Source organism: Crinia signifera, chromosome 9 (genome assembly GCF_055691185.1).
Source record: "Crinia signifera chromosome 9, ASM5569118v1, whole genome shotgun sequence".
NCBI lineage: Eukaryota > Metazoa > Chordata > Amphibia > Anura > Myobatrachidae > Crinia > Crinia signifera.
Window position 1 is genome coordinate 150,962,755 of NC_139225.1, and position 117,866 is coordinate 151,080,620.

At 45.9% G+C, this 117,866-nt stretch overlaps 3 protein-coding genes across 7 annotated transcripts; 1 reads left to right on the forward strand and 2 right to left on the reverse strand.

The window, feature by feature from the left end:
- Window positions 1-13,024: 13,024 nt before the first annotated feature.
- Window positions 13,025-75,466, forward strand: LOC146036335 (uncharacterized). Of its 2 annotated transcripts, none has more exons than XM_083160289.1 (5): window positions 13,025-13,185; window positions 67,688-67,805; window positions 68,519-68,680; window positions 69,524-69,608; window positions 71,620-75,466. In XM_083160289.1, exons 2-5 carry the CDS (start codon window positions 67,719-67,721, stop codon window positions 72,615-72,617), a joined length of 1,332 nt encoding a protein of 443 aa, XP_083016415.1. In that variant the 5' UTR covers window positions 13,025-13,185; window positions 67,688-67,718; the 3' UTR covers window positions 72,618-75,466. The 2 variants fall into 2 exon arrangements, with proteins under 2 accessions (XP_083016415.1, XP_083016414.1); XM_083160288.1 differs by lacking the exon at window positions 13,025-13,185 and adding an exon at window positions 64,182-64,297.
- LOC146036331 (uncharacterized) lies at window positions 15,208-57,517 on the reverse strand. Of its 4 annotated transcripts, none has more exons than XM_083160279.1 (16): window positions 57,340-57,517; window positions 53,918-54,045; window positions 53,176-53,246; window positions 47,780-47,866; window positions 44,357-44,458; window positions 43,774-43,832; window positions 43,252-43,388; window positions 42,073-42,140; window positions 31,632-31,742; window positions 28,517-28,621; window positions 27,834-27,886; window positions 26,332-26,450; window positions 18,771-18,826; window positions 18,563-18,673; window positions 16,974-17,067; window positions 15,208-15,740 (listed from the first exon to the last, which is right to left on the reverse strand). In XM_083160279.1, the coding sequence occupies exons 1-15, from the start codon at window positions 57,457-57,459 to the stop codon at window positions 16,976-16,978; spliced, it is 1,419 nt and encodes a 472-aa protein (XP_083016405.1). In that variant the 5' UTR covers window positions 57,460-57,517; the 3' UTR covers window positions 15,208-15,740; window positions 16,974-16,975. The 4 variants fall into 4 exon arrangements, with proteins under 4 accessions (XP_083016405.1, XP_083016404.1, XP_083016406.1 ...); XM_083160278.1 differs by having other exon boundaries at window positions 43,765-43,832; window positions 57,340-57,516; XM_083160280.1 differs by lacking the exon at window positions 47,780-47,866 and having other exon boundaries at window positions 43,765-43,832.
- A 1,281-nt stretch (window positions 75,467-76,747) lies between the features above and the next one.
- Window positions 76,748-77,680, reverse strand: LOC146036989 (olfactory receptor 5V1-like). Its single transcript, XM_083160813.1, has one exon. The coding sequence runs from the start codon at window positions 77,678-77,680 to the stop codon at window positions 76,748-76,750; it is 933 nt and encodes a 310-aa protein (XP_083016939.1).
- Window positions 77,681-117,866: the final 40,186 nt, after the last annotated feature.

The following is a 117,866-nucleotide window of genomic DNA, read 5'->3' on the forward strand; positions in this document are numbered from 1 at the left end:
CAATGTAACAGGCAAAACAGTGCTGGTGGCTGCTAATTATAATATATGTAGACAAACAGGAGCAAATCCTGTCCCTCACCAGATAACTGTGACACATAAACACAATGTACATAATTTTATATATTTTCTGAATAAGAAACATTTGGCCTAGGGGTGCCTTGAAAACATAACAATAGCTTATTATAACTAAATTCTAGAGGACTTAACAATATTAAGCATTTCATTCAGGTCTTGGAATTAGTTCCCTTTTTTTTATTTTGTGTCACAGGAAGCATCTGGACTGTGAAATACATCTCTGTCTTTTGTATGTGGTATGAGTTCTGATTGCGCTACACTGAGTAATATTGTGCTCTGGTGGGTTCATTTATCACAATACTGTAAGTACTTATACTTGTTGTGATACTGTAAGTCTCAAATACCCAAATAATCCTGTAACCAATAACCGTGTATAACCTGGCTCCCCTTCCTTTCTTTATCTGCAACAACCTGACAATCGGAACGCTCCATTCAAATCCTGCTCCCTCTCCAATGGACTGATCAAATCCAATGAGTGTGGCCTTATCCACTTGCGGCGAGGCAGGATGTGATGTTGTGCAAGGAAGTATAACTGTGTATTACTGGCTTCGGATTTGTTATGGATCTGTCTAAGGCTGCTGTATGAAAAATCAACAAACCCCTTCCACCATCTCAATCTATCTCTATGAATGAGACATTGACCAATAGTACCTGTGAGAGTGCTGCTATTTTGAATGCATTTAAACACCAAGAATAAACGCGACCTACAACCTTTCACAAATTCTGTCTCTAAATGGCAACCAACCATAATAACAAATTCTACTACTTTGTTTTCATTAGTGACCTGAACAGTTAACTGAATTTATACTGGTTCTTTAATGCCAGCCATTATTTTTGTACATTTACAATCTGAACAAGGTGTGACATGGAACAATGTGACAATGTGAGTTTGCAAGTCTCCTTTCTTTATTCTCTATTAAAAAAAAAACCTCATAATATTCATTTCAAAAACCTCTGTTTCAAATATGACAACTCAATACTAGATCAGTTTGTCTGATCACATCATTTTGTACATTAACTGTAGTTTTAAAATCTGTTGGTCTTGTTACCGCAATTGTGATTCTCTATAATAATCTTTTATCTTATAACATAGGACTATACTATTTTTACACTCTACACAAGTTCCACGTAGTGACATAGGTCATAGAGACGACTATTCCATAAGAGCTGTGTCCTAATTGGTTCAATATAACACTGTGTACACACAGCACAATTTAGCATGAAATTTTAGATGACACTGAACCTTATTCACCTTAATATTTACCAGACAGTCAGACAACACAAAACATGTTTACAGATTTACTTTACCGAAGTGATACCACAGGGTGTAATCTTTCATGCTGGTTCCCTGAAGGTAACCATAGTGGTCCAGCATTCATTCAACATTTACTTTAGACAGAACAGTATAAGAAACATTTCTACTGTCACAAAAAACTATTTCAAAATACAATGCATTGTTAAAAAATGTGTGATCTGAATATTTCGGGTTACTAAAAATGGCTTAAAAGGGTGACATAAATGTATAATTTGTTCTATATAAACGTGGCTAGACTGATGCACAGAGAGGGTCTGACTAAGCAACAGTGATCGTAAAGCAACCAATCTTCTGTTTGCTTACCCGGGGTTGTCAGAGTCTCCCTGCGATATCCAGCATAGAACTGAGACCATTAGATGCCTCCCCTTTGCTTGCCATCCCGGACTTTGCAGCCCCCATATAATAACGTGAAATAATTACCTTCGATATATTCAGTCACCTCTGCTTTACCTTACCTTTACTGATCTGATCAGGAGAATACAAGAATAAGATACCACACAGGTTCATCATTGCAAGTATTCTATCGTTTATTTGCACGGACACATATTTGTACACAGTAACAAAAGCATGGACCTCCCTTCAGGGGTAGGTCTTACAGGAAATTCATACATATTCATTATGACCCTCCTCAATGGGGTTGGGCTTTACCAGAATATTGGTTCAAACATGATTTGCGTAGCAGACGTGCACTTCCATTTTGTAACAAAGGAGTGGACTTCCAGTAAACTGGATTACCCTAGACCTCCCATATTCCTGCCCCCTAATGCTATTTGTCTGAAAAAAACCTAATGCCTTACATAGGCAGAAATCTGGTTCTAGCTGCCTCCTGTGGTCACCCACAGACAGTTTGACCACTGTCTGGAAACACAGTACTTCCTCAAACCTGGGTGTAACTTCTAATGTTTCAGCAAACACTGCAAAAGCCAAATATCAGCTTACAAATCACATTGTTAACTTATTGTGAAATTTATTAGTTCATATGTGCTTTGTAATAATTCTTATCTATTACCCATATGAATATGCAGACCCCAGGGGGGTCTCTATCAGACGTCCAATGGGTTCAGCCTCTACTATGCCTTTTCCATCTATTACGGTATAGCCAGTGTACAATTTTCCCCTCTTAGTGTTGTGGAAAGAACGAGGGAGAGAAAAAAATGAATTACCTCTTCCAATGGGTTGTTACCACCCTTTGGGGGCATGCTGCAAAGGTCTGATTCAAACATGTCATGCAATCATATTCGTCTCGGCTCCCACTAAACTCCACCATTCCAGCAACCTCAGCACCAAACCACCCTTTGTGCCTTGGAGGGCACACCTGGTAATAGTGTTGCTGGGTTTACAATATTACCCATTTTACTGGTAACATTTATAGAATTCATCAATGCAAGTTCCCATTTAGTGAACTTGGCTGATGAATATTTTTCACATGTTTAGGCAGAATTTTAGGAGTGTCCAGACTACATGAGGAGCATAACCAGTTAAAACACACCCCAACACCACATTCTCAGTTTTGTTTACCGGTAGTGCTATGGCAACTACACTGTGTAGACAAGTAGGAAGTGCTCAAGTAACTGGGTTTAATTGTACACTGCAGTACGACATTGGTCAGGCTGGCATCACCAGGTTTCTTATGTCACTATATCTGTCGCCCCCTCAGCAGGTCTAATATTCCAAATCACATGGTCTCTTGTGTCAGTCATATCCAGTGCAAAGGCTGTAATCAGGCCTGTTTCTCCTTCTTTACTATCCACATCTGTCTGTGAAGACATGGGTTTTGTGATTGCACCTATTTATATGTAAATGCGTTTTACAACCCTTTTCATTCTCTGTTGAAGGGGAATGCTTTGTGCACTACTTGGACTGCTTTTCACAAGATGGTGGCTGTGGTTGCCCTGGGTAACATAAAGAGCAATGCTTAAGGTTACTGGGACTTTGTTCAAAATTTACTAAAAAATATATATTGTGACTACTCGCTTTATGGGGTACCGCATATTCACAATAGTTATTTCTCTGCTGGGAGTGCGACAGATTTTTCGAACTATTCTTCTATCATTTGTGGGTTTTGTGGTTACTAATGTGTTCCAGATTTCCCCCTCCTCCTCTCCCCCCTGTTCAGGCACAACCGCAATCCGTCCTAAGATACCTTATGTCCTGCCTCAGGGGGATACACCAGAAGTTGTCTATCGCCATCTGCTGGTGTTGTGGATGAGGACTGGACATAACAATAGATCATTAACCCATTGTATTGGTATCAAGCCATTTGTGAGCTGTAAGGACAGTGTGCGATCCTGCAAGACCCGGGGGAGGGGCTTGGTGGCTCTCTAAAGTTTCTGGAACAGAAGAGTAGGGGAAGGGAAAAAAAATGGAAAAAGAGAGAGAGAAAAACTCAAAAGGGTAGAAAAAATTAATGACAGTTATGTGTACATTTATTTCAACAGAAAATTTCTCTTTTATTTGGATGACACCAGGATTTGGCACTATGGGGGAATTGGCTCTCAACTATTCCGTTCTTACCCTTTTCAACTCCTGTTCTGATTTGTAAAGCCCTCCCTTTCTTTCTCTTTCCCAGTGTGGTTGTGACTATGGGCTGTGTCTAGGGGTATTTAGCTAAAAGTTCTCTTTTGGGAACCTTGTTATTTCACTGGGTATTTTTCCAGCTCAACCTCAGGTTTCAAATGGTGAAGCTGTACTTTGGGGCGCTATGCTTTCTGTTTTTAACAGGGTTTCTATTGAAGCTATTGTTGCCATTAATCCTGTGTCCTTCCCATCTTTAGTTCAAAGGGAACTCGGTATTCGTGCTGTAGTTTTTAGCTACCTTAGATGGGTTAAAAAAAAAAAGAAATCTATAACAGTACAGTGCAGCATTAGTCATGGGGGTATATCTAACAATTTTGCATCTAGTTCGTGCATACTGGTCCTGTTGTCTCTAAGTTATGAATTCTCTGGAGTCCAGCAGCAGACATAACTTATATTTCAAGGTAGTTCTGTAATTTGAAGGTCAATCGTAGCCGCTGCAGTCAATAAGACAGAGCATTTGATATGCAAGGGCCCGATTATGATCTCTATTTGTTTTACCAATGGGTAATGCTGCACTTTTTCTGTTACCCCAATTGTCACTGCTATTTGTTTGGCACAACCTAGATCAGGAGGGAATGTTGTTAACGGGTTTGATAAAAAAAACTTTTACATTTAAACCATTTCACTTACCCATATCTGAGGCTCCTCCCTCAGATATTGTCTTACGTTACCTGGTTGTGGGGTGTATGTGTGTCCTACTCCCTGTTTGCATATATGTGTCATGCTTAGGGCGGCGTTGGCTACTAGGTGGGGCTATGGCTATGTGTTGAGACCTACCTGTCTTCTCCCATTGTGTCTCCCAGTTACTTACATATGTGTTATGTTTCCTATGGTTACTTACCCTGCAATGTCTGGCTATGTGTCCTTTGTTTCCACATTTGAAACATACCGTTTGGTTTTGTCTTACCATGTCTTGCCTTGGGTGTGGTATATTATAGGTTGGATCCTTACTAAAAGTGTGACTATCGGCTGTTATCAGTTTCTGCATGCCGTTTGTCTGTCTTTCTGTCATAAATTGTTTGTCCAGATCAATAGCAGATTTCCTTAAAGTATGTATTGTCATCTGTCTGCAGTTGGGGTGAATGGTTTCTATGTTGGTTCTCAAATTTTCCCTAAGACCTTGTATCAGCACAGAGACAATCCCTCCCTTAAGATGCATGTTGTCCCTGGGGTCGGGGATACCAGAGTGTTTTGACAATGCCTGCAAAGCACGGTTGAAATATCCGCTGGCAGACTCACCATCTTTCTGTTTGATGGTGAACCTCAGGGTATTTTCAACCGTCGCTGGGAAATATACACCCAATTGTATATTTATTAGGCGTATATTTTCCTGGTTGCCCTGTTCAGTTAAAATCTTATCGCCCTCCACACCACTGTCTCGAATGAATTTCTGGACATCTATGTGTGAAGGGAGGCAAGCTCTCAGCATGCATCGCCAATCCTTATTGGTGGGCTCATCTGAATTTCCCCGCTCCCTTAAAAATTTCTGACACTTTGCCAGATCTTTGCTGGGATCAGGGAAATTTTTGATGATTGAATGACGTTCCAATCGTGTCCACGTATTGTGCATGTCGCTATCCTTTACAGGCATTACCTCATCCCTGTCTCCCCGTCCACAAGGAGGTTCCACTGTGTGCAGAGGGTGGATCTGTATCCCCCCTGCACCATTGGACAACATCCCATGAACAACTATCTCTGTGCTGTGTTGTGTGTACTTACCTGTGTCTCCAATCGTGTTCCTGGCATCAGCCATCTCCTCGACCAGAATGGCAGCAGCAGCTTGGGCTGTCTCAGCCTCTCTCTCCTTTCCGCTAGCTTCGCAAGGGATGGCTGATGTCAGGAATCCCCCCTGTGGATCTGTATCTTGCTTATAGGGGGTAAAAACAGTACACAAGTTATTCATTTTCAGGTTATTTTTGGTTTCACTTCGGACTTGAATTGTTCCCTTTTTTACATATTGGGGAGTGGAAACATTCGTATTCCTGTGGCTGATTATACTTGCATCTGACAGATAACTATGTTCCTTTTGGATTGTACTTTCCTTCTGCCACAATTTTAGACATTCATTCTGTTCAACTCTTTCCTCGAGTGATAAGAGCAAACATTTCTGATCTCTAACTGCTGATAAGACTTCTGGATCGAAACCACCAACACTGGGAAATTCTAACTTGCTGCCTTGTGTCAATCCTTTTCCATTTCTTTTTGTAAACAACTGCTCGTTCACTGTGCTCCAACACATTATGGAAGCTGCCGACCCTTTAGGTCGACTAGATTCCTCCCTAACTGACACGGTATCCCTGTGTGACCTGTTATTTCCCATTTTTAAAGGAATAAAAGTTCACAGCTAGCAGAAACCGGAGGGCCCTTTATCAGTGAGTCACTCCCAAATCACTCCTTCTCCACAAAATGGCACTATTCCGCACTTAAGCGTGAAGCCCACTATGCGAGGTAATGTACTCAATCACCACTCGCTTTACGGTCAGAAACGCATAACTACACGTCTTGCGGGGTGCGGCCGAATTTTGCAGAACACAAGAAAACTTGCTTTTCCTATATCCTCAAAATCGGTATTTCTAAAGCAGCTGATCGGATCACTGGGTTCCGATTTAGCTTCTTGTACCCTCCCGGTGGATCAAAATAGGTAGGTCCACGGAAGGGGCAGTTCCTATGGGCACGTCGTCACGTGCACCTCGTCCTACACTGGACTATCACTAACTGCGCTTGAGTCGTGCCGTCACACACCCGTCCACCTCAGTTTTGTTTCGCACTGGGTGCTAGTTACACCTTGGTCTTACGCTTAAAATTGAAATATTTCTGTACAGAAAAATCTTCCCAGGTTGGTAGTTTCTCACTAGATACGTATGCAGGTATAAATCCCTTTTAAATGGCTATAGGAATCTATTAAAATAATGTTTGAGTTGCTTGTTTTTGAGAAAATTAACAATAAAAGAAAAACTTATTTTCTCTTATTAATCACCGCCTTACCCACAGTATGTTACTATACTGTTTTAAATAAAGCTAGTGATCAATACTGTTCACCATTGGGTTCCTATGTGGTGCTGCATGTGCAGTGCCAGTGAACAGCCACGTGTGTATGTGCATTTGTTAAACCTGTTCACAGGCCGCCGATGAATCGGTCACCCACGTGTTCTACAGTGTATTTGCAAGGTCGCGCTCGGGTTTCGCTATACGCAGTATTTGCGCATAAATATGGAATAAATCCCTTAACTTTGTCCGAAAGTTGCGTATAAAGATGCGAAATAAATCCCGCACTTAATCCGTAAATTACGTACAAAGATGCGAAAATTTCCCAATGTGAGCACATGCGCACGCACCTTGCGTAATACACAATAGACGCTTCACGTTACTGTAAAAGACCCAGAACTTATCGCCACGTGGCGGAGTCCCTGGCCCTGCAGTAACTAACAATAAAAGTTATAGTTTTGCACAGACGGGATCCTCTATGTACTATAATAAACACAGGCCTTTGTCTCCACGTGTGCGAACCTTATCGCACGTGGCACATATACTGTAATGAACAAGCAACTCAAGACACTATACCCCGTTAAACTACTTGTGGCAGGCAAAAGTACAGTTTACTAAACACTTAAATATACTTTAAAACACGTGACTTAATGTTTCCTTGGATCTCACTTATTGTACTCCGAGTTCAAACGCTAGCACCTCTCGAACCCTGCACCGCCGCGGACCTGGCCTATCCAGCAATGGATAATAATTACTTCCACCCTTTTGCTGGTATAGGTCAAGCCGCGCTTTTGGTACCGAATTCTAGAGTGTGAAACGGCAGGACGCAGCCCCCAATTATCAATACTGATTTATTATGATCAAAGAACAATAAGTGAAAAGCGTAGGTTACTTATTATGTCCGTAACCTGTGTACCCTTTATTCCTAGCTACGTGCGAACAAAACGTAGCGCAGCGTAGCGTACCTTTATTGTGTATTATACACGAAAGAACCAATGCTTTAATAAGAGATCCCTTCGCAGTACTTTGTCTCTAATCTGCGAATACACCTTTAAGGACAATGTCCGTAACATACCTTATCGCGATATGCAAATAACAGACGAGACCACAGTATAAAGGTGAGGAGACAGAAACTCCGTAAATAGTATATTTAGTCCCTAATGGACAAAAGGGGATTACAGAAATAGGAAAAACACAGGGTAACACGTGATGCGATTCTCTAACAATAATAAGTACTTTAAAAACACTTACAAAAATGCAGAAACAGATACAATCATAATCAGCCACATTACAAATAATGGGAATACAAATGTTTACCTTTAGGGGAAATAGCGCAGCGCAGTCCGGTCAGAGCTCGCTATGTTCAGGTTTGAACTATAGCCCGGTCAATGGTCAGGGAAAAGATGCTGTGCCGAAGTGACCGAGGCCGCCCTGGGTCACCCAACTTATAGGGTCAGAAGGGGGAGGTCAAAGGCCGTTCCTATTGGTCAGGGTTCGAATGTCCAGTTTTCAGTGATTGGGGCAAAGTAATACAACTGGTTTGCAAAGGTGCAGGGGGGGGGAGTGAACTTTGGAGTCCTTTGTTTGTTGGCATCGTCATCAGGGGTCGTAAATAGCAGTAAGAACCGGTTATAACTGGATTCTTTTGTCACACACATTTAAACAGAAATAGTCCTTGAATTATGGATTTTGTCCATAATTATCGGACCGTATGACTTGCGACTTATTCGTAATGACCGGACTATTGCGCAGGGGAAACGGAACGTAATGGTACCAAACATTATACAGACAGAAGTAAGTAATGCTGACTAAACTATGTGTAGTGCTCTAAACCTTTAATTAACTATATTATATTTGGTGTAAATATGGTATTGTGAATTTATGTGTAATATTATGGCTGCGCTTCTGGTCCACTTTGTCACACAGACTCGGGTATGTATACTTTATTTGCGCAACTCTGCGAACCAAAATGGCGGCCATACTATCCTAAAATGGCGTGTATAAAACTCGACATTGACAACAGAGACAACCATCTCCCTCAGGTGTGGGTTATCCTTAGGATCGGCGACACCAGTGTGTTTTGATACCGTCATCAAACCCCGGTTGAAATATTCGCTAGCTGATTCACCATCTTTTTGTTTGATAGTGAATATCTTGCTATATTCCACTGCTGCAGGAAAATATACTCCCAACTGCAGGTTTATTAGGCATATATTTTCCTGGTTGACCTCATCATTTATTTCCTTGTCGGCTCTCAACCCGCTATCCTGAATAAATTTCAAGATATCGATGTGAGTAGGGAGACAGGCCCTCAACATGATTCTCCAATCCTTGTTGGTGGGTTCATCAGAGTTTCCCAGATCCCTTACAAATTTCTGACATAATGTCAGATCTTTCCTAGGATCAGGGAAATCTGAAATGATGGACCGCAGTTCTAACCGTGTCCATGGATTTAACATGGTCATCTTTCTGGTAGGTATCACACCCTCTTTGTCTGCCTTACCATATGGAACCTCCAGCGTATGTACTGGGTATGTTTGCACCACATCCGCATTACTGGGTCCTGGTATGGGGTTGTCTGTGTCTGTGCTGTGTAGTGCTTTTTTACCTGAGTCCACAACTACACTGTTGGCATCAGCCGTCTCCTCTTCCTGTGCTGGAGCCCCAGCAGCAGGTTTTGCTGGTTCAGCCTTTCCTTCAAGCATGTTAATTGCATGGGAGACGGCCAATGTCAACAGTGTAGTTGTTTTCCTCTCTGGTTTCCTTGTAAGGGGATAAAACAGGGTACAAGTTAGCAATGGTTAAATCTTTACTTATGTTTTGCTTAGCAGTTATTAACCCCTCCGGCACATATGGGGGTGGAGGAGCGGTTGCGGTTGCATTCCTGTTGCGGCTGATTGTATCTGATATTGCTAGACATCCAATTCCCCATTGTTCCTGCCCTTCCTTCTGCCACAACTTAAGAATTTCTATGTGCTTCACTCTCTTCTTACGACAGGAGAGTAGACATATCTCATCTTTTACTGCCGATAAGATTTCTGGATCAAAGCTACCAACACTGGGAAATTCTAACTTGCTGCCTTGTGTCATTCTTTTCCATTTCTTTTGGTAAACAACTGCTCGTTCACCGTGCTTACTGCACATTATGAAAGCTGCCGACCCTTTAGGTCGACTAGATTCCTCCCTAACTGGCACGGTATCCCTGTGTGACCTGTTATTTCCCATTGTTACAGGAATAAAGTTCACAGCTAGCAGAAACCGGTGGGTCATTTATTCAGTGAGTCGCTCCCAAAACACTCCTCCTCCACAAAATGGCACTATTCCGCAATTAAGCGTGAAGCCCACTATGCGAGGTAATGTACTCAATCACCAAGTCTTTCGGCTAGTAGCGAACTACTAGTCAACTTGCAAGGTGCGGCCAAATTTTTCCAGGACACAACAAAACTTGTTTTTCCTGTGTCCCCCAAAACTGGTTTTCTAAAGCAGCTAATCAGATCACGGGGTTCCGATTTAGCTTCTTGTACCCTCCCGGTGGATCAAAATAGGTAGGTCCACGGAAGGGGCAGTTCCTATGGGCACGTCGTCACGTGCACCTTGTCCTACACTGGACTGTCCTACACTGGACTGTGCTACTACGCTTGAGTCGTGTCGTCACACACCCGTTCACCTCAGTTTTGTTTCACACTGGGTGCTAGTTACACCTTGGTCTTACGCTTAAACTTGAAATATTTCTGTACAGAAAAATCTTCCCAGGTTGGAAGTTTCTCACCAGATACTTATGCAGGTATAAATCCCTTTTAAATGGCTATAGGAATCTATTTAAATAATGTTTGGGTTGCTTGTTTTTTGGGAAAATGAACAATAAAAGAAAAACTTATTTTCTCTTATTAATCACCGCTTTATCCACAGTATGTTACTATACTGTTTTAAATAAAGCTAGTGATTTAATACTGTTCACCTTTGGGTTCCTATGTGTGCTGCATGTGCAGTGCCAGTGAACAGCCACGTGTGTACGTGTGTTTGTTAAACCTGTTCACAGGCCGCCGATGAATCGGCCACCCACGTGTTCTATAGTGTATTTGCAAGGTCGCGCTCGGGTTTCGCTATACACAGTGATTGCGCAAAAATATGGAATAAATCCCTTAACTCCGCCTGAAAGTTAAGTATAAAGATGCGAAATAAATCCCGCACTTAATCCGTAAATTACGTACAAAGATGCGAAAATTTCCCAATGTAAGCACGTGCGCGCGCACCTTGCGTAATACACAATAGACGCTTCAAGTTACTGTAAAAGGCCCAGAACTTATCGCCACGTGGCGGAGTCCCTGGCCCTGCAGTAACTAACAATAAAAGTTATAGTTTTGCACAGAAGGGATCCTCTATGTACTATAATAAACACAGGCCTTTGTCTCCACGTGTGCGAACCTTATCGCACGTGGCACATATACTGTAATGAACAAGCAACTCAAGACACTATACCCCGTTAAACTACTTGTGGCAGGCAGAAGTACAGTTTACTAAACACTTAAATATACTTTAAAACACGTGGCTTAATGTTTCCTTGGATTTCACTTATTGTACTTCGAGTTCAAACGCTAGCACCTCTCAAACCCTGCACCGCCGCGGACCTGGCCTATCCAGCAATGGATAATAATTACTTCCACCCTTTTGCTGGTATAGGTCAAGCCGCGCGTTTGGTACTGAGTTCTAGAGTGTGAAACGGCCGGACGCCAGCCCCCAATTATCAATACCGATATTTATATGACCAAAGAACAATAAGTGAAAAGCGTAGGTTACGTGTTATGTCCGTAACCTGCGTACCCTTTATTCCTAGCTACGTGCGAACAAAACGTAGTGCAGCGTAGCGTACCTTTATCGTGTATTACACACGGAAGAACCAATGTATTAATAAGAGATCCCTTCGCAGTACTTTGTCTCTAATCTGCGAATACACCTTTAAGGACAATGTCCGTACTATACCTTATCGCTATGTGCGAATAACAGACGAGACCACAGTATAAAGGTGAGGAGATAGAAACTCCGTAAATGATGTATTTAGTCACTAATGGACAAAAGGGGATTACAGAAATAGGAAAAACACAGTATAACACGTAATGCAATTGTCTAACAATGAATACACTATTTAAACTCTACTAGGGAAAGAAAACAGTCACAGGATACAATCAGCCAACAATACAATAAAAGTAAGTACAGTGAATGCAACCGTTTACCGTCTCATCAAATATGCGCAGAGCAGTCCGGTCGGAGCTCGCTATATTCAGGTTGAACTATAGCCCGGTCAATGATCAGGGAAAAGAAGCAGTGCCGAAGTGACCGAGGCCGCCCTGGGTCACCTAACTTATAGGGTCAGAAGGGGGAGGTCAAAGGCCATTCCTATTGGTCAGGGTTCGTATGTCAAGTCCTCTGTGATTGGGGCAAAGTATTGCACCTGGTTTGGATAGGTGCAGGGGGAGTGAACTTTGGAGTCCTTTGTCTGTTGGCATCGTCGTCAGGGGTCATAAATAGCAGTAAGAACCGGTTATAACTAGATTCTTTTGTAACACACCTTTTAACAGAAACAGTCTTGGGAATATGGATTTTGTCCGTAATTATCGGACCGTATGAATTGCGATTTATTCGCAATGACCGGAATACTGCGCATGGGAAACGGAACGTAACGGTACCAAACATTATACAGACGGAAGTATGTAATGCTGACTAAACTATGTGTAGTGCTCTAAACCTTTAACTATATTTTATTTGGTGTAAGTATGGTATTATGAATTTATGTGTAATAGTATGGCTGCGCTTCTGGTCCACTTTGTCACACAGACTCGGGTATGGATACTTTATTTGCGCAACTCTGCGAACCAAAATGGCGGCCATACCATCCTAAAATGGCGTGTGTGCAATTCGACTTTAACAGTAGGCACGCGCAGTCATTCGATCGCCATGTGGATTCGCACAGATCTGAATAACCCCCTTTATCCTTCATTATATCGTCCAGTGTGCGCACAACTGCTGTGCATGTACAGATGAGGCCGCGGATCGGTAACAAGAGCCATGCTGGAGAATGCCATCTCCCGGCCCCCACCGGGTCCTCACAGCCGCCAATCACTAGATGTATGCGTACATTAACAGGCGTGTGTAAACTAATGCAGGTTTGATGAGTGACTGCGGATCATCATACAGGAGAACTGAAGATGCCCATATTTATACATAAGCAATCACAGGTAATTGTTTCTCAGCTCCTGTGATTTTTTTTTACCCCCCAGGTAAAATGTTTCCCCGATCGATCTGACTTGCACAACAGATTTGTTTCCACGATCGGCAGATTATTCCCATCATAGGATCGTATCTTCACACCCTGAAAGTGCCCATACAGTACATCACCTCAATCTACTGTCTTTTTCCTAGTCACGGGAAGATTAAATAATATGCAGTAACATTATTACTACTTCCCCCATTTTACTCTTCAACAACAACCACAATGAAGCCTTTTGTTAATATTAATATATATATATATATTTAAATGTATGTTGACCTTTTGTCAGTGTCAACCAGTGTGTTCCCTCTAAGCTGTGCGCGCGTGCGCGCGCACACAACTCGACGAGCGTGCGCACAGACATTACAAAAGAGCGCACAAAGCAGCAGTGGTCCCTTTTTGCAGTTGTGGACTCAATTAATGTGTGCTTCACCCATTAACTACATTGTGTGCTGTGTTTTGAATGTTTAAATGTTTAATATCATTTTGAAGTAAAGTTAACACAAATGCTGAACGTCATTTTCCAGTTATATATAAGTGACGCACAGAAATGTTAATTTCCCTCCAAAGTTGCACAGCCAAAATCTTTTACCGCACACAGCCTTCGTAAAATTAGAGGGAACATTGGTGTCAACCTACTGCATATCGACCTTTTGGTGCCAACACTTTGACTTTTGACCTATCAACCGGAACAGGGGTCAGGAGGATGGGAAAGTGAGAGAGAAAATAAGAGAGGATATGTACAGTGGGGATGTGAATGGTTTACAAAGGTCTATGTGGGTGGTCCTGGAATCTGATAAGCCACCTGAAGAGGTGAGTACTCAGGGAACACTTACATCACATGTCACTGTTATCTATCACACCACACATGAAACCTGTGGCATCATCCCTTTCAGACACATTGGCCCACTTTTGGAACTTGAACTCTGCATGCTTTATAGCCAATCAGGAGAAGTCCTCCTCGCCCGCGATGCCGGTATCTCACCTGTGAAAGCATAGATACCAAACAGTAGCACTTCCATAGGTTCCTTCTTCCACTCATACCATTCATTATGTATGAAGCCATCCACAGTGAGTGCAGTGGGTGGAGTCACTGATGTACAGTGAGTGCAGTGGGTGGAGTCACGGATGTACAGTGAGTGCAGTGGGTGGAGTCACTGATGTACAGTGAGTGCAGTGGGTGGAGTCACGGATGTACAGTGAGTGCAGTGGGTGGAGTCACTGATATACAGTGAGTGCAGTGGGTGGAGTCACTGATGTACAGTGAGCGCAGTGGGTGCAGTCACTGATGTATAGTATCACATGTGAATAAATAGACATTATGCACAATACAAACATCTGCATTTATTATTAGTACATAGGATTCCATTTATTACAGGACAGTATGTAGACCAAAGCCAATGAGGGTCCGGTATCACCTTAAACAGTTGCTAGTCCTTATATACTGGCATAGACACCCAACCAGCCGTCATACTGGCAGGACTCCATACCGCTCTTACATTACTGGGGTGTCGCAGAGATGACACAGACTTCCTGGTAGAGGCCAACCCGGAGTAAGCTTCGGGTTACACAGATGACCGAGTGCTATGACCAACACGTTGATGACTTAGAACCTTGATGGCTAACCTTGTCACTACAGCTGTTGAACTACACATCCCAGCATGCTCTGCATCAGATTTACCATGGCCAAATAGCAAAACTGAAGCAGAGCGTGCTGGGATGTGTAGTTCAACAACAGCTGGAGTGCCAATGTTAGCCATCAAGGACTTAGAACCTTATTACGAGTTATGGATGATGTTTTCGCAACTGAGCAGTTATCTGCAAACTGCAATTTCACTGCGATCGCACTGCACACCTGGAGATAAAGTGGAGATAAAGTGAAAGGAGAAAAAGCACCAGCCAATCAACTGTGTTTTAAAATGACAGCTGGTAGTTGATTGGCTGGTGCTTTATCTCCTTTCACTTTATCTCCAGTTTATCTCTTCCCCAGGCTTAATACATCTGCCTCCGTGTTCCTTTGCTATCGCAGTGAGGGTATAACGGCAGAAGAGTGACTGACAGGAAGTGACCGTTTGTGGGAGGTGACAGGGACTGGTGGCAAAAATGTGGAGGTGTGTCATGGCCGTTTCTGGGGTGTGTTTCTGACGTTCTGGGATCATTTACTAGAAGTAACATGGTGCTTGCGTTGCTACTGCTGCATCCAGTCTGCGTAGCCATAAGTCTACTCAAGCAGTCGATGTTTCCATTATTGCTTGTAAGCTGTGACTGCGTGCAACTGTGAGTGAGTCGCGATAGTGTCAGTGAGCGCCTCATTCATTCCTAGGCGGCAGATTCACTTTGCTAACATTAGCCGTTCCGTAGCCTTTGCAACTGCATTACCCTGCAACTCTGTTTAGGGTTACATGCAGATTTCTTACACCTGTCCTGTATGGATAAATCATAAATATAACCAGAGGATATTCTAGGGTTTCACCAAATTTCACACAATGTCATTTTTTGGCGCACGGTGGAACTTCGTCTGTCCTGGGAGGGAAAGAAAACAGAAAGGGCATCAGTGGTTTTGCTGTTTATGTCACATCATAAGGTTACTCCCAAATACAGAACCCTCACAGCTCTAGAGAGACTCTGCTGGCACCAGTAATGGTCCTGTCTGTTTCCCAAACATATAAACTCTGCTAAAAGGGAGGGTTCATTTGTAATAGTGTGAATTATACGGCATTGTTTTCCTTCTTAATAATTTGGTCAGCAAACCCCCCAGACAGGGCTGCTGCAATCTATAGCTTTTTGCCCTCCCTCCCATAACTCATAAAGGTACAGCCCACACCTTCGACCTGCTTTGCAAAAAAAGGAGTGCTGTCTCACAGTAGTGTCCCTTATACACGTTATGCCACAAAGTAGTACCCCTTACACACCACGCCCCTTATACAAGTTACACAGTCGCACCCCTAATAAAGCAGCCCACAGTAGTGCCCCATATACACGTCATGCTATTCAGTAGCACTTTTTATACACAATTCCCACAGTAGTGACGCTTATACAAGTTAGTTACGCCATACCTCCCAACATGACCCTCTTCAGGAGGGACACAATGCTCTGTTTCTGGAGTTCCTTCTTAATTTATGATCACTATCACCTGTGTTGGAGCACCTTTATTATCAAATAACCTGTTTAAAACATGTGATGGCAATCATACATTAAGAGGAAAGTGCAGAAACAGAGAACCTGTTTTGAACATGTTAAGTAAAAAGAATGGTGTCTGAACACAGGTGATGGAAATCGTAAATGACTAGGGAAGTGCAGGAGCAGAGCATTGTGTCCCTCCAGGAGAGGGTCATGTTGTGAGGTATGCTGTAAGTGATGTGGCAGATGGGGGCTCTCATCCCCTGTAAGTGTTGTGGCAGTAGGTGTCTCCCCACCCCTCTAAGGGATTGTAACAGAAGGTGGCTCCCCCCTGTGAGTGCTGTGGCAGTAGGGGGCTATCTACTTCTGTAAGTGATGTGCCAGTAGGGGTCTCCCAACCCTTGTAAGTGATTTGGCAGTGGGGGCAGTGGTTGTCACCACAGGTGAGGACAATCATACATTACCAGGGAAGTCCAGGAACAGAGCATTTTCTCCCTCATGGAGAGGGTCAGGTAGGCGAATATGTAGTAGGGGGCCCCCTCCCCTGTAAGCGTCATGGTAATAGGGGATTCCTAATCCATGTGAGTGTTATTAGGGCAATATCCCCTATGTTAGTACTTATATATGGTGTCTCACCGTTACTGTTTAGTATATAATACGGGGAGGCTGGCACATTCGGCCACCTGCTTAAATCTCTCAATCTGTGCAGCATCTGCATTTCCAGATTTAGCTAAAAAAGAATAATATAGTTATCCAATCACCAATCATTAATAAATAGATGTTCCGTGACTTTATATATAAGCATTGCCTGTAAGGTAAATATTGTATACCAGGGGATCGCCAATCCTCAAGTACTACCAGCAGGCCATGTTTTGTGGATTCCTGTAATCCTGCACAGGTGAGTTCATTTACTTTGTTGGGTCAGTAATTCCTCCCTCTGTTTCCACAGGCAGAAACCCACAAAACATGACCTCTCTCTGGTACAGTATATAGGGTCTAAAGGTGCCCATACGCTGCCTGCGACGTCTCGCAGCAGTGTTCGGACACACGGTTCCCTGCAAGCCCTCGGGACCTTCCGTTGTGATGGACCACATGCGTCCCTGCTTCCCGCCCGCCTCGCCGCCTGGAGGGAGGTCTCAGAATGGGTGATCGGACGGCGCATCTGACCCGACTGCATGTCAGGGAGAGGCAATTTGGTCGCAATCGGCCAAAATCGGACCAAGTTGCCTCAGTGACTGAGGGCATCTTTACTCACTGAATAGGGTTCTAGTGCACCTCAATGGTCTCCTATATGCAGGCTGCAGTGTACTGCCAGACGTGTTCCAGTGGAGGTGAATCCAGTAAATGATCAGTGTAATACGATCGGCCGTCACAGTGTTCCCACGTGGCCTTGTCACATTGTTCCCACGTAGCCCCGTCACATTGTTCCCATGTGGCCCCGTCACATTGTTCCCACGTGGCCCCATCACATTGTTCCCACGTGGCCCAATCACATTGTTCCCACGTGGCCCAATCACATTGTTCCCACGTGGCCCAATCACATTGTTCCCACGTGGCCCCGTCACATTGTTCCCACGTGGCCCCGTCACATTGTTCCCACGTGGCCCCGTCACATTGTTCCCACGTGGCTCCGTCACATTGTTCCCACGTGGCCCCGCCACATTTTTCCCAACGTCGCCCCGCCACATTGTTCCCACGTCGCCTCTGTCATACAGCCTGCAATCACAGATTTCTTGTTTGCAACTGTTTGCAAAATATACATGATAAATGTGAGGCCTATGCAATAAATTCCAAATGCAATTTGACCTTGTTTGAATTCATCCCTAACTATATATTTGTTTACTGAGAATACGTTGCTTAGTATTCTACATACTAGCAGCAGCAGCTGGAGATGCTATGGCACATTGCACACATAACAGAGATAAGTAGACACTGTGTGATCATGAGCCTCTGTGGGCTGCTGCTCTTTCTACTGCCAGGGGACCAACAAGGGGCTCAGAATTGTCAGCAGGGACTCCTGAGCAACTACAGCAGTCACAGCGACTGCAACAAATCCCAGTCCTTGCCCAGGAGGAAGAGTTGAGCAGGAGTAAAGACTTCAAAGAATCCAGGGGTTTGTTTTCTTTTACAACCCAGGGCAGTGGGAGATTACACATTAAAAAAGAAGTCTCCTGCAAGATGCAGTGCTCTTTATCCTACACAAGAACAGGTTTTATGTAACTTACAGAATAGGTTGAGCGAGTTATATTTTCCCCAGTAGCGCTGGACATCGATGTTTGCCAACAAGTATTCCTCACCCACTTCATAAAACGTGGCTGTTACTTTCTCTGCCATCACTATGGAGGAAGCACACAGAGGTCTGGCGTGTGACTGTGTCGCTGATTAGCACCAGTAAAGCACATGGGGGTCTGATACACGTGGGGGACACCATACCTGTGTTGACACTCAAAGTATTTCCAGATAGCGTCACTGGGATGGCGTTACTGAACCTGACAAAGAAAAGAGGAGCAAGACTGAGGAGGCAATAGTGGTCGGTGAAATAGGGAGACAATGAAATACATGCTGGTATCACTCCTTGTGCCATAGTGTGTCTCTGTCACGTAAAGAAGGGATGGAGAACCTTGGCCCTCCGGCTGTTGCCTCCGGCTGTTGTTGAACTACACACACCAGCATGCCCTGCATGTTTTGCTATTTGGTCAAGCTAAACAGTTGCAGGGCATGCTGGGATGCGTAGTTCAACAGCAGCTGGAGGGCCAGAGGTTTGCTGGCATAAGGGATATACAATGGAAGGTGCAGTTTGTAGCTTATGTATTATAATGATAATAATAGTAATAATAATACTTTTATTCAGGGCTCTTTCTCCATAGTTCCCTTAACAGATAGAACATGATACATTACAGAAACAATGCACCGTTAAGGTGCTCGTTAGGCAGCCAATGTATACTAAAGTAGACAAAGATAGTGTTCCTCCACCAGTGCGCACAGCAGCCTTCCTTGCTAAGTATATATAGGGTATTCCCTTAACCCTTACAAAACAATGGTGCAAGACAAGAATTTATACATAGCTTTGTTCAGGCGCTGATTGGTTCAAAATCTGGTAATTCTCTCCTCAAATATGTAGTGATGATACCATGAAAAGAAAATTATTTTCAAGATAGTGAAGTACGTTCAACAACACTTTAATACATAAAACAGCTGGTAGATCCCACTTGAATCCCCAGTGTGTACACTACATAAACAAATTTTATAGACAAAGTTTCACAGGGTATTCCCTGACAACAGCAAAATTTGCTAAAATATCCAGGTGTGTGTATAGGAGGGTAAGATCACAATTACCGGATGGGGAAGAACTGGTATCAGCAGTTCTTATGTGCATAAGTGAAATTGTCTCGGGGCAAGTCACTCTCAGTAATCCTCCACCTTCCGGCACTGCGGCTCCAGGTGCTCCCGTCCACACAGCTGGCAAAATGACCAACGCGTTTCGACTGTAGGGTCAGTCTTTATCAAGGTCCACAATGTTGAAGTCAGTCTCCTTCTACCGTCGCGGGGTTTATATACGCTGGAAAATCACTTGTTAGCGATTCCAGGTGTGTAATCTCGCCGGACTACATTTCCCAGAGTTCCCGTTACCGGAAGTGTCTCTGTTCCACTCGCGGAACGTCACTTCCGGTCGCGATGTAATTTTGTCGCTGTTCAGACTACATTACCCATGTCTCCTTTCCATAGAGGTGTGGCCACACGCCATATCATCACACTGGCCGTCCCCATATGTCAGTTGTCATGGCGATTGTATACATTTCGTACTTCCAATTGTTTTGTACGATGTCATAACTGTGAGGTATGAAAAAAGGGGATTATTATCGCTGAATGTTATATCCTGCATTTAGCATCCATTATTTGCTTTATAATTTAAAAATAATGACGGAGTCATTTAAAGTGCAAATGCCGAATGTAAACATATCACATAATTTACATGATAATATATTCAGATATGGGAATACACGCAAATATATAAAACGAATACATAAAAAATTGATACATACACAATACATGAAAATACATAAAAAAGGGCTAAAATTAGGGAAAGTGCATTAAAACCTATAAAACCTATAAAAACCACTTTATTTCATAATCTGAGTTCAATCCCTTGGGTATTAGGGTCCCTAGTTCATATATCAATTTCATCTCGGTTTTAGCCAACTGGGTGGTTAGGTCCCTCTGTCTCCAGTGGCCCTTTACCCATCTCAGACCACAGAATTTTGAAATTTTTGTTATATCATTTTGGTGACATTTTTTTAAATGGCTGGATAGTGCATGAGTATCCAGCCCCTTTTTAATGTTACGCACATGCTCACTGAGCCGGACCTTTAGTGATCTAGAGGTCCGGCCAATGTACCAGAATCCACATTGACATTGGATCCCATACACAACATTTTTCGTATTGCATGTAATAAAATCTAAAATTTTAAAAGAATGTCCATTAATCTCAATTTCATTTAATTTTTGAGATGATCCAGGGATATTTCTACAGCCTACACATGATCCACACCTAAAAAAAACCTTTGATTTTATGGTGGTCATGTTCTTGGTGGGTGGAAGGGCACTGTGTACAAATTTTGATCTTAAATTGGGAGCTCTACGGTATATTACTTTAGGTTTCTCCGGTAGTAGTTCCCCTATTATGGGGTCCTTGCGTACAATATTCCAATGCTTTCGTAGGGTATGCTCCACTTGTTTGTATTGGCTGCTGAAAGCTGTAATAAAAGCAAACTGAAATTTACTGTCTGTTGTGGTTTTTTCTTTAGGTCTTAATAGAGTTTCCTGAGGAATCAGGGTTACTTCTTGTTTATTTTTCTCTACTTGCACTTTATTATAATTAGAAGATAAAAATTTGTGTTGCATATTCTCCACCTGTTGTAGGAATATAGAATTTTCAGAACAATTCCTCCTAATCCTCCTGAATTGCCCTCCTGGAATGGATCTCAACCAGTCAGGGTGATGGCAACTGGCTGCGGGGATAAAACACCCAGAGTCCGTTGGTTTGGTATAATTTTTTGTCTGGATAGCACCCTCTGAGATATATACTGTTACATCCAGGAAGTGTACTTCCATATTGCTACTTTCAAAAGTAAGTTCAATATTTAAAAAGTTATTATTTAAAAATGAATAAAATTCCCTTAAAACCGACTCGTCTCCTTTCCATATAAAAAACACATCATCAATGTATCTACGCCATGACACCAGGTTCGCTCCGAATGGGTTATTTGACCAAATATTATCGAGTTCCCATTGACCCATGAAAATATTGGCATAACTCGGAGCGAACCTGGTGCCCATGGCGGTACCTTTGTGTTGTAGATAAAATGTGTCTTCATACATAAAATAATTGTTATGAAGGATGAATTTGACACCTTCTATGAGGAACTCTTGTAATCCTGTGGATAAGTCACTTTGTTTTAAAAAATTAAAAGTAGCGTTTATTCCTTCATTGAGTTCTATAATAGTATATAACGAACGGACATCTGCGGTTACTAAAAACATGTCTGGAGTCCAATCGATGCTTTTTAAATACAGAACAAAATCTTTTGTATCCTTAAGATGAGAGATGTTTTTGACAACTAATGGTTGCAGGTAATAATCAATAAAAGCAGAAAGATTCGCAGTCACTGAGTCCACCCCAGCGACTATAGGTCGACCGGGTGGGTTCTCACTGTTTTTGTGGACTTTGTGGACTTTCGGTAAGATATAAGAACTTCTATATATAGAAGTTGATAATGAGGACGAGTTGAATATAGAACCCTTGACACTAAAAAAGAAATGGGTCCCCCCCCATCGGAGACAACACTATAGTGATACCCACCTGAATCATTCTAGAGATAGGTCACGGAGGGCTTCAAACTATAATGACCCTAGACAGTATGAGAATAAAATCAACCGTCCTTATCGGGAAATCGACAGTACACTCAGGAGACGCATCAATATAATCGATACTACCCTCAGGAGAAAAGATGGGAACAGAGACAGGATATGAGAAATCAAGATAGAGGGGAGCGAGGAAGAAATAGGGAATACCAGAGAGTAGAACGTGATAATTCACCCATAACAATAAAGAATAGATTTGATCCATTAAATCAAAACACAGAAACCCCTTTTCACAAGAGACGCCCATACCATCTAAGATAACAAAAAGAGGTTGTCGGACAGGAGACAAAAAAAAAAAAAAAAAAGAAAAGAAAATTAAAAAGAAAAGCATTGAAAAGAATTCACAAAAAAACGAAATATCAGAAAAAAAGTTGTTACCAATGATACCGATTCAGTGACAGGGGATAATATCAAAGAAGGGGGTAAGATTAAAATCTTTAATCTAAGTAAACACATACTACTAGAAGAAGAAAGATCCTTGTTGGAAAAAGGGCTAAAATATGCCCCATCAGCCCCTTTAAATAAATTTAACATCTTCATTGATGTCAATAAATACATAAGAAAATTAAGTTTAAAAAAAATCTTTTTGATGAAAGAGGAAGAAGTGGTAGTGGAAGACACTGATACCTCATTTGGTTTTAAACCCAAATCAATCTTCAACCCTACCCACGTTAGAGGCAACTACATTGAAACCTTTATGAAGTTAGTGATTGAGGATTTGGAAAAAATTGATAAAAAAATCCCCAATAAGAACTTGACTTTTAAAGAAAGAAAAGCTCTAAAAACCCTGCAGGAGAATAAAGAAATTATTATTAAACCCGCCGATAAAGGCGGGGGGGTGGTAATTATGTCGAAAGAGATGTATGAAAAGGAAATTAAACATCAACTAGACGACTCTAATACCTTTCGCCAACTTAGAAAGGACCCCACAGAAAAAATACTAAGTGACCTTACGGAACTAGTAAAAAAAATTCAAGAAAAGGGGGTTATTACAGAAAAAGAAGCCACATTTCTCATCAACAAAGAACCAGTCACACCGGTAATTTATATCTTACCGAAAGTCCACAAAAACAGTGAGAACCCACCCGGTCGACCTATAGTCGCTGGGGTGGACTCAGTGACGGCGAATCTTTCTGCTTTTATTGATTATTACCTGCAACCATTAGTTGTCAAAAACATCTCTCATCTTAAGGATGCAAAAGATTTTATTCTGTATTTAAAAAGCATCGATTGGACCCCAGACATGTTTTTAGTAACCGCAGATGTCCGTTCGTTATATACTATTATAGAACACAATGAAGGAATAAACGCTACTTTTAATTTTTTAAAACAAAGTGACTTATCCACAGGATTACAAGAGTTCCTCATAGAAGGTGTCAAATTCATCCTTCATAACAATTATTTTATGTATGAAGACACATTTTATCTACAACACAAAGGTACCGCCATGGGCACCAGTTTCGCTCCGAGTTATGCCAATATTTTCATGGGTCAATGGGAACTCGATAATATTTGGTCAAATAACCCATTCGGAGCGAACCTGGTGTCATGGCGTAGATACATTGATGATGTGTTTTTTATATGGAAAGGAGACGAGTCGGTTTTAAGGGAATTTTATTCATTTTGAAATAATAACCTTTTAAATATTGAACTTACTCTTGAAAGTAGCAATATGGAAGTACACTTCCTGGATGTAACAGTATATATCTCAGAGGGTGCTATCCAGACAAAAAATTATACCAAACCAACGGACTCTGGGTGTTTTATCCCCGCAGCCAGTTGCCATCACCCTGACTGGTTGAGATCCATTCCAGGAGGGCAATTCAGGAGGATTAGGAGGAATTGTTCTGAAAATTCTATATTCCTACAACAGGCGGAGAATATGCAACACAAATTTTTATCTTCTAATTATAATAAAGTGCAAGTAGAGAAAAATAAACAAGAAGTAACCCTGATTCCTCAGGAAACTCTATTAAGACCTAAAGAAAAAACCACAACAGACAATAAATTTCAGTTTGCTTTTATTACAGCTTTCAGCAGCCAATACAAACAAGTGGAGCATACCCTACGAAAGCATTGGAATATTGTACGCAAGGACCCCATAATAGGGGAACTACTACCGGAGAAACCTAAAGTAATATACCGTAGAGCTCCCAATTTAAGATCAAAATTAGTACACAGTGCCCTTCCACCCACCAAGAACATGACCACCATAAAATCAAAGGTTTTTTTTAGGTGTGGGTCATGTGTAGGCTGTAGAAATATCCCTGGATCATCTAAAAAATTAAATGAAATTGAGATTAATGGACATTCTTTTAAAATTTTAGATTTTATTACATGCAATACGAAAAATGTTGTGTATGGGATCCAATGTCAATGTGGATTCTGGTACATTGGCCGGACCTCTAGACCACTAACGGTCCGGCTCAGTGAGCATGTGCGTAACATTAAAAAGGGGCTGGATACTCATGCACTATCCAGCCATTTCAAAAAATGTCACCAAAATGATATAACAAAAATTTCAAAATTCTGTGGTCTGAGATGGTCTGCTACATCCAAGATGGGTAAAGGGCCACTGGAGACAGAGGGACCTAACCACCCAGTTGGCTAAAACCGAGATGAAATTGATATATGAAATAGGGACCCTAATACCCAAGGGATTGAACTCAGATTATGAAATAAAGTGGTTTTTATAGGTTTTATAGGTTTTAATGCACTTTCCCTAATTTTAGCCCTTTTTTATGTATTTTCATGTATTGTGTATGTATCAATTTTTTATGTATTCGTTTTATATATTTGAGTGTATTCCCATATCTGAATATATTATCATGTAAATTATGTGATATGTTTACATTCGGCATTTGCACTTTAAATGACTCCGTCATTATTTTTAAATTATAAAGCAAATAATGGATGCTAAATGCAGGATATAACATTCAGCGATAATAATCCCCTTTTTTCATACCTCACAGTTATGACATCGTACAAAACAATTGGAAGTACGAAATGTATACAATCGCCATGACAACTGACATATGAGGACGGCCAGCGTGATGATATGGCGTGTGGCCACACCTCTATGGAAAGGAGACATGGGTAATGTAGTCTGAACAGAGACAAAATTACATCGCGACCGGAAGTGACGTTCCGCGAGTGGAACAGAGACACTTCCGGTAACGGGAACTCTGGGAAATGTAGTCCGGCGAGATTACACACCTGGAATCGCTAACAAGTGATTTTCCAGCGTATATAAACCCCGCGACGGTAGAAGGAGACTGACTTCAACATTGTGGACCTTGATAAAGACTGACCCTACAGTCGAAACGCGTTGGTCATTTTGCCAGCTGTGTGGACGGGAGCACCTGGAGCCGCAGTGCCGGAAGGTGGAGGATTACTGAGAGTGACTTGCCCCGGGACAATTTCACTTATGCGCATAAGAACTGCTGATACCAGTTCTTCCCCATCCGGTAATTGTTATCTTACCCTCCTATACACACACCTGGATATTTTAGCAAATTTTGCTGTTGTCAGGGAATACCCTTTGAAACTTTGTCTATAAAATTTGTTTATGTAGTGTACACACTGGGGATTCAAGTGGGATCTACCAGCTGTTTTATGTATTAAAGTGTTGTTGAACGTACTTCACTATCTTGAAAATAATTTTCTTTTCATGGTATCATCACTACATATTTGAGGAGAGAATTACCAGATTTTGAACCAATCAGCGCCTGAACAAAGCTATGTATAAATTCTTGTCTTGAGCCAATGTATACTGCCTAATGAGCCAACCAGAATCAGGCCAACTGTGTAATCCTTCAAACATCCTATTGATATATAATGGTCATTGTATCACTATCTGGTATACATGTAGGTAGAGCACACACTAGATACAATAACTTCAGATCAGCATACACAGCAGTACTAAGTGCATTACCCAGCACCATGTGGATGATGTCTTGTTCCTTGGCCTGTATGTGGACCACTACTCTTGTCTCTCTGTATAGTCTGCTGCTGAGACTAGCTGCCGGCCTATCTAACCCAAGTCATTGAACCTTCAGATTTAATCTATCACCTGAATGAGTCTGACAGTTTCAATTCTCCATCTTGAACCTCAAATTGCACCCACTGTCCTGATTCCTCAGGGTCAGGAAATGTAGAGGCAGATGCGACATAGTGCCAGCGACCAGCCAACTGGAGACAGAAAGAGAGAGGAAACCCTGTGAATTCCTACAGTAAGGGGATGACTGATAAATGGTCTTCCCTGATTTACTTTCCGCCTCCATCCTTACTGTCCGGCTCCATCCTTACTGTCCGCCTTCATCCTTACTGTCCGCCTCCACCCTTACTGTCCGTCTCCATCCTTACTGCCCGCCTCCACCCTTATTGTCTTCCTCCACCCTTATTGTATTCCTCCACCCTTACTGTCCGCCTCCATCCTTACTGCCCGCCTCCACCCTTATTTTCTTCCTCCACCCTTATTGTCTTCCTCCACCCTTACTGTCCGCCTCCACCCTTACTGCCCGCCTCCACTCTTATTGTCCGTGTCTACCCTTACTGTCCGCCTCCACCCTTACTGTCCTCCTCCACCATTACTGCCCGCCTCCATCCTTACTGTCCACCTCCAACCTTACTGTCCGCCTCCATCCTTACTGTCCTCCTCCACCCTTACTGCCCGCCTCCACCCTTACTGCCCGCCTCCACCCTTACTGCCCGCCTCCACCCTTACTGTTCGCCTCCACCCTTACTGTCCGCCTCCACCCTTACTGCCCGCCTCCACCATTACTGCCCGCCTCCATCCTTACTGTCCACCTCCAACCTTACTGTCCGCCTCCATCCTTACTGTCCTCCTCCACCCTTACTGCCCGCCTCCACCCTTACTGCCCGCCTCCACCCTTACTGTTCGCCTCCACCCTTACTGTCCGCCTCCACCCTTACTGCCCGCCTCCACCCTTACTGTCCGCCTCTACCCTTACTGTCCGCCTCTACCCTTACTGTCCGCCTCCATCCTTACTGTCCGCCTCCACCCTTACTGTCCTCCTCCACCCTTACTGCCTGCCTCCACCTTTACTGTCCTCCTCCACCCTTACTGCCCGCCTCCACCCTTACTGTCCGCCTCCACCCTTACTGTCCGCCTCCAACCTTACTCTCTGCCTCCACCCTTACTGTCCTCCTCCATTCCTAAATGTTTAATAATAAAATGAGAACTAGACAATCTTGGATTCTGACTGTCGGAACGTCCCAACAGTCGGAATCCCAGGCTTTTTTCGTTCCGCTTGACAGAATACTCGATAGGTCTAACTCAATGTTCCGCCTGTTGAGAGTTTTCGACAAAACAGATCTGACTTGTTTTAAAGTTTTTTTTGTTTTGTCTGAATCCGCCTTATACGGAAAGTGGCCAAGATTTAATAATACCCCCAACTGAGTGGTTGCTATGGGCACCTTCACCAGCTGCCCTATGGCAGAAGCCAGTGCTCTGTAAGACAGAGGAAGCTTGTTGTGCACAGAAAATAAAATGATAGAATCCTTTTCCTAATATCAGCTGAAGCTCACAGTGCATTGCAGCTTCTTCCTCACCTCTTCTGCAGTCACGCGTTTCACAGGGGGAGCGACACTTGCACAGGAGAAAGCTGTGGAGACACATTGAGAGGATTATGGTCAATTAATGCACCCCCCCCCCCCCTACTTCCCTAGCCCACACCTACCAGCACACTCTCCCCATAGGTGCTGACTATTGTGTTCTGCCCCAAATTACATAGCAGTGCCCACAGTGGCCAGCACCAGGAGAGACTTCAGCTAGTGTGCCTCCCCCCCCCCCCCCCCCCCCCCACACACACACACAGGGTCCAGGATCTCTGCATAAAGAAAAAGTGGGGTCATCATCACCTAGTATAGGGCGATAATGCAATTATATTCTTGCATAAACTGGTGTGATAAGAAAAATCTGGGAGAATCACCCATGGGAATGCCTAGCGTTTAATGGGCGTTCCCATGGTAATTGCCCAGTGGCACGGGCAGCTGACATCACCGGCTGTCAGCTGCCCGCCCCGTCCTCGCACAGTGCGCACGCAGATCAGAGACACCTCCATCGAATAAGTTCTCCCTGGCTGCGAATGGCTGATTATGCAAATCATCCACTTACAGTCGTGCTGGGATTTGTAGTGGATTGCGGTGTGCAAGGGAGGGGGGCAGACAGCATTGCGGACAGCGGGCGGTGTCTGGTGGACTCGCAAGGCTGTGTAATTTGCATATGTATATACCTAGCTTTGCAGAATCCTCTCTGATGATGATGTACGGGAATTTCTGACACGTAGCGTGGTGTATAAACCTCTGGAGATCCGCACGGGAGACAGTTTCTGATCCACCTACAAAACGTACATTAGAGGGAATATATAGATCTTCAAGGTACCGACCTAACCACAGTGACAGGGGCAGATGTGACTGATACGCTCTCTGTAATGTGTGTACATGTGATAGGGAATATAGAGAGTAAGGCACCACTGGGACAGGGGCTGATGTGACTGATACGCTCTCTGTAATGTGTGTACATGTGATAGGGAATATAGAGTGTAAGCAGCACTGGGGCAGGGACTGATGTGACTGGTACGCTCTCTGTAATGTGTGCAGGGCCGGCGCCACCACTAGGCAGCTCTAGGCATTTGCCTAGGGCGCCGGCACCTGGAGGGCGGCAGTTTGCCCCTCACCCCCAGCGAACTGTGTAAAAAACTTGCGGACCCCGGCGTCCCTGCAGTGCTGGGGCGGTCAGGGGTGTCCGTGCCGTAGGGGTACCTGCGGCGCCGTCATGTGTGTAAAGCTGGCTGCGGCCGGCGGGGTCCCTGTAGTGAATAGAAAATAACTAGCGCTTTGTGCGCGGCGGCGCGGGAAGCACTAGTTATTTTCTATTCACTACAGGGACCCCGCCGGCCGCCGCCAGCTTTATACACATGATGGCGCCGCAGGTACCCCTACGGCACGGACACCCCTGACTGCCCCAGCACTGCAGGGAGGCCGGGGCCGCAAGTTTTTTCCACAGGTACCACCCCCCCTACCCCCGGCACCGGGGCGCCCCCACCCCGACTCGCCTGGGGCGCTCCGGTGCCTTGCACCGGCCCTGAATGTGTGTGTATACATGTAATAGGGAATATAGAGTGTAAGCAGCACTGGGACAGGGGCCGCACCTTCGGTCCCCGGTGCTGGGGGCTGATCCTTACTGAATCAGGCACATATATCGATAGCACCACTTGGGAAGAGCCTAGCGTGACTATTCTGTAAAGTGCGGAGTGATACAGTAATAGGGTTACCACCCGTCCGGGATTACTCCGGACAGTCCGGTAATTGAGACCGGCGTCCGGAGTCCGGAAGGGTGGCTGCCCCGGACTATACACTGTCCGGGAATTGATCCCCCCCGCCCGGCCGTCCGTCGGCACGGCACCGCTATTACTGAGTGACTGACTGTAACTGAGCCAACATGAGTTATTACAGACATTTACATACCACGTGAGGGGGGGGGGGGTGGTTGCGGTGACACACACGTCGGACCGTCCTGCTTCTCCTGCTCCTCCTTCAGTGTCTGAATATTGTGTGACGCTGAGTGACACAGTCACTCCGCTGCGGCGCTGGATTGGAGGAGGAGGGAGGACACAGACAGTCACTCGTATGTCCAGTCCACCGGATCCTCCTGCGGCGCGCTGCTGACACATGTGACCACCTGACATGACATGTGTGAGTCAGTGCCTGCCTGGATGGCGCGGTGAGTTTTTGTATCGGCATGGCGCAGTTTAGTTCAATTTCGGCACTAGCCCAGCCGTCCAGCCTGGCCCCCAGCCAACCTCCGAGTCCCAGGCGCAGCCAGCCCCAGCACAGGCAGGCCAGGCACAGACAGCAGCTATAAAGTATATTTATCAGTCACTCTCAAGCTCACGCAAGCTTGAAGCTTCTGAATAATTTGAAAGCCAAACTAAAGGTTAGTAGTACAGTACTACTAGTGTGTCAGTGAAGAAGATTTTTATAATATTATACATATATTTTGGGGTATATTATATTCAATGCCGGGGCAAGCTCAGCTGTGACAGGCTGAGTGCATGTCCAGCCATTCTAGTGTGCCAACGCTGCCTACCATCAGTAACAGTAAGTGAAATCCCCCCCCCCCCCCCCCATGGCTGCTGCTGTGTGGCAGACTTGTACTGGCTATCTGAGGAGCCCTAAGTTGCCCCCCTGCTGCTTTACTGCTTTACATGTTGTCCAGACTGAGTGACACTGACACCACACCAGCTGTCCCAGAGACCCAAGTCCCAGTCAGTGTCTGTCGACAGACTACCGAGGCACCCTCCACTGCCCATCCCAGCCCCACCACTGTGTATTGCAGGCCAGTGCTGTCTCCAGCCCTGTGTGGGCTGCCTGTGGCTGCCCCCCTGCCCTAGCAGGCCCTAGGGTCCCCTCCTGCCCTCAACATCGACCCACTCTTCTGCTCCTGCTGCCCTGACTGATAGAGCATAAAACCCCTGGCATAGAGCATGAAACCCGCAGCAGCAAGCATGTAGGTAAGCAGCACTTATGTGGCATAATGTGTAATAGGCAATACGGCATGTGGTATTATATGTAATGGACATTACAGTGTGTGGCATAATGTGTAATGGGAATTACAGTGTTAGGTGTAACGTGTAATGGGTATTATAGTGTGTTGCATAATATGAATTGGACATTACGGTGTGTCGCATAACATGTAATGGGTATTAGGGCATGTGGTATAATATGCAATGGGTGTGTGACAGGCATTATGGTGTAAATTTTTGGCGCGCGCCTACGGCGCGCACTGTCCCTGTTCTCCTTAGTTTAAAAAATTTGTTGAGCCCTGGCATAACTCGTAATGGGCATTATGGCCTCTGCTGCGCACTGTCACTGTTGTCCTTCTTTTTAAGAAAAATTGTTGAGCCCTGGCATAACTTGTAATAGGCACTATGGCATGTGGTATAATATGGATGTGTGACGTGTAATAGGCATTATGGTGTAAATTTTTGGTGTGCGCCTTCGGCGCGCACTGTCCATTTTGTCCCTATTTTTTTTTTAATTGTCCACTCATGGCATAAGGTGTAATGGGCATCAGTGTGTGGCATGACATGTAATGGGCATTACAGTGTGTGACGTAACGTGTATGTGGCATTACCGTGTGCGAAATCAAGAATAGATTTGAAGCAAATGTAAAAAAACACACCCATAAGGCGGGTCAAGGGGCGGGGCTGGGGGCGGTTCAATGGGTGGGCTGTGGGTGTGTCAAGGGGCGGGTCACTGTCCGGGAATCGCTCAACACAAAGGTGGTAACCCTAAGTATGTACAGTATGAGCTATGTAAGTAAGTGGTAATAATGAGTACACTTACAATAAATGGAAAGGAATCCGGTGTAATTAGATTCTGGTTTGGGGGAGGCTGAGAACGCCACGCAGTCATCACCCACGTAGTACAGATTCATCGTTATGCTGGTAATGGGGTCTGAGATGACAGGAGACAGAGGAGAGACACAGGAGGCAGCAATGACGACATTGTTCACTGACGCACGAAAGTCTACACAGATTTGGTTTGGAAGGTGAACAGATTGCAAAACGTGTTCTGCACACTTCAGTCTTGATGACAAAATGAAACACGACATTGGCCCTTATTCTGATTGATGCGGACTTTACCGCGTTCTTACGGATTGCGTCTTTACGGCGTCTGCGCATGCGTAGAGAACGCAACGCGCATGTGCCACGCCTTGACTCGGTACCAGTTCGGACAAAGCCCGTCCAAAACTGGTCACCGCAATCAGTCGGGAAATAGGGGCGTATTATGGGCGTCATGCGGAATGACACATGGGCGTAGTTTCAAAGTGGGCAAAACGGGGCGGAAACATGGGCGGACACGGGGGAGTACACTTATGTTGGGGGGCGTACATTCGGAAACCACTCCGAATGCACGCGAGCAAAAAGGGCTGAAATGTGCGGTGTCCACAAGTGTACTATTGCTTTGCGGACACCACTCGTTCATGCGGTAGGCGAACGTACGCCTAATGACTACAACCATTAACACCTGAACCCAATACAATCTACTCCTTTACTCATTACTCACTAATAGGACGCTTGTCAGTGCTTTAATTGAAACCATTGCTGCTTCAAGGAAACCTTACTCATCAGCCACATATGCTGTACTTCTCAGACACTTAAAAACTGCTAACAATTGACATGACAGAATATTAATACTAGCAATACACATGTGTATTCGACATGTACTCATGAAACCACACATTTTGGGTAAAGTAAACACATTTATTTATATTCATGTCACAGTCAATGCCACTGTCATGCAATGACCATAAAATTAAACATCACAACTATAAACAACATGCCAGGAATGCAGCAAAATAAATAATAATAAAACAAAAATATAATAGCACACAGATGGACTCCAGCACCTCCTATGTGCCACTGCACATGTAGCCAGTGGGAAATGAGGAGGCTGCTGGCCCTTCGACAGCAGGGCAAGCTGCACCTGACCATTCGACAGCAGGGCACCCTACACCTGGCCCTTCTGCAGCAGGCCAACCTGCAGCTGGCTCATATGCACCATCAGCAGACTCATTTGGAACACAACCGGGGACTTCACCAGATAGTACCATGGCCATCACTTCAAGTACAGCTGACAGTAATGCCAGGCACAAGAGGGCAACAGGGGAACCACAAAGGACATATGAAGCAAGGGCTCATCTGGTTCCCCTCAGCACGTGATTGGACACAAGAAGCTGACACACACAGCACAATGGAAGATTTGGGAACACATAACGGTAGAGATTAATGCGGCCACAAGTTCATTTCCGACCACGTTTGGCCTTGGTAGGCTCCTTGGCCTGTGCAGCAGCTCTTCGGGGACGCCCAGATGCTGGGGCAGGTGGAGCAGATGATGTGGAGGGGTTGGCTGGTCTACCCCTCCTGCCAGCAGGGAGTGTTTCCGCTGGTAATGCACCAGAAACGGATGACATTAGGACCCTGTTGCTGGTAACCAGCTCCACCATAAGCTCATTATGGTGGAGGAGGAGATCATTTTGGCGGGTGGCTTGCTCGGCCAGCACCTGAGCACTTGCAGCCATGGCCTGATGTGACTCAGCCATGGCCTGCATGCTCCCAGCGATGGACTGCTGGGTGCTGACCAAGCTCGCCAGGATCTCCTCGGTCCTACGCATCCGTTCTGATGCCAAATCTCCCTGCTGGTTGATGTCCACAAGCACCTGGGCCAAGGCGGCCAAATCGGCTTGGCCCGATGCCTGCTGCTGCACAGGCCTACCTCTGGGGCCAGGTGGCACGGACTCCTCCACCTCCTGAGCAGAGTCCTCACCAAGCGGTGGGGTGTCTGTGGGAAAAGATAAACACAATTAGGAGACATTCTACGATAATTACTTGCACAAGTTTATGGCATGACCAATATTTACCTTCCAGAAAAGACGCAAACACTTCAGCTGGGGCCTCGCTATCCATCGTGCTCACCCCCCTGATCTCCTCAACTGAGATACAGCTCTCCGCCATCTCCTCCAGGGGGGTGAGCTCTAGCCCTGATGGCATGGGGCCGGCCCCAGATGTCTGGCTGTGGTCCCACCGCTTGGTCATCTTCCTCTTCAGGTTGGTTTTGAAGTCCTGCCACCTGCAATGTAAGTTGACATATTAATACATGTCACTCCCAATGTTAGCTGTTGCAGCCATTGCTATGTGCTACATCTTACAACATGTGATTAATGTCCCATATATAATATTACATGCAACTATGATATCAACCGTTACAATACACATTCACAATCACCCTACTCTGACTCTCAAGGAAATAACATGGCAATAATGTATGTGTATCGTAACAACCTCATGTGCCATTTGCAAAATGCATATAAGCATCCATTAAATCATTACTTGGCTATTACTGGGCACATGTATGACAAAACAACTTGCCTCTTCTTCACATGGTCCGTCTCACGAACTTGTGGCGCAACTGCATTAATCTCTGCCGTTATCTGTTCCCAAATCTTCCATCGGCGTGTGTGTGTCAGCTTCTCGGATGGGCACTCTATCCAATCACGTGCTCGGGGAACCAGGATGGCCAGCTCCTGTGCTTCATATGCCTTGTTTTTTTTTGGTGGTTCGGCTGTTGCACTGGCTCGCCCCTTGCTACGTCCCTGGCCACGCCCCCTGGCACCAGTCGCTGCACTTGAAGTGCTGGCCATGGTACTACCTTGTGAAGTCCCCTGTTGTGTTCCAAACAAATCTGCTGATGGTGCAGATGAGCCAGCTGCAGGTTGGGCTGCTGCAGAAGGGCCAGGTGTTGGTTGCTCTGCTGTCGAATGGTCATGTGCAGCTTGGCCTGCTGTAGAAGGGCCAGCAGCCTCCTCATTACCCACTGCCTGCATGTGCAGTGGCACATAGGTGGTGCTGGAGTCCAGCTGGGCAAAAAGTTGCTGGAGCTCTGGGTCTAACTCTGGTTGGGAGCCAGACATGTTAGCAACAACATTGTCACCCTGTAATACCCCTTTTTATACTGTTTGAGTATCCTGTTTGGCGGACATCAGCGGCAGCTGCGTTCCGTGCGTGAGCGTACGTCGCTGTTCTTTCGCGCCGCATACGGTGGCGGAAATTCCATTGTGGAAAACCTGGCGAAAGTTCTAAATGAAATACTGGTCACCAATTATAACATTGCATAGAATCTTCGGATACACCTGGGACTATTGCACAATACACATGCTATTTGCTAGCATTACATGACATTTGATTCATGACTACTGGCGTATGATGGCGTTTGATTGCAAGCTAAAAGTAGCCCATTCCCTTAGAGAATCCACGCCACAAGTCAGGCAATACTCATCTCTACTGTTATAGACAACACATGTGAGAGCCCTATAAATAGTGAGTTGCTGGTAGAATCAGTTGTCTCCAGATCTGGACTTCTCAGGGTCTAAGGTAAGCTCTTCCATGCTCCTTGTAGATATGATATCCATTCACTATGTAAGTGTATGAAGGTATGCACCATTGCCTCACTGCCTACAGATTGTTGGGCCAGCAAAGTGTGTGTATCATTATTGCAACATGTCACATGTTCACTATTTCACTCACAGGTCTTAAACCTGTGTGGGTTCATCTATTGCAGGACAACATGTCCCAGCAATAGATGAAATGTCTCATAGTACATGAAGTTGGCAAAAAATGCTGACACCTTTATCTGTGTGTTTTGGACGGTGTGTATTGAGTTCATATTATTGTGTCATCATTATAGAGTCAAATGGATCTGCGTGATTACACGGGGCGGCCATCAATTGTACGTATAGAAGGCTACAAATCAGTTTGTAGTGGGATATGGCCATTATGTGCATAGGTGCATCAGTATTTATGTTCATTTCTTTATAGGTTGCAGAAGCTATTCTGCGCTACATGGAGAGGAGGCTAAGGGCACTTGCGGCTCTCCCCACTCGTCGCCCAAGGAGGCCAGGACGTGCTAGAATCTATCGCACACGGGTGACTCTGTTTGCTATGCCCGATGATGAGGTACTTACTAGGTACCGGTTACCCCCAAATGTAATTCTGGATCTGCTCAACCTAATTCAGAGCGATTTGGAACCTCTACACGGGATCACGACAGCAATTCCGCCTCACACACAGCTGCTGGCGGTGTTGCATTTCTGCGCCTCAGGATCGTTCCAACAAGTAGTGGCAGTACTTGCTGGAATATCTCAGCCGGCCTTCTGCCGAATCCTGAGGCGTGTGACGTCGGCCATGTTCAGGCGCAAGGGGCACTTCATGGCCATGACATTTGCCCCCGAGACCCTGCGCAGAAGCCAGCACGCCTTCCAACAAATTGCTGGCTTCCCTAATGTGATAGGGGCTGTGGATGGCACCCATGTACCATTTGTGCCTCCATCTCGAAGTGAGAAGATATATAGGAACCGCAAATTGTTCCACTCACTGAACGTGATGGTGGTATGTGGCCCATCCATGGAAATTCTCGCCTTCAACTCGAAGTTTCCCGGAAGTGCCCATGACTCGCATGTCATCCGACAAACCGGGATATGGCAAAGACTACAAGAGCTGGAAGGCCGTGATGCGTGGGTTCTGGGTGACTCCGGTTACCCATGTACGCCCTGGCTACTTACGCCGTACAGCTACCCAGCACCGGGCCCACAGGAGGCATTCAATGTGGCGCATGTTGCCACCAGGCAAGTGGTGGAGCGCTCAATTGGCCTTTTAAAAGGTCGATTTAGAGTGCTCCACCGCACTGGTGGTGACTTGCAATATGCGCCTGAAATGGTGTCGAGGATCGTGGGCCTGTGTGTATTTTTGCATAACATTGCTGTGCGGCGTGAGATACCCTTTGAGGAGTGGGAGGTACCATCTGAGCCGCAAGATCCGCCCATGCGCCCATCCCGCGCCCCTGAATGCCGGAGGGGATACCAGCTGCGGGACTCTGTGGCGCAAAGATATTTCAGGTACATGTTATTGAGTTGACATAACACACCCATTTTAGTCACAATCAGCCCTTCAAATAAGTCCAGTGTGTTAGTTGTCAGTGTTACAAACCGACCATTAGCCAGCCTGCCCTCCTAATGCCAAAGAAATAGGAGATATTTAGCATATGTGTTTGGTTTTGGGGGAACTTCAATATAGGTGGGAATTATTATACCTTGGACAAGGCATCTAATGTGTTTGTTATATCTTCATTATTGTAGTTGATACTATCCCTGATGACTGGTGAGTACATTGATTTATTCTATAATGTGTAGGGGATTATTTCCTGTGTTGATGTATGATTTGTTTGCATATATATATATATATATATATATGATGTTGGAATTTATGCACATGTTTCAACATTTCAAGGAGCATGCAGCCAGGCAGCCAGGCAGGCAGGCAGGCAGGCAGGCAGGCAGGCAGGCAGGCAGGCAGGCAGGGCTGCTGTATAATGCTGGTTTCCGGATACCTGCAAGTGTGTGTATGTGTCTTTTACACATAAATGTACGCATACACATATATGCATAGAGTAAGTAATGCTAACTACAGCTATGCGTTGCTAAGCTATAGCACGCGTTGCTTGGCGGAGCGCGGGCTCATTGGATTTGCTAAGTGCATACACACTGTGTTTTATATATATCAGATTTGTTCATTGCCATACATCAACACTACGGTTTTGAAGGCATGCGAATTTGTCACCATTTGTGTTGGCGCAGAGACGCTGTTAATGTAAAAATGAACAATAAAGTTATTAACACAAATAACTGTGATCAACCAATGCCACCACCTGATTGGTTGATAGATGCCATTGTCAACATGGCGGAGACACGGAGGGCAGAACCCTTCACGCATGAGGAGCTGCGAGTTCTTGTCTCCGTCATGGAGACAAGGCTGGGCCGTGCGGGGCCCTTCATAACCAACCGCCAAAAGCGGAGGGCTTACGCTGCGGCAGGGCGCCGGATTTACGCCCGCACTCGGGTGCGTAGGTCCCTCGGGCAGCTGGAGAGGCGGTGGTCCGACCTCCGCAGGCGCCAGCCCCAGCTGCTGACACAACTAAGGGGCGAAATTGCGGAATGTGAGTATTTTAGCTATGAAATTTCGCACTTACAACATAGCATATATAAGCAATAAAATGTGTCTCATGATAAGTGGGTGTCCATGGGTTTAAAAGTCCATAGACTGTTATGTGTGCTTCTTCCTGGTTAACATGCAGTCATGAGGCTTTTATATGTAATGCCATAGCATTGAGGATTCTGATGCATACAATGTGCCCGATCTAATATGTGTTACACATTGATAAATGCCTGGGTTGTAATGTGGGAACAAATTACTAACCATCACATAATAATTTGAATGACACACTTTGGAGTCCATTAACAGTAAGGAGCTACTTTCCTGCATCGTTTGCCATCATTATCACCCTTCCATGTATGTCTTGTTTTGGATTAATAAATGTGCCCCAATGAGCCAACATTGACCATGATGTTTTTTTCTACCACACAGCACGAGCCCGAGCCCGACAGGCCCGTGAACAGGCGGAGGCAGGCCTGGCCCAGGACGAGGGCCAACACCCCGAGGAGGAGGTGCCGGCAAGGGTGGAGGAGGAGGAAGTTGGCCAGGAGCAAATGGTGGAGGAGGAGGTGGAGGAGGAGTTTGTGGCGGAGGAGGAGGTGTTGGTGGCGGAGGAGGAGGAGGAGGAGGAGGAGGTGGTGGTGGTGGTGGAGGAGGAGTTGGAGGAGGAGGTGGAGGAGGAGGTGGAGGAGGAGGAGGTGGAGGAGGTGGAGGAGGAGGTGGAGGAGGAGTGGCAGGAGGAGGATGTTGTGCCCGAGGAGATGGCAGAGGAGGGGGCTGAGGAGGCCACAGTTGCCCCGGACACCTCCAATTCAGAGGGGGAGGAGGCGTGCCAGGCACCGGAGTCGGCGCAGATCGGTATGTTGACATAATGCATAATTCATGAAGTAGTTGTACTGGTATTTGTTTTTTAGCACTGTTGATTACAAATTTTGGGCCCATACTAATCATATAGACCCCAAAGTGGGTAGCTACAGATACAGGTACGGGTTAGATGGGGTGTCCAAGGCATACCTTTCATCCAGGACACCTCTGAATTACACAGGTTTGTGGGATGGGTTGGAGGTCCATTTTGACTGCCACATAACCGTTGTAGTTAAACTGGATCCTGGAGTAAAGGGATGAGTGGATCATTTGTGGCTTAAATTCACCTGCTGCAAGCGTGGATTATGACCCATCAAATAGTGGAATCTATATTGTTGGTGAATGTTATTTATAAACTCTAGGATGTATGCTATAAATGGAGTATGGCCCGGCCTACCTTGGAATGGAGTCAGAAGTTGCCAGTGTCCCAGGAGCCTCCTCTACCTAAACACCCCCTGTACTTCAGTTTTTTTTTTGCCCGTCACAGAATTGTAGGTTGGTTTAGACAGAATTATGATTTTGAGGATGTGTACTGTGCATTCCTTACATTTGCATAACTCCCATGCCACGAACCATCACTGAACTTATAGACTGAGCAGATTGTGACAAGTTCTTATTGACGGAGCCCATGACCTGCTTGTCATTGGTTAGTCATGGGTGGGTTGTGACTGAGAAGAAAAAATATGACTGTTATGTCTTCTGCAGAGTAAAGTGTATAGGCCACAAAATACAGTATGTAGTAAATAACTTAGCATGTATGTATATATGTGTCATATCTATTCATCTATGTGTGTCTCTATCTCTCTACATCATGGGTCCTCAAAGTGCGGCCCTCCAGATGTTGTGAAACTACAAATCCCGCCATGCCTTGCCACAGTTTTAACACTTCCTTATAGCAAAACTGTGGCAAGGCATGCTGGGATTTGTAGTTTCCCAACATCTGGAGGGCCGCAGTTTGAGGACCCATGCTCTACATAGATATATATATATATATATATACACACATGTCACCTAGCATTTGTGCAATTTCTGTCGCAGTATGTGAAATGTATGCAAGAATAACATGACTAATTGTTGCCCCTTTGACATGCCCACAGATGACACCACACCGGCAGATGAGGGTGTGCATGGGGCCCTCCGGCGACTGGAGCACCAGCTGCAGCTGGCGCAAGCACACCTGCAGGACCTGAAGGACCTGCTCCTTTAATTTCTTATTTACTTTTTTTATATTTATGTTAATTGTGGCGGTAATAAAATTGTTTATGCAAGTTCACAGTTGTTGGTTTTATTTGCACTTTAAATAGTATATGTGTAGATTGTTTATAATCTTTTACACAGGGTGTAATACAAAGCATTGCACTTACATTACTGTAAGGGTTAATGTGTGCAATGCATGTGTTAGGCATGCTTGTAAGGATATATTGGAATCTAATTGATTCCAATTCCAAATAAGCAGTTTTTTATGAGGATAGGTAATTGAATAAGTGGGTCATGTGATGTATTGCAGAAGATACTTCATAGTGGGTTGTTTGGCGTAAATACTCCGCTTACGTGCGGTAGCACCGCTTGGCTCCCGGTCGGATGCGGTATTCCCGAGCATACTCTGTAATACTCTGTAATACCGTGCCGAATCGGAGTGTTTCTCCCGCACACGCATGGTTTGTATGTCGTCCGTAAACACGCCCTGTTCTTAAAGAGTGAGTCCGTCCGAATGCGGAGGACACGTGGGCGTTTCTACGGACGATGGCCGCATGCGGAAAAACACCGTGGCGTGCGGACCGCTCCGTAAGAATGCGGGAATTTCCGCACAGATCAGAATAAGGGCCATTATCTGCTCTCCCGCCAGCTATTCTGCTGTTCCAATGCATTGTATCATTGCCAAACCGTCTTACCACACTCTTCCCACCCACCTCACACCACTGGCATCACCACCGATGTGCGAGCCGTTCCCAGGTGTCACCCTCATGCTGCAATGCTGAGGATGCAGTATCGGAACTTCCTGGCTCCATCAGGCAGCACCAATGGAGACTCACAAACCGCCTGTTGCAGAAGCAATGCTAGAAATCCCTGACCTCTTCCCTCCCCCTATCAATCTGATAATGGGCAGCAATAGAGAGAAGAAAAAAACCAACTGGATTTCATTGGAGGATGGCCTCGCGTCCTAGCGTCTAATAGATGGTATGAGTGATAGGCTGTCTGTCCATACATACATAAACTATGCAGTATTTTAGAGATGGGCAAAACGGGTCACTAAGACGAGCCGGGATCCAGCGGATCACTCCGTGAAAAGATCCAGATCTTTTAGACGGGGCCTCGGCTCACTTTGAAAAAAAAGGGCTGATTTGGTAATAAAGAAGCATAATTTGTTTTACAATCATTTATTGACATTTTTTTTAAACTTTTTTTTTTTTAAACAGTGAGCTGAACAAATAAGAACATACATCGAGTAAAACACTGATCGATGGCTGGGTGCAGAATCGCCATCGATGGCAACCATCGATGGCGTCTGCACCGATGGCCATCCCTAGCAGCAGCAGCCTTGTTATTCTTTCTTTCACTTGCAGTAGCAGCACTGAACTCAGTCTCCAGAGTTAGTACATCTCAGCTGCCACAGGTGGCAGTGCTGAGCTCACGCAAATGCATTGTAATGAAAAATGAAACTGAAAGTAAAAGAACGACGGTTCACATTTTTGGGATCGGTGGTTCACTCACTCTTTTATGGGATCCGTCCAAAAGATCTGCTTGGTTCGCGAACCGCCCATCTCTAGACAGGAGCCTGCGGGCATTTGCATTTGGGGCAGAAATGCAGTATTTTTCCTGAGTGTCTGGGAAAACGCAGGAGTTCACCGGCCGTTGGGAGGGAGGGATGATGATGCCATCAGTGTCCTTCTCCCCACGGCCATCGTAGCGCTGAGTACGTCTTGACTTACTGGGCGCTGCAACGAGAGGGCAAAACCATTCGTTGGCGAGTACTTTTGAATGGATTTCCCCTCATGTGCACACCTGCGATGACATTCCCAGCCGTGCACATGGGAGGGGGTAATGCGGTCAGTGCGGTAGAGGGGCGGCGTTTACGTGATCGCTGCGCTCAGAAATCAGGTCTTAATCGGGGCCATAGTGTGAGTGAGTCAGTAACTCAGCTGCCTCCTGAGTCCTGACATAGGGTCAGATTCTCTAAGCTTCAAAAGTGATAAAATGGAGAGTGATAAACAGCCAGCCAATCTGCTTCTACCTGCCATGTCACAGACTGTGTTTGAAAAATGTCAGGCAGGAGCTGATTGGCTGGTAGTTTATCACTCTCCATTTTATCACTTTTGAGGCTTAGAGAATCTGGCCCAGATACTGGTTCAGGCCTCTGGTCCCATCCCGACATTTACCTCTTATGATAATCACTCCATCCTCTGTCACATGTGCAGTTACATTGTAATGTTGAATAGACCCATCCCTAAAAAAAATATATATATATACAGAAGTGAGAGGTTATCGGATGTATGTAAATGACCAGTACCAGAAGACTGGGGAGGCTAATGCTGGAACAATGTATTAACACTTATACCCGGCACAGCTGAGTGCTCAGAGATTAACTACCACTTGCACATCCAATATAGTTATGGGCCCATCACACTAACATGTTCAACACTGGTGTACAGCCAGAAACCCCTGAAACTCTGCTGACAGCGCCCACATATTACTCTATAGCGCTATACAAAGAATATCTACAACCGGTATGGTTCTGTAGACATTGGGAAATATACAAACATCAATGATGTAGGGCACTGACGGGGATCAATTCCATGGCCTCAAGTCTTTGAATGAATAAACAAATTCACCATCCACCGACCCACTCATTCTCCATCCACCCACCCATTCTTCCAGCCACCCACCCATCCATCAATTCTCCAACACACCTACTCGATAGATGGATGAAACAATGAATGGGTGGATGGATATCGACCCATTCATTGTTCCTTCCATCTATCCACACACACATTCTTTCTTTCTTCTATCCATCATCCCACCCACCTATCCATTTATCTATCCATCCATCCACCAATTAATTCTTCCATCCATCTATCCATCCGTCCGCGCATTAATTCTTTCATCCATCTTTGAACCCATTCAGTCTTCCTTAGATCCTTAAACCCATTCATCCACCGACCTAGTCATCCATCGATCCATCCACCTATCCATTCTTTCTTTCTTCCTTGCATCTATCCACCGACCTATCCATCCATCCACCAATTAATTCTTCCATCCACCCATTCATCCATATATGTTTCCATTTATTCATTCATATGTCCATTCTCCCATACACCCACCAATCCATCCACTCTTTCTTTCTCTCACCTAACCAACCAACCATCCATCCACGTATTCTTTAATTTATTCATACATCCAATTAACCAACCATTTATTCATACATCCCTCCATCCATTCATTGATTAAGTCATCTATCCACCATTCTTTCAGCCAATCATCCACCATTCCATCCCTCAATTAATTCATTCATTCTTTCTTCCATCCTCCATTCATCGATCCATCCTTTCTATACTTACGAGCCATATAAATATTTTCCTTTTATTGTTTCGCCTTCAAGCTCGTAATCGTAGGTAATAAACTTTCGCTTCAGATCCCACTTGGCGTATTCCTTCCTTGTGTAAGCACTTAGAAACAGCGCCTTAGTCCCTACAATCTGATAGGAAAGAGCCATGTTATTGGCGGACAGTCTGTGGACCTTCGATGTAGGGTCTGCTCTACAATGGCGTCTCCTATGGAATAACTGGCGGTCGTGGGGGGTGAAATGGGTGAAATTACCACCGTGTTTATGGGTCTAAATGCAATGATGGACAAATGTGTTTCATTAAATCAGTAGTTGATAAATGAGTGAGATGTATTAAGCCCTGGAGAAAGATAAAATACCAGCCAATCCACCCCCAATTGTCATATTGGCTGTGTTTGAAAAATGACAGTTAAGAGATGGTTGGTTAGCCTTATGTCCCTCTTACCACCCCTGAGCACTTTCAGTGACAGACTATTATTTATTTCGAACTGAGAGATATGACTTATACCTCACTCACAGCAGCCCTTTCTGTGATCGGCTTATAGTCCTGGCAGTCCCGCTCAGAATGTTCGATATCTAAAATAAATGAAACAATATCGATGACAAATCAGGGTGAAGGCCGGGAATAAACAGAAATCTGTAACGTATCAGAGGGTCCCGCACAGGAGCGAGCTTTGGTAAAGTGGGGGTCTTGTATAAGTGATGAGTTGTGCACCTACGTGTTTTAAGTACAACTATGGGGCTGTACAGAAATAAGTAATCTATAGAATGTATTTATCCCATATACATAGATACACCAGTACCAATTCTATAATGGGTGCAGGGGTGGCCACAATCCTTCCAGAAAAGGGGGACATTAGGAAGACATTGGTCCTGCAAAGGGGGATATTAGTTCTCCTTGTCAGCTGGCCAAGGCAACGAAAATCAGTACCTACTCCCTTTCCTCTCGGTGACCCTGCACAGAGTCAGAGTCAGTTCTGTAGCCTGGTCCCTCACCGATACCTCAGACAGACTGACGTTTCGCAGAATAGACCTCGGCCAGCAACAGTCCAAGCCTCCAGTTTTCATCTAGTCTATAAAACATATCTCTGTAGGCTTACCGGGCGCAATGATCACATGCAAGTTGATTAGTCTGTACCGCAGGCATACAGAGAGGTGTCTGAATTCTTCATCAGAGGAATAAGCAGTTTTATTGCTTTGAGCTAGAAAAATAAAAATGATATATTACACAAACTATATTCAGAATGGGAACCATTAGCATTATTCCTACATCCCACATCCTACAAAAGTACCAGAAAAACAAAGTATTTTGCAATCTATGCAGCTGCAGACATGAGATGTGACCGTCTCATATTGCATCGGCTCCAGCCTATCACATGGTACCATGGTTCACCAATCACAGATGCACTTTTGCTGTGCAAGGTCCCAGTGATAGGACACAGGTCTATGACGAAACGCGTTGGTCCACACTGGTTGGTGTCAGGTATCAGATTTTTTTAATGTATTTTAAATATTACAGTACTGTACTTTTTGTTTTGTTATGGATTCATAAATATGACTTATGAAAACTTCTCTGGACTTTAAATAACCAAAAGGTTATTTATTTTTATGAGTTCACTTTAGCAACTGCAGTGTGATCACAGAAGAGGTACTGCGCACACAAAGTACGCCGCCGTCGGGCGCTATCGTACGTCTGTGCCTGATCTGACCTGCACTGTTACCTGTCTGACAATCTGAGATTAAACTCATGGGATTATTATCACATTGCTCAGACCTGTCAGTACATAATCTAGGATATTATATTGTTCAGTTTCTCTGTACTCGGAGTTATTCCAGTAATCTGTCGTGCCTGGAAAATATCACACTCTAGTAACACTGCATTTTTAGAAAAAATTAATGTGATGGAATCCTAGGTTATGAACTAACAGAAACTATGGGGGTGGTAATTCAGACCTGATTGCACGGCTACAAATTTGCAGTGGCCAGCGTTCAGCTAGACGGTGCCATGATAGAGTGAAATTCAGCCATACAGCTGCTTATCTATTCACAGCCAAGCCAATATGTCCGAAACCCAGTGGCGCACACAGGAGGGGGGTTTGAGTACCCAGAAACCCCCCCTGACAAACCAATTTTCTTAAATGGAATTTAACTCACTGCTGCGGCCCACGATTAAGGCACGCCCCCATGAATTAGCCATGCCCCTTTTGAAACACCCACCAATCGCGGGTTGTGAAGAAAACAGATCCTTGTTGGAAATTGCCACTTTGCATTTTTCTTTTTCTTTAATATTTTAATTACATTTAATCTCTCTCTCTCTCTCTCTCTCTCTCTCTCTCTCTCTCTCTCTCTCTCTCTCTCTCTCTCTCTACATAGCTTCTGCTTCTTACCACTAATCTTTATTAACACCATAGTATCTCACTGGTGTGCAGCAATGGGCTTTGTAGCTTATGCTAGTTTTTTGGGGTGCCGCACCCTGCACCTAGATATAGCGCTAGGGACCCCCAATATACAGAGAAGCCTTGACGTGGCTTTGGGGCATATCATACACTTGCGCAGGTATATGTAACCAATATCTCTGAATTCTATTGTCATGTAGTGTTCTAGATTGGTTACTAATACTATTCAGTGTGCTGGGGGAACCAATGTCTTGCTTTACTTACTCAGTATTAACCCCTCCCTTGCATGCACCTGAGTGGTATTACTGAACTAATTGAGCATCTACCACTATCCATATGTATTTTTATTTAACACAGTCCTCTGGATTCCCCCTGCTGCCAAATGCAGCTTTTTAATTAGAAAATATACAAAGTTGCAACTTCCAACAAGGATTGTTACTATACAATTCAGCTCCAATAGCAGGAGTCCTACAACCTTTTCAGAAGGACTTGGTTTCAATTCTAATACGACTTTCTATAGTTGTTTGAGACTATATAATTTTCCATGCCTCAATAGGATTTCAGAATGATGTAGGTTTTGTTTATAATGTAATATTTTGTGATTTTATTTCTTTATTACGTTTCTTATATAGCGCACACATATTCCATATAAAACACAAGACCACCCGCAGAGCTGGCAGGGGGGTCCGTGCGGAGGTCCCTGCGGCGCTGAGTCCCTGCAGTGACCTGGAAACAAGTCGCTATCCGCCACCCAGTGGTGCGGGAAGCGCTTCTAACTTTGAAAACACTGAGATTCAGCCAATCAGCGTGATCCCAGTGTTTTCAGTCAGAAGCGTCCTATGACACACGCCCTACCCTAAACCAATCAGGCACGCCTGCGTTTTCCCTGACACTCCCACTAAACGGCCAGTTACCACCCCCAGGTGCCTTCTTCCTGTCCATCGCCTTGTGAATCGCATGGAAATAGAAGTATTGGTACTTGTTTCCTAGCACGGCCACACCGATTTACATCGGGGTGGTCGTGTCGGAAAAATCGGGTCGATCGCATCGCATGCGATTTGGTCGCATGCGATGCGATCGACGCGACCGACCCGATTTTCGACCCGATTTTTTGATTGAATGAAATGTAAATCGGGTCCCTGGGACCCGATTTTACATTGGATTCAATGTAAAATATTCCCTAGACCCCCAAATTTAACGACGTAAACCCCACCCCACGATAGACGCCAAATTCGAAGCGTGGCGAGCGCAGCGAGCCCGCAAGGGGCGGCGGTGCGCGTCCTCCGACCTTTTCATTACCCTACTATCCACGTCGGCGTGGAGTTGAGAATAGAATAGTGTGGCGAGCGCAGCGAGCCACCGAGCCCGAAGCGTGGCGAGCGCACGCGTATACCTGTGAAGTTATACGCGGCCCCTCGCGGGGCTCGCTGCGCTCGCCACGCTTCGGGCTCGGTGGCTCGCCACACTATTCTATTCTCAACTCCACGCCGACGTGGATAGTAGGGGAATGAAAAGGTCGGAGTACGCGCACCGCCGACCCTCGCGGGCTCGCTGCGCTCGCCACGCTTCGGGTTGGCGTCTATCGTTGGTTGACGACGGGGACATCTATAATGTGAAATGGGTCATATTGGCCCATTTCACATTTTTCACATTTTTTTAAAGGTGAGATGGACTTAATCAAGTCCATCTCATCTTGTGCCATTATAATGGCACAAGACCGACGCGATCCTCACGATTTCAATGTTAAAAAATATTTTACCTTGAAGCCTATGGGGAAATCGGGGGCATCGCGTCGGTCGCGTCGGGACCAATGTTAATGGTCCCGACCGTCGCGATGCCCCCGATTTTGTACCTTTGCCGGCAAAATGGACCTGATTTCAAAGGAAATCGGGTCCATCGTGTGGATCGTGTACCTTAACTTAAAGGTACACGATCCACAAGATTGTGGCCGTGCTAGGAAACAAGTACCGAAGTATTAGCTGGATGGACTTCTGCGTGTGTACAACGGGCCGAACGCATACGTCAATAATCACCCAATGTGCGAATTGGCTTCAGGTCTGAATAACCCCCTATGACATGATGCGGCTCCCAGAACGCCAGAATGAAGGATTTAGGTATGATAATTACAGAAGAGTCTGACTCCATCTTCATCCTCATACAGGATCACATGCTCCTTCATAGGGTAAACTGTGAATTTATGGTCATCGTCCTTTGCTGTAAAATAAAGGAAAGAAGATGATAATATCATCAATAGAGCAGTGTGATGGCACCAGAAGGGTCACATGACCTGTTTGCTCCAATAAGTCTATGAAGTCGGTGTAGGGAGATGCATATAGGGGAATTTACTAAGATCGAACGGAACTGGCGTAATTCGGTTTTTGACGTATTAATGTATGGCAAGCTCAGCCAAATTCAGGTGTACGAATAATTACGCCATCGATAGAACTGGGCCATAGAATTTTATCACTTCCCGTATTTCTGAAAACCAACTCCTCCCTAGGGCACCACTGGCCCATACTGAAGCCCAGGGCTGTCCTCGTCACCCCTGGGCTGTGGGTGCCGGGCTGATACCAATAAAGTGTAAACTAAAGAATAAAATAAGTATTGGGTTTTGTAGTGGAACTACAGTTCCCAGGAAGCCTCCCCCATGCACAAGGACTTGGAAAACCACAAGTCCCAGCTTGCGAAGCATTAATGGGCCAGCTGGGACTTATAGTCCCACTACAGAACCCAACTGAATGCACAAACACACCAATCAAGTCTAACTTTATTACACACAACACCCATAGATACTCACCTATCTTGACATGTAGGTTCGGTCCACTTGTCCTGTAGAAATCCACAATGGGTAACTGAAAAACTGGTACTTGTTTCCTAGCACGGCCACAATCGGGGGTAATCGTGTACCTTAACTTAAGGTACACGATTACCCCCGATGGAAGCGATTTCCTTTGAAATCAGGTCCATTTAGCCGGCTAGGCACAATATCGGGGGCATCGCGTCGGTCGGGACCATTAACAATGGTCCCGACGCGACCGACGCGATGCCCCCGATTTCCCCATAGGCTTCAATGTTAAAAAATATTTTAACATTGAAATCGTGTCGGGAAAGGTAAAATATCGGGGGCATCGCGTCGGTCGGGACCATTAACAATGGTCCCGACGCGATGCCCCCGATTTTTCCATAGGCTTCAATGTTAAAATATTTTTTAACATTGAAATCTTTAAAAAATGTGAAAAATGTGAAATGGGCCAATATGCCCCATTTCACATTATAGATGTCCCCGTCGTCACCCCACGATAGACGCCAACCCGAAGCGTGGAGTGAGAATAGAATAGTGTGGCGAGCGCAGCGAGCCACCGAGCCCGAAGCGTGGCGAGCGCAGCGAGCCCCGCGAGGGGACGCGTATACCTGTGAAGTTATACGCGTCCCCTCGCGGGGCTCGCTGCGCTCGCCATGCTTCGGGCTCGGTGGCTCGCTGCGCTCGCCACACTATTCTATTCTCAACTCCACGCCGACGTGGCTAGTAGGGGAATGAAAAGGTCGGAGGACGCGCACCGCCGCCCCTCGCGGGCTCGCTGCGCTCGCCACGCTTCGGGTTGGCGTCTATCGTGGGGTGGGGTGTACGCCGGGACATTTGGGGGGGTTGGGAATATTTTACATTGAATTCAATGTAAAATCGGGTCCCAGGGACCCGATTTACATTTCATTCAAAAAAAAAAATCGGGTCCAAAATCGGTCGGTTGCGTCGATCGCATCGCATGCGACCAAATCGCATGCGATGCGATCGACCCGATTTTTCCGACACGACCACCCCGATGTAAATCGGTGTGGCCGTGCTAGGAAACAAGTACCGAAAAACTTATACTTACCACCCTCCGGTGTAGATTCTCTCCTCTTTGTTCCCTTTAGGCATCCAGGGGGTTAAAAACAACCACACAAAAATCTGAATCCAAACGGACTGAGGACCTGCTTGCTTATACAAGTAGGTCCTCCCCGAGAATGAGGGAAGTCTCACTGACTGACTAATCAATGACACTAATGGATTTACAGTGTCACGTCTGATCCCAATTCTCCCAATTCTCAGTTTTTTTTCGGCGAATCGGGCTGTTTTCACTCCTTGCGGTGAATCTGTTTAACTGAAAATGTGATGCACCCTATTCAATGTTCACTGTTCGCTGAAAGCAAACAGTGAATGGCGGCCAGTTCTCAGTTTCATGTTCGCTGCAAGTCACTGGAGTATTTAAATGGGGTTTTCACTGGGATTTGCCGAGAGTGTATTCAATGCTAGGATGGAGAACTGCTTTCTCCTGGATTTTTGCCATGATTCGCCGTTTTGCATTCGACATCTTTTTTAGGTGAACAGGAAAGGGATCATTTGAAATAAAGGGTTTTGGGGGGGAAGTTTGGTGTCAAAAAATCAGATTTTTTTTTCTAAGAAGGGGCATGCTATTTGTAATCACGTGCTTAAAGCACATTAATATATATTTAATTTTATTTTAATTTTTTTTTTTACATTTTTTTATACACTTTTGCCAGCAGGGGGCCGGGAGCCGAGAGCAGCTCATTAATATTCATTTATTCACTGCACTCTGGTCCCGATCATTACATATGCACGATCGGGACCAGGCAGTGCAGCGCTGATGATCCCAACCCCCTGCCAGCTCTTGGGGGGGCTCTGCCAGCGTCCTGGCAGCCCTCCTCAGTGTCCGGCGCAGGCAGGGAGACTTCCATCGTCCTGCCTGCCGCCTTCCCCCAGCTCGCTGCCCCTGACGAGTTGAATAGGGTGACACGGAGGGCTGGCAGCGAATGCTCCAGCCCTCCGGAACCCTGCCAATGTGCAGCGAATCCTAAACAGGATTGACAGCTGTAGTGAGGATGATGCAATACTGGAACCAGTAGCAGGTACACTGACCAGCAGGTAGAAGACTATCAGAAAACCAGGTATTCTGATAGAGGATGCAATGTCCCGGACTGGACACTAGAGGGAGTCAGAATGCAGGCACAGTGGAATGTTGCAGGTGCTGGATTAGCAGAAGTACTAGAGAACTATGGCAGCTACTACGCCTAGGACAACATTGGACTGACTGACCTCTGGCTCCAGTCTCTGGGTATATATTGGCAGAGCCTGTAGCTGATTGGCTGTTGCAGGATGATGTCAGAATATCCATTCCCGGATTGGCTGTTGAACTGTGAATCAAACCAATATGGCCGTTCCCATGTTGGAGACACAAACGATGTTTGGTGTTGATGTTGAAAGGCCTGCGACCTGTAAGAAGGCCCAGTGCTGGGAGTTTGTGAGTAACAAAGCCGCAGGCTGTGTTCGGCGGTGCCCGCTGAGATGATATTGTGGGAGACACTGATCGTGCGCACCTGGCACCATCCGGACCCCGGGACACCGTAGCGCTGACCTGGATAATAGTCTCTGAGCAAGCCTGGCCAAGCACCTAGAACAGAGATAAGTATGTCTCAAACCCTGAGTCGTGACACACAGGTTCTGTGGCTGATAACAATCAGGAGAAACGCAGGCAAGTCAGCAAGCCCTGGAACCTGTGTAATTCACATGTCCCTGATTAAAGGTACATTATAGCAACCCAGCTGTGAAGAAGTGGTCACAAATCAGCAGAGCACGTGGCAAAGGTCCCACTGCTTCCCTCTCTGGTGCACCGGCTGGCCAGGGGCGTAGGGAGGGCGGAGCCGGCGGAGCACATGCTCCGGGCGCCGAGACACCTAGCTACACCACTGCGGCTGGCTGACAGGGGTCTGGCTGTCAGGGTTCAGCGGGAAGGCAAGTGACGCTGCATGTCTTTGCTCCATTGCAATGGGTAGTGGTGGTTTTGTGGCTACAGGGTCCCGGTGCTGGGTGTCACCATAATGTTGGAGTCACTTCACTTACCTTCTACCAATCAGAATGGAGTAATCTGCCTTCTATAGCCAATATTCGGAGACCTTTAGGTATTTAGGGGTATTGCAGGAACTCCAATTCACCAGAGAAAAGTCTTTTTACAGTCCCCTGTGTGCAAGTTGTTCCCGTTCCCTGCTGATTCAGTATCAAGCATTCTCAGTTAGCCGGTTCCACAGGTCCAGCACTAAGTATCTCCTGTGAGTCCGGTCACCACTGTTTTAGTATCGAGTGTCTAATCGGAGCCTTACAATCCTGTACAGTTCTAACTGGACCAGTATTAAGTACTGCCAGTCCGGTTCTAGCTAGTGCAGTATCTTCTACCAGTCCAGTCATCGCTGATCCAGTATCAAGTGTCCTATGTAATTCCGAGTTCTTCTGGTCCAGTGTGGTTCCAGCCAGCCCAGGGTCAAGTATTTCCTACCAGTCCAGTCACCACTGGTGCAGGGTCATTTGTTCTTTGTCAGTCCAGGTTCACCCTGTACCAGACGATCAAGTATGTAATATATCCATTCGATCCAGCACCCGTTGGTCCATCATTGTGTGATCACTGCCAGTCCGGATCCAGCACCCGTTGGTCCAGCATTGTGTGATCACAGCCAGTCCGGATCCAGCACCCGCTGGTCCAGCATTGTGTGATCACAGCCAGTCCGGTTGCCGTCGGTTCAGTATCCAGTACTTACTGACATACCCCATTCTATTTCTAGGACAAGTTTCTGGTGAACCGGACAGGGGTCCGCAACCTGATCGTCTGTTGCAGCAGAATCCATACCTCCTCCTTGCAGGGGTCCCTGGTGAAGACTGCTGGTGGGGTAGACCCAGCACCGCTGTTTCAGGTCTCCTCAACTACTGGACCATCCTTTAGTTTATGAAGAAGCAGTACATCCAGCCTGCTGCATTTCAAGGCGTCAGCTCATTTCAGCACTGAGCCAAAACCCGGAACATCCTCCTAAGGCAGGGATTGGGAGCTTTTGGCCCTCTAGCTGTTGTTGAACTACACATCCCAGAATGCTTTGCTACAGTTTTAGAATGGCCAAATAGCAAAACTGTAGCAGTGCATGCTGGGATGTGTAGTTCAGCAACAGCTGGTGGGCCGAAGGTTCCCCATCCCTGTCCTAGTGTGACAGAAGCTGTAAAGTGGAAGCACACTATGGTTTATCTTGTCACCATGACCCCAGACCAGTCCCCATCACATAGTAAATGTTCACGCCCCTATCTCTTTCTAACGAAGATCTACCGGCCAACTTTCCCGCCATCAGTCATACAGATAAATGGCCCAGACAGTCTTTTATACCTTAGGCTCCTCCTCCCTCTCCCAGATTGACAGGCAAGTGACACACCCACCCTTCCTTCATTTCATAAGGGATTTCCTCACCAGTGCTCTGGTTGATCACTGACATGCTTTCAGCTGCACCAGAGTGAAGGCCAGAGGTGCAGGGCAGGTAGGACAAGCATTTTCTATAATGCAAATACATGACTTTCCTGGGTTTATCAGCTAAATACCCCTGGTTCCTCTGTAGCACACTGCTCCTATTGCCGCACAGATATATATATATATATATATATATATATATATATATAAATATATATATATATATATATATGAACTATAGGTCTGTACCTGTCAGTAAGTAGCTGTTGTTCTTCTGGGTGATTTGCATTTCATGGGCTTCTATTCTCACAACGTGATTACTAAGATACAGTAAAAACAATACAAAAAACGTTACTGCATTCACTATATTAACATATGCAAATCCTGTAACATATCAGAGCAGGTGCAACAGTGATGTTATACATACGACCCAACTGTCCTGATTTTCGCAGGTCAGTCCCATTTTTTTGGGACTGTACCACGACCCGCCCGGGGATGGCAGTGTCCCATGGTGGGGGGGGCAGATGGGAGTCCTGTAGACAGAGGGAGAGGGGGCATGACCAGCAGCTCACAGAGCGATGGCCATGCCCCCTCAGTACCGGAAGTGGTGGTGTGACACATGTGTGGTCAGTGAAGTGAAGTGACCACTTTTGTGGCAGGGAGGCAGTGGGTAATGGGGGGATGGAAAAGGGTGACAGGGGGATGGAAGAGGGAAGCAGTGGGTGTTTACTCAATGAGTTATACCCTGCCCCCCCTCCGACAGACGCATTAGCCTGATGATCAGCAACATAGAGTCGTGACCCCATGCTGAGGTGGTCGGGAACCACTTTGAGGTCAGGACCCACAGTTTGTATTATTTGATACAGAAGTCTGTATGGACCAGTAGTACTGTAGTGGTGACACATAATGAGGGTACCAGGGGCTCAGTAATACATTTAAAATCTTATTGAATTATGCAAATGTTTACAAGTGATTTTATGGTTTTACTTACTGCTTTATAACTTGTCGGACCTGCGCCTGGTTATTATCGGTGACGTGAAAGTCCAGCACAGAGGAAATGGCGGTGCCCCAATCTGACTCTCGGGCCGCGCTGTAGAAGAGATACCAGCGGCCCTCCAACTAACACAAGAGACAGTACTGTCCTGTTAGTGTCATACTGCGGCCATATTGCCCCCTCCTCCCACACACGCTGGGTACAGACACACGGGGTCAGCGTGGACAGACGGACCTGTTAGTGTCATACTGCGGCCATATTGTCCCCTCCTCCCACACACGCTGGGTACAGACACAAAGGGGCAGCGCGGACAGACGGACCTGTTAGTGCCATACTGCGGCCATATTGCCCCCTCCTCCCACACACGCTGGGTACAGACACACGGGGGCAGCGCGGACAGACGGACCTGTTAGTGCCATACTGCGGCCATATTGCCCCCTCCTCCCACACACGCTGGGTACAGACACACGGGGTCAGCGTGGACAGACGGACCTGTTAGTGCCATACTGCGGCCATATTGTCCCCTCCTCCCACACACGCTGGGTACAGACACACAGGATCAGCGCGGACAGACAGACCTGTTAGTGCCATACTGTGGCCATATTGCCCCCTCCTCCCACACACGCTGGTTACAGACACACGGGGTCAGCGTGGACAGACGGACCTGTTAGTGCCATACTGTGGCCATATTGCCCCCTCCTCCCACACACGCTGGGTACAGACACAGGGGATCAGCGTGGACAGACGGACCTGTTAGTGCCATACTGCGGCCATATTGCCCCCTCCTCCCACACACGCTGGGTACAGACACAGGGGATCAGCGCGGACAGACGGACCTGTTAGTGCCATACTGCGGCCATATTGCCCCCTCCTCCCACACACGCTGGTTACAGACACACGGGATCAGTGTGGACAGATGGACCTGTTAGTGCCATACTGTGGCCATATTGCTGCCTCCTCCCACACACGCTGGGGACAGACACAGGGGATCAGCGTGGACAGACGGACCTGTTAGTGCCATACTGCGGCCATATTGTCCCCTCCTCCCACACACACACACTGGTTACAGACACACAGGATCAGCGTGGACAGACGGACCTGTTAGTGCCATACTGCGGCCATATTGCCCCCTCCTCCCACACACTGTGGGTACAGACACACGGGGTCAGCGTGGACAGACGGACCGGTTAGTGCCATACTGCGGCCATATTGCCCCTCCTCCCACACACGCTGGTTACAGACACATGGGATCAGCGTGGACAGACGGACCTGTTAGTGTCGTACTGTGGCCATATTGCCCCCTCCTCCCACACACGCTGGGTACAGACACACGGGGTCAGCGCGGACAGACGGACCTGTTAGTGTCAGACTGCGGCCATATTGTCCCCTCCTCCCACACACGCTGGGTACAGACACACAGGATCAGCGTGGACAGATGGACCTGTTAGTGCCATACTGTGGCCATATTGCCCCCTCCTCCCACACACGCTGGGTACAGACACACGGGGTCAGCGCGGACAGACGGACCTGTTAGTGTCATACTGTGGTCATATTGCCCCCTCCTCCCACACACACTGGGTACAGACACACGGGATCAGCGTGGACAGACGGACCTGTTAGTGCCATACTGTGGCCATATTGCCCCCTCCTCCCACACACGCTGGGTACAGACACACGGGGTCAGCGTGGACAGACGGACCTGTTAGTGCCATACTGCGGCCATATTGTCCCCTCCTCCCACACACGCTGGGTACAGACACACGAGGTCAGCGCGGACAGACTGTCCTGTTAGTGCCATACTGTGGCCATATTGTCCCCTCCTCCCACACACGCTGGGTACAGACACACGGGATCAGCGTTGACAGACGGACCTGTTAGTGCCATACTGTGGCCATATTGCTGCCTCCTCCCCCACACACTAGATACAGACACACGGGATCAGCGTGGACAGACGGACCTGTTAGTGCCATACTGCGGCCATATTGCCCCCTCCTCCCACACACGCTGGTTACAGACACACGGGATCAGCGTGGACAGACTGTCCTGTTAGTGCCATACTGTGGCCATATTGCTCCCTCCTCCCACACACGCTGGGTACAGACACACGGGATCAGCGCGGACAGACGGACCTGTTAGTGCCATACTGCGGCCATATTGTCCCCTCCTCCCACACACGCTGGGTACAGACACACGGGGTCAGCGCGGACCTGTTAGTGCCATACTGCGGCCATATTGTCCCCTCCTCCCACACACACTGGGTACAGACACACGGGGTCAGCGCGGACAGACGGACCTGTTAGTGCCATACTGTGGCCATATTGCCCCCTCCTCCCACACACGCTGGGTACAGACACACGGGATCAGCGTGGACAGACGGACCTGTTAGTGCCATACTGTGGCCATATTGCCCCCTCCTCCCACACACGCTGGGTACAGACACACGGGATCAGCGTGGACAGACGGACCTGTTAGTGCCATACTGTGGCCATATTGCCCCTTCCTCCCACACACGCTGGGTACAGACACACGGGATCAGCGTGGACAGACGCACCTGTTAGTGCCATACTGTGACCATATTGTCCCCTCCGCCCACACACGCTGGTTACAGACACACGGGATCAGCGTGGACAGACGGACCTGTTAGTGCCATACTGTGGCCATATTGCCCCCTCCTCCCACACACGCTGGGTACAGACACACGGGGTCAGTGTGGACAGACGGACCTGTTAGTGCCATACTGCGGCCATATTGCCCCTTCCTCCCACACACGCTGGGTACAGACACACGGGATCAGCGTGGACAGACGCACCTGTTAGTGCCATACTGTGGCCATATTGCCCCCTCCTCCCACACACACTTGGTACAGACACACGGGGTCAGCGTGGACAGACGGACCTGTTAGTGCCATACTGCGGCCATATTGGCCCTTCCTCCCACACACGCTGGGTACAGACACACAGGGTCAGCGTGGACAGACGGACCTGTTAGTGCCATACTGCGGCCATATTGCCCCTTCCTCCCACACACGCTGGGTACAGACACACGGGATCAGCGTGGACATACGGACCTGTTAGTGCCATACTGTGGCCATATTGCCCCCTCCTCCCACACACGCTGGGTACAGACACACGGGGTCAGCGTGGACAGACCTGTTAGTGCCATACTGTGGCCATATTGCCCCTCCTCCCACACACGCTGGGTACAGACACACGGGATCAGCGCGGACAGACGGACCTGTTAGTGCCATACTGCGGCCATATTGTCCCCTCCTCCCACACACACTGGGTACAGACACACGGGGTCAGCGTGGACAGACGGACCTGTTAGTGCCATACTGTGGCCATATTGCCCCTTCCTCCCACACGCTGGGTACAGACACACGGGGTCAGTGCGGATAGATTGATCAGGGGTCCCCTCACCTCTTTCTGTGGCAGCTGATGGGTGTAATCACTCAGGGACCTGCATGCTGGGGATGGGTGACTGATAATGCTGGACGCCAGCAGCAGACAGAGGAGCAGAGAGCGCAGCAGGAGCGACATAGTACAGCCAGTAACTGTCACCACTCTCGCTGCACTTATATATAGGGAGGAAGAGGAGCAGCCAGGGGCAATGTCTGTCTATTATACAAACACACAGAGCAAATAGTCTGCAAATGACAGAAATACCTGAAACCATGAACCATTTGCCTTGGACCAGGGGGTGAATATCCAATGGAGGAGTATATAATAGAAACATTCTGTCTGTATACAGAAATGCTCAGGTAACGAAATGTGAAGAACTCATTGTACAGGGAACAGTAAATTCTTAAAAACTTTTAGTTTTATTTTGGCAGCCATCATATTTACTCAGCTGTTACAATATCACCCACATACGCAGTGTCCTAGTTGTTAAATGACAAGCGATATTTTTAATCGCTCGCTGTCAGATTGACAGACAGGGGGCGTTTCGGGGTGGACACCCGGCATTTCATTGGCGTGCCCTTTAGAAACACTGGGTGGCTCCCAGGGAACGGCGATGTTCCCCTGCCTAGTGCTTATTCTAGCATCCGCTATCTTTGAGAACCCATGCAGTTCCTGTTCCCTGCCTGTGGTGTCGCTGTCTGACGTGGTGTTTCTAGTACAGGTCTGGTTTGCATATCAGTGTTGACATTGGCATTTTGCGGATACCATTTAATGAAGCTGCCAGTTGAGGACCTGTGAGGTGTCTATTTCTCAAATTAGAGACTCTAATGTACTTGTCTTATTGCTCATTTGTTTACCGGGGCCTCCCACTTCTCTTTCTTCTCTGGTTAAAGCCTGTTCGTGCTGTTCTCTGAAGGGAGTAGTACACACTGTTGTAGGAAATGTTAAGTTTCTTGGCAATTTCTCACATAGAACAAGAATAGACTGTCAAGTTTCCCATCAAAGGGGGTTATTCTAGTTCATTCTTTCTGACAAAATCCTTCTTAGATGGACAAAACCATGTGCACTGCGGGTGGGGCAGATGTAACTTGTGCAGAGAGAGTTAGATTTGGGTGGGGTTTTTCTTCAAAGTGAGATCTATATTGCAGTGTAAAATGAAGCAGTCAGTATTTTCCCTGCACAGAAACAAAATAACTCACCCAAATCTAATTCTATCTGCACATGTTACATCTGCCCCCCTGCAGTGCACATGGTTTTGTCCATCTAAGAAGGATTTTGTCAGAAAGAATGAACTAGAATAAACCCCAAAGTTCTCTGTGTCTGGCCATTTTGAGAGTATTATCGAACCCACATATGTGATGCTCCATATACTCAACTAGCTCAAAGGAAACACAGTTTTATAGCTTCTCTAACCAGCAAACCTGTTTTCAACTGTGCTAACATAATTGCCCAATGGTTTTCAAGGGTTCTAATCATCCATTATTAATTCTAACGTATTTAGCAAACACAATGCACCATTAGAACACTGAAGTTGCTGGAAATGGGCCTCTATACACCATATTCCTTTACAAACCAGACATTTGCAGCTAGCATAGTCATTTAGCACAATAACAATGTATAGTATAGAGTGTATTTCTAATAAATATAATGCCATCTTAATTGAAAAAATATAGTGCTTTTCTTTAAAAAATAAGTAAATCTTTTGAACGATAGTGTAGGTGATATCACCTCCAAGATCCAGCAGTAGGAGGACACTATCACACAACACAGTAGCATATTACTGGCATGGTAGGGCTGTTCATCGACCATCGATGATACACAATTGATGGTATATGACCAATGTTGAGTACTTTTGCCATCGATGAGGTAGAACCAGGTGGTTTCCCAGCATCAGTGATGCAGAAACAAGGAATCTCTTTTTACAAAGTGGGACACCGAGCTTAGCTCCGCCCATGACACTCCTGTAAACCTCCGTCTGCCATTGGCCCACAGCCTTCTGTATTGTAAAGCAGGGGTGACCACCGATGGCCATCCCTTTGGGGCGGCTTCCAAAAATGTGTCTAATACAGTGGTCACAGGAAAGGCATTGTGAGCCATTGTATAACCTGTGTATGTAACATACAGAGGCGTAATTCTGGGAGGCAACGGAGTCATCTGCCGCCAGGCTCCTGCTCCCAAGGGGGAACCTCACCTCCCCTGTGAGTTTGAGTCAGTTAATTGAAAGCCACCAATATTGCTTCTGTGGCTGACTCCCCTCCTAACATTATTTCTGCAAGTGTTACAACCTGTATTAGAACCCATGACCTGTCTTACTCCAGACAGACACCTTACTGACAGAGCTATTTTGGGGGCACCAATATTTACCTTGCCTCCAGGCAACTGGGATGAACTTATGCCACTGGTAACATAGGAATATCCCAGGCATGTAATCCAGGCTGAGGTCAGAAAACACAACGGCTGTTCAGTAACACACAGCTCAGCAGCCACTATGGGCCTTATTTCTGTTGACTTGCTCCCCTGCACGTTCACACGGGGGAGCAATGTTTTCCCTCTGTGCATGCGCATTGCTGCGCATGTGCATATGCTGGTGCGAACCATCCTGTTCCCACCTAGCAGTGCGGGCGGGGGGCACAGAGGCGTAGCTAGGGCAGGGTTGCCGACTTTTTCTGTCTCCTCTCCGGGAGAAGCCCGGAGAGGAGACTTCCAGCTGCAGGTCGGGGGCGGGGCTTGAGCTTTACATCATCAAGCCCCGCCCCACGGATCTCTGTGGAGGGGGCGGGGCTAAAATGACACGATTTTAGCTCCGCCCCCTCATCTGAGACCCGCGGATTGACAATTTCAATCCAAAAGGTATGGGGAAGACGCCGCAATCAGGGTGTGGCGTGGGGGTCACCCGGAATCCGGGAGGATTGCCCACCTTTCCGGGGGGGCCGGGAGGAGGACCTGATTTTCAGGATCCTCCCGGTAATTCCGGGAGGGTCGGCAACCCTGAGCTAGGGTGGCACCGGCTGAGCTTGTGCTCCAGGCGCCAACGGTTTGTAGAGTGCCCCCCTGTTATGGCCAGCCATAGGCGAGATGTACTAACTACTGCCGCCGCGGAAAGTGTCCTTCTCCATGATCATGGCCTTTTCTTTGCATACCTTACCGCCTCCTCACCACCCATGCAGACCGTCTGCAGGTCCTCTATAGACACGGCAGTGAGTGGTGGGCCCAAGTGCAAAAGAACAATTTAGCCCCACACCAGTGGGTGACAGTGGTACAAGCTGCTGGTCTAGACAGCAATGGGCCCCTGCTGTGTACACACAATCTGCATAAGATCCAGATGCGATTACAATTTAGACTATCTGCATACAATTTACACTATCTGCATTCAATTTAGACTATATAGTGCAGATCTGCACTATATAGACAGGGCAGCCAAGACTTTCTGGTTAAGATATGGGAGCGCGCATCTTGAACGCATCTGGATCGCTTGGGATAAAACCCATACAATCTGCATGAGATCCAGATAAGATTTTGACTATATAGTCTAAATTGTAATCGCATCTGGATCTTATGCAGATTGTACTAGTGTGTACACAGCATTATGCTGTGTACACACTAGTACAATCTGCATAAGATCCAGATGCGATTACAATTTAGACTATCTGCATACAATTTACACTATCTGCATTCAATTTAGACTATATAGTGCAGATCTGCACTATATAGACAGGGCAGCCAAGACTTTCTGGTTAAGATATGGGAGCGCGCATCTTGAACGCATCTGGTTCGCTTGGGATAAAACCCATACAATCTGCATGAGATCCAGATAAGATTTTGACTATATAGTCAAAATCTTATCTGGATCTTATGCAGATTGTATCAGTGTGTACACAGCATAATTATGCAGATTGTATCAGTGTGTACACAGCATTATGCAGATTGTATCAGTGTGTACACAGCATTATGCAGATTGTATCAGTGTGTACACAGCATTATGCAGATTGTATCAGTGTGTACACAGCATTATGCAGATTGTATCAGTGTGTACACAGCATTATGCAGATTGTATCAGTGTGTACACAGCATTATGCAGATTGTATCAGTGTGTACACAGCATTATGCAGATTGTATCAGTGTGTACACAGCATTATGCAGATTGTATCAGTGTGTACACAGCATTATGCAGATTGTATCAGTGTGTACACAGCATTAGTCCTCAGGGGCCCCGGTGCAATGCACCTGCTGCACCAATGGTAGTTCCGCCTCTGGTCTCTGCTACCGCCTCCTCTACGCAGCGGACCAGTCTACTGCCGCCATGTAGCATGTGGGCCGCATGGGCAGATGTCCCGAACTCCAGACATGCGCACTCTGGCCCGGTGCTCGACATGGACTAGACCCCAGGTGGTCAGCGCGGGCAGTGGGGAGGCGGTATGGTATGCAAAGAAACAGCTGGAGAAGGACACTTTCCGCAGCGGCAGTAGTTAGTACATCCCGCCTATACGCGTGTGCACGGGGGGGGGGGGGCAGTGGTGCCCTGGCTGCGGTGGTGACGGGCTAAGCCCATGGGAATGCCCTATGAATCATGGGTGTTCCCATAAAAACTCTGGGCATTCCCATAGAAATTAGGTGGTGATGCGGGTGCCAGGGGCGGGCAGCTGACATCAGCGGATGTGTCAGTTGCCCGCTCTGTTCCCGTACAGGGAGCACGCAAAACTAAGGCACCTGATAGTGTCTGCGTTTTTCGTGCACCTTCCAAATCATTCGATCGAATGACTTGGCCCCCGCACCCAAAGCTACGAATGGATCATAGTTGCCTACCCTCCCGCTTTTAGCGGGAGTCTCCCGCGGTTTGAACCTTTCTCCCGGTCCCCCGGAAAGTCCCGGCATCCTCCCGGTTTTTCAGCCTTCATGCTGAAAAATTGGACTGCGCATGCGCAAGTCCCAAAGTGCCGGGGGTGGGTGCTAGTTGCCAGCGTGACGTCATGACATACCTTGCGTTATGGCGTCGCTTTCCTGTGTGATGGCCACCGCGGAGGCTATCAGCATGGTCTGTAGAGCGTGCGTGGCAGCCACTGCAGGGTAGGGATGGGTAATCATATGATGTTTCATCGGTAACATCGGATTTATGGTTCCAATGTTCGATGTTTAACCCTGCAATGTTGAGGATCCAATGTTTCATCACCATCGCTAGATTTTCCCCCCGATGTTTTTCTCAATCTTCCAATGTTTTTTCTTTTGTGTGTCAATGTGTGCTGCTTTCAATGCTTTGCAGCCAGCTCACTCTCTCCTTGATTTATATTCATTAAAATCTTAAGAGACTGATAAAAAAAACAACATTAACAAACATGACAGTATCACTGCTGGCTGGGCTTTCATATGTGTGTGTGGCTGTGTGCTGCTGCTGTGGGTGGTAGCTGACAGTGAAAGACAGTCTGGCCAGCCATTCAGCAGCAGCACACAGGACAGCCCCACCCCTGCCTCACTGCAACTGGTGCTGTTAGTGAGTCACTGGTTGCTATGATGGCTGGCTCTGCAGCTTTTGGGAAAATTTGGGGGCCAGTTTGAAAGTATGCTGGACTGGAGTCTCCCCTTCCCCAATTTCTGTTATTCTCCTCCCAGTTTTATTTTGTTTTATCCACCTGTATTGTGAGGCCCATAATTTATGTACCTCAATAGTAGATTCCTATTTTGCTACAAAGAGTTTTTTTCAATGTACTATGTGATTGTTCTATGTAGTATGTTCTATGTTGCACTGTGTGTACAGTTTTTTTTTGTTATTTTCTATGATCAACATAAGTTATTAGCCTGTTGCTACAGTTAAAAATCTAGGTAAAAATAGCAGATAGTGAGTTGTTGCAATAAAGTTTTGATAGTTAACGCTTCATGTTTTTTTCCTTCCGTAACAAATTTGATTTACCACAAAACATGAATCGGTACTTATGTATTATCTGGACTCCCATGTTAAATGCACCCCATTTTTTCATACCCCTACTATCCAACTACGCATGGAGATGATTTTATATAGTGTGGCGAGCGCAGTGAGCCACCGTGCCCGAAGCGTGGTGAGCGCAGCGAGCCCCGCGAGGGGACGCGGTCTCATAAGAAAAACGGGAGTCCAGATATTACATAAGTACCCATGAATCATATATCCATTGTGTGTGTATAACTGTAAGCCTCCAACAAGATAAACTTAATAGAGAAGCTTATTAGTGTATTATATGCTTTGGTAACCAGTTTATTTTAAAAAATATTGAAACATCGGTTAACATCGGGTTCACAGTACCAATGTTTAGGTCTAAATGATGTTTTGCAATCAATGTTGAAAAACATCATTTGACCGATGTTTTCTTTCGATGTCCCATCCCTACTGCAGGGCTCTGTTGGCCTGGCAGCATGGAGCGCGGGAGCGACAGCGTGAGTGGATGGAGCTGCAGCGGTGAGTACCGCTTGCAATTTCATTTGGTTAGTCCCACCCACGACTCCGCTCCCTTTTGTGCTATACCCACCGGCCCCGCCCCCTACTTGCTGCAGCTGGCTGCCCTCTCCCGGAGAGGGCAGCTGAAAAGTCGGCAACCCTGGAATGGATGTTTATGCAAAACACGGCGAGCGAGGGAGGCGGGCGGCTGTTCGAGCGGCGTTTTATCCACACGCAACGCTGCAAATTTTGCAGCATTGCACGTGGACCTGAATAAGGTGCTATAGCTTATATACCAGAATAATAACCACAGGACTATACTGTGGATAATGATCACATGCTAGCATTATGATATTATTAGCTCTGGCTTAGTTCCCATGTGCACTGCTGCCCTCTGCTGGCCAGCTAGGAGAACTCCGGACCTGCCTGCAGCACCGTCCCCGCAAGTTGTTACTGAAACGAACTACACATCCCGGCGTCCTCGACGGCACTGGTCGGTCACATGACGCGCTGCCACCAATCAATGACGCTGTAGAATGAGGCCGCTGTACACAAAGGGCCCTAGTACTGCAGCAGGTAGGACTGTATCAGAGTGCAGTTGTAGGGAGATAGTGGTGTGTGTGTGTGCTGGACTCTGCCTGCTCATATGGCAACAGGAAGGGGGCTGAGGGTGATGTCTGTGCACAGGCTGCTGTATATATGTAGCATTGCTGGCTTATGTATCTGCATTATACTGTATGTCCCACTAACCCCTCTCTGCCCATCACTATCTATCAGCCAGTCAGGTCTGTTCTATCTATCTATCTATCTATCTATCTATCTATCTATCTATCTATCTATCATCTGTAGCCTTTGTGTGCTTGGTGCAGTTATATTGAATTTGTGCAATGTATCGATATATGTATGAATTCATAGCTGTGTGATTAAGTCTGAAAGAACCCTTTATCCGCTTATTGTGCAATGTTTCCAGTGTATATATGTAAGACCATACAGCCTATCGCTAGTCAGAAGCACTAATACCCCTTTCACACTTGCAAAAATATCCCGGGTTTTTGCACATGAACGCGCATCAACCCGGGATTTAGCTCAGTGTGAAAGAATATTTCTCCTGGGTAGATTCCGGAATCGACCCAGGATGCGGTCAGTGTGAATGGTCCCGTACCCGGGATTGGGTACACAGGACTTTAAAAAAGCTGCTAATTGGAGCTTCCTTGGGCTCACAAATGATGATGTCATCTTTCAGAGCCCTGGAGTCCATTTCTAATCACATGCATATGTATTTGCAGGGATTTCCCGGGATCAGTGTGAATGGGGCTGTCCCGGGTCGATTCCAGGTCTGAGTGCAGTGTAAAAGGGTATGTTCCCAGGAAGCATCTGGGAACACATTCTCGGGTATGACCCGGCTCTGCGAGTGTGAAAGGGGTATAAGGGGTATATCCTATTATCAGTGGTGATCCACCGCCGCTAATAGGTTTGTCTGGGTCTACCCTATTGGACCCCAATGCCACGCCTCTTCTTCCGATACCCGTTGTTATTGGGTATTATCCTCAGGCACGTGAAGGACTCATCCCCTGTCCCATGTGTGTTCGCCCAATCGCGCATCTATTTTCGGACGCTAATTTGATACTTTGATACATTAGTCCATCTGTCGTTAATTGCAATATCTGGTCGTTTTTATTGTAAGTGGCATCGGGGATAATACTCCTAAAGGGGGGAAATTTGGAAGATGAGTTACACTACCCTAAGATACATAACATTGTAACATAATCTAACATAATTCTAGACTATCTACAGATGTAGCGCCTGTCAGCCAGCCTGAACTATCGCCAGATCCCCTGAGCTGGTGGACAGGAGACTGGGGCTCGCGAGCATCTCACACACTCGCGTGTCCCAGTCAGCACGGCGGCAGGGAGCGGATTCCCTGCCAGTCTCCGCTTCAGAGAGATGGGCAGGGTCAGTGGAGGCTGCGGGGGGAGACGGGGGAGGGCGGAGGCGGGCTCCGACAGAACGGGGACACAAGCATATCGTGCCCATCGGATGGTGCACAGCAGCGATTGGCGATTCTGTCGCTCCGTTGAGGGCTGCTCCATCTGTATATATCCTAAAAGTACAGAGTACCCCTTGTGCTGAGCAGGTTGGAGGTCAGCAGAGTCAGTAGGTCGACAGGAAAAAAGTAGACACCAAAAATGGTAATTTCTTATGTTTAACCGCATCTACGCTAAGTTCCCTCGCCATGCCTCGTGCAGGGTGTCTCGCTCTGCCAGCCCGGCGCTTGGCACAGGTTACCATTCCGACCCATAGACCACATTTATGGTAATTGATGAGCACTTAACTAACCCCTGTCGGAGGTCCCTCCATCGAAATTATCTGCATGCGTTACGTTTGGGACAACATCCCTGGCAAGTTCCTGCAAAAACTGCTGGTACTTGTGTATTCTCACAGCGCCCATCGCATCGCATACCACTAATTAAGGTATGCGATGGGACCCGATTTCAGACTTTCCCCGGGCTGAGTATACTTTTTAACATTGCGTTGCATCGCATGCCATTATAATGGCATGCAATGCGACACGATCATGCCTGATTTGGGCTTATTCCCATGTTAAATGCCCCCCCAGACCCGATTTTGCACTGTATCCCCACCCTGATGGGTAATGAGTATGTTAAATGCCCCCCAATGTAAACGCCACCCCACTATCAACGCCAACCTGAAGCGTGGCGAGCGGCGGCGGTACGCGTCTTCCGACCTTTTCATACCCCCACTATCCACGTCGGCGTGGAGTTGATTTTATATAGTGTGGCGAGCCACCGAGCACGAAGCGTGGCGAGCGCAGCGGAATACGAGCCCGAAGCGTGGCGAGCGGACGTGGATGACTTAACATGTATTCCGCGTCCCCTCGCGGGGCACGCTACGCTCGCCACGCTTCGGGCTCGTATTCCGCGTCCCCTCGCGGGGCTCACTGCGCTCACCATGCTTCGGGCTCACCACACTATATAAAATCAACTCCACGCCGACGTGGATAGTGGGGGTATGAAAAGGTCGGAGGACGCGTACCACCGCCGCTCGCCACGCTTCGGGTTGCCGTTGATAGTGGGGTGGCCTTAACAATGGGGGGGGGGGGCATTAAACATAGGCATTACCCATCAGGGTGGGTGTACAATCTAAAATCGGGTCTGGGGGGGCATTTAACATAGGAATAAGGCATCTGGGTGCCTGTACACTTAAAAATTGGGTACAATTGCGTCGCATCGCATGCGATCATATCATCATAATGGAAATCGGGGGTGCCGTGATAATACACAAGTACCAAACTGCTGATGTCGGCGCCCTCCCTCCCTCCCAACGGCTGGGCGCTGTCTGAAATTCTCGCAGCACTCCCAGAAAACATCCTGTTCTGCCCCCAAAACACCGTCCAGCTGTCAATCATCTTGCATACAGCTAGCAATTATATACCGTCGCTGCTTCGCTCGCAGGGGGACCTAATCCATGCGCACAGCATAAGTTGCACGTGTGCAGTGTATCGATAGTCAGCAGGGCTGCGAATGGGTCTGAATCAGGACCAATGTCATGTTCACTTCAGTCCCTATGGTGAACTATAGACATACAGGGGGTGATTCTAGTTGACACGCTCCACTGGACGAGTCGCGCTGCGTGTGAACCAGAATAAGGTCCATGTACTGTAGGACACTAAGCCTTCTAAAGAGAAGCGGACAATAGGAACCAATCTGCTTTGAGGTAGTATTTATCAGGTACATTCACTAAAATGATAGGTAGAATCCGATTGGTTGATATAGGCCCACCCTCCACACTGTAGAAGGCTTACATTTGTTAGTCTCGACTCTCAGAATGTTCTATAACATGAGAAGTTATACTGTGCACATGGTCAGGTGACCACAATCCTCTGAGCTGCTCTGTAACCTGATTGGTTGCTGTCCATAGGTCTGACTGGTGGTGACTGTCTTTCAGAGCGACCACAGGACCCCCCAGAAGGCGGCAGATGATGGAGATAACCCAAGACAAGAAACACGTGACAGAGAGGATCTTGCATCACGCCATAGACATGATCTTCCTTCTGACCGGAGCGGTGAGATGTGGTGTTGTTCATGGTCTCACCACGTTCTGGAGTTTGTTTGATTGAGGATATTAGCTGTTGATGTGCTCAATGCATTGAGCATGCTGGGAGTTGTAGTCCAATAAACACTAGGGAGTCACTCTGCCTATTTGCTCGTTTCTGTACCAACATCTTAACTTGAGGAGCTAAATAAAGCAATGAAGGATGGGGATGTTCCAGCTGGGTAGTTTCGCTTACTGTATCTTGAGGGTGGATGGCAGCTGGAATGTAGACATGGGGCCTTTCGGGCCTTTTCAGTCTTTGGCTGGAGCAGTTTGAAGTTGTATTACTTTTGACCCCTGAAAGAGGTACAATGCTTTGGTGTGGTTCTCGTGATCAATCGTCTTCATAAAGGGAGGGAGCTGAGTCCAATCCAGTCTAGTCTATATTGTCTCATTGCCCAACCTTCTTGTGGCATTCCTGGTGGCCTCCTAGGATTTGCGGTAGAGTTCTATTGATGTGTTCCAAAAACAGTGGCTCTCAGTACAACCCTTCAGGGCTCGCTCTGTTTCATGAAGACATTTTTATTTCCCTGTGCTCGCTGTAGATGACCTTACTATTGCCTTCTCCCCAAGAACAGATAGGGGACCGTCTACATACCAGTGACGTTGTTCTGTAGGGAATGGAGCTGTGGTCACTGTGCAGTTCTTATTGATAATATTTGGGGGGTTTTTGTGTGTTTTCAGGATTATTTAACCATGAAGAGGAATGGGGAGAAGGTCCAGGAACATTTCTTCAAGAGCCAGAAGCGTCCAGATGATGCACAGGAGAAGTCGGAGGTGACCACGCTAATGTTGGAGAAGATAGTGGAACACGCCTCTGTTATCATCCATCTGCTGACTGGAGACGTACGTTGGAAAAGGGGAAGGGAGGGACCTATTTCTTTGAGGTTCGTAGGAAAGGACGACTAGGCATCATTGACAGATAAACAGTGGAACAGTGGATTTCAGGCTGGGCTACGGGGGAAGCACATTTCTCCTGTAATCTACATTTATTGGAGGACACAAGAGGAAGTAATTCAAGGCAGTGACTTGCATCGTACAAAGGACAATTGCCCAACAAGCTTATTAATAGATTTCCAAATCTTTTTAAGTTTTGTTAGGGGACAGTGTATGGACTTTTTCATGTGCCTGTAAATAGATATGAATCTTAGCAAATAATTTATTATTTTATTAAGTATTTAAAGGTCATTATAAGTACAGGAAGAGAGGATGCCCTTCCTTTATCCAATGTCCATTTGATCATAGCATTTCATGTTGTAAATTATTTTCAATTTGTTTATAACCTATATAGTGGTTATTCTAGCACACTGCCCCGTCACCACCCGTGCAGTTCCTCTTCTAGCACCATCTGATCTGTAGCCCAGCACTGAGATACAGACCAGACAGTACTAGAAGCACCAGAGCAGACAGCGACACCCCAGGCAGGAATGAGTAACTGCACGGGTTGTGACAGGTCCAGGGTGCTAGAAGGACCACTACTATAATTGTGTCCAGTTGTGTGTAGTGTTTTACATGTGACATTGCATATGGGGGGAAGTTTCCTCTGTTATAAATGATAATGATGTCACTGTAGAGTATAAGTGTATTGGGACTGCTCATCTCTGGTGTAGACTGTGGCTAAACCATAAATTAGGAACACAGGGACTACCATCGCTTGTTGTGTCTACAAAAGCTTGTGTTGCTTCCTAGGCCTTCCTGAAGGAGTGGGAGTTTCTAGAAGGACGTAAGGAGGTGCACAAGTTTGTGAAGAATAACCGGGCACCGGGATCACCGGGTAAGTGTTATGGCCGATGTTGCAGTGATATATGAATTAACACAGGTCACACGTGCAAATGTAAGTAGCAGCTGCCAAACTAGAAACGTGGTACAGTATATCCACCGGGAAACCACTGGAGACATATAACAGCTTAGGGACCTGTTCAAGTCAGCACTGGGCTCCCTCTGCAGGCGGTATTCCCCCGCAGTGGCTTCTGTGCTGTGTATGTGGCTGCTGTCTGTGCTGGGTCACCCCTGCTGTCACCATTATCCTACAGTGGCTGCTGTCTGTGCTGGGTCACCCCTGCTGTCACCATTACCCTGCAGTGGCTTCTGTGCTGTGTATGTGGCTGCTGTCTGTGCTGGGTCACCCCTGCTGTCACCATTATCCTGCAGTGGCTTCTGTGCTGTGTATGTGGCTGCTGTCTGTGTTGGATCACCCCTGCTGTCAACATTACCCTGCAGTGGCTTATGTGCTGTGTATGTGGCTGCTGTCTGTGCCGTGTCACCCCTGCTGTCACCATTATCCTACAGTGGCATCTGTGCTGTGTATGTGGCTGCTGTTTGTGCTGGGTCACCCCTGCTGTCACCATTACCCTGCAGTGGCTTCTGTGCTGTGTATATGGCTTCTGCCTGTGCTTTGTCACCCCTGCTGTCACCATTACCCTGCAGTGGCGTCTGTGCTGTGTATGTGGCTGCTGTCTGTGCTGGGTCACCCCTGCTGTCACCATTACCCTGCAGTGGTTTCTGTGCTATGTATGTGGCTGCTATCTGTGCTGGGTCAGCCCTGCTGTCACCATTACCCTGCAGTGGCTTCTGTGCTGTGTATGTGGCTGCTGCCTGTGCTGGGTCACCCCTGCTGTCACTGTTAGCCTGCAGTGGCTTCTGTGCTGTGTATTTGGCTGCTGCTTGTGCTGGGTCACCCCTGCTGTCACTGTTAGCCTGCAGTGGCTTCTGTGCTGTGTATGTGGCTGCTGTCTGTGCTGGGTCACCCCTGCTGTCAACATTACCCTGCAGTGGCTTATGTGCTGTGTATGCGGCTGCTGTCTGTGCCGTGTCACCCCTGCTGTCACCATTATCCTACAGTGGCATCTGTGCTGTGTATGTGGCTGCTGTTTGTGCTGGGTCACCCCTGCTGTCACCATTACCCTGCAGTGGCTTCTGTGCTGTGTATATGGCTTCTGCCTGTGCTTTGTCACCCCTGCTGTCACCATTACCCTGCAGTGGCGTCTGTGCTGTGTATGTGGCTGCTGTCTGTGCTGGGTCACCCCTGCTGTCACCATTACCCTGCAGTGGCTTCTGTGCTGTTTATGTGGCTGATGTCTGTGTTGGGTCACCCCTGCTGTCACCATTACCCTGCAGTGGCTTCTGTGCTGTGTATGTGGCTGCTGCCTGTGCTGGGTCACCCCTGCTGTCACCATTACCCTGCAGTGGCTTCTGTGCTGTGTATCCGGCTGCTGTCTGTGCTGGGTCACCCCTGCTGTCACCATTACCCTGCAATGGCTTCTGTGCTGTGTATGTGGCTGCTGTCTGTGCTGGGTCACCCCTGCTGTCACCATTACCCTGCAATGGCTTCTGTGCTGTGTATGTGGCTGCTGTCTGTGCTGGGTCACCCCTGCTGTCACCATTACCCTGCAATGGCTTCTGTGCTGTGTATGTGGCTGCTGTCTGTGCTGGGTCACCCCTGCTGTCACCATTACCCTGCAGTGGCTTCTGTGCTGTGTATGTGGCTGCTGTCTGTGTTGGGTCACCCCTGCTGTCTCCATTACCCTGCAGTGGCTTCTGTGCTGTGTATGTGGCTGCTGCCTGTGCTGGGTCACCCCTGCTGTCACCATTACCCTGCAGTGGCTTCTGTGCTGTGTATGTGGCTGCTGTCTTTGCTGGGCCACTGTGAGGCTTGGTGTAGAGTAATAGAAGGGTTTATCATTAGTTAGGTTACATTCTTGGCTGTCCAGACAACCGGTGTAGTTGACTGAAATAGAACATAATCTGCCACTTTATACAATAACCCATTTATTCCCTTTCTGTAGACAGTGATGCCTGGCTACCGGCGGATGATACATTTCACAACCATAACCCTTCGAAAGACTGGTTTACCAAAGATATGATAGGTGAAAGGAGGTCTGCAGCCCAAGACAGGAAAATCACCCTGAAGAAATCAATGGTGGAGCTGGAGTGCGAGAGACAGACCCCAGCCCAATGTAGGTCGAACCACAGTCAGTATGTTTCCACTATCAATATCGGTGATCGCGACTCTTCTGAGATTGTCATTAAAGAAGAAGCCATGGATGGTACAGATGAAACTACCTCGAATCACTGTGCAGACGAAACGCGTCAGCATAGCAACGAAGATAACAGAGACTACGTTTGCTCTGTAAGTGGCAAAATAATCTCCTCTAACTCGCATCTGGTCATCCACCAGAGCCGGCGGAGGAAGGAAGGAGGGCATGTGTGCGGGGATTGTGGTAAGGTCTTCGCTCGCAATTTACACCTCACCATCCACCAACGGACCCACACGGGAGAGAGGCCCTATGGGTGCAAGGAATGCGGCAAACGTTTTACATCCAGCTCCCACCTTGTGAGCCACCAGAAAACCCACACGGGGGAAAGGCCGTTTGTCTGTGGCAGCTGTGGAAAACGATACACCCGCAGGTCGAACCTTGTCAGCCACCAGCGGACCCACACTGGGGAGCGACCGTTTGTGTGCGGCGACTGTGGTAAAAGCTTCAGCCACCGATCGCATTACCTGGACCACCACAAAATCCACACGAACGGCGGTGCACATACCTGCTCCGACTGTGGGAAATCCTTTACCCGTAGCCTTCACCTCACCATACATAAGCGAAGCCACACGGGCGAGAGGCCTTTTCCTTGCACTGTGTGCGGAAAGAGTTTCGTCTGCAGTTCGCACCTTGCCAGTCACCAGGTGATCCACTCCGGGGAGAAGCCCCACTCGTGTGGAGCGTGCGGGAAGAAATTCACCTATAGGTCTAATCTCGTGATACACCAGAGGACACACACAGGGTAGCAGAGAGGTGGGGACATTTCAGTTCGGATCATGGATGACACAGGCTTGTACGATGAAATATAATAAATGATTGAAATGAGCGTTATTACAGCTGGGCATTTACTTATGACTTCAGAATAAAAATATGGGCAATAAAACACAGATTTACATTTTCTTCCCATTCTCTGCTTTTGAAGATAATTATCTCATGCTCACGTTATAGAGGAAACCCATCTTTTGTTCTATCAGTGTGCCAGTGTGCTTGTAACTTGCAGAGTTCAGCACTTACCCTGTGAGCAGATGAATACGGTTCTCAGGAAATTCAGTTATTTTGATATTCAAAAAATAAAAAGTTTCCCCATCTGTCATACTACTGTATCCAGCATTATTTATTCTGTACATTGTTACGGTGTTATTGTTATTTTGTAACTATAAACCAAAGAAATTTAATAGTGACCTTTAAAATCGGAAAAATGTACCACTACTTTAATACGTGTAACTTGAGACCACTGTAATCTTCCCGGTTGGTTAAACCCATTCACATCCACCTATTTGGAGCTGTACAAATTGTGCTTTAAAGCTGGGTACACACTATACAATCATTTCTAATGATATTCATGATAGCGCTAATGATATTATCGTCCGTATTGTTAACGATGCAGATTGTTAATGCATCCTTCCCGTCGTCTGAACATACAGTCAGATTTTGCCTATTTCTTTGATGACTGGGTGCATATCGGTCAGTTTGTACGCAGTGTGAACGATGACGATATTTTCATAACACAAGATGGTTACTTTTAAAACAACGATATCGTTATCTTTTTATTGTTTGTTCAATTGTTCATTGTGTATGAACTATATCGTTGATTCAGGAGTTGTGGGGAGTTTAAGGGAAATAGTTACCAATAACGTTGACTGAGCATAGTGTGTATGCAGCTGAAGGATGTTTTTCTTAGTTTTTTTTTAGTTTCATTATCTATTTATGTTAATGTTAAAATCAGTTTTTCATAACTGGCTAATAACAGAAATGTTTATGTGCCTCGTCCGTTTCCAATAGACTGGACCTTTCCAATAATGCGTTCCACATTGGACACAGATCAGGTTGTCTTATGAAGACCGAACAACTGTTTTTTTTTTTTGCAGTGCCTAAGTTGTTCTGTATCGAATTACCGCGGCTTTCTTAGCGCATGTTAGAAGCAGGGAAAATAGGCGGTAAAGGTAAAAATGCCAGAACATTGGTTCATAACAATCCCCCTGCCCCCTAATGACTTATTAAGCAATACATTTTTAATTGTCATTATTGAGTTAAGAAATAATGGCCTTGAATTAACATAAAACAAAACAAAAAAATGATGCTTCCCAATTTAAGTATTTATATAAATTAAATTTTTTCTTCACAAAAATTGTGAAGTGAGCTCAAATTACCGAAAAATCAACTTTTTTTATAGACTCCAAATTTAACTAAAGTATTTATTGAAATGAAAATTAGTTTGATAATTTCTTTGCAAAACTAGTTTTTAGGGGGCTCTTAATTTTTGTATTTTAATTTTTTCAATAGTTTTGAAAAAGTTTTTTTTTAAATGTGCAATTTAGTCATTTTAAATAATACAGTTTTCAGACTGCAAATGGGATCCCATCCCCAGAGCGACACGGCATTTGCGGTCTGAAACCTCCACGTCGCACCCGGCTTATTGCCAGGTCGGTCACGTCACACGGGACTGAGCTGAGCGGCGGCGCGTCACCGGGGGCTTGGGAGGTGGCAGCGCTTGGAGCTGACAGCGCTGCCTCCTCCATACTGTGAACGGGACCCGGGTTGCCCGTTCACACTGCACTTGACACGGGTCAGAGCCGTGTTCAACCCTGGTCATTACCAGGGTTGAACTCCCGTGTTGCTCGACCCGAGGTGGCAATTTCAGACCGCACCTCGACCTGTGTTGGGGGCCGCAAGGACACGCCAATAACTCGGGTCTAGGGTGCGGTCTGAAAGCGATATTATTTTAAATCTCAAATATTTCTAAGACATTGCTTAACCATATGTGCTGCTACCCACTATTTTTCATTATTTTTGGGGGGTTACAGACTAATTTGCACTTTTAAAAATATTTTTCATGCAGGTTTTTGTGGAAAAAAAATTAGCGCAACCAATTTTTCTTTTCAGTTGTATAATGAAAACTATACACTGTACACTGAAAACTTACCTATTCATCAAAGCGTACCCTTCCGCTGCATAAACTTGTCCTGAGGCTGGTTCTCCGACCCCCTGCCTGCTTACATCCTGCTATCAAGCCTCCTCCCACTTGCAATCTGTCTGTAATCTGTCTGTCTCCCCTTCCTACTAGATTGTAAGCTCCTCCGAGCAGGGCCCTCTTCCCTCCTGTTGTCAAAGCCCACTTCTCTTCACATTTCACTCACAGCTTTCCCATACTCAAACACTCAGTGACCATCTTCGTCCGCATACTCATCTCCATCATTGGCCTCAAGCCTCTAGTTGTATGTAATTGAGTCCTCACTACTTATATTTAAGCTGTAATGTGTATTGAACTGTGGCGCTCTTTATTTGTCTCCCTGTGCTTTTGCTTTGTACGGCGCTGCAAAACACTTGTGGTGCATTATAAATAAAATAATAATAATAGTGCAGATATTGTGAGTGCTCTTGCTTGCATTAATGTAAAAATGGGCATGAAAGCTGTGGTAATTTTTCCCACAGACATTTTGCAAGTGATTGGATATGACCCACAGTACAATGTAATGGTCGAATTTAAGAACACTGGCCAATTTTACTTTCATAATTAACTTTCTCAGTGTCAGAATACTGGAGTGGAGTTCTTTTCTGATGTCTCGTGTCTGTAATTAGGGATGTTTTTGGAAATCTCTCTGATGCATTTAATTTCAAAACCATTGTCTTACTATTCTATGTTATGGAATAAGAAACTATTTTCTCAGCTCACAGCAGAAAAACTCTTTTGTTACATAATCAGAACATATTTGTTGTTTCCTGTGCTATTACTATACAATACCGCCTTTTTTTAAATTTACATGAAAAAAAAAAAAGCATGTAAACAAAATTGTGTTTCCAGTCTTTTCCAACCATTGTAAATTGTTAACAAAGGATTTACAAATTGATTTCTGAACTTTACGATAAAAGAAAAGTGTGTTGCCAAATCGAGTTCCAGAGGCACATTCTTTGTAAACCTGTTGTACACTGATTATTATACTTTAATATTTTTATCTGGAACATGTATGTAAAATGCTATTATATTTTTTTATGAAACATAAAGGGCATAAACATACATTGGGGGAAATGTTATAGTAAGAGATATTCAGAAAGTGAGAGATTTAGTAAGAAAGCTCCAGTTTTTTAAAACGGAAATCATTTACACTTCATTTTGAAGTGTAAATGATTGCCGCTTTAAAAAAACCTGGCGATTTCTTAACAAATCTCCCATTTCTGAATCTCTCATCCTATTAAATTTCAGTCATCTTTTTGTTTTTTATTTTTAAAAAACTAAAAGTGTTAAAAAATCTTCTCAATTCCATTAAATTAAAAAACATTTTTTGTAAAAGAGAAAAGTAAATATTTAATTTGTTACATGAAACTTTGATTATTTGTTCAGTAGGTGTATATTTTTTATAGCCCTGGCACTTTTTTTTTTTTTTTAAATAAAACTGAGAAAATATTAAAAAGTGCTAGATTTCTTTTCGTGTGATTGTAAGTTATATATTTGCTTGTTGCCTTCCTTATCTTGTTGGTGTCCGCTGTGCCTGCCCTCGGCTGGTATTGTATAATATACAAGTCCTGCCCTGAGCCAATTAATAAGTCGTAAGTAAATTCTCATGCAGTGAAAAGGACATATTCCCCACCTGCAGAGCAAAAACAATGTTAAAGTCCATTTTGCCATTTTTAAATTAGTATTTAGTGCAGTATATGTAATGTAACTCACGGTCCAGGGAAGAGTAGCTGATTGCAGATGCCAGAGATGGAGAACTACTCTCTATCTCAAACTTCTCTTTCACTCCAGAATGTGCCTACGCTACGGATGTGCAGGATCTTTATTTGTTCCATCTCTTGCATATCATCAGATGATAACGTGAGGCATGGCGGTGAATTAGTTCCAGCAGGAAGCATAGAACAAAAAGCCTTTTACAATATGTCAATGACATACGTTTAGTTTCCTCCTGAGCGCCGATTTCACATCCCTGTTTTTTAAGCTGTAGATCAGTGGGTTAAGCATGGGGACAGCCACTGTGTTAAAGAGAGAGAACAGTTTGTTGGACTCCAAGGAGTACGCTGAGGTCGGTCTCAGGTACTGGCAGATAAGGGTGGCATACAGAAGGGTGACGACTGTCAGGTGTGAGGAGCATGTGTAGAAAGCTTTGCGTCTTCCAGTGCTAGAACGGATCCCAAGTATGGTAGAAATGATGAAGACATATGGTGTAATGGTTAGGGTAAAAGGGGTAAGGCTCAGCAACAGAAGTCCTTCTATGAAGCTCAGCATCTCTAAGGTGGAGGTGTCACTGCAGGAAAGACTAAGCAGTGGCACAAGGTCACAGAAGAAGTGATTAATAATGTTGGATTTGTAGCAGGAGATCTTTGTTAATAGCACAACATATGGGACAACTTCTGCAAACCCCATAGTCCAGCAGACGATGGCCAGTAGAGCACAGACTCTGGAGTTCATGAGGATGAAGTAACGTAAGGGGTTGCAGATGGCCACGTAGCGATCGTAACTCATGGCCGCTAATATCAGCAGCTCACTGCAAGCCAAGCAAGAAAACACATAGAACTGGACTAGGCAGCCAAGGTAAGAAACTCTCCTATCATCTGATAGAAAGATTACAAGGAGCTTATGGAGACTAACAGTACTGGATGAAATGTCCAAGACAGACAGGTTGCCCAAGAAGAAGTACATGGGAGTGTGGAGCTGGAAGTCCAGGCAGACCAGGCCAAGAATGGTCACATTGCCACCGAGGGTGGTGAGATAAATGAGGAGAACCATGAGAAAGATTGGAAGCTCTAGTTCTGGCACATCTGAGATCCCTTTAATGATGAAGTAGCCTACCTTGGTCTGATTATTCTGTTCCATGTAGTCTACAGGATCAAGTCTGAGCTAAACCAGAAGCTGTGAAAGTAATGTTTGATAGAAAAGTACAGGATGATGTGGAATAAAAGCTTCACGGGTGAGGGAGTGAGTGAGGGAGACTAATTATTTTTTAGTCAGTAATTAGGAAGGATCTAGGAAGTATTTTTTTGATCATCAACTCATCTGAGCTTACCTTTCATTGGTTTGCACGTATCTTGCAGAAACTTTTTTATGCCCGATAATATCCTAGAGAGGAAAAAAATATCACACAATAAGTAGCAAAAATACAAAACATTTTTGAAAGCATAATGTTAAAAAAAGAGACGCAACATTTCCTTTAAGTGTTGTTGAGATTTCATGGTGTATAAATGAGCCAGTGAGGAGGCCTGAGCCACTTGCGGGTCCAAATGCGGATATACATGATATTTACAATGTGGATGGATCGCTGCCGGAACTATATTTATCCTAATTGTGTATCCATCGCACCACCCTCCTTTTTATGTCTGCCAATGAGGCTGTCATGACAGTAATGCCACTTATATCTACTTTATCCTCTGTGCGGGTTCCGAAGTATAGGCCAACTCCGTATTGGTCAACATGCAGTAGCCAATAGCTGCATAAGGTTGATGTACAAAAAGGTCGACTTGACATGGGTCGATACAACTTTTGCTTAATTTACTATCCATGTGGACTACGACTGGCAATAGTAACCTATGGCATGGTAGCCGAGCGAAGCAAAGCAAGTCCATGTGAGTACACATTTCCACTGATTGTGTTTACATATGGCAACTCATACAAAATAAAACAAACCATATGTCAGCCTTTTTTGTCATTGAAATTGGCTAAAATATATCAACCAAGAATGTCAACAAGCTGATTGGCCAATAATGTTACTGCAGCCAATATGAAATAACTGACGGTTTATTGATTTACTTAGCTGTGATGAGAGGTGGCATGACAGTCCAACCACATGCACAGTTCTCCCATACACACTGCCCACCCATGCCCGCACTCTATCCACATGCACAGTCCACCTACAAATCACAGTTTTTAGATAAGGACAGTGGTTCCCAAACTTTTTTGAATCCTGTGTCATAGAGTATCAGTCATCCTTATGGTCAGTTAGATAAGATAAGATAAGATAATTTATTGTCATTGTAAAAACAACAAGTACAGTTGCCAGCACAACGAAATTACACACCTGGTCCCAGAGGAGATACCAACAGAAAGAAAGACGACAGTGCTCTAACAGTTTACATTGTAGTCGCACACTGCAGCAGGAAAGAAGCTATTTTTCAGACGGGAGGTTCTAGCTTTTAGACACCTCAGCCGCCTATTTGATGGTAAAAAAGAAAAGACATGATAATAAGGATGGTAATGGTCCTGCATATGTGGCGGTGTTCCTCTGTTCCTCAGTTATGTGGCGGTGTTCCTCTGATTGGCAGCCAATATCTCTGATTTTGCCTATCACGTTGAATATAAATAATGTGATTTGGTCTTGGAACACTCGTGGCACGTCTTTAAGTGCCTCTCGGAACCTGTAAGAACCATGGCAGCCAGTTTGAGAAACTCTGGTTTAAAGTAGATGATGAGTTATACCCTTTTCAGACAGAAGCTTGGCTATGGACCACCCTGTTTTTTTCTGGGTCTTTGAACACCAATTGTTCCAAGGTCACAACTCCTACCTGCCTTTCACACTGCAGCTTTGACCCAGGTTATTTCTGGATCGAGCCCAAGTCAGCTCCGCAAAACAGTTTAGTTGCCAAATGAGGACATCACAGGCTAATTAGTCTTGAGTCAGCGCTTCTGATCCTCCAATCAGCTCCATTTAGGCATGACCCGGTTCGAGAACCTCAAGTCACGTCCTTTCAGGTAACCTATGTCAGACCCGATAATAACCCTGGTAGCAACCAGGGTTGAAGCCCTGGTAATTTTGGCATTTGCTGAACCTTTCACATAGAGAAAGGACCCAGGATGACCTGGCCTGCCCCAGCTAATTCCTGGGTCCTTTTTTTCTCTGCCTGAATGGTGTATTAGGTTTTTGAGAACACCAAAGGTTGTGAAAATATAACACCCAGCTTACCTATACGAGAGAGACGCAAAGATCTGTAAACTTTGGGAGAAAATATAGCGTGATCCACTTTCATCTGTAATCTATATATTTCATGTCTTGTATTATCTGATCTGACCACGGAAGCTGTAAGGATGGGATTTGTTATACATCTGTACTGATAATGAGCCAGATGCACTAAGCTTCAAAAGTGATAAAATGGAGAGTGATAAACAGCCAGCCAATCAGCTCCTGCCTGATAGGAGCTGATTGGCTGGCTGTTTATCACTCTCCATTTTATCACTTTTGAAGCTTAGTGCATCTGGCCTAATATCATTTATAAATATCACCAAACTGCCGTTTTGTTGGGGGCGGAGCTTCTCCTTCAGTGCCCATTCCCCAAATGATACAATCACTTTTGTATACAAATAGTTATGTGAAGACACAGGACTGATTGATATTGAAAAGCAACAGATGCCACCGTCAGTAACATTATCTGATTATTAATTAATTAAAGTGTTACTAGTTAAAAGCCCGTCAAAACGACGGCTTCTACAATGTACTTTCAATTTGAGCTGTGACAGTTTTTAGCCCACAAACTCTCTACCCCTCTCCCCCAGTCCCTATGTGCTCCTACCTCCAATCACTGTCTTCACAGCTCCCTCTATCCATATCCAGCAAGTCTGAAACATCACTGTCCCTACAAAATTTGCTTTCACTTTCACAAAAGTTGGTCCAACGAGTGGCCTTTAGATGTCAGTGGAGGTACTTCACCTCATAGAGGTGAGGAGTAGTTAGCCTTATCATCTATATATTTGTCTAGTGTCTGATTGTGTGTGTGTGTGTGTGTGTGTGTATGTATATATATATATATATATATATATATATATATATATATGTGGAAAGAGTAGATTAAGTGAGATGTGCGCCAAGAAATTTCTTTAAACAGGTGATCCTCCACGAACGTCAGGTCCCATATAATGCAATCCCCTTTAAATATAATCGGTGTCAGCTTAGTCCAGGAACAGTGGTGTGCTGTTCAAAGGGTAGTTTTGGAAAAAAGGTTTGGTTTGGACTATAATAGCGACTTATTTGCACGTATCAAGTATACATGAGACAGTAATTGTAAATAATAGTAAACAATTTATTTAGCACAGAGAACAAAAGTGAGGTAAAAAATGTTTTTTTTTTTTTATTATTATTTTTTTCTTAAAACATAAAACAAACAAAAAATGACAATATATTTTGTGCACAATAAAAGGTGGGAGGATGGTGTTTGTCAGTACACCAGACTGGCCAAACTAAAATGAATACAATAGGAAAGCTAATGAATGTAATCTAAATACAGGATCACTATAAAATTTCAATGACAGGGTATTTAGTTAAAAAAAAAAAATGAAAAAACAAGGAATATATATATATATATATATATATATATATATATATATATATATATATATATATAACAAAGGAAATAAGTGCACAAACCAAAAACCTTAATGACCATAAATTGGTGTGGTCATCCACACCCAAGGGGGTTAATAGTCCCGTTCAGTAGTATTCAATGCACTAAGGGTTCCTTTATATTGACCCGGCAGCTCTCAATCACCTGGATTCCACAGATGCACAGACACTAGAAAAATAAATAAGAGCGCTCCATAGTGCAATATGTAATGATGCTTTATTCTTAAAAAGATTATTTTCCAGTAGAAACAGATATAAAATGACGTACCACAGCAGGCGGTTTTAACCACCGCAGGACAACAGCATGTACACTTGTGTCTCAGACACAGTAGACGTCGGAGCGGTTACACTCGGGAAGCCTCGGGAAGGTAATGCAGCAGCTAATCAGCTCTTAACTGCCAGGTTACAGGATGGCTCTGAAAAATTACAGGAGCTGGTTGGCTGATGCGTTATCACCTTCCACTTTATCACTTCACCAGGCTTTATACATTTGCCCCTCAGCGTCTATTTGTTATTTATCTAGCACAGTGGTTCCCAAACTCGGTTTTCAAGGAGCAGACATAGGTGCCGATTCTGTGGGTGCTCATGGGCCCGAGCACCCACGGAAATTGATGAGCACCCATGGGCCTGAGTCCCGCTGCTGGGCCGCCATATTAACTTGCTAATTTGCGGCTGCAGCACCCACATTACCGGACCCGCCACCTGGAAAACAGTATGCCGGCAAGAGTGTATTCTGTCCGCGGAGTACCTGCACTGTGGGGGCATTTATGTACCTGCACTGTGGGGGCATTTATGTATGTGGAACTCTGTTGCCGTAATTTGAATACTAGAGACAACTGTGCTCCGTAATATAAATTGGTATTATTTTGTGGCCACACCCTTTCCCCATGAAGCAACTCCTCTATATTTTTGGCTTCAGCACCCACCAGAAAAAACATAAATTGGCACCTATGCTAACAGATTACCTATCAAATGTCCTCTGCAGCCTATTTCAATTTTAGTTGTAAATCATTTGTCATTTAAGTTTAGTTTCCTCTGAATTGGCAAGCTTGTCATACTGTACAGTACATGGTGCTTCAGCCACAGAATTATCACCCTGCATATTACTATAGATAATAAGATGATTTCAGTTTCATAGGTGACTTACCTGCTACTGGGCACTCTCACTGTGTCTATGCTTTCTACACCGAAAATGGATTTAATAGTCTCCCAGTAAGTCTCCACAGACACAAAATTCCCAGAAGACCAATTGTTTCAATAACACATTCACTGGAACACTTCAGGGAAATTGCTAGAACTGGGTGAAGACCATAATTTTAAAATCGAACATTGCACATAAATACTGGAAATAAGGTGCCCATTAATCGACAAGTTTTAGCTATTTAACAACTTAACTGATCATAAATTGTCATTTTTTATCACTTTATTTTAAAAAGTATTTTTAATAATACATTTAAATATTTTATTTAAAAAATATATTCTCCCCCCCTCCATGACCATAAGCCACCAATACAAAATAACTTCCCACCCCCATTGACAATAAATTCCCAGTCATCTCCTAATAATAATACCCCACACCCCCTTAGTTGTAAAAAAAAATCATGTTCTATAAACCAAACCCCCACCTACAACAGCCTCTTTTTTTTTAAGATCCCCGCCTCCTTTTCCTATTAAATATTTTTTCTATTAATTATTATGCCTATATTAATTATTATTTTACCCTATTACCTCTCCCCCGCCTTCTTTCTTATTTTTTAAATATGCAAAAAAAAAAAATGTAATTGAAATTATTTTTTATAGCGATGAAAAAGAAGGAATTTAGAAACATAAGTATTTATTCCAATAATACTGGATTTTTTAAAGCCATTTATCGCCAAATGGACCTGCATACACACCTATACAATCATTAGCCTGTTCACCCAATACCCAGTAATCCGCCCATGGATGTTATAGGTGTGTACCCAGCTAATGGGGGTAACACTCCCTGAAATTCATCACCCAGCTTCGTCATGTGTTTCAGCAGTGGCGTAACTAAGTTTTGGGTGCCCCCGCCGCCGCCCCGCCAAGCACACCCAATCCCCCGCCGCCCATGCACCCCCCCCCCCCCATCCCCTGCAGCCTTACCTATCGCGCTGGTCCTGGCGGCTCCGTTCTTCTTCTGCTGAGGACCACCACAAAATGGCCGCCCCCATACAGCAGACAGTTTCAGAGAGCTGTGTGCTATATGGGGGCGGCCATTTTGTGGTGGTCCTCAGCAGAAGAACGGAGCCGCCAGGACCAGCGCGATAGGTAAATCTGCGGGGGATGGGGGGGGGGTGTAACTATAGCACCGCAGCCCCCGGCGCCCCCACATGCACAGCACCCCCCTCCCCCCCCGCGCGCGGTGGCGGGGGCTGCGGTGCTATAGTTACACCCCCCAATCCCCCGCAGATTTACCTATCGCGCTGGTCCCGGCGGCTCCGTTCTTCTGCACAATATAAAAATCAACAAAATGGCTTCAGTGTATATTTTATATCTGAGATATACGTGACAATCACGGTAGACATATTTTAAGACCTTTTTGACTATTGCCTTGTGACGAGGCTCGTAGAGCTCGTTTTATTTTGTAATTCTAGCACAAATTTGCAAGATAACTCTCATTGAATAGATATATCGTTGAGTTTAATTATGTGATTATGATGCATACAGAGGCGTGTTAAATTGTTTAAAAATGTAATGATGTAGCCCCACAAAAAAATTTATTAGTTTAGTTGCCATGGATGAATTTAGCGTGTTTTGTAGTTGCTGAGTTCAGAACTAAAGTCGATTTTTGAATTGTCTCTGTGGGTGGAATGTAACAGCGTCTGAGTTCAGCAGACATGCAGGATGCCGGCCGAACTTGGACTTTATTTAAATGGGCAATCGTTAACATGGCATGGTTTTGCCTTGTAAATTATTGCCCTATAAAAAAGTAAGAGTTTGGGTATCCTGCACGTCTGCTGAAGTCAGACGCTATTAAATAACACCCTAGGTCTCCTTCGGCCAAGTCGATCTGATGTATGGGGGATTAGAATGTAGTATGCAATAAAATCCTTTATTCTTTGATAGAAGGGGAAGGGTGCTGTGCAGAGGAAAAATATTTATCTAAAAAAAGTCATGTAAAGTTGAATGCAATGAATCTCGTACTCCAAGCAACTTCCTTACATACCACACAACAATGTCCTGAACACTGCCAAACAAACATTACAAACTCTCATCCCTGCACAAGTGTCTAACCCCAAGCAACTTTTTCAGTGATGGCCTACTTAACTCCCTAGCTAAACCCTCTGGTATCTTCTCTTCATTTGATCCCACAAATGAAAATTAAGTATCTACATTTCTCGATCCTATAGCCTCACAAATAAGCAAAGCTCTGTCTCCTGTGCTCATCCCAACCTTAACTAAAATCTACAATCTTTCTCTTGCTACCGGTATTTTTCCTTCACTTTTCAAACAAACAGTGATTATTCCCATTCTTAAAAAACACAATTCTGACCCGAACACTCTATCAAGTGACCGTCCTATCTCTCAGCTCCCATGCCTCTCCAAGCTATTCAAGAGACTTGCCTACACTCGCCTCACACACTATCTTAACTCACAACTTATTGGACCCACTTCAGTCAGGCTTTCATTCCCAACATTCCAAAGAGACAGCATTAAGAAATGTAGTGAATGATCTAGTTACTGCCAAGTCTAGAGGCCATTAATCATTTTTTACTCTTCTAGATCTCTCTGCTGCTTTTGAGACTGTTGACCATACGCTTCTCATACAAACACTGCAATCCCTAGGTCTTCAGGACACAGCCCTCTCTTGGTTCTCATCTCACTGTTGAGATCCTACCCCACAAGCTTACTGCCTAGGTGTCTCTGACATCCTTGTCTCTGAACTGTCCTTTGTTACCCACATTCTCTCAAAATCATGTTACATGCATCTACAAAACTTTACCAAAATACACCCATACCTTACACAAGACACTACTATAACCCTAATCCATGCTCTCATCATCTCCCACATTTGATTTTTGCAATAGTCACCTTATTGCCCTTCCCCAACAGACTCACAGCTACAGTTCACCATGAATGTAGCTGCAAGGCTGATCTTCCTCACCAGATGTTCATAATGTGCAAAACCGCTCTGTCAGTCCCTACATTGGTTACCTGTATTCTACTGTATTCAGTACAAAATAGTTTTACTTACACACAAAGCCATAAACCAAACTACACCAACTTACATCTCTTCTCTTATCTCTTATCTCAAAATATCTCCCTACACAATCTCTTCACTCCCCACCAGATCTACATCTCTCATCCACACTCATTACATAGAAACATAGAATTTGATGGCAGATAAGAACCACTTGGCCCATCTTGTCTGCCCCTTTTTTAAACATGTTACCTCAAACCATATTTTTTGTAAGGATATCAATATGACTATCCCAAGCATGTTTAAATTGTTCTACTGTATTTGCGTCTACCACCTCTGATGGTAGGCTATTCCACTTATCTACTACTCTTTCTGTGAAGAATTCTTCCTCTCATTTCCCCTGTACCTTCCTCCCTCTAGTGTCAGTGCATGTCCTCGTGTTCTGCTGCTCCTCTTCCTGTGAAGAATGTCTCCCACCTGTACCTTGTTAAAACCCTTGATATATTTGAAAGTTTCTATCATGTCCCCCCTTTCCCTTCTCTGCTCTTAAGTATACATATTAAGATCTTTTAGTCTTTCCTGGTACGTTTTGTGATGTAGGCCAATAGAAACATAGAAACATTTATTACTCGCTCTCATTCAAGATTGCAGGACTTTCTTTGTGCTGCATCCACTCTGTGGAATTCTCTCCCACGCACAAATAGACCCTCAAAACCTTCAACCGTTCCCTTAAAACTCACCTGTTCTGGCAGCTTATAACATTTCAGAATCGCCCACATTCATAAACCTTTCCCGTACTATTACATCCCCACTGTACTGTCCTCAGATATCCTCACTTATTGTTGCTTTCTCACTTTTCCATCCTCCTGACCTCAGGCCAGCAGTGCTGGGTCACCGAATCATAAAGCTCACCAAGAACCTCTGTTATACTTCATACTTGCCTACTTTTTCATTCGCCTCTCCGGGAGAAGCCCGGAGAGGAGACCAGACTGCAGCATGTCAGGGGGCGGGATGAGGTGGATGTCACCAAGTCCCGCACCCTTAGCAGGAGGAGACAAGGAGACAATTTGCGAGTCCGCAAATTGGGGGCGGGGTAAAAATGACGTGAAATTAAGCGATTTGCGTCATTTTAGCCCCGCCCCTTGCTGCGGACCAAGAAAATCGCTATGTAGCAAAGCGGGGAAGGGGGGCTGAGGGGGACAGCGTGGCTTATGCGGTAGACTTGGCCACCGTCCCGGGCGGCCGGGAGGGGGACCCTAATTCCGGGAGCCTCCCTGCCATTCCGGGAGGGTAGGCAAGCCTGCTATAATTGTGTATCAAAGTCTATTTCCTTATTGAGTGTAAGCTTGCGAGCAGGGCCCTCCTACTGCAATGACTGTAACTACCTAGTTGGTTTTACCACGGTTTCCAATTTAAAAGTGTAATGGAATTTTCCGCACAATATAAGAAACTGTTAATAATAATAATCATCATTATCATAATAATAGTAGTACAGGTAATAACATTTGTGAATCTTATTAGTTCTTTTATGTAAAACCTTTTAATTTAGTAGTCATTCTAGGGACCTTGGAACAAGGGCAGATTGGGCTGTAAGCATCTGCCTCCTGGGCTTCTATGGCGGCAGCAGAGAATATCAGAGCATCCTGGCAGCATTTTCTTCCACCAATCAAAGTGCAACATTCTCTTCCTGATTCCCAGCCTGCAGCCAGATAGTGAAGGGCTTTCAGCCTGCTGATTGGTGGATGGTTGGAACTATCTACCAATCAGAGTGCTGATAGCCATTCATTGTATGGAAGCAAGTGGAGAGATGGGGCAGGACTGCAGGAGGGGCGTGTTATGATTTGTTTACCTCCCCAGTGCTATAGCTCACTCTGATCTGTCCCGTTTAACATCAGTTCTTATGGGTAAGGAAATCTCTTTCTGGTATGATGTCATTGTTAATATACCCAAATCTCAAAAATCCAATGCTCAGCTGCGCTGGGAGAAAGATCTTGACATTACATTATCAGACTCCCAATGGGAACGTATATATATAATTCGTCCTTTCAAAGGTCCAGATGCTTGAACCATGCGGAAATGCAGGTCAAGCTGCTTAACATGCCTGATAGGTTACATACCTACTGGCCGTCCTGCTCCAAACACTGCTGGAGGGGCTGCGGCGAGGTAGGTTACCTCTATCATGTTTTTTGGTCCTGCCCCTTACTGCGTGACTACTGGATGGACGTTTTTCAGCTGATCAATAAGGTCGCGGCTCTTTCCCTCAGCCCAGCCCCAATGATAGCATTATTACATCCCTACCCCTCTGAGGTCCCATTCCACTGTAGATATTTGCTAGGACAAATGTGTATCGCAGCAAGGGCCACATTAGCCCAAGCATGGAAGCAACCCTCACACCCCCCCCCCCCGGTGATAAAAGTCTTTCATAAAATCCAAATTCACTTTACAATGGAAACCGAATTTATCCCATAGTCTTCTACACCCTCTTCCCCGATTGTGAAACGGATGTCCTGCAAGGCCGGTGCAAGGCACCGGAGCGCCCCAGGCGAGTCGGGGTGGGGGCGCCCCGGTGCCGGGGGGGGGGGGGGTGGGTGGTGATGTGGTACCTGTGTAAAAAACTTGCTTCCCACGCCGCCGCGCGCATAGCGCTAGTTATTTTCTATTCACTGTAGGGACCCCGCCGGCCGCGACAAGCTTATACACAATAACAGCGCCGCAGGTTCCCCCGGCGACACGGACACCCCTGCACGCACCAGCACTCAGCAGGGACGCCGGGGACGCAAGTTTTTTACACAGGTACCACAGTTCGCTAATCCTCCATGCTGGGGGTGAGGGGCGAACTGCCGCCCTCCAGGTGCTGGCACCCTAGGCAAATGCCTAGAGCTGCCTAGTGGTGGCGCCGGCCCTGATGTCCTGGCATAAATACATCACCGACGGTGAAGGAGCGGCTCTGCTATCTCAACCCTCCAAGTCTTCCCCGTTGCAGTTTAGCCTGAACAATCCCCTACTACTTGATGCTGCTGTGATGTATTTCCTATGTCTTGATATTTTATTACACTGGTTCTTTCTCCTTTTTGTTATTTTGTTGTGTTCTTTATTGTTATATTATACATATTTATGCTATTATTGTGTACATCCCATGCCCCGGTTCTTGTCCTCCCCCCCCCCCCCCCCCCCCCCAACCCCTTTTTTTGCCTCTTTTCTGTATCCCCTTTTCAATTCACCAACCATTAACAATATATTTTATTTTCATCAATATATTTTATTGAATTTTTTACAATACTTTTGGGACGACCCTGGGGGTAGAGGTGGCAAATATTGTAGTTTTCTGGGTACCTCTTGCGTGGTTGGCCTAGAACTAATGCACACTTATATTTTGGGTCTGTTTATAGTTACGTCCACATTTGCCAACACCAAGGGCCTACGGCACAGGTGCCCACAGAGTGCCTGTAGTAACTGGCATCTCCACATTAAATCACCTTGTAATTAGAAGTGTAAAGTTGGTCAGCTATTTCATTTGTTACAGCATGGTGGCAGAGATCGCTGTTTTGCTGTAGCTGATTGTTTGTGTTCAGTGACATAATGATGAATTATTTACAAACCAATTAAGTACAAAAAAACTATCAAGCGCTAATTGAAGAATCAGATTCAAGAATTCCACTTAAAGAGCCTCTAGCGATTCCCTTCATTGTTATGATCAGCTAATTGGGATTTGTTATTGAGGGAGCGTCTTGGGAACGTCGTCATCTGGGATTGCCACAGAGAAATTACACGCACTACGCATTAATTAGTTTCTTAGTCAGTTGTAAATTGTGTTTCATAATGATGTAACCTGGGGGATTGTAGGGGAAGTGTAGCTGGCTGCTGGCCAAAGTTGCTTTATGGATAACATTATGCAACGGATTTATGAATGAGTGACAGTCAGCGGCGTAACTATAGCACCGCAGCCCCCGCCACCGCGGGGGGGCGTCCAAAACGTAGCTACGCCACTGGTGACAGTGTTGATATCAATCATTCTGAATGGTAAATGGAGATCCAGCCAATTAGCTCATAACTGTCATTTTTTCCAAACACATGTACTGTATATGCCAGCAATAACAAGAATATCACTCATTGGGGCAGGTGGTCTTTCATCTTTGGGAAGCGGTAAAATTTGCAGGGCACAAGGTCGGGGCTGTACGACGGTGGGGCAGAACCTCCTTAATAAACTGGAGGCGCTGCAACCCTCTTCCCAAAGATGAAAGAGCACCTTAAGGGTCAACACTTCAACTCTGACAATGAGGTTTTTAGAGTGAAGGCTGCAGAAATCATTCGATGGTCATCGACTATCGAATGATTTCTCCTCCTCCTTTGGTGCTTTAGGAATGAGTAACAATTTTTGAACTCATCACGATGACCTGTAATGTTTACCCTATAGAGGAAACATAATCTTTTTTTTTTTGCACAACATTTTTTATTTGAATTTATATAACACAATATAACAAAAAAAAGGAAATCATTAAAACAACTTTATGTTCAGCCAGCGCAGGTATTTCTTTCTTATGCTTACATAGAGGGCTGACCATGATGGAACTAGGGGCCACAGTCCCGGAGCAGGGCATGTTTCATGCCCCCTTGATTTGTAGTATGTGGGGCCTAATGGAAAGGAGGAGAAAGGGGCATGGCCTTACACATTATACCACACACTGTAATGCCCATTGCACATTTTAGAGAACTTCATAATACCCATTACACATAAAGCCACATGCCGCAAGGCCACACATGATGCCCATTACATACTATATAACAAACCATAATGCCCATTACACATTGTGAAACACATCATGATGCCCATTTCCTACTATATAACACACCATAATGCCCATTACACATTGTGCCACATATCATGATGCCCATTACATACTATATAACACACCATAATGCCCATTACATATTTGACACATAAGTGCCACTACATGCTCATTGCTTGATGCCAAGGGGGACTTAAATTGCTCATTGCCAAGGGGAGGGCGAAATGCTGCCTGCTCCGACAGCCAGGCAGAGAGAACGATGTGCTGCCTGGCTGTATAGTAAAAGCAGGTCTGTCTGCCACTATTTTCAGCAGCCACCAATGCAGCTCCTGATTGGCTGTTGGACCGCTAGCTCCTATTGGCTCGCGGTCCAGCTTGAGACTTGAAAATAGTGGTGGACAGACCTGCTTTGTGTCCTGACTCATGCGCCGACCCAGCCGTGGCTTACACAGCTGATATTGTGAGCCACGGTCGGGCAGCGCAGGAGTCACCCTTTAACCTTTAATAAAATATTCGCATTGTCCACTGAGATGGCTTACATATTGCCAAGAAGACATCTGATTAATGTGTGAGATTACAATTCTCCAGATCAAAGATTATAGTAATTATCCTATAGTGCTTATTAATGAACCAGCCAGTCTCCGCGGACATTTTCCCTAAACTGCCCACAATACTGTATGATGCGTCATCATCACTATATATATAAATGCAGGAGGAGGCTCATCCATGTATTAGTAACAAATGATGGCCGGTAAGTGCACCCAGCCCAGTAGTAGGATTATTGTCCCTCTGGCAGGTAGGGCTTGCTGTGCAGTTCTGGCACGGGCTTATACTCATCATACACGTCATCTAATGATGTCACAGAAGCTGGGAACCAATCCTAGAACTCCAGATTCTCTCTAGCAGCGTAGGCCGGTAAGTTACTCCGTCGCTGTGTTATCTGTGAGACAGGTGGTTGCTCTCGTTATTTCAGTACGAGATGACCCAAGCCTTGGACAGAGATATAATGAAGAGGTTACCCAAAGCAACCAATCAGCAGCTTGCTGTCATTGTATAGACTCTGCTAGTTAAATGGCAGAAGCTGATTGGATGCTTTGGTCAACTTCTCCACTTTATCTCTCTCCAAGGTTTGATACAGATCCCCCTGTGATGGTGGCGATGATGATGATGATGATGATGATGATGAAGATAATTGTGCATTACTCTTAAATTGTTTACAGTGCTTTGTGGCACCTTTAAACACTTTTGGGGTCTATATACTAAGGCTTGGACAGAGATAAAATGGACTGAGATAAAGTACCAGCCAACTAGCTACCAACTGTCATGAAATAGACATGTTTGGCTTTGAAAAATAGCATGAGCTGATTGGTTGGTACTTTATCTCTCTCCGAGGCTTAGTACATATAGATCCCTTTATCTCCATCCATTTATCACTCTCCAAGGCTTAGTAAATAGGCCCCTTAGACCAGGGGTGGCCAAACCTGTCCTCAAGATCTACCAACCGTTCATGTGTATCAGGCTACCTGTGGGTCTATAGTAGGAATGAATGCAACAGGTTTGAAAATGTGACAGTTAGTGATGACAACAGCTGTGCACCAGCTAGGGGATCTGGGAAAGGTGACAGGTAGTAATGACTACAGCTGTGCACCAGCTAAGGAGTCTCGGAAATGTGACAGTTAGTAATGACTACAGCTGTGCACCAGCTAGGTGGTCTCGGAAATGTGACAGTTAGTAATGACTACAGCTGGGCACCAGCTAGGTGGTCTCGGAAATGTGACAGTTAGTAATGACTACAGCTGGGCACCAGCTAGGTGATGTGGGGAATGTGACAGTTAGTAATGACTACAGCTGTGCACCAGCTAGGTGATCTGGAACACGTGGAACGTTGGTAGATCTTGAGGACTGGTTTGACAACCCCTACCTTAGACCATAGGTACATAGATAGAGAGACTTATTTCTGGTAATTAGTCATGAATATGTCACCTTCTGTCTTCACCTCCAGCTTCAGTTATAATATTTGCCATTTTTTTTTAAATGAGACTAAATAAGCTGTTTTTATGAGTACAGACTACTGTCTTCATAATGTTCTAATTATTTGGGGAGATGTGTAGTCATCGCTACTATTCTAGTAGAAGCCCATCTTGGTCCACTAGGGATTAATGCTGAGGTGGGAGGTTTAGAGACCTAGCTGGTGAAAGAGTTACAGTAACTTTAAAAAAAAGTCTGGTGGCCTAGACAAAACTAGGTGGTAAAAGGAACACAACAGAGAAGAAGGGTCAGTAGTGTAGTGTGGAGTAAGGATCCTGTCCTGGTTGAGTTTAGTGAAGGTGCCGGTTTAATCTGGGAAATCCAGGTGTAAGGATTTGCTGTTGTAGGTTTCCAATGAACTACGGTCTAGCAGAAGTTGATCAGAAACCCATTGCCAAGCTCTTTTGAAGCCACAGGTGGAATTATTTGCTGATGCGGGCCATGAGCAGACCCTTCCAAGATGGACAGAACTTCTTAATAAGTTGTTAATGGAACAGTTGGAACCATCTTATCATATCCACACTCCAACATAACATATCCACACTCCAAAATAGGAGGCCACAGGATCAGAGGCTACTATCCTAGTCAGGATGCAGTTATGAGTGGAGGGTGAGGAGAGCCCAATGTGGTCACAAGCTAGGATCTGTTTTGCCGAAAACAGATGCGGATTGTCAAATTCACAGCCGTTTATCGACAATCCGCGGCTGTTTTTGCAGACACAACCACTTTCCGACACTCGACATCCGGAACATTGAATCCCAACTGTCAAGTTACAGTCGAGCTGAAAACAGCCTGGGGATCCAACTGTCGGAATCCCTGATTAAATACCTCCTTTAGTAAATTTACCCCTATACGGTTATGGAATTGGTAAAAAAAAAAAATTTTCATCAATAAATTTATAAAGTCTCTCCAGTTTCTAACTCTATTTCCACACCTCTCTCACTTCAGACCATGAATCCGAATCAGGAAAACCAGACCTCCATCAGTTATTTCATATTGAAAGGTATATCGGAGCGTCCTGATTTACAGGCTCCAATCTTTTGGATGGTCCTCTTTCTATACATCACTGTGATTAGTGAGAACCTTATTATTTCTTTGCTGATTGCATGGGACCATCATCTCCACACTCCCATGTACTTCTTCCTATTCAATCTATCAGTTTTGGACATTCTTTACACCACCATCACCCTCAACAAGATACTGGGAATATATATTTCAGGGGATAACAGGATCGGTTTCAATGACTGTATGACGCAAATGTACTTTTACATCTTGGCGGTTTGTAATGAGTTCCTAATTCTGACTGCCATGAGCTTTGACCGCTATGTTGCAATATGTAACCCCCTCCATTACTCGGTGGTCATGAGCAAGCGGATCTGTGCCTCTCTGGCTGGAGTTTGTTGGGTGTTGAGTGCCATTGAGGCCATTCCACAAACCTATCTGATCTCTACTTCAAATCCAAAGAAATAAACCACTTCCTCTGTGACGTCATGGCTCTGATGAAGCTTTCCTGCAGTGGAAGTAAACTTTTAGACCGCCTGATCCTCATTGAATCGGTCTTTGTTGAAATCATTCCCTTTTCCTTGACTCTTGCCTCTTATATCTACATAATCATAGCCATAATGAAGATTCAGTCCACCAAGGGCAGGTGCTGCTTGTACACTAAACCCACGTCTACGGTGTCTTCAGATTCTGATAAACTCTTCTCTTTGTTGTATATCGGTGTCACACCAATGTTAAATCCTCTTATTTACTGCTTAAAAAATGAAAAAGTCAAGTTAGCCTGGAAATGTATCTTGAGTAAAATTAGGAATCAGATTAATGGTTATTGAGTCCTTATGATTTTCATGGCCAAGAAATAAACAGTAATCCAAATAAAATTGTAACCCCTGGTTTGCTGGGTTTAGCAGAGTAAGGTCTAGTTGGTGGTGCCCACAGTCATGTCCTTCAGGAACCTTATGTGCCTTCAATACAGCAGTCAGACATGTATGAAGGACCAGGCTTCTAATAACCGCCAAAATCCACTATCACCCTGGCCCTTTTCCATGTACCCACCTCTTATTGGGTGACAAACCATACTGTATTATGGTTAAGCCTCCAGGCCACTTCAAATCTTTTCTGATACTGGAGGTCTCTAATGTTTCCTAATAACAACACTCACCCCGCGCAATATAATTGCCTGATGTAAGGCCGCATAATATTGGCACATAAAAGAATATATGTAAATTGAGAGCCAGCTCAAGCCAGCTAGATCCTACAGATGGCACTACAGGAACCAACATGTCCTCCAAATGCTCGTCCCATATGTGCCTCTCATACTGCAATATAGAATGGTAGGCGATGAAACTATTGAGTAATACCCCCCGAGTTCTAAAGGGGAGTTGTTTTTAGAATAACCAATACCTTTCTTGCCTGAGGGGTATTGCTGTATTGAGTGACCAGCTACCATTCTGTATTGCATGAGGGTGGAATGGCAAGACTTCTCCGTAAAGCAGATATACACAAGGCTCATGCTGCCAGTTCCTGCTTAATTGGAAAATACTTTTCGGATTATGGCAACTTAGTCTTCATTGTCCCACCAAGTACAAAAGCAAGTGAACAAAAACAGGAGCGAATGTTCTCCAGTACTCTGTAAGCCATGAAGAAGCTATAGAATGTTGGTAGCTGCTGAGAAGATACAACCTCGTCCAACAAACATCTTCTATAAAGCATCCAGGAAAGCTGAGCAGTTGTCTATGATGGGATCATTATGGTCCCTCAAGGGAGAAGCTTAGGATAGACCTGGACTGACATGTAAAAATGTTAGTTTCTTTGCAATTTTGAAGGAGAAATCCCCAGGTAACTACACAAAATATGTATATGGTGTAGTTTCACGGCAGCAGTTAGGTAGTCAGTGTAGAGTCCCTATCAGAATGAGCGTAGTGTTCCCGCGGCCAGCGTAGTTAAAAGTAGCGTAGTGTTTCCGCGAGCGTCCCTGTCAGAATCAGCGTAGCTTAGTGTTCCCGCGGCTGCTTATGGCAGGTGTGAATGTGTTCCTGAAACACCCCCATTATCCATGCTAGCCCGAAGCATTACGCGTCCTCCTGACCTTTTCATACCCCCACTATCCACGTCGGCGTGGAGTTGATTTTATAAAGTGTGGCGAGCGCAGCGAGGCGAGCGGATGCGGATTACTTGTTACATATTTTCTGTGTCCCCTCGCTGGGCTCGCTGGGCCTGCCACGCTTCGCGCTCGCACTTTGTAAAATCAACTCCACGCCAACATGGATAGTGGGGGTATGAAAAGGTTGGGAGGACGCGTAATGCATCTGCTCGCCACGCTTTGGGCTGGTGTAGATAGTATGGGTTTCAAATGGAGGCATATGCCAGTATGTAACATGGAGCACTGGCAAATGCCTCCATTATTGTGCATGAGACGCACTTGCATTCGCACCCCCTCTTTGTGCAGGAGACGCACGTGCTACCGAACCCCTAACCCTGTCGGCAGGGTTGCTGTACCCTGCCGCAATAGTTACTCAGACGCAGAAGCGTATCAGACGCAGAAGCGTCTCAGACAGATGGAGCACCTCTACGCTGGCGCCCACATGATCTCCTCTGCACCGGGGGGGGGGGGGGACTTGCGGGCGCCGGCGCTGTGTAAGAGGTGCTCACTAGGCTTGCCAAGGATGCCGGGAACAGAGATGCAGTTCCCGGCAACAGTATGGTGAGTAGCTGCCTCATGGGGACACTGCGCTGACTACGTTGGGCTACACTGATAACGTAGCTTAGGCTGCCGCCATGAAACTACACAAGTAAGGCAGCAGTTGGGCTATGCTAATAACGTAGCTTCAAACGTAGCGTAAGCTGCCGCTGTGAGACTACACAAGTATCAAATATGTATACAGTGCCAATGGTTTTCACACTGATGTAAGTTTAGGATTTCATTAATATTTGGGAGGTTTGGGGAAGTGGAGTTGGTGGTGTATTGCGAAGAGCCTGAATGCCTCACGTATACTGCGGTGTATTAATAATAACAATCATTTTATGTACAGTATATTGCGCACTTTCCCCAACAGGACTCAAGGCCTTATACAAATGACATACATAGCAACCAATAGACATAATACAGAGGTCGTACATCAGTAGACAAGCCATACAGACACATAAAGAAGACCTTGTGCACACAGAAGACGGAGGTCTTAAGTTGTTTAATGACGTGTGGCCTCCCCAATTCTGTGTTTTACAGATGTCTGCAACTTCATCGCGCTCTCTGAGAAAAGTGAGGAGACTGGTCCATCGTTGTCTGAGTCTCCTGCAAACTTCTGATGAGATCTCTCTCTTCCCACAAATGTAGCTCCACCATTTATTTCAGCCGATGATGAACAATGGATAATAGTGGGTTACAAACACTTTGGGCAATGTTGGAAGTTTGGAGGATGTGGATTAGGGATACCGTATATCTTGAGCTCTACACAGGAAGCTACCTCATCCTCTTGGTTTCATCAAATTTAGCTGACAAAGTGTATTGGACTTTATTGAGGCTTGGCATGTTGACCAAGCTAGCAAACACATTGGGGGAAATTTACCAAAATGGATTCGTAGAAAAAAGGTGTATTCGTAGGCAGAAATACACCTTTTTTTTACGAATTTGTATTTTCGGGATTTACAATCCCAAAAATACAACAATTCGTAGTCCTAAAGATGGAACATTCGTATTTGTATTTACAAATACGAATGTCCTACACCATCGATAGGATACGACAGAAATCACCATTCAAAAGAATGGTGGTTTCTGATTTACTAAGCAGCCGTACTGACAATACGGCTGCTAAGTGGTGTGAAACGCAAATACGACAGGAAAATAGAACACCATTTTCCTGTTCTATTTGCGTTTTAGCCTGCACGGATCAGTCAGATCCGTGCAGGCTTCAGTGAAAAAAAATAGAAAAATAAATAAATTAAAAAAAAAAACGGCGTGGAGTCCCCCCCACAGCTGTAACCAGCACCAGGCTGAAGGAGCCGGGGCCGGTAATTAAAAATCAGGGAACCCGACAAATAGGGGATCCCCGATTTTTAACAACCAGCCCCAGGCTCCAGGTCCGGGGCTGGTTCCCAAAATACGGGGGACAAAATGACTAGGGGTCCCCCGTATTTCAAGAACCAGTCCCAGGCACAACCAGCCAGCAGGGTAATGCCACAGCCGGGGGGAGACTTTTTATGCAAGTCCCCCCGGCCAAAGCATTCATCCCTGTGACCGGTCAGCCTGGCCAGGGGCCCTGGGGGAGTGGGGACCCCCCCAATGAAGGGGTCCCCCCCCTCCAGGACTTACCTGACCAGGCTGAAGCCTGGTACTGTCCCCGATGCCCCTGGGCGGTGGGCATCGGGCTGATTATCGTGTAAAAAAAAAGATGAACCTATTGTTTTTTACTGTGGCACTACAAGTGCCAGCAAGCCTCCCCAGCAAGCTGGGACTTGGAGAACCACAAGTCCCAGCCTGCTGGGCATTAAAGGGCCCGCTGGCACTTGTAGTTCCACAGTTAAAAAAATAGTGCACAAAACACACTGACACACTTTTAAAATAAAAATTTATTACATACAAAGCCCACACATCCTAATACTTACCTATCTTCTTTCCGTAGGTAGCCCTGGTCCTGTGTCGTCGTCTTCTGGTCCTGTGTCGTCTTCTTCCTCCATGTCGACCGTCGCTGTCGCCGTCCGGATCCGAGGAAATCCATTTGGGAAGCTGTGGAAGGAAACCATACTCACCTGTCCCAGCGCGACGTAGTCCAGGTAAGTGTCTTGGCAAAAAAACAAACCGAACACCCCGAAACCAGCCGGACACGGAGACGCACGGTACTGTGTGTACATCGTGCGGCTCCGCCTCCCGAATGCCGCTATTGGCCGCCTTGCGGCCTAGCGGCTCCTGATTGGCTGCTAGGCCACAAGGCGGCCAATAGCGGCATTCGGGAGGCGGAGCCGCACGATGTAAACAAACACCGTGCGTCTCCGTGTCCACTTGGTTTCGGGCTGTCGGTTTGTTTTTTTGCCAAGACACTTACCTGGACTACGTCGCGCTGGGACAGGTGAGTATGGTTTCCTTCCACAGCTTCCCAAATGGATTTCGTCGGATCCGGACGGCGACAGCGACGGTCGACATGGAGGAAGAAGACGACACAGGACCAGAAGATGACGACACAGGACCAGGGATACCTACGGGAAGAAGATAGGTAAGTATTAGTATGTGTGGGCTTTGTATGTAATAAAGTTTTATTTTAAAAGTGTGTCAGTGTGTTTTGTGCACTATTTTTTTAACTGTGGAACTACAAGTGCCAGCGGGCCCTTTAATGCCCAGCAGGCTGGGACTTGTGGTTCTCCAAGTCCCAGCTTGCTGGCACTTGTAGTGCCACAGTAAAAAACAATAGGTTCATCTTTTTTTTTACACGATAATCAGCCCGATGCCCACCGCCCAGGGGCATCGGGGACAGTACCAGGCTTCAGCCTGGTCAGGTAAGTCCTGGAGGGGGGGGACCCCTTCATTGGGGGGGTCCCCACTCCCCCAGGGCCCCTGGCCAGGCTGACCGGTCACAGGGAGGAATGCTTTGGCCGGGGGGACTTGCATAAAAAGTCTCCCCCCGGCTGTGGCATTACCCTGCTGGCTGGTTGTGCCTGGGACTGGTTCTTGAAATACAGGGGACCCCTAGTCATTTTGTCCCCCGTATTTTGGGAACCAGCCCCGGACCTGGAGCCTGGGGCTGGTTGTTAAAAATCGGAGATCCCCTATTTGTCGGGTTCCCTGATTTTTAATTACCGGCCCCGGCTCCTTCAGCCTGGTGCTGGTTTCGGCTGTGGGGGGGACCCCACGCCGTTTTTTTTTATTTATTTATTTATTTTTCTATTTTTTTTTACACCTTGCAGCCTGCACGGATCTGACTGATCCGTGCAGACTGCTAGAAATAATTTGTATTAGCAGCCGTATATACGGCCGCTAATACGAATTGTTACACCATCGGAGGGTTACAAAGCAGTCGTATCTGACTGCTTTGTAACTGACCCTCCGGAACACGAGTTTGCATACGACTTAAACAGTCGTATGTAGTCGTAGGGAAAATACTAATACGAAAAACTAGGTTTTTCATATTGGTAAATTTCCCCCATTATGTCTGATACAGTCCTTCAATGCAGAATTCTGCAAATATTAGCTTACATTGGGCATAATTCCATGTCTGGGAAGCTGAGGATGCATAGTATTATGCCATGACCTTTGTGGGAAGGCAATGCCACACCACTTGATGCCCACACCTACCCAATGGCTGGTCAAACACCTTCAGCGGGCCTGCGCCTTTGTATTTCCATAGTGGGCACTTAATGCACCAATCCAACACTGTCTGGTTCAAAAGGTGCTTATGCAATATGTGGATGATTTACTTCTTGCATAATTTTCTATTGAGGCATCTAACGGTGACTGTTGGTCTATAGAAAAATAGAAACATAGAATTTGACGGCAGATAAGAACCACTTGGCCCATCTAGTCTGCCCCTTTTTTAAACATGTTACCTCAAACCATATTTGATCCTTATTTTTTTGTAAGGATATCAATATGCCTATCCCAAGCATGTTTAAATTGTACTACTGTATTTGCGTCTACCACCTCTGATGGGAGGCTATTCCACTTATCTACTACTCTTTCTGTGAAGTAATTCTTCCTCAGATTTCTCCTGAATCTTCCTCCCTCTAGTTTCAGTGCATGTCCTCGTGTTCTGCTGCTCCTCTTCCTGTGAAGAATGTCTCCCACCTGTACCTTGTTAAAGCCCTTGATATATTTGAAAGTTTCTATCATGTCCCCCCTTTCCCTTCTCTGCTCTAAAGTATACATATTAAGATCTTTTAGTCTTTCCTGGTACGTTTTGTGATGTAGGCCATGCACCATTTTAGTTGCTCTTCTTTGTACAGTCTCTAATGTATTTATATCCTTCTGGAGATATGGGCCGATATGTAATAGGGTGCGATTTTTAGACTTTTGCGATTTTTTGTCAAAATTGACCAAAATCGCATTTTTTCTAAAAATCGCACATGTAATAGGATGCGAGTCGCGGTAAAAATCGAATTTTTTACCGCGAAATCGCACATTTTAAAGATGCGATTTTCAGGCACACTGAAACTCGCATCCAGATGTTTTCCCATAGTAAACTATAGAACTCGCATATGTAATAGGATGCGAGTTCTAAAGTCGCATATGGGAGCTTAAAAAAAATCGCAAAAAAAATAGACCAGCTTCTGACTGGCGATTTAGGCAGAAACATGCACAGATCATTGAGATCTGTGCATGCTTCTGCTGTAAAAAAATAGTTAAAAAAGAAATTTAAATAAAAAACTGGCGTGCGGTCCCCCTCCTAAGCATTACCAGCCCCGGGCTCAAAAAGCCGGTGCTGGTATCATAAAATCAGAGGGACAAACAAATAGGGGTCCCCTTGATTTAATGAAACCAGCACCAGGCTCAAGGTCCGGCGCTGGTTCCCAAAATACGGGGGACAAAATGACTAGGGGTCCCCCGTATTTAAAGAACCAGCACCGGACCCAAACAGCCAGCAGGGTAATGCCACAGCCAGGGGGAGACTTTTTATACAAGTCCCCCCGGCCAAAGCATTCAGCCCTGTGGCTGGTCAGCATGGGCAGGGGTCCTGGGGAAGTGGGGACCCCCCCAAATGAAGGGGTCCCCCCCTCCAGGACTTACCAGCCCATGCTGATAGTCCGGGGCTGTCCCCGATGCCCCTGGGCGGTGGGCATCGGGCTGATGACTTGTGTAAAAAAAATAATTAAAACTATTGTTTTACACTGGCGAACTATGAGTCCCAGCAAGCCTACCCCGCATGCTGGGACTTGGGGAACCACAAGTCCCAGCATGCAGGGCATTAAAGGGCCCGCTGGCACTTGTAGTTCTGCAGTGAAAAAAATAGTGCACAAAATCACACTGACACCCTGTAAAATAAAACTTTAATACACACAAAACACACACACACTGATACTTACCTACCTTGAGCCCGTAGGTCGGTCCCTGGATCCTGGGTCCGTCCTCCGGGGCTCCAGGGCAGAAGAGTCCGGTTCCGGGGCCTTGGTCCTGGTTCCGGGGCTGGTCCTGGGGTTCCGGGGCTCCTGGGCTGCAGAATCCGGGGTCCGGGATCCGTGGTAGTCCCCAGGGGTACCTAAGGAGGCAAATCCAACTCACCTGCTCCCCGGCGGCGACCTCCGGTGACAGCGCTGCTCCACACTGGTACCCGGCTTGCAGGACTTTGACCGGCGCTGAGATGTTTCCTCCTCGCCGTCTCTGCACAGAATGATTTCTTGGCCAATCAGGAGCCGAGAAAGTCGGCTCCTGATTGGCCAGAAATCATTCTGAATACAGACGCCGAGGAAGTAACATCTCAGCGCATCTAGAGCAGAGATGTTACTTCCTCGGCGTCTGTATTCAGAATGATTTCTGGCCAATCAGGAGCCGACTTTCTCGGCTCCTGATTGGCCAAGAAATCATTCTGTGCAGAGACGGCGAGGAGGAAACATCTCAGCGCCGGTCAAAGTCCTGCAAGCCGGGTACCAGTGTGGAGCAGCGCTGTCACCGGAGGTCGCCGCCGGGGAGCAGGTGAGTTGGATTTGCCTCCTTAGGTACCCCTGGGGACTACCACGGATCCCGGACCCCGGATTCTGCAGCCCAGGAGCCCCGGAACCCCAGGACCAGCCCCGGAACCAGGACCAAGGCCCCGGAACCGGACTCTTCTGCCCTGGAGCCCCGGAGGACGGACCCAGGATCCAGGGACCGACCTACGGGCTCAAGGTAGGTAAGTATCAGTGTGTGTGTGTTTTGTGTGTATTAAAGTTTTATTTTACAGGGTGTCAGTGTGATTTTGTGCACTATTTTTTTCACTGCAGAACTACAAGTGCCAGCGGGCCCTTTAATGCCCCGCATGCTGGGACTTGTGGTTCCCCAAGTCCCAGCATGCGGGGTAGGCTTGCTGGGACTCATAGTTCGCCAGTGTAAAACAATAGTTTTAATTATTTTTTTTACACAAGTCATCAGCCCGATGCCCACCGCCCAGGGGCATCGGGGACAGCCCCGGACTATCAGCATGGGCTGGTAAGTCCTGGAGGGGGGGGACCCCTTCATTTGGGGGGGTCCCCACTTCCCCAGGACCCCTGCCCATGCTGACCAGCCAGGGGGTTAATGCTTTGGCCGCGGGAGCTTATATAATAAGTTTCCCCCGGCTGTGGCATTACCCTGCTGGCTGGTTGTGTCCGGTGCTGGTTCTTAAAATACGGGGGACCCCTAGTCATTTTGTCCCCCGTATTTTGGGAACCAGCGCCGGACCTTGAGCCTGGTGCTGGTTTTATAAAATCCAGGGAACCCCAACTTGATTGTTCCTTTGATTTTATGATACCAGCACCGGCTTTTTGAGCCCGGGGCTGGTTATGCTTAGGAGGGGGACCGCACGCCGTTTTTTTTTCTTTTTTTTTGTTTACAACACAGCGCACAGTACTGAAACTCGCCCGAAATCGCACCACATCGCACTTTTTTCCCGTGAATTCGCATCTCATTACATATGCGAATTTGCGGCAAAAAATGCGATTTGGAAAGGTGCGATTTTGTGCGATATGGTGCGATTTTTGGACTAGTCCAAAAATCGCACCCTATTACATATCGCCCATGGCCTCCAGAACTGAACACAATACTCTAGGTGAAGTTGTACCAATGACCTATACAGTGGCATTATTACTTCTTTCTTTCTACTGCTGATACCTCTCCCTATGCAACCAAGCATCTGACTTGCCTTCTTCATTGCTTTGTTACATTGCCTACCTGCTTTTAAGTCCCCTGAAATAGTGACACCTAGATCCCTCCCTTTGTCTATGGTAACAGAGCTACCTAATATTACCAATGTCTGAGCTCATCTCAGTCCTTGCGCAGTATCCAGGCTGTCCTCAATATCACCAGAACAACCACAAAACATCAGCTGCATTCGTTCTGCAGCATACAGACTACTGCCGTAAGTGGAATTCTAGGTTAGAACAAAACATTTCAATGTTTGCTTCATTTAATATATTTGGATGTGCAGAGCCGGCCTTAGGTATAGGCCAACTAGGCAATTTCCTAGGACATTTGGAATGCCTAGGGGCATCAGCAGCTTCTGCTGATTAAAATAATATGCAGCATGCCTATATTCTGTGTGTGAGTGAGGCTGTATCTGCATATGAAATAGTGTATTCATGGAAATCACTGTAACAGCATTCTGTATGCAGGTACAGCCACAGTCGCACACAGAATATAGGCATGCTGCATACATTTTAATCATCAGAAGCTCCTTGTGTGTGCTGGTCATAACAATGCAAATAAGACAAATTTTCAGCAAAAAAGGCACCCAACGTTAGCAGAACTGTCCAGGAGCTGCATGGCTTATTGAGGCAAAATGTATGAGGAAACATCAGTATCGAAGCAGAGGTCACAGTGTTAGCGGCTGTGCGAGTCCTGTCTGCGGGTGGGTTGGTTGTGCAATAGTGTTCAGCATACGTGTAAGGGGCATTATGTGTGTCATGTATAAATGCATTAATAATGTGTGACATGTGTAAGGGGCATAATGTGTGTCATGTGTATAAGGGTATTAATAATGTGTGACATATGTGTAAGGGGCATTATGTGTGTCATTATGTGTATGAAGGGCATTAATAAAGGTTGGCATAATGTGTAAGGGACATTATGTGTGTGATTATGTGTATGAAGTGCTTTAATAAAGGTTGGCATAATGTGTAAGGGGCATTATGGTTATATGGACATTAATAATGTGTGTCATGTGTAAGGGGCATTACTGTGTGGTATTATTAGGGGTGCCAAGAGAAAGGGGTAGGGGGTACAAATTACCCAGGCCAAAGTCTGATGGAAGGGCCCAGTGGGGGCCCCGGGCCCTGTCCCCTTAAGTGACAGCAGCAGCTGCAGCTCTTCTCCTCTGCCCAGCACACACTGCTTTGTGCTGGGTTGCAGTGTGGCCATGGAGGTGCTTAAAATACAATATTTTCTCAGGATTTTTTTCTAAGGGTATAATGTGAATAATGTGAGAAGTAATGTACATAAGGTAAAGTGGTACTGCTGTGTGATGTAACTGGAATAAGGGACACCATCGCATGATATAATGTGAATAAAGTTGCACTACTGTGGGGCATAATTTGAATTGGGGGTACTATTGTGTGGCCATGCCCCTTCCCAGCAAGAACACACCCCTGTTTGGGCTGCGCACCGAATGTGTGCACTGTTTCTATTTAAAATATTGCGGGTAGGAGCACCAAAATGATGACGGATATGATGAGGGTTGATGGTGCTGGGAAAGGGGAGCAGGGTCAGAGGCGGAACAAGTGGCGGTGCTAGGGGGCACCAGCCAAAATCTTGCCTAGGGCGTAATTTAGGCTAGGGCCGGCTCTGTGGATGTGCCTGTGAGCTCTACCTTAGTATACTGAAACTAAGAAAGCAATTCCTATCCTCAAACAATTTCTATATAGTACCGCAACTGTATAATTACCAAACTACAGTATATTGCAACTTTTCTGCCATGCAAGTGATCATTTGCCATTAGAAGTCTTAACTCAGAAACTTGGACATAAATGACATTGTATTTTATATAACAGCACGATGTTGGATCTTGTAGTCTAAGTACGTCCACCTTGTGTGCAGGCTATAGTGGCTGTTGCTTGATGCATCTGATAATTTGGTTCTAGGATCTGCTCTAAAGGTGCCCATAGACGCTCCGATGCGGCGGTGTCCGTTTTGTACTTTGAGATGCACGCTCCCGCGGCACCTCATCGTACAGTACAAAAAGTATGTGCTGCACATACTTTTTGTACATGCTTTTCATCGCATCGCATTGCATTGCCTGCACAACGCATGCATAAGGCATGCGATGCGATGTGATGCGTGCTATTTAAGCACAAAATTGACGCCCACATCAGAGCGTCTATGGGCACCTTATGTGCTGCACATTCTTTTTGTACATGCTTTTTATCGCATCGCATCGCATTGCATGCACAACTTTTCTGCCATGCAAGTGATCATTTGCCATTAGAAGTCTTAACCCAGAAACATGGACATAAATTACATTGTATTTTATATAACAGCACGATGTGCACAAGGCATGCAATGGGATGCGATGCGTGCAATTTAAGCAAAAAAAAGGACGCCCGCATCGGAGCGTCTATGGGCACCTTTAGATTCACTAAGTGGCGGACTGGTTACAAGCTGACAGACCCTGTCAAGGAATGACAATTGGCCAGATGCACTAATCTTTAAAAGTGATAACATGGAGAGTGATAAACAACCAACCAATCAGCTCCTGTCTGACATTTTTCAAACTCAGTCTGGGACACGGCAGGTAGGAGCTGATTGGCTGGCTGTTTATCACTCTCCATTTTATCACTTTTGAAGCTTAGTGCATCTGGCCCAATATGTCCGAAGCTCAAATGCAGCATTTACTAAAGGTTGGTTTTACCTTCTTTAAGGAACCAACTGTCTGAAGGGGATATTCAATCCCCGCCGCTATTTACGACGGGGGAAATAGCGGTGGGCGCCTATTCAATTCTGTCTTTCCCAACAGCATTAAAGAGGCAGATCGACAGAACGGGTTTGACTTTAAAAGCTTTTAGGGCCCTTTTTGCCGAAAACGGACGTGAATTGTCTTGATCATGGCTGGATCTCGACAATCCACCTTTTTGCCGATTGGCAGACGGGACATTGAATCCCGCCTACCGATATACAGGCGAGCAAAACGCAAATGTCCCGGGCCCCAACATCTGGAAGTGCCATGGCAGCTCATTTTGCCCACTGCAACCCCCCGACTGCCACCACTGCGCTGAGTTGCAGCCTAGAGGTCCCGGAGCGCAGGCTTATTCAACCCAGGATGCCGGCGGGCTTATTCAACCCAGGATGCCAGCGGGCTTATTCAACCCAGGATGCCAGCGGCCAATTAAAATGCTGCATTGACTTTTGAGCCAATCAGAGCTTGTGTACCGGCAGCCAATCAGAGTGGCTGCCAGTACGTGAACTCTGATTGGCTCAACAGCCGGTACTGCATTTTAATTGGCCGCCAGCATCCTGAGTTGAAGATGCCTGTGCTATGGGACCTCTGGGCTACAGCTCAGCGGAAGAGGAGATGGGGGAGCAGGAGCCGGGATATGGATAGTGTACATGGGCCCTTATTCTAGTTGAATCGGACGGATGCATATTTTCGGACAGGAACCGAGTGTTCTTAGCCCCACCTTCCGACCGGATCGCTCACATCGTCCGAATGTGGTAAGACGCCGACCGAACGGACCGCGAGTGGATTTTTCATGTGAACACCTCCTCCATCTGTGGGAACCTCCCCCACCCTCCGATGATCGCCGACCATTGAATGATGGAGCGAGGGATCAGGCAGCACCGAGTGCTCCAGACCACTCGGACATTTCTCTGTGCAAAAGCAGGGATATGGGCAGGCAGCTGGCATCCAGCTATGTCATATGTCCACCCCCCACACGTTCATCATGGCCGGATTACCATACGTACACCCAGCATTTTCATTGGAACGCCCATGGAACGCAGGGCGTACGCATATAGTAATGAGCCCAATCAGCCCTTCACGCCCCTCTCCACCCCCTGTTCGAATGGTTCCGTATGATCATTTTCTGCACGGATCTCACGCTGTGTTCGGACGTGTGAGGCGCTCACACATGTGCAGATACGCCTCTGCACATGCGCAAACACCAACCATCGGCCATCTGTCCGCATTTGGAGCTATCCGACTCAATCAGAATAAGGGCCATGGTTTTGTCCATTTGAGAAGTAATTTGCCAGAAGGAGTGAACCAAAATAACCCCCATAGTCAAGTAACAGAAGCCATTCATGTAACGTTGTCCCGCAGTGTCTAGAACAGAGTCAAGGAAAGCATTTTGAGTATACATTATTGGAGAAGTCCCCCGTTCAGCGGGTCTGCCCGCACCATACCCCCTCCCCCCGGTCAGCGGGTCTGGCTGCACCCCTCCCCCTCCCCCCCCACCCCGGCCAGCGTGTCTGTCCAACTCCGGTCAGCGGGTTTGTTATTTTTGCCTAATCATGTGGAAAAGTAAAATATCCCAGTTATTATATTAGTATAATATAGTAAAAGGGGAGAATCGGCCAACAAATACGGTTTTCTGTAGTAGCACTACAGCGGTATTCGCTAGCCCCAACCTTAACACCGCCTGCCCCATGGCTACACCACAAGGCCGCAGCCAGTTTACAAGGGGCACCAATAGGGGTTTTCCTGAAAGGGTAAGTCCTGCTCCTGCTACTGGCTTCTCTGCCTCTCTGGTACCAAAGACAGTTGGACAAGGGGTCGGGGAGGTTCTGTCTCCGGCAGCAGCAGGCACGGGCGGGTCGCGACTCTCAACACCCGTCTGGAACACCAACACACTGGGGGAAATTTATTAAGATAACTACTCAGTCGTATTTGTATTCTTAATACCAATTAATACGACTAAGATTTTGTAGGTAAGAAAAGAAGAAAGAAAGGGGACAAACATGGGAAAGAAAGATTTAAAAAAAGTATTAAAAAAGAATAAAAATAAAGAAATGCAATATCAAAAAATTTACAAGTTTACACTCTTTTTTTGTCAATTTGGGAAACAGAATAACAATGTCCTTGCATAGGTTGGTTTGCTGTATATATGGTAGCAAAGTGCCAGACTTGGTGCCAAAGAGCAATGTTCAGAGGCCACACTAAATGTCCCCTACTGTATTACAAAAAAAAAAAAAAAAGTGTAGAAAAGTCCCAAGGCGCTATCTGTCCTTGCAGCCACCGACCCAAATGGAGGAACACTCGGAACTTCCGGAACTAGAAACTTCTATTAGAGGATCCAGTTCTAGCTGACATCTTGCCTAACAAACCTAAATTTGTGTATAGACGAGCTGCAAGTCTTAGGGATAAATTAGTAAAAAGTGCATTTATAGAACAAAATATCATCACGACACGTAATAACGGCTTTCACCGCTGTGGTGACTGTGCCATGTGCAAATCATGTCCATCATCTATTAGAAAGTTTACAGCGATTGAAATGAATCATTGTTGTTAAGCCGAAACTATTTATTACGTGCAATTCAAATTACGTGGTCTATGCCATCAGATGTTCCTGTGATAAATTATATATCGGCAAGACTAAAAGAAGTCTTAAAGTTCGTCTTGCCGAACATGTTCGGAATATAAAAAAAGGTTTTAAAGAACATCCCTTCTCGCAACATTTCTTAGAAATACATAATAGCTCCACAAAGTCTATCACTAGCTTTTGGGGGTTGGAGATGGTTAAAACCAACTGGAGGTATAACAATGGGGATGTTCGCCTTGCACAAACAGAGATGCGTTGGATCTTTAATTTGTCCACTCCCTCTGGTGGCCTAAACCACGATTTTGAATTAAAATGGTTTTTGTAAATATTTTAAATATTTTAATGACTTTTTCATTATCTATCCTGTAATTAATATGTCATCTGTACTTTTTGTATTTTTGTATTTTTTGCACTTTTATATTATGTGAATGGAGAAAGCATATTATGGAATGGAGACTCTCATTAAGAATCCGATAAATTTTTGATTCCTATATATTTATATCACTGAAGGATGCCCAACCAGTCACTATATCTCAATTTTGTGTTACTTTTATGGTGCGCTATCTTTAATATAAAGTGTTCATTATTTATGTCCCATAGCGTTATCTTACTTCCGGCTGTGCGTTCCACAGACCGGAAGTGTTATATGGTGCATCGGTTTAAATGACCCGGCCATTAGAGATATCGGTGTTGCATATCACTGTATCCAGAAGCGAATGCACCTTCTAACTTCCGGCTGTGTGTTTCACAGACCGGAGGTTTGTTTGGATGCATCTAGTGACTGAACCAGCCGGGAGACACGTGTTCTATACGACACTTCCGGCTTTTGCGTTCCAAATCGCGGAAGTCCTACGCGATGGTGCGTTCCACTGCGGGTAAACTTATTATTTATAGCCTGTGAAATACCACGCGTTTTATGATAAGTCCCCCCAGTCTGTCCGCTATTGTAGCGACATCAGTGGACCATGTCTATGTATGTTATTAGACTCTTTTTGACTTTCTAAATTTTAATCACATTAACCCGGAAGTGCTTTCTCCATATTCTATTTAAACCACTGCCTGTTCACTCACTCTCTACCTTGAAAAAGGCTGCTGTGACAGCCGAAACATGTTGGCAGAGAAGTGAGTGTTTTATCTTTATCTTTGTTTTTACTATATTGGACTTTCTGTGTGTGGCTATTGGCCAATTGGCCACATATCAGGTGTACCAATAATAAACCTTTTATTGAGACCGGTCCTCCTTTCTTTTATATACTACACACCCCTGTGATGGGGTTGACAAAGATCTGAGAGACCTGGCTATATTCAAAGAAACCTTTATATGTGTATCCCACCTACCCACACAGTGAGTACGGTAGGCATCTGCAATATCTGGATATTTTTGTACTGTGTGTGACCAAAGATACCTTTATAAGCGTCAAGCTCCTGTACATACAGTGAGTACGGTACGCCATCTTGGACACTGTTCCACTATCTTGGTACTCCAGCTATTTTCTATCTGCACGGGTGGACCCCTTAAAAAAGATACCTTTATACACCTTTACCACACCCCTACCCTGTGAGTCTGGGTACGAATCCCCCCACCAAGTGTTTTTTAAACACCCCGTTTTTTCCTCTTTGAAAAATCTAATACGTTTTTTCATATATCTTTTGCCCTACATCACGAGCAACACACATTTCGAGGGACATACCTGTTCAGCGTCGTCGAGACCCTTCTTCGTCCCCTACTGTATTGTGGGTCAGCGGCTTCCTCTTTGCGGCTCCTATGTGGCCGCGGCTCTTGTCCTGTGCAGGCTTGCGGCGACTTCCGGTATGCGGCGTTGTGCTTCCGGTCTCCGTCCCTCGCTTCCTCCTGTTATACCCCTTTTACACCGCCTCTAAACTCCGGGTCTTTGGCGGGTCAGACCCGGGTCAGAGGCGGTGTAAATCTGTCACGCCGTGTCCCTTTACACAGGACTTCTACCCAGGTCCTGACCTGGGTAGAATACTGCTAGGACCTGGGTAGAGGGCGGTGTAAATGGGAGGCCGGGTCAGATGACCCGGCTCCCATTTACATGAATGGGGGACTTCAAACCTGTGGACCGCAGCGTCCGCAGGTTTGACTGGGGGGGGGGGGACACAGCCTGCGCTGCTGTCTGCTATACTCTGCAGACAGCAGCGGTGGCAGCGGAGGAGGTGAATGGATGCCTGTGTGCGGCATCCATTCACCTCCCGGACGGCGGCTGGGGGGGTGCATGGGGGCTGGGGGTAGCCCAGCAGCTTACCTTGGTACTGGGCTGCCCCCAGAAAGGCGATCGGTGTATCCGGCAGGGATCACCGCGGTCCTGGCGCTTGGAGATAATGTCCAAGCGCCGCCTGGGCACCGCAGTGTAAATGGAGTAAATCCCGGATCCGACCCGGCTTGGATCCTTCTTCCAAATGCCGGATCAGATCAGGGATTTTTGTTGTAAAAGGGGTATTATTCTGTTTCCCGGTCACTGTAAATTGACAAAAATTTATTTTTATTCTTTTTTAATACTTTTTTAAAATCTTTCTTTTCCATGTTTGTCCCCTTTCTTTCTTCATTTCTTACCTACAAAAATCTTTTAGCTCTTTGTAATTAACCTCTTTATCATTGAAAATCCTAACAGAGCTGCTGCACATAAAAATACAGGCGCAGCAAACAATCTTTCCTCAGAATTAATACGACTGGCTATGATTCGTAAATAGGGCAGATAAGGTGCGTTTCGGTGTCCATGTTGAAACGGCATGTGCCGACAGGCGGTATTTCATGCCCTACCATCCACTAGGGCGTGGTGGGGGAATAAATAGTGCCTGGAGCATGGCGAGCGCAGCGAGCTATGTGAGGGGACACGGTGCTACGTTCTAGTGTTTACGTTGACTGTGTTGACATTCCGGATAAAAAAAGACCCCCCCCAAAAAAACCTATGCTGACTTTTTCAATGTCGACCATACCCATGTCGACCTAATGACCCTATCAACCTAAAGTCATGTCTACCTTCCTACATGTCGACCTTAACGCATGTCGACCAATGCTTGTCAACCATCATGCTGGTGACCTAATGATCCATACCCCTGCTAGAGAATTCCCTCACCTTGCCACTACCTCAAGGTCCAATTATTTACTTTATATAAGACTCCATCATGATTGGTCAAATTTGGCGGTAGAGACTCAGCCGTATGCCCAAAATGTAATGGTGCACAGTCTACCTTCTGGCACCTCCTTTGGGACGGGTGCTGGATGCGGTCCCGACAGTCATTTGCCCGATGTCGGGATCCCGACTGTCAAAACGCAGACGGACGGGTGCCCAACGGCCACCCACTATTTTCCCTCGTGGGGGTCCACAACCCCCATAGAGGGAGAATAGAACAGGTGGCTCGCTACACTTGCCACCATGATCACAGCATGACGAGCGCAGCGAGCCCGCAAGGGTCTTTGTTGCGCTCACCATGCTGTCTGAGTCCGGGCAGTAGGGATCCTGACGTCGGGCTAATGACTGTCAGGATCCCGACTGTTGGAACCCTATACCACACCCCTTTGGGACTGCCCTGTAATTCAGAATTTCTGGTCCCAGATTATAACTGCATTAGTACCCAGAGGTATCCCACAGGACTATCTCACTCCTAGATTGTGTACATTGGGTGCGGCTGATATTCAATATGTTAATAACAGGTCTGCCTTGGCAAAGTTATGTATAGCGCACTCATGGACGGCACAGACAGGACCTTTTTTCTCAGATTGGACGGCATTGGTCAATTCTACTGTACAACATGAAAAATATATCTACATGTCCAGAGGCACTCTGGGGGATATTCTGGATCACTCCTTTTGGCACATTCCTTCTTAGATGGAAAAAACCATGCTGCACTGCAGGGGGGCAGATGTAAAACATGCAGAGAGAATTCGATTTGGGTTAGTTATTGTTTCTGTGCAGGGAAAATACTGGCTGCTTTATTTTTACACTGCAATATAGATCTCACTTTGAAGTAAAACCCCACCCAAATCTAACTCTCTCTGCACAAGTTACATCTGCCCCACCTGCAGCGCACATGATTTTGTCCATTTGAGAAGGAATTTGCCAGAAGGAGTGAACCAGAATAACCCCCTCTGAGAAAGCATGAGAGCATATGGTATAGATGGATTGAATCTGTATATGCCTCTACAGTCTGCTGTAGTTCTATTCCCCATACAACAATATGAGATACTGGTCATCTCCATCGCATCGGTTACTGTGGGGCCGTCACATATAAGCCACTCTCCATTACTCATCGCAATAGTTCTGAGAATTCCTCCCTTCTCAATGAGATATTATATCTTTGGTAAAGGACTGGTCTGGCCAACACATTAATAATTAGATCTATTTAATATTTTCTTTTTTGTTATGTATGTTTTAGTTTATGGTTAAAATCAAAAATGCACACTGGTTTGATAAATACTTAGATTTATTTATAGGAGCTTTACTGTATACAGGTATGTTACATATTGTCACAAACGTAATCCACACTATACTGTATGTGCAACTCAATAATACAACGTTATGATTGCTTTTTATTGAATATCTACACATCTTTATTCGGATGTGCTTTACTATGATACTTCACCTGCATCTCTGTATTTCAATAATTTATGTTTATATGTAAGTATATTGGTGTAAAACTTGTACTGTTCTCAGTGTCTGTGTTTTTTTTAAACATTCTTTTTACATGTGCACTACAAGTCCCAGCAGGCCCATTAATGCCCCACATGCTGGGGCTTGTGGTTTGCCAATTCCCAGCATGCAGGGGAGGCCTGCCGGGACTTGTAGTTGACCTGTATAAAGCAATGTTTTGTTTGGATGATTCAACCCTATCAGGTCGGCATCCACAGCCCACGGAGGCCAGTGACAGCCTCGGTTTCAGCCCTGGACGAGTGAAGCCTGGGGGGGGGGGGCTTTATTATCCCCACTCCCCCAGGTACCCCGTCCAAGGCTGACCAGCCACGGTGAGCATGATATGGCCTTATGTAAAAAGTGTCCCCCGGCTGTGGCATGAAACCGCGGGCATGGAGCCCGGTGCTGGTTTCAAAATACAGGAGACCCCCAGTTTTTATGACCCCAAAATTTGGAACCAGGACCGGTCCAAGAGTCCGGTGCTGGTTTCAGAAATACGGGGGACCCCTACGCTTTTGTCCCCCATATTTTTGGAACCAGGTCCATCTCAATGAGCCCGGGGCTGGGACCCCACACCATTTTTTTTTTTAAATTCAACTTTTACACATATTTTACCATAGAACCATGCACAGATCTCAATGCTCTGTGCATGGTTCTGTCAAATTCGCCCATCACAACCTGATCTGCATACTGTATGTGGCAATTTTTAGTAACAGTTTCCCTGATTTTGCATCTAATAAAATATGTGATTTGTATACTTTATAATGGGAAAACATCTGGATGCGAGTTCCGGCATTACTAAAAATCACCACTTCAAAATGTGCGATTTTGCAGCAAAAATGTGCGATTTTTGCCACATTTAGCATCTCATTAATTATGCGATTTTGTAAAAAGTGCAAAAACTGCCATTTTTGGCAAAAATATTGTTAGAAAAAAAAATCGCATCCCATTAAATGTCACCCAAGTTCTTTTTTATATATTTGACCGTACTAGCCTATGATATTAGCCTAGGCTATTGCATGGTATGTACAGTATGTTCTACCAGTTTTTAGTTGTTTCAGAGCAATAAAGTTGTACAAAATTGTAATCTATATAAATAGAGAATAAGAAATTCCACATGTGGTATCCCTATAATTGTTACAACATAACATAGTTTTAAAAATAAGAAAACACCTGTGGACCACAGTTTTATTTCCGCCGTCATTTTTTAAAAATGTTTTTATTAAAACACCATTCATTGGTGATAAGTAAGTTATTCGTTCACATTGAAATAATAATGAACCAATATTGAATAATCATTGTATGTTATGTACAATCTCCACTGTCATTTTTAAATACAGTATATTTTAATATGTGAAATGTACAATTCATTCTATTCTTTTGACTTTTTTTAACTTTATTGTATGTTTACAGCTTTTATAAATATAAACGACTTAATATTTTGTATATGGCAATTATGTTCATTAACAATTTTGGAGGGACCGCAAGTAAAACATAGTTAGAGTGCCACTGCTGTAAATTGACTTATATCTACTTTTCACTTACACCCACAATATAATAGTTATTTTGTACAAAATATTCTAGATAAAAGAATTTGGTGAAGCATTATTATATAAAAATAAATATTTATTTTGCTAACACGCTATGTAAAAATAAAAAAATATATTTTCTGTAACCTATTTGGTAAAAATATTTAATTTCTATACCATATTAATATGTCAAAATATTTATTTTCTCGAACATTACTATTTAGATATAAATATTTATTTTGTGTGGCATCTCAAAGTAAATATTTATTTTTTGGTGAAGGCATATATTATGTGAAGATATATATATATATATATATATATATATATATACTAGGTGATTCATCGCGCCCTACGGGCGCTCTTCACACCGGCGTAAGGGGCTGCGCCCCCTTAATTTGTGAACATTTGCATATGAGAAAGATGGTTAGAATTGTATGACAGATGCCTGTATTGCAACTTGAGTTATAGGTGAAATGTGTTAAATAGAGAGCCTATGATGTGGAAGGGGGGGTGTATTGTTTTGTTTAATTAAAAAGCGGTTACAGAGTAAGATGTACATTGATAGTGTGGATGGTACAGTGACATTTGTGGGTGTGGGGGGGGGCTGTGTGTGCGTGTTGTTTAGGTGTGTGTGTGCAATAGTATAGTAGGGTGTTTCTGAGTCAGCGGCTCCCCACTGGCGGAGGTCACGACACAGGAAAACAGGAGGCTGGGTAGTGATAGGGGTGTGTGGGCATAAGGGGGACTAAGGAGGAGGGTGGGAGATACTGTGCAGCTTCTGCCAGTGGGTGAGGGTCCAGCGTGGCAGTACAGGAGTACAGGATGGTGGCCCTTAGTCAGTGTCTCCTCCTACTGGGTGGGAGTTCGGGTGCATGAGAGCAGGAAGCTGGGCTATGAGGCATGATAGGGGCATGTGGGCAAAACAGCGTCAGCGACTCCCCAGTGGTGGAAGTTACGGTTCAGGAGAGCAGGAAGCTGGGTAGTGATAAGGGTGTGTGAGTATACGGGGGACTAAAGAGGGGCTTAGGGGTGCTGCCGTGGGTGGATGCCGTGAATTGCGAGAGGGGGGGTCGCGGGGGGGGGTGTGGGTACCGCGAATTGTGGGAGGGGGGGCGCGGGGGGTTGCCGTGAATCGCGGGAGGGTGGGCCGCGGGGGGTTGCCGCAATGACAGGAGGGGGGGGTCAGGGGTGGGGAATCGCGGTAGGGGGGTCGTGGGGGGCACCGTGAACAGCGGGAGGGGGGCCACGGGGGGTTGGCGCGAATCGTGGGAGGGCGGGTCGCGGGGTGCCGCAATCGCAGGAGGGGGGGTGTCACGGGGTGGGGCCGCGAATCGCGGGAGTCACCGGGGGTGCCGCAAATTGCGGGGGGTGTGATGCAAATCGCGGGAGGGGGGTCGCGGGGGGTGCCGCAAATCGCCACAAGAAAAAATTAACACAGAAAGTTCAACACATGTAAATGTTGACATAAGTGTGGCACTTCATCGGTGTCCATGTCGACACATGAGAATGAATATGAAAACATAAAAAAAAAGAAAAATAAATCTTCAAAAACTCATGTCAACCTTTTTCATTGTCGACCATAGCAGTGCCAGTGTTTTGCATGTGCCATTTAATCCTGGGGTTGCCGTGAATCGTGCGCGGGGGTGGGGGGGAGGGAGGAGGTGAGGGGTGTCCTCGAATCACGGGAGGAGGGGTCGTGGGTGGATGCCGTGAATTGCGGGAGGGGGGGTCGCGGGGGGGGTGGGTGCCGCGAATTGTGGGAGGGGGGGCGCGGGGGGTTGCAGTGAATCGCGGGAGGGTGGGTCGCGGGGGCGGGGGGTTGACGCAATGACAGGAGGGGGGGTCAGGGGTGGGGAATCGCGGTAGGGGGGGTCGTGGGTGCACCGTGAACCACGGGAGGGGGGGCCGGGGGGTTGCCGCGAATCGCGGGGTGCCGCGAATAGCAGGAGGGGGGTTGTCACGGGGTGGGGCCGCGAATCATGGGAGTCACCGGGGGTGCCGCGAATTGCAGGGGGGTGTGCTGCAAATCGCGGGAGGGGGGTCGCGGGGGGTGCCGCGAATTGCCACAAGAAAAAATCAACACAGAAAGGTTAACACATGTAAATGTTGACATAAGTGTGGCACTTCATTGGTGTCCATGTCGACACATGAGAATGAATATGAAAACATTGAAAAAGTGAAAAATAAATCTTGTCAACCTTTTTCATTGTCGACCATAGCCATGTCAGTGTTTTGCATGTGCCATTTAATCGTGGGGATGCCGTGAATGGGGGGGGGGGGGGGGGAGAGAGGGAGGTGCATACCCAACATGACCCTCTCCAGGAGGGACACATTGCTCTGTTTCTGGACTTTCTTCTTAATTTATGGATTACCATCACCTGTGCTTAAACACCTTTCTTATCAATTACCCTGTTTAAAACAGGTGATGACAATCATAAATTAAGCTGGAAGTCCACAACCCAGCGTTACAGCTCCAGACACACTTTGGCCCTTATTCTGGTTGGTGCGGCCAGAGCCGCACACGGGGCTCCGGCCGCACAAACCAATCCCCGCCCACCCTACAGATCGCCACGGCCGTCCGTACACGGACGGCTGGCGATCCGCATAAAAATGGTGGAGGCGTACGCCTCCACCATGGTGGGAGCTGCCCCCTGCATTCGATGGTCGTCGACCATCGAAGGCAGGTCCGCACGCCCCGGCAGCTCCCGCAAGCTGAGACCACACGGACAATCGTCCGTGTGGTAGCTTGTATGGGGGCTGAAAGCTGACATCCGGCGACGTCAGCTTTCCGCCCCCATGAGTTGCGTCATGCCCTCATTACCATGCATACGCCCCGCGTTTGCATGGGAACGCCCATGAAACGCGGGGCGTACACATAGGGAAATGAGGGCATGAAGTCTCTCACGCCCCTATACGCCCCCTTTGCGGCGGACGAAATACGTCTGCGGCGAAGGGGGCTGCACATGCGCAGATTGACCTCTGCGCATGTGCAGAGTAAAAACATCGGCGGTACGGCCGCACGCGGGCCGTACCGCACGAAGCAGAATAAGGGCCTTTGAGTGACAGATGTAGCCAAATATATAAGAGATATTTTTTTTTTCTATGGGCAAGGCAATAGCCTAATTATTTAAAAAAATAAACACACAGTACCGTTTGAAAGAAAATTGGAGCAATACAATATATTACTCCTTTTTATCTTTTTGAGGAATGCTATTTTTTTTTAAATTTTTTATTATTATTATGATATATATATATATATATATATATATATATATATTAGTGCCACACAAGGGATCCACAGTGCCCAATTACAGAGTACATAAACAAATAAGCAAATAAAGAAAACAGTTGAATACAATAGAGGACAAGTACAGGTTATATAACCAAAGCTACATCAG

Bases quoted from the DNA above. Each gene is read 5' to 3' on its own strand.
- LOC146036989 (XM_083160813.1), bottom strand. From the start codon at position 77,680: ATGGAACAGAATAATCAGACCAAGGTAGGCTACTTCATCATTAAAGGG.
- LOC146036335 (XM_083160289.1), top strand. From the start codon at position 67,719: ATGATGGAGATAACCCAAGACAAGAAACACGTGACAGAGAGGATCTTG. The intron at 67,806-68,518 runs GTGAGATGTGGT...GTGTGTTTTCAG, and splicing joins TCTTCCTTCTGACCGGAGCG to GATTATTTAACCATGAAGAG. The intron at 68,681-69,523 runs GTACGTTGGAAA...GTTGCTTCCTAG, and splicing joins TCCATCTGCTGACTGGAGAC to GCCTTCCTGAAGGAGTGGGA.
- LOC146036331 (XM_083160278.1), bottom strand. From the start codon at position 57,459: ATGTCGCTCCTGCTGCGCTCTCTGCTCCTCTGTCTGCTGCTGGCGTCC. The intron at 27,887-28,516 runs GTATATACATAT...GTGTCTCCACAG, and splicing joins AGAGGATTCTGCAAAGCTAG to CTTTCTCCTGTGCAAGTGTC. The intron at 17,068-18,562 runs GTAAGTTACATA...ATTCTTTTTTAG, and splicing joins TAACTCGCTCAACCTATTCT to CTAAATCTGGAAATGCAGAT.